The 111302-nt window shown below is 39.1% G+C and overlaps 1 protein-coding gene and 1 long non-coding RNA gene across 7 annotated transcripts; one reads left to right on the plus strand and one right to left on the minus strand.

Annotated features, from left to right (window-relative positions):
* Window positions 1-45611: 45611 nt before the first annotated feature.
* LOC122868770 lies at window positions 45612-108276 on the minus strand. 3 transcript variants are annotated; one of them, XR_006376173.1, is made up of 4 exons: window positions 108065-108276; window positions 60360-60458; window positions 57215-57264; window positions 45612-46836 (listed from the first exon to the last, which is right to left on the minus strand). It is a non-coding gene; the product is annotated as an uncharacterized LOC122868770 (long non-coding RNA). The 3 variants fall into 3 exon arrangements; XR_006376174.1 differs by lacking the exon at window positions 45612-46836 and adding an exon at window positions 52528-53564 and having other exon boundaries at window positions 57243-57264; XR_006376172.1 differs by lacking the exons at window positions 45612-46836; window positions 57215-57264 and adding an exon at window positions 59765-60122.
* On the plus strand, window positions 64860-75957 carry LOC122868769. 4 transcript variants are annotated; one of them, XM_044181048.1, is made up of 12 exons: window positions 64860-65192; window positions 66936-66968; window positions 68324-68528; window positions 69175-69246; window positions 69797-69871; window positions 70187-70231; window positions 70637-70711; window positions 71609-71683; window positions 71865-71939; window positions 72081-72179; window positions 74152-74206; window positions 75672-75957. In XM_044181048.1, the coding sequence occupies exons 1-12, from the start codon at window positions 64968-64970 to the stop codon at window positions 75940-75942; spliced, it is 1305 nt and encodes a 434-aa protein (XP_044036983.1). In that variant the 5' UTR covers window positions 64860-64967; the 3' UTR covers window positions 75943-75957. The 4 variants fall into 4 exon arrangements, with proteins under 4 accessions (XP_044036983.1, XP_044036982.1, XP_044036984.1 ...); XM_044181047.1 differs by having other exon boundaries at window positions 64865-65192; window positions 68324-68540; XM_044181049.1 differs by lacking the exon at window positions 75672-75957 and adding an exon at window positions 74375-74591 and having other exon boundaries at window positions 64869-65192; window positions 68324-68540.
* Window positions 108277-111302: the final 3026 nt, after the last annotated feature.

Consider the following 111302-nt stretch of genomic DNA (forward strand, 5'->3'; position numbering starts at 1 on the left):
CTCACCGGCCAGTGGGACCCAGTAGATGAAAAAATCCACCAGCCAAGCATATTTTTTACCGGCCACAATAATAAATTGCTTTTTTATGTCACATATACATTTGTTTCAGTACATTTCATTGAGATAATAAGGTATTGTTGAATACAAACTTAAAGAAGAGGTCAGAACAAAATTTAAAGCAAAATTATTTTAATATATTGATCAACGGTTAATCATTTCAAGCCTGAATACAACTTAAGAAGTCTTGATCTCTAAATTCTACTATTATAGTATTTGCTATTAAATGTACTTAAGTATCAAACATAAAGATAATGGGTCAAACAGAGGACTTTGACCCAGACGTCAACATTGACTGTTTTAAGGAAGTAGTTATTCTAACCCAAACCACAATCTTTTCCTAAACCTGACCAAGTAGTTTTGGTGCCTAAACCTAACCAAACTGCGACCATCACCTGAAATTTTTCTCAGCAAGCTTTATTTTGAAAGTCTAACCGGACCATATGATAGTGTTAGTGTGTGTGTGTCATTTTCTTTTGAACTGTTTTCTCCCGTTGTTGCTTTATCTTAGGGAGCCAGGTTTAGTAAATGTCTTTTTCTTCTGTTTTGCTTTTCCTAGGATTAGTCAGTACTTTTTCAGGAGATAGTTTTCTTTTGTTTATGTTTAAGTGATATTGCTTCTAATTATTGCCAGTTTTCCCCACCTGTTGTTAGTAATAAATGATCTCACTCTACTGATGAATCAGGTATTCGAGAATGTTGAAATGTTTTTTTTCATAATGTTGAACCAACCTAATGATCTTCAATAATATTACAATATAACAATATTGAAGCAACTTAACCAGATCTTCAACATTCAGTAAAGAGGCATTTAGATTTGATGGTTTCAATGCAAATGAGAACTTTGATCCCCTCAGGAAATCGTCACAGTTTCTCTGGAATCTCCCACCGCACTGCAAAAACATCTTGGTGCCACATACTGACGTGTCCTCAAAATGTCCTTGTATACCCGGTGCTTCCTGGTTAGGGCAGATCCTGCTGCTTTTACACATTCTTTCAGAATACAGTGAAGGTTCTGGAACATTCAGATAAGGATTCTAATTTTGCGAGCCAGTGCACTTTGTGTCGACCACTAATGGCTAATGGAGTAAATAATTATAAAAGCTACCCAGCGATAAATCTGATTAGTTTCTCTCTCTCCCTCTCTCATTGCACTGAAGAGGAGGCCAAAGGAGTATAGGTCTGTTTTGCTATAATTATACAAACTCCATCTTAATGCTAATCCATAGACTATTTTAGAGAATCATTCAGTCCATTGTTACTTGGAGCAAAACCAATACCTGTGTTTACAATCCAGAGTATACTGCATATCATTTTCAGAATGCACAGAACCATGAAAAATACTTCAGGGCTTACATTAGTATTTTAAAAACACCATAATTGCTGTATCTGAAACAACTATGCAGGTGTTGGTTTGTAGTCTCATTTTATTTAAAGTTGCAATATTTTTATATTAACCATAGGTCAACTTTGTGTAATGTGAAAGGTGACAAACCCACAGAGTCATAACCCAAGTCTGCAATTTGCCTCAGACCAACAAAGCATTTTAGCGTCTTTCAGCTCATTGTGTTGGTTGTTGCAGCTTTACTCTTTTGGTTCAATCTCACCAATTTCATCAACCTTATTTCCAGCAGCAGAAGGCAGCTGTCTTCAACAAAAAAGCTGAAAACCCCACTGTACCCACTGTATGCCCAGCACCAAATGGCAGACATACTTAGCGACTAGCTGAACATACTGTAGTGAAGTTGAAGCATACTTGGTACTAATTACATTAATTAAGACATCAATTTCCATGACTTGAAGTGTCAATTTCATAGATTGAATGAAAATATATAACCATCTGCCATTTATTCATCCATTCATACTAAAAGGTGAAGGTAATACATACTGAACATGAATAAACTGTAAAGGAGAGAAATATAAAGTGGCATTAAGCTTCTGAGTTTGCTCTTCCCAGTGAGCACTGTTTGAAATCGATGTGCAAGAGGTCAGATATTTGTACCATCTCTCCTGGAAAACGTCTTTCTACAGCACTGTTAAGTCTGAAAGAGGAAAAGTCATTTTATGATGTTATCACTTGCTACTTTACACACAGACATACAGTGCTTACAGTTTGTGTTCCTCCATCTTTCTTCCCTCACTATGAAAGATTGTGGGTAATTATGTTTACCAGTGTGGCTTGTATTGCTTTCACCTTGTGAATCTGTGTGTAGGGTTGGGTGATTTTCTGAATAGATTCAATTCCAATTCACAAGGTCCCAATTCGATTTGATTTCCAATTCGATTCAATATTGATTCGGTTAGGGATATTTTTGTAACAATACCAATTTTGCTTGGCTATGAAAGTGATTCTAAGAGACCTAATGTTGTAAATTCTACAAGGAATCCTCTAACCTGGTGCATTATTAAAAATATTAATGTTTACATCAAGAATTGACCCTTTAAATAACCTGTAACAAAGCTGATATTTCCACTCAGACACCCCAGTTTTTCCCCAACTGCATATATAAATAAATATATAGATATTAAGAAAAACAACTTGACTTTTAACGTTAACATAATGTCCCTTAATCATCAAATATTGCATTTGTAAATGTTAATGTAAATAAAATAATAATACGTATATAAAGCAATAAAGTAATAATAAGTATATAATAACTTAAATAAAAGAAAATAAGATAGACAGTTAGGTGAGCCCAGGAACCTGTATACCTGAATGGCAGATTTTCACTCGAATCTACATGTAAGTTAGCATAATATGTTGTGGAATTTTAGTGTTATTCATGCTTTAATACCACATGGTTATGTATCAACATTTTTAGGCACTGTTTGTGAACGTCTTTCTCCTTATGTTTGGCACATCTATGTGCTGTCTTTAGCTCAGAAAGAGTTCATAAAGCTAGTGGCACAACACGTGAAAGCAGCCAAATCTGTAAAGTTTCCCCAAGTATTCCAGTATTGCACCCATGGTACGCCTTCCGATCCACAGAGCCCAACTCGCTGCACTTTGCAGTCGGAGAAAGCTTCTCCTGGAGAGAGAAAACTGGTGGCTGGGGTCCCGCTGCAGCTCGGGGGAAACTGGCTAAATGCCAACCGCATACATCAAAAAAATACAGGTAAACCCCACTTTCTGACTTGGGTGTTTATTTTTCTCTTTTTAGCTACCTAGCTAATGTCAATCTGCTTGTCATAGAAACAAAACCCACACACAAGCGCTTCACTCCAGCGCTTCTCTGCCAGAAAAAAAACACTAGGCTATATGGACACAAGCCCTAATGGGATTAAAGCTTCACGCATCCACGGGAAAAGGTATATATTAAAAGATCTTTCTTGGATTTTCAAATGAAGATCGGTTTGAATTGGAAAATCGATTTATCAAACCCAGCCCTATCTCTGTAGGTGTCATCATGGCAAAACGTTATCCTGGAGACAGCTACTGTAGCAGGAACTACCACAGAGGCTGTTTTGAGTACTTATATGAGTTATATGTCTGTTTGTCTGTCTGTGGACAGATTTTGTCAACACGATAACGTCGCAACCGTGCAAGATGCAGTCACGAAACTTTACAGGTGTGTAGTTCCGATCAAAATGAAATCTGAGTTTGAAGATGGGTGTGGGCTACTGAGTACTCATGGGTCGCAACGTCAACATGTTGACAGGTGTCGCAGCTGGTTTCTAGTTTCTCAATGTATTTATTCATATAGTATATTATCAAATTGTTAAGAGATGCATTGCTTATGTGACAAATCACAATCAACACACAGAATAGAGAAAATACTAGATTTTAGCAGGGCATCATGTTGTCATCCTGTCAAACTTCCTTCTTCCTTCTCATAGATCTCTTGCTGTCAGACTTTTGAGCATCAAATCCATTTGTCATCATCATTTACAGCCATATCAAACATCTTAAGAACCCTTTCCTCTACACTTCCAAACAAAGCTGGAGGGGGTTGACTTCAGCTTCTGAAATGTTGAGGAAATACAGGTATTGAACCACTTCTGGGAGGCTCAGAAAGAGATGTGAGTCATCAGCCTCGGCTCAGTGGCCAAGCTGCCCGCAGTCAGACCTGGATCACTTTCCCTCCATCAGCAGGATGTTAAGAGTCAGAACCCTGAGTGGTCTGTAAAGTGCGGTCTGAAAGAGGGGGTAGCAGTGCAGTTTAACAGTGCGTGGTATGGGGTAAAATTTGTCATTTTCTCTGGAGGCATTACTATCCGGATATGTCTGGTTGGGTGTGCATGAAAACCAGGCTGGCATGGACTTGCTGTACCTGAAACTTTGCTGTTGTCAGTAATGGATCAGCAATTTGACTTGTCATTATGTAGAGGAAATAGAATTATGATAATGCACTATGTTTGCTCTAATGCAGTTCTTAAATGTAATAGAGTGAGTTTAAAGTCTATATGTTTCGTTATAGAGTCCTTTCATCTTCTTGGGTGTGCAACATATTTTAAAGCAAGGAACACAAGTATTAATAGTAATTAATATAGAAAACAAAGCAACATTATATTTGGAATTGTGTCATTTTAAAATTAATGTAGGTGAAGTATAGTAATAAAATGAAAACTGTGGACAATCCATTACATGCAAATACAAATAGGCACACTCAGTTGCCACTATAGGTACACCAAACATAAACTAATGCAGTCTCATACAAAGTCCTGCAATAAATTCTTCCTTCATCAAAGTTGTTGTGTGTTCAGTTTATGTAGAAACTGTTTTAGAGAGGTGGAGACTGTGGTTTGTGGTGCTGTTGAATTGTATTGTGTTGCACTAAGAAGTGTTTCTAATATTTTGTCCATCCCATTGATATCAATCACGGCAGACTAGTAAACTGGTAACTTGGTGTACTGCAATAATAAGTGTTATTCCTCAGTGAGAGACTGTCCTCTCAAGAAGAACGACAGCATCAGTCCTTTCAGAAAGTTCCCCAAAACAACATAAATGTTTACGTTCAAGAGACAAATGCATGGATGGGTCAAGACAAAAATCGGACTTTAAAATGGGATGCCGCTGTTCGTTTCCCATTTCTAGCTGACGGTCAACTTTGTTTTTTTAAGTTGTTTTTTGTAGCATGACCACGATTGTTCCCTGACCTTATCCACATTTTTATTAGTGTAACCATGACGACGAAGGTCCCCTAACCATGACGTAGTAGTATTCTTAATCCAAGTGATAAAGTTTCCCTTGCCTTAACTTAGTACTTATTTTAACCCAAACCACATCTTTCCCTAAACCTAACAAGTTGTTATAAACAAATGACGTCCTGTCAGATCAGAAAACGCTTCTATGTGTTGTTATAAAGGGCATGGACAAACAGTGTATTTTGTCGTTTAATTTGGTGGACTAATTAGTTGGATTAACAAGCTACTGATTACATAACTGACTTATTTGAAATGACAGAACTGAGAGTTTTGTTTTCTCATGAGTGCTTAAACAAGGGCTAGTCCGGGAACTGTTTTGTAAAGTCTTACCTATTTCTATTCTAACCAAAACCAGAGAGACATGTACAGGTATGAATGTACAGTAGTAGGTTTATCTTAGCTATCTTCACTGATCCTGAATTTTGTATCTTCCTCCCTCCATATTTTTGCTCAACTATTCTCTTTAGGGCTCTACAGAAGGAGTGTACACACCCCACTTACCCACCACTTTCTCATCAAAGTACCATGCTGCACGGATTGACTCTACTTACAGGAGTCAAGTGGAGTCTATATTTCAAAGGGGGAACTGTGTTGCAGCTGAGACAATTACAAACAAGCTTTCTCCCCCTGCAGATCTGCCAACGAGTTACGCCTCTGTTTTCTTCAGGGCTACTGTTGAAGCAATGCAACACTTCACAGTCTGATTTACCTTATTATGGTAATGACCAAAGTTTGTCTACCTGCCTCGGGGATGAGAAAAAAACCAACTTGCCAAGTATTTATCCTGTGTAATCAAGGAGGCATCACTTGAAATGATCAGAGACGTCTTGAAGTGGAAGAACAATGGAGTCTTCAAAGAGCAGGCGGGAAAAGACTGGGTAGAGGAGAAACACTGCAGCCTAACTTCTCCTGCCCTGAAGCAGTGGAATAAAGCAAAAATTCACTGTGGTGGATTTTTCTCTTTTTAGTGTGGAACATGTAACTCCCACCTGCAGCTTAAAGTTTGCTTGTCTGACACTCATGGCACACTGAGCAGAACAGATCATTTGCAATGAACCTCACCTGTTCATATACATTCAATGTGAGACTTAATGTAAAAATGCCCAAATTTGCTTGTTTGCACTCCTCCAAAGTGAGGTTTTTTTTTTCTCTCGGTTTTATATCTTTTCAAACAGAATATTTTGGGGTTTTGGACTGTTGACTGGACAAAACAAGACATTTGAAGACATCGCCATAGGCTCTGGGAAACTGTGATGGGCATTTTTTGCCATTTTCTGACATTTTATAGACCAAACAACTAATCGATTAATCGAATAGACTTTAAGTCAGAAAAGCAGTGGAAGACAACCCTGCACAGTTAATTAGGCATGAAATGTGATGGTTTGTCAGTCAAGATTTTTTTTTTATCTTGAGCACAATGAACCTTCGTTTGCATTATAACACTGACTGGCCTTGGTACAGCCGTTGAACTGTACATCCTTTACTCGATATTTTTCATACCCAGAAAATAAACAGAGCCCAAAAGGTCGCTTCAGGTTTATTCACACACACACACACACACACACACACACACACACACACACAGCCCACTCACTTATAGATTATATCTTGTTTGTAGTCAGCTCTTATAGTCCCAGTATTTTGATAAATACAGACTTAAACTGATGCTTACAAAACATAAAAATTGATTGGTAGCAGGTGTCTCTAACTGCATATTTGCAGTAACAAGAAATGATAATACTGAAATGCTGAAAGAAAGTAAAAAAGTGTGATGGCTACATCTGCATGTGAACCATCCTTCCCTTTTCCTCCCTCTTGGAGAGACTCCCTGTGGGGAAATGTGTGGCTTTTCAGAGATGGTTTTGTAATGCAATCCACAGAGAGAGGAGAGACATTTACTCAGACACCACTGGTCTTTTCTGATTATTAATTCATGTGATAAACAAAGGCAATCGCAGCATTGCCTTTGTTTATATGTGAGGGTGAGCGTTTTTGAGTGTACATACCGTAACATACCTGCATGCATGCAAACGTGTGTGTTTGAGTTACATTTAACAGTAGGGACAGTTTGCAGTCTTTGCATCAATTCATAACTCAGATAAAGAGCAATTGCAGAGATGGGACAAGCATTTCCTCTTTTCCCAAAACATCCTCTGCTTCTCTTTTTAACTTTCACACAGGACTTTCACTATAACAAACTGAAACTGACTGACATTTCTGCAGGTTTCACAAATGGTCATGTAAATGAGAAAACAGTCTGGGGATGCAACAGTGCCTTTGTCAAATTTACATATTGTTAAGAGTTCACAACAACTTATAGGCAGGGTAACATCAAGGACATGAAGCCGCACTACAGTCAAGTTGAAATTGACAGACTGACAGCTGACAGCAGCCCATCTCTGGGTCCTGGGACAACTGGGCTGTATTTTGGTGGATAGTCCCCAGAGGTAGCAAATAAGTCATCATTTTTGCAGGACCAGATGACTGTAATTTATACTCAACTAAGACAATGAAGGAAGAGCTAAACTGACAGTGCTAAACTTAATTATTTTTTAACTTCTTGTATTGCCAACATACTAAAACTATAGAGACTATTGGTGAATAATATTTAGCCCTGTGTTTTGTTGTTTGAGTTGGTATTTAGGCTCATGCAAATCAAATGTGTACTTCAGCCATGTGAATAGAGAGAAGCAGAAAGATAAAGTAGACCGACCTTCTAACTAAACCCACAGAGGCTTATTGGAATCATTGATCATTGTGAGGTACCCTAATTGTTGAGGATATTAAAGAATTGATTGAAGGCAATGAAGAGGGAAAACACATTAACTGCATGCCAGCGGTCTCTATGCATGTGCCAAAGCACATGCATGAATGAAACTGATGAAATCTGAAAGAAATAGATTTGAACACATTATGAATAAGAAATATCACATTAAACAATAGAGATATGATAGATTGTTCCTACAATATCTGTGCATTGCAACTATTATATAGTTATAATTTTCTTCAGGCAACCAAAACTACTTGGAACAGGTTAGGGAAAGACTGTGGTCGTGGTAAATTCCAGTCCTACATACAGGTATGTTCCCAGTGCCCTATATCACCTTAAACAGCTGATTATTGGTTTGCAGGATTATTTCTTGGGAATTCCAGTTGTTCTTCAACGAAGAACTTCCTGTTTCGGCTTTGCTGATTCTTACTCCAATGTCAGCATCTTCCACCCTTTTTTACCAGTAGATACCCTCCCCTCTGCAGCTACAGTTGCAGTCCTAATCTTTAAAGTTCTAAAGGATGAATTTTAAAAAAGCAAAAAAACTGCAAGCAAAAAACCAAAACAAAACAACGTTGTTCCAGATGATGAACCACAATGTGCTGAGGTGATAATAGGAGCTGCGTGCTTCCATGGTATCAAGAGTGCTTGTTTGTGTCTGGGCCGAGCAGATGACAGTACCCTGAGGTCCACCCATTAGAGCCTGACCAATACCGATTTTAGAGGGGAAAAATTCACAGATTACCAATATGGCAGCCAATATAGTGAATTTTTGAGCTGGAATGAAAATAGACCTTTTCTATGTGGATTGTGCACTGATATGCCTATGGAAACCTACTCAGAAGGCTGCTTTCTTAAACAAAAAACTTTATTAAAGAATATTTAAGTTGAATATTCTTTAACATGTTAAATAATTTAACATATACATTGTCAACCAATTCTGGAAATGAACATTGAGAAAATAAAGAATAAATAAAAATAAAATAAATAGCTAAATGAACATCAGTATTGTTCAGTATCAGTCAGTTGCTGAAGTAGCAGAAAATGCCATGGACATACTCAAGTACACGTACCTCTAAATTGTACTGAAGTACAGTACTTGAGTAAATGTACTTAGTTACATTCCACCACTGCTTGCTACTAAAACCACGTATTCTCTAACTTACTCTATCAAGCTATGAGATTCAGCTTTGTTCTGATTCTGAACCATTATTTCAAAGGATTGAACTCCAATCAGAAACGCTTTTTTCTTGCTTATCAAAACACGTCATCTGTAGCAATATTTTGCTGTTAATGTATAACGGTCACAAACATTAACTCATGGTTCGCTGCTGCCAAGTCAGTAGATGAACAGCGCCTCTAATATAAACGTTCAGGGGAGACTTTCAACGTATCTGGTGATGGTTCTCACAGGAGAGTAAAATATGGGGACGTTATTATTTACTTTCACCAACTAGGTAACAACGTAGTGTGAAGACAACACTCAACGGGCTCAAACCACCGCACCGTCATCTGCTGAGCTGCAGAAAACACAGCAAACTGTTGTGACAAGCATGAGTGATGTGACGGTTGTCAGGGACAGGGTTATTTTAGAGTTATATTGTAAACGGAAAATGATGAATTCCTTGTTTATTAACTTTCCAGCAATGTATTTCACAAACTAGTTAGCAACTTACCGTGAAGACACTGCTTTGACTCCACCGCTGTCACAACATGGTGGTTTATTTTTGTGCTGGTTTATAGTTTTAACCATTAGTGAGGTGGCTGTTACATTTCTTGACACCAGCTGTATTTTACTGCTGTGACTGTTCTTGTCCCCTATGTTAAATGACACAGGGCTGACATTGCCGAGAGCTGCTTCTTCTCTCTCATTCTGCATTGCTTGCCACAGTGTTGTAAGTTGCAGTGCACTCAGCTTGATAAACTTTTAGTGACACCAATATCTTACCACAAGCATTTTTTTCTGCATTATGTAACAGAAAAAAAATGCTTTCATAACGGCACATATCGGATAACATATACACTGATACTGATATATCAGCGATAGGCCAATATCGGCCGATAAAGTCGATTGGGCTGTACCACCCATAGAACAATTAGCAGCCCAAATGCATTGTACACTGTGCCCTGTGGAGGCCCTATGAATATTTCATAGCATGCAAGAGAGAGGCTGCATGTTGTAGCACCAAGGGTCACCAAGAGTCAGATTGGAGGGGGGAGCCCTCCATGTGGAGAGTTGTTCGTGAGAGATGCAGAGGTAGAGAGAAATAAGGGAAATGTGTAAATGCAATTCCCTGGCTGCATGATGCTTTGTAAATATAACTGGAAACATGAGCATTTTTAGACACAGTGAACTTGGGGTCAATCCACACCTGTGGCCAGAAATGTACATTTTAGATGCGTACAGTGTGTACAGTGCTACATATGCATATTGCAGAAAACTTCCAGAAATTCATCAAGCAATATTTAAAGACACACTCTTGTTGTTGAAACACACAATGTCCTAGAAAAATGAAATGTTTTAAAAGCAAATATATTTAATGACTCCTCACTTTACAGTCTTCATATAATGTGCTTTAAGGATCATACTGGTATGTTTTACCTCAATTACATCCCCCTCATTTATGCATTGCTCATGGTCTACAGTAAGTGAGCCTGTGTTTTCATCACCAAGAGCACCAAGAACAGGTCAGAACAGATATCTGATATATGTTAAGAGCTGAAATAAGCTGAAATTTCGTAACATTACTCCCCCATTCTATAAAGATGCTTCCTGCAGATCACTCATACATCACCAAATGTAGATGTTAATACTACCTGTATTTCATTCAAGAGTCTGTAATTTGGGGTACAACATGATGAGGAGATAGAGAGAGTGAAGCAATCATTACTATCAGCCGCCACTGGTAGGATCCTTTCATGTCAGAAGCCTGCTGTGTCTTTTGTTTAAAATTATGGAACAACCCACATACTTATATGCATATACAGAGAACATAGAACAGAGAGCAAGTGTGAAAACAAAACATTAATTCACATATTGTTAAGACAATGATTTCAAAAACAGTTCCACAAACTGACACTCCCACGCTCGCCGATGCAACATTCTCACACATACAGAACATACGCACACACATACACAAAGAGCCTCTGGTACTACATGACTCATTTCTCAACTTCTGCCCACTTTCAACCTCCTGCTCTGTGACTCTGGGCCAGTGTCTCAGTGTGTGTCTGTATGTATGTGAAGCAAAAAGACAGAGAAATACGGTTTGCCCTTAGCATTTTTCACACAACCTCAATGCCATGTTTGTTTGACAGGAGCCTCCACATCCCTCTCCCTTAGCTGCCTATTAACTTTAATTAATGTGCTACAGTACTTTACCTGCTAAAAGTGATACACTCACCTAATACATTGTAAACAGAATTAAGTAACACAATTCAATCAAGCTGTAGGGGCTGTTCACCACGAGCCAACAGTCTCTTCACGCTCTGCATGACTGCAGTGAAATGAGATCAAAATACATGGAGTGTACAAAACAACAGGGTACAAACCTTCTTTTAAATAGCTTGATAAGGCTACCTGTACACAACAGCACCAGGAAAACATCATATCCCCTTTAACTGAACAATTCCACATACATACGAGTTAGTTCCCAGTTGTTGAGGTCTGGATAGTCATTACATGTGATGGCAGCTAAGCATTAGGGGTGGGCAGTATACATGTTTTGTCACCGTCACCGGTGTCACGTTCTGCCACGACATTGGATTTTGCAATACCATCATTACCATGCTAAATGTTGTAGCATATTAAAACTAATGTGCTTTACTATGGCTGCGATAACATGCAGGTAGAGCGCGACGCACATACTCAGAACTAGAATTACATCCAGTGACTACTATTTTCCTTGCTAACGCCGACTCCAGTAACACAAAGATGTGGGAGATGTGGAAGGTAACGCTATGAGCAAAGCACACCAATTTCTCTGTTGTTGACTGCAAAAACCCACACAGAAGTCTTCATCTACTCCCACCATCCAAGGAAATGAAGACCCAGTGGATTAACTTTATTTTTATTTTTATTAACGCTAACGTTAGCTCTGCTGGCTTTGTTGTTACACGAAAGCCCCCTCTGCTCTTGCGGGTGTTATGTCCCAACTGGTTTTCAAAAGATCATGGTTTGTTTAAAAATTACTACTTTGTTAATGTCAGGGGACATTCTTCGTCATGGTTACAATAATAACCATGTGCTTAACAATCGTGGTCATGGTTGAAAGAAACCTATGTTAACTTTCAATAGGAAACAGGAAGCAAACCATGGACTCCCGTGTCAAAGTCCAAGGTTTTGTTGACCAATCCAAACATGACCTGTTCCATGCAGCCTTTGTGACTCTATAACACCATACACTACTTCCTTCTTTGCTCCCGACAGACAGTAGTTCAAATTCCTACAGCCACTAGAGAGCTCTGTTACTTGAACATAAGCATATGACGATTTCGGCTCTTTGCTGAGACTACGGATGCTCTCGATTTTCTTGGGAGGACAGTCTCTGAGGGAAAAAGGGGATCCATCCAACTTTATACCACTGTGGGAAACACTGGAGTTATCAACCACAATAGTGAAAAGCTGTTTGAAATTCAAGTTGAGACTTCAATAAGCCAAAAGCATACCCTGAAATGTATCCTTCAGTGCCTCAGAGATTAAGAGACATCCCTGAAAGATTCCTACAATGATCCAGTCCACGTACCTAGAGTTGTTCTGTTGTCGTCACTGATTTGTCCTCCAAAGTATAAGTGACTACAAGATAAATCAATTTGCCATCATAGGGAACCTTCAACTCTCTGTGCCCCTTCACATCCCTCCATCAGACTCCTACCACTACCACTCTTTCATGTGATTTATTGTGGTCCTTCCTCTATGGGGCATGGGAGGTTAAAAACAAAAGAGGGGTAGTATGTCCCCTTGATAGACTTAGCTTAGAAGTAGCTTTACCGTGGTTTAAACCTTTTTCCCCCCCACCTCAGGCCATATGCTTCTGAGAGGATCTGACTATCCGACAATCCAGCGCAACCTTCCCCACCAATCTGGAGACAGCATAGGGTTAGTAGAGGGAGAGGAAAATTATGAAAATATTTTCAGAGGCAGCGATGCAAGGCCACTCGAATTAGGGTGCTAATGTAGCATCACCCATAAGTGCGAAATGGCATTGAGGCAGTGAGCGCTGCCAGAATCGTCGTCATTAGGGCTCATTTTCCACTTTTAATGGCACAGGCACCTTGTTTAATAAGCATGGAGTACAGGTCATAAAGGGCAATGGAGCACAGAGAGATACACAGGCTGGGAGGAGGATAAAGGGAGGGAGGGGAGAGGTATGGATTGCCTGAGGAGAGGAGAGAGCTCAGAGGAAGGAAGAGCGACCTATGAGAAAGAAGAAGAGATAAATGACAGAAGGGGAGACTTGACAAGGGAAAAGGAAAATAAGAGAGGGGCTAACAGATGAGGAGGGAAAGTTAAGGAAAAGATGGGTGTATTGCATTGTGTATGCAACTTACTATACATGCTAAATGTCAAACATCTACTGTAGGTCAGTGCATGTCAACAACCCATGCACTGCAAGAAAATCTGGATTTTTAACAGTAATCAGCACCATGTATTGTAATGAAACTTGGGCATGTGAAAATTTCAGTGGACCTAGCTTTTTATGACACCTGTTTGTTCCTGACAATTTGGACATCACCAGACTTTCTCCTGGCCTATTGTTGACAGAGTTATATGTGTATTTCAGGCAGCAAGCTTAAACTTCCACATGCTTACCTTTATCCAAATAGAATACGAATTACATTAAAATTAAAAGTACACAGTGGCATCTGTAAATATCTCTATTTTCTGGTAACTGATTTCCCAGCACCCCTTTTAAGTGTGCTTCAAACGTTTGATTGCATGTTACAGCTTTAAATTAGTCTGTAGTGCCTGTTTTGAAAGTAGGAAAACATCCATTTGGCCTGATGTTACTTGTCTATTCTGAGCATGCCGTTCATTCAAGGAAAAAAAAAGTTGATAGAACTCAATATAATCCTCTTGGTATTATTTTAGAAAATAAGGAAAATGTGACTGTGGTAACCTTAAATTGTGTCCCATTGCTGTTCTTGGGGAAAATAGACATTAGAGTGTAAATTACTTTGTGAAGTTTCTCACATTTCCCCACTGGCGGAGGATTATGCTGTGTTGAGGAATTTAGAGAGGATCACTGATGTTGTGGATGAAAATCTGAGACACATCAGCTCCCTCTTTCTTCTTTACTTTTCACATTCTCACTCTCCAAGGCACTGATGGATTTAAAAAAAAAAAAAAATCTTTTTTAAGGATAAGCAATTTCGCAGTCGCAAATTTGAAAGAAAAATGAAAACCAGGTTTAAGTTTATATGAGACAAATGTTGTTTTGCTGTGTCTGGGGTATGTGCAAGCAGAGATGTAACACAAGTCACAGATACAACACTTACATTGGATGGAAACATTTAAATCTGTGATCACACTCAAGCGTGTGCACACAAAGACCTAACACACACATCCAGCTCATCTTTCAACCCGCAGGCTCTGTGCCAATTAGTTCACACCAGAGGATATTAATTTCATCCATGGCACAGTGGGGAATCATAGAGACCACTATTATTCACTCATCATGCTTTAATGTTAACCCCACGCGGGGATCATTAAGGATTCATCATGTTATTCAGAGCTTTTCACAACCTGTTGATGAACTTGGAATCCAATAACCGCTGTTACCTATGGTACTCAGCTGGGTCTAGTCATACAGTGATGGATTAGATGTGTTGGTAAAGAAGTGGGTGGTGGAGTAGATGCTAAGGTGATGGACTTTGGTAGTCTGGTGTAATGCACCTTTCTGCCCTCTAGAACTCATTGAGGTTACTACAAGAGTTTGTTCAAGGTGGAGCTCAGTTTTGCATGAAATAATTAATTTTATAGCTTTAGTTCAATAACGCATTTGGGTCCTGATTATTGTGTCAACAACATTTACAATGTCAAAATAATCCATTTCAATCACACATCTGACAGCCTTTCAGTCAAACACAGATACATCTGCACGCACATGCATACGCACAGCTGCACTCCATCTATTACATCTCATCGGCTTTTAGAGGATTATGAACAAAATGTACAACTCAGATTCATCAGACTAATAGATAAATGAACAGATAGTCAGAATAGTATCAGAGAAGATCCTTCACCAGCTGATTTACCGATTAAAATGTGACATCCAGCAACACAACAGCTGCAGTTACGATACAGTTATTGAATGTTTTATATTGTATTGTGCTGTATAGCAAAGTCTGCCCATCTGCATCTGTTCATGAATTCTGTTTAATTTGCCATGGAAGAAAATGGAAGCATATTCCAGCGCCCTCAGGGTAATTTACACTTAAAGTTGCTTAAATCTGCACTGTGTACAAATGAGGAGAAGATAGAAAAAATTGTGGTCCCAAAGAGAGCTGCACAACAAAGGAAAAAAAAAGGCAAAATGAAAGCTCCTCAAGACAAGTACGGTAATTAGTTATCAACTTTGGATTCTAGATGAAAATTAGAGTAATATGAATCTGCATGCAAGTAGATGAAAAGGTGGGTGTTCGCTTGTGACAGAATCTTGTTTTATCTCAAATTCTCAGCTTTGTTATGACTCCACTTTAGAGATTATTTCTTGGAGGCAGTAGGCGGTCACACCTCTCTGTTCCCTCCATATGAAAACTCCATGGCAACCCTCTTTCTTGAGTGAAATGAAATAATGTGTTTGCTATAATATTAAAGTTTGTTTGCTTTAACTCTTCTTCAGTTGTGTTCAATGAGTCTAGGACATAATTTTAAAAGTTTGTATGAAAGAAGTAATACCATTCTGCTTTTGAAATGAACTCATCATTAAACTGAGAAAGGAATACAAACATCAAGAAATCAAGTTATTGAAGTTATTTCTCAGTTATACAAATAGGTTTGTGCTCAACTGTTTTCCAAATCAGAGAAATAACACATCCTCCTACACAAGTACAGACAGAAGAGTCTGTAGTAATGCTAGCGTTCTGTGAGGCTGTACTGGCACAGTGGTGATGTGAGCTATGACGGTAATTGACCATTAACCAACTTATTGGACAAATTAAAAATTTAACCTGATGGTGACGCTATATAGGAGGTGAAGGGATCATAAAAGTAATGATAATTGATCCTATGGAAAACATGAATATCTGTACCAAATTTCATCGCAATGCATCCAATAGCTGTTGAGACATTTCACTCCAAACCACAAATGTCCAGCTCATGGTGGCGCTAGAGGAAAAGTGAGGGGTTCACCAAAGTCATTAGGAGTCATTGTCGGGGGAACATGAATGTCTGCACTAAATTTTGCGCCAGTCCATCCTGGAGATGTTGAGATATTTCAGTCTGGACCAAAGTGGCTGACCAACATTGCCATCTACAGTATAGAGCCATGCTGCTAGCATGGCTAGCAATGTAAATATCAACATATTATTGTACTCCCTCATCATCACTTGACTATAGACCCAATCATAACCACATTAGCCACATAAGTATATGGCTGCAGCACCATATGGTGTCAGTAGCCCCATAAATAAACAATGTTCACAGTTGCCTAATCGCTTTTTCTTGGCTCTCAGTTGAGCTCGTCTGTCACTCCATATTATCAGTATCACGGCATATAATTTACATAATACTATGTCAGTGTTTCAAAACACAGACACATTTCATTGTTTCAGAGAATCATGCCAAAGCACACACATGATTATTTACTGCAGCTGGGGCTAATTCACAACATCCTGCAGCTGGCTACGGAGAGTTTGCTGTAACAGCATGGTATTTGAAATCTAATAGGTTTGTGTGTGAGAGAGGAAATGTGGTGGTGTGTGTGTATGCACATGGATATAAGAGACACACACTCACAGATGTACAGACAAACAGACCGACAGACACACTCAAGCACATATAATGACACACAAGCTGCAGAGTGTTGAAGTGGGCAACTAATATAATTTGTTTAGCATATTGCTACTGTGTTTGAAGTACCTGACAGCAGCCCAGGTTTGCTATCTTTCAAAAGGATCCTGCCGCTGCAACATTTATGAGATGCGGGAAATGAACCCAGCGTCTGTCGTTGCATTATGCTGACGCCTTCAACAAAAGACGGTAAAAACACTCACTAACTGGACCCCCGTCGTGTCATACATATTTGTGATGGATAACAGCAGACTCTCACAATCTGTTCTCTCACCTCCCCTTGCAAGAATGAGGAGAGATCAAATTAGTTAATCCCCACAAAAAACTTTTCCCCCTACTTTTAGCGTACTAAGCACAAAGTGTTGATCAATGCTGTTAGATAGCCCGTCTTATACCCTAAGCCCTGGCACCACTTCACATCAGATGAAAGCAACGATGATTTGCTGTGAATCAGCATTTAGCCACCACGCAACCTTGGGACGGCAGTGGACCTGTAACCTTTACAGCTCACCATCCAAAATCTTCCACCTCCTGGTTAAATCAGCAGCAAACTTTCTTACAGTTCTTCACAGCAATTAATGAAATTGAAACTTTCTTACAAAATCATCACATCAAACATTGCATATCACTAGTTGTCCCTTTCAGGAGTATATTCATCATCAAAACTTCCTTCCATACAGGCAGGTTGCCAAATATATTTTATTCTGCATATTAGGAAAACGTATTTGAGTGATTATGAACTGGTGCCCACCAGTGCTCTCAATAACTCATTTACATTTGGATTATATTTTTCAAATCAGTATCTTTGGGTTTTTGACAAGGCAACAGATGAAGATATAACACAGGTCAGTGTTGGATTTGCTCCAGGCCAGAGCTGTCATCTTCAGAATAAAAGGAACACACTAACTGCTATTGCAATTAAATTTCCCAGCATTATGGATGACGCTTATGGCAACAAAATGCAAGAGGCCATGCGTAATATTAAGAGAAGGGAGGGAACACGGTTTGAATGAAACATGAAAGGAAAAGTGTGTGTGTGTGTGTGTGTGTGTGTGTGTGTGTACGTGCGATATGTATCAAGTTCTTCCTCTCCCAAGCAGGGCATATTATAATCAGCTCGGAGCCTGGGGATTCAGGGAGTGAACAACATGTGAGAAGCAGAACTGGTGAGTCCGGATTTGCCTGGATCAGACAATGATGGAAGAAAAAAAAAAACTATTCCTCTGTGTGTTGAATATATAGAACAATACATGAGCTATAAACCTGCACAACCTGTGTTATGATCTTGTCTAATAAAGTATAAAGTTTTTCCCAGAGTTTGGTGTATGTGTAGCTCTGTTTGTGTGTCTCAGTATATTTATTGACATTGTGCAACTCTTTGTGTGTGAGAAAGAGACAGAAGCAGGCTATAATGGCTGAGACAGGAAGTCTAGTTAAATACCTTGGCCTTGGGAAGAAGCCTGCAGGAATCAGTGGGCTGTCAACCTGCCAGGACCCCAGGGACCAGCCGGTGCCCAGGAGGCTTCACTCAAAAGCTGCAGGGAGAAAGTCTTTGATGATACTCCTCTATTATGAGCAACAGTCAACTTACTGCCTATAGAAACAGGGTATTAGTGCAGACTATTCATTAGTGAATGTGACAAATGTGCACTGGTTTCTATTCCACAGTTAATTCATGACAATGTTTCTGTCGGGGTTTAGTAACTTTCAGGAAGACGTCCCTGTTCATTAGTGTTGATACACAAGTGCAGAGTGCTACTTTCCCGGTATATAATAATAATAATAATAATAATAATAATAATAATAAAAAAACTTTATTTATAGAGCACTTATCAAAACAAAGTACAAAGTGCTTCACAACAAGAGAAATAAAATACCACAGTGAATGATCAAATATAAAGAAATAAAATACACAAAAGCAATAAAATAAACAGCCAGTTCAGGTAAAATCAGGATCTGCTTTCAGCTTCGGGCAGGTTGCCTCGGGGACCTGATGGCAAAAGCTCTGCCCCCCTTAGTTTTCATCCTGGACTGAGGAACAGACAGAAGACCCTTGCCCAAAGATCTCAAACTATGTGAAGGTTCATAAGGGATTACAAGGTCTAAAATATAGTCTGGAGCCAGGCCACGAAGAGCCTTAAAAGTAATCAACAAGATCTTAAAATCAATCCAATGTAAAGAGGCTAAAACAGATGTGATGTGGTCGTACTTCTTGGTCCTGGTTAACAGCCTAGCAGCTGAGTTCTGTACAGTCTGCAGTTGTGTCAAAGTTACTGTGGGTTGGTGCTTGGTACGCTTCCCTTAGCACTTCATACAGCTTGTACTGAACAACACCATGAGATAAACGTTTTAATCAGAATATTTTAATTTAATGGCAGAATATGGGAAAGGACAGAATGAAAAAGACATTTTAAATCCCTAAAAAACTACTGATCCACCATAAATGGCTGGAACAGGGACCTCATGTGTCTTAGGCAGTTGCATCACATTTTATCATTGAATCAGGAAACTGAACTCCTGGCACATAAAAAAAATCTACAGACTAGTGATGATATAATAATTTGTGTCGAATATGGTTTTTCCACAAAAAAAGTTCAATTACCTTGTTAAAAATGTTTAAAATCTGCTCCTTCTCCCTCATTGAAAAATCCTGAATTTATGAAAATGCAAATATTTTTTATTTCAAAATTTAACTGCTGAACACAAGATGTCTCCTACTTCAATGAGAAATTCATTTGTTAGTGTATGTGCGCTGGAGATTTCAAGTTTCCACATCACACCTGTGAAAGTAACATATTGGACCATGACTGGCATCCAAACTAGTTGTGATGCACGAAATCAGCTCCTACTTACACGTGTTACACTGAGATAAGGTGAGCGCAAAGAAACTTTCCTCCTTCAGCAGATGAATGTAAAAATAGCTTTCTAGTGTCAAACTTTGCACATACATCATTCGGCACAGTGAAGCTCAAACCAAGTGAAGTAACAATAACCAAAACACATTTTTGAGTGAAGGAGGATTTTAAATTAAGCCAGAATAAATACAGTAGTTACATTGATTTTCTATTTCTGCTTCATGGATATGTAATAACTCACACCACAATATTGTATTGTAACACACGAGGAGCATAAAATGGCATGCAGCTGCTGTCTGGCCCTCATTCTGCTTCCAGTGGACACAGCAGCATTAGATAACATGTTGCCTTGGTTTCACTTTCCCACCTTTGTCACTGCAACCTGTATAGCTGTAGTTTGGTCAAGATTGACTTCATTGATTTTTGAATTACCTCCATTCTCACAGCTGGTTAGAGCTTATGTATTGAGGCATTATTAATGAGGATGGTATCAATCAATATTTCCTTATGTTCATCAGACTTCTTTCTCATTATTATTTTCCATCATGCTAACTGTGATCACATATGACTGACAGGAGCAAATCCAACATATGCTGCTGTTAAAAATGCATTAGTCTGTCGCTCAGCAGAGACCAAACATTAGGCTGACACTCATCACAACCAATCTGTGATATACAGAATCGGATACCAGCCTCCAATAACCCATTTCACTGATACAAATACACAAAAACGCAGCATGTACTGTATACACACATAAGTGGTGGCATGTTCCATCTCTGCATCTCAGCCAAACTACCTGGGGACCTTCATTCGCTGCCTCATATATCACCTAGATAACAAAATACTTTGGGGGGCTGCCCATTCCATTGCCTGACAATGTCAATAACAAATGGAGTGTCTTCCTGTGTCCAATTATAACTAATGTGGCATCTTTACAAGAAGATAAAGCATCTAATTTTTATCATGCGATAGAGATCAATCAGAAACCATATTAAATAACCATCTCATCTTTTTCTGTTTCCTTCCAGCTGGGACTGTCCCTTTTGTAGCTCGGAGGTAGAGAATGAGAACGGTGGAGGATAAGAGGGGAAGGAAGCTGGGAAAGATAACTACTCTGACCTTGGAGAGGTAATCCTATAGATACAGGCATGGCTGGTGTTACTACCAGGCTCTCCTGCCTGCATGACAGATTATAGACTTCTACAAACTCAGGGAATCCAGTTAAATAATGTGTAATGAGTTCATCATGGCTAACATTAAGATAAACTAGAAAAAACACAAATGGGAATTTAGATTTGGTTTACCACTGAGGGTAAATAGTGGTCATTTCCATACAGATGCTGGGAGACGAAGCACAAGAGACTAAATAATCTGCATGCCGTCTTATTGCAAACATATGTTTCTGTTGCAGAACTTCCTCACAACAATAAGAATGCTTGCATATCCAGTTCACCAGAAATAACTCTGTATCATCAGTCAATAAACTGGTAGTGTGCTTTCTCCACTACTTTGAAGAGATTCAAAGCACACTTGACACTTTGTTAAACAAGAAACACAGATGAGGATATATCAATTTAGGATTTCTTTGCAAATGCAACTGTATATATTTACTTTTGGATGGGGTTGCTGAAAAGAGAAGCTTCTGAAGAAACAAAGAAAATCCAGATGCCCCCTAGATGACAATAAACTAATTTTGTGAAGATTTCATTCATCCATTAATTTATATTTTGTTGTTTTAATACTTTTCAAAACCATATTAAGATCAACTGACATGTTAATGCTGGGAGGGTGTACCAGCAGAACAACGATCACAGCATCAACTAGGAAGGTGTCAAAGTCATCAGCGAGGAGTCTTGCTATCATAACACTGACGTTTCACACTTGACCCAGCTCACTGATAAAAATCATGTGACACTTGTTAGTGGACCAGTGAGTTGAGATTATTTTGTCATGCATACTGTTCCCAAGTTCAAGAATGAACTTCTATGCTCAAAAATATGTTAATTTTATTTCAGTTGGTAAGTAATAGTCAACTAATATTTTTAGTTGAATTAATAGTTTAGTTTCATTAATGTATGTGATCCCTAAAACAAGGTGTGTGTTAGTGTGTGTGACTGTGTGTTTAAGTATACGTGTGACATGTATACATTATGAATATGTCATAGTTTGAGGTTTTGTCCTGTTTCCTGTCTTATTTTGTAGTGTTCTCCTCTCCTCGTGTGTCTTGTGGTTTTACTTCCTGTCTTTTTTTGCTTTCCCTCCAGTTTAGATTTATTGGCCCCGCCTTGATTAATTGCACCTGTGTCTTGTTGTCTCCCCTACCTAAATGTATTTAGTCTGTTTTTTGTTTTTTTTCCCTTTGTTCAGTGTCGGTTTGTTGTCATTTGCATTTTCAGTTGTACACTGTACCCATGTCAAGCATCCCAGTCTTGTTCTGGTGTGTTTGTTCTTTGTTTTTCCTGGACCTTCCCCATGGATTGGACTTTTGGACTTTTCTGCCTGCCTTTAGATTTGTTTGCCTTGCTTTCCCGGTTTAAACCTTGCCTGCTTCATCATACCCGCTGTTTCTCTTGCTATTAAATCATTGAACTTCACCAGCTCTGCCTCTTGCTCTGCGTTTGGGTCCTAGTCCCTTGTGTTCCCTGTTTCCCTGCGTGACACTCATATGACAGAATAGGCATTGACATGACACGTACAGGTGTAAGATGTATCAGTGCTACAGTACAGAGACAGAAAGGGAAATGCCCAGCTATGTACAATACATAGTGATGCTATCAAGTTCAGTGTAATAAAACATAGTATGCAGACAGCCTTATCAAGGCCTCAAGGTAATTAGACACATGAGAGAAAGGATAGCACAGAGGCTGTGGAGTGAGTGGAACAATGGGGGTTAACAGAGTGGAAGGAGGAGACACATTATAGTGTAGTATTAACTGAAAATCCTTTCCCAGAAAACCATCTGGCAAAGGCTCTTTTACTGAAACCTCATCCAGTGTGACTTGAATAGGTCTGTAATGGTTTTATGGTTGATATTTTTTTGGGGGGGGGTGTTAACTGTGCTAACCAGTACGGTGGCTGCTAGCACTTTAAAGAAACTATTCGATTTATTAATTACTGTAGTGATTAAGACTGTTTGGTAAAGTGTAAAAAAAAAAAAACATGGAATAAAGGAAAAGCTAGGCAAATTATTGAAAGACACACAAACACGCTGTTGGGAAGATGTTTCCATTAGTCATTTCTAAAACAAAATAAAAACAAATAATTAAGGAGGTTATTACTGTAAGCATATCAACTCATGGCATGCCAAGATTTTCTTTTAAGTTGATCAAAAAATAATGTGGCTGACATGTGAGACATCAGTACACACATCAATAAAGAAATCTTTCATGTTGGATATATTAGCTCCAACAGCCTGTTGGTTCTTTATTATTTAAAGTAAATGAGAAGATGTCAAGCTAAACCACCAAAGAAACACAAGAGAAGAAAAGTTAGCGTGTCTTTATGAAATTTTACCTTAAAACTCTTTTATGTACGACAAACACTTGATCCTTTAAGAACAGTTGATCTACTACAGAATGTCTGGTGAGTCAATACTATTTGCCTTCTTCATATTACACTTTACCGACTTTCTGGCTCAGAACAAAGAACAGGGTGCCACAATTCCCTGCTCATATTTGTGAAGCAAAGCAATCAATCGATTCATATGAGAATGTGTGTAAGTTGTTCAGTTGTAAGACACATACAAGCCTTGTTCCGTCTCTAAGGGACTTCTCTTGAGAAGTTTGAAATGGAAAGGAAAATTTGGAGAATTTATCTCACTTTGCCAGGTAATTTCCTGAACATTCACCTTGGACATGGAGCCACTGACCACAGCTTTGAAATTATGTTGTCAGATCCTGAGGGGCAGAAAACAACCTCCCCAAGGTCAAACTGTGCAGTATATATTCTCTGTTTCCACAAAGATGAAAAACCTCCGGAGGGCAGTTAATCCAAGACCCGAGCGATATCCCCCTGACCTTGAGTCGCTACAAAACACCCATGAGACCTGCATGCATCACAGAGACGCTCTTTAGTCACAGACTATAAAAACCCCACGACAACGTGTGAAGTAAACAGCATTTCTACTTGACAAGCCATTGATATCAGGTTGAGCAAAACATCAGTATTACCCTCATAGTGGAGATGGAGCACAAGTGACATGGGTCTTGATTTTTTTTTAAGCCAATCAGTGGGGGAATTTATAATTTTGGCCTTTTGATATGGAGAGGCAGTTCTGGGGCCAACTTGAAACACTGCCGCTGCGAAACGATGAGCTGTAGTGGCGATGTGACAGATTCGATTCATGCAGATTGGGAGGGCTCATCAGAAAGCTGAGTGTGTGTGTGTGTGTGTGTGTGTGTGTGTGTGTGTGTCTGTCTGTCTTTACAAAGAAATAACAGGGTGTTCAAAGTCCTAAAACTGTTGGAATAACCTGTCTGCAAATATCCATTTATAATCCTTAAAAAATTATAAAATTATTAACATTATTAACACAGTTGTAGAGAATGAGGGGACTGTCGATTCCATTGTAGAAGGATTAACGATCCGACAATTTTGATCAGTAGGCAACTGATGCACTGACACGAGTCAAAATGTTGTCAAACAATTCAGTCTTCCTATCCTCCTGCACGCTCTTTCCAAACATTTAAATTCATGGATGAGGAAAACTGTGTCATTTTTTTTTTATTTATTCTGCTGGAGTTTGAAAAAATTCACATAAAATCTCTACTGAATTACAAGCAGAAACACAGGGAAAGAGAATGAGAGAGGAAGCACAATAAAAAGAGATAATACTGTAAATGCGCAGACCATATTTAACATACTGTATCGTGTTTCACTTGGTGCTGCGGTTTGTTTTCTCTCTATTTTATTCACCAGTCTCTCTCTCCATTTTTATCTTATTCTGGAGCAGTCCTCAAAAGTTTTTTTCAGAAAGGAGAGCAAAACTGTTGCCTTTTTATTCCCCCTTCAAGAAGCAGGAGTGCAGAGCTTCTGTAGAAGAGTCCTTCTTTCATTTAGTTTTGTAAAACTGCTGACATCTTCGATAAGAACTTACAAAGTTGAGTCAACATCACGGGGCCTCAATGACGAGAGGCCACTCTTAGTAGCTGTCAAATTACTTGTTAGCTGAATCAAAGGAATACATATCATGTTTTATGTAAAATGGGTTTCTTGTAAACCTATGGAGCATTGATGTTTGGGCATGTTTGTGAAATTTAACAAGTATCAGTCTGGTATAGCTCCCTTTAGCTTAAATGGGGTTCAGCAATGTGTTTACAATCGCAAGGTGAGTTTGTTAGTGACCTTTGGGTCAGAACAATGTGTCAGATGGAGTAATTGTCCCTCTCCGTCTTATAGCATCCTGGGAGAAATGCTTGGCCTTTAGAAAAGGACTTCTCCTCTGGCTTAATGCCTGTGTGTGTCTAATTGCAATAAAGTGCAGAAAAGTTGGCAGCTGTAACTTCATCAGCACTTGTTTTTCCTAAATGCTAATTGGTGCAGCAGCTCAGTGAGCATTTAGTAAAAGGGCTCTACTGTGGTTACATCAGTCCATACACACATACATCTGCACAAGACAGTTAACATTAATGTTATATTAGCAAGGACAGTAATATTTATATGGTTAACTTGCTGCGGGCATACTATGTGAAAGTGCTAATCCCCAGAGGTTACTTTTTATCTCGCATTTCTTCCTCTCTCTATTCCCTTCCCTTAATCTCCTCTCCTCCCTATCTTTCTATTACCTAAATGAAGTAGACGACTGGATTTCCTCTACACTCCTCTTTGATGGTGAATGCTCTTTGACTTTGAATACAAATGCCACCTTTCATGAATGCCTCTGCAAGGGATTATAATGAGGCATTTTTTACATTCAACCCACCAAAGGTCTTACGAATTCATTGCACAGAATGGGATAGCAGATTATATGAAACGAGAAGAATATATCTATGTCTTCACAAATGCAGAGTATCTTGACAGCTCTGCCCGTATTTTCTACCACTTATTGCTGGCTTAACATGGGAAATGCGTATCACCTCTTCCAAAAAAGCAACAACGGGTTGAGGATTTTTCTTTCTCACGCAGTTGGTTTTGTCTTCTTTGAGGTTTAGGTTTATGCGTTGGAGCCTCATCACATTGTCTTCTTCACATACATCAGACACATGCATGCACGTATTCAGTGGCCACACAGTAGGATAATGTTCTCCTGCAGTCCTGACATCGATTACACATCTAAAACATGTTGCTCTATTGTGGCTATACGTCAATACCTGACAATCCCAGAGAGCAGGCGCGCTGTATCTGACACTGAGCATGGCTCGGAAATCAGGGCCGATGGTGAGAGACAGCCACTGCTGTGGATGTGTCCCATCAAAATCGAGCTCACACCATCACTACATTTCTTGTAAGGCTGAGAAACCATACGTATTTCTAACCAAATAAAATATAATAGAAGTATTTTTAAGTATTTTTTGGAGTTCCTTGGATCTCCCTTTTTTCACATGATTACTGTGGATTTAAAGCCTGGGCATTGAGATCCCTGTATTTACCAGGATTTCTAGCCAAACTCCACTCTGTTTTATCAAGAAAAAGGACTGCAAGAACCCGGCATATTTTAGTGTACTGCTGTGTCCTCAAACAAAGCCCCACACAGCATCAACATTGCTGCAACTGTCATACATACTGTGGAGCGACCTTGTAGTGAAGTTACTTCAATGTGAAAATTGGCTCAACTTTTCAGCCTGGAGCTTTTTCTTCCAATTACCTTTCATGCTAAAATGTTAACTTACAGTTCTCCTGTGTGGCAAATGTTTGTTAGAATAAATGTGAATGAAGCAGAGTGCAAAACCTGTAATCAAAAGCTAAAATATGCATGTAGCTTAAGGAGTGGATCGATCCCACATGCAAGCCCCAAGTGCAGAACAACTAGAGTGAATTTTTGTCTATGTTGAAGTCTTCATTAGTGGCTCGTCATGATTCCAGACCACTTGTTCAGGGGCAGCCCTGCGGATTAATCAAATCAAGACTGGGCCCATCCTGAACATGCTTTATTATCTCAATAATTAATCTGTTGTCTTTCAGCGCCCAGCCCTAATAGCCCGTCTGGTGAAAATGTACGTCTTTAATTAAAAGCCATTCATTGCTCAACAAGCCACCTATGACATTCAAATCACTACCACAGTAAAAGAGAGCTATGAATGCTGCCTGATTTACACAGGAGGGCAAAAACTTCATCTAAATTATCCCAAAATACGTTCTAAGGTGATGGAGGGGGAATGAGAGACAGTTATAGAAAGGAAGAGGGAGAATGAATGATACAGAAAATGACACAGACTGAGATTACATTTAAAAAAAGATGTGGATTGCAGCAGTAAAGGCATATCTGCACCTTAAAGGAATAGTTTGACATTTTGTGAAATACACTTATTCTTGTTATTTCTTGCTGAGAGTTAGATGAGAAGATCAATATATCAATCTCATCTTTGTCTGTCAAATACGAAGCTATAGCCAGCAGCCAGTTATCTTAGCTTAGCTTAGCATAAAGATTGGAAACAGGGGAAACAGCTAGCCTGGCTGTATCTGAAGGTAGCAGAATTCACTGACCAGCACTTCTAAATCTCACTGATTAACATGCTATAACTCCTTTGTTTAATCCATTCAAAAACCTAATGCTAGGCTTTATGTTAGGTACAGAATAAACAAAGGAGATATAACATGTTAATTAGTGAGCTTTAGAGGTGCTGGTAGGTAGGTTATGTCACCTTCAGACAGAGCCAGGCCCCTGTTTTCAGTCTTTATGCTAAACTAAGCTAACCAGCTGACTATAGGCTACAGCTGACTGTAGCCTTATTTTTAACAGACAGACATGAGCGTGGAAACAATCTTCATGTCTAACTGTCTGCTAGAAAGCAAATAAGCGGATTTCCCAAAATGTCAAACTGCTTTAAGAGAAAAGAAAAAAAATCAACATTTTCAGAGAAAACATCAACATGACAGGAGCAAACCAGACTAAACCATCTTTCAATCCATCATGTCAGGTAGCAACTGAACCAGACAACTACTATGTAGTCCTCAGACATAAGGGCCAGAAAAAACAACAAAAGTAGAATATACTGCAGGCAGCATCTGGATCACCGACATGGACCTTATCAACAAAGTTTTGTTGTGAACTGCATACTTGTGCACTAATAACTCAGGAATTTTAATTTCTGTGAGACTACCAGCTCAAATAAAGGTTGAACAAATATTATCTACTGCCTGAATTTGTCTTGTGTAGTTCACCAATGCACAAGCAAACACACACACACACACACAGATTAGTGAGTCAGCGTTTCCAGTAGCTGATTATTCCCAACATTCCTGTGAGAAAATGCCTACTTGGCACACGGCCCTGGTTGGCGATGGTACCTGCGACATTGATAAAATCTCTTCCAATTTACTATTTGGTTATACCAAAACACTGTAAATGGCTGTATGTGGGAAATGCAACCATTTTGAGTAGCCAAGAGAAAGATAGAGGATGGAAAAAAAACCTGAGACAGAGAGACAAAGACAAAAACTACATCCTGTGCGGTTTAAAGGCTAACTTAATTCCGCTGCTGACTAATTATCCTGACACATCTTCACTCTGCTCCATCCTCCTCAGTCCTTATTAGTTAGCTATTTACTCAGGCTATTAAAGCAGGGGGAATTCACTTTCATTTCAAAGAGTTTTACTCTGAAATGACAGCTGGCTAGGAGTCCTACCCAGGAGTCCTGACAACTCATCAGAGCATTAAACACAAAAGTCTTACCACTTGATCCAGGGATTCAAAGAAAATAAAGAAGACTGTGCTGGTTATCCCTTTTGTGACTGTGCTGATGATGTACATCAGGGCGGAACAGATAATGGAAGGAGTTACCATTAGCTGCTGAGAGAAGTTATTGTACTGCTTTAATGAGGGAACTGGAGAAAATATGTGTAAGCGTGCTCTAGTATTTCAATTATCACCTCTGGATGTGTTCTGAAATATCACCTGTGTAGACATTAATAAAACGAGCGAAAAAGGAAAAATTAAACATCATAGTTTGGTTATAAAAATCCCCCTTGTGACTGCTGATGAAGCTAAGTAAGGAAACTAAAGTAAGAAGTGGAAGGAATGTGAAATAAGAGCAGGTTGAGGTAGATATTTTATGTGGCAAGGAGGCTGTCATCACCAGGCAACATGATACAAATACAAGACAGAGAGACCTCAGTCTTCCTCCCAATAGAACAAAACTGTCTCGACATTGTAGATAATAAAAAAAAACTGTATGCTTTACTTCGAAACAGCTTCCTTCAGTTTGGGCCTCATTGTGAAGCATAACGCCTCTGTCTGTTATGAAAGTATGAAAGCTGAGAAAACGTGGAGTGGGGAGGCTAGTCAAGTAAAATCTTGAGTGTCAACAGTGAGACAGTTTGGGTTTGTTAAAATCAGCATGGCCCTTAACTCCTAACAGCTGGTGTAAATAACACATGGATTGGTGTTAGCACTTTATGTGTGTGATTGTAAATGTTTTTGTTTCAGCTCAAGCGTTTCATACATTAAGAGTGTAAAAGACACTTTTGCAGTTTGCTGCATCACAATAAAGGTGTAGAGGAGACTTAAAGTTACAATCCTTAAGATTTTCATGAAATCAAACTATGTTTATTATACTGTTTATGGTTGGATTTTTTTCCGCAATAGCCACTCAGTGTATTTACATTCAGTAATTACCTCTCTATATAGTTGCTTTTATTGGTAGTGGTAGAGTCCAGTACGAAGGATTCACAGGAAACAATGCATGCAGCTAAATTTTAACTCATTGATAACAGACTCCCTGTTTACTGTTCACTCTCCTTACAGCATGTCAGAGCTGTATTAAGTTACTGCTAATGCAAATGGAACATTTCCTATTGTAGCTGCTTAACATTAAAAGTGTTCAACTGGCGAATCATGAGTGGCTTTCATTGTGAAGCAGTCACAGGAAATGCAAATGAGTTCTTTTTGGCTGCTTTCTTTATTAAAAACAACGTGAGTTTGCTTGGCGGCATTGTAAACACTTACATGAGATGCTCGTCTGTTTTATTTCTGATACAGTAGTTGCTCAAGGAATATTTGCTGTAGTATTAAACCCAGGGGTGGAAGTAACAAATTACATTTACTCCAGTTACTGTGACACAGTTTTTTTTGTGTATTCTGTACAAGTACATTTTAACTGACCTACGGTTTACTTTTATCTAAGTACGTTTACACAAGTACTTCTACTTTTACTTGAGTAAAGTAACAGTACTTGTACTTGAGTACAATATTCTAGTACTCTTTCTATCCCTGATTAAACCACACTTGCAGTTACCACCAGCAACCACGAGTGTTGCCAAATTAACTGGGATTGAAATCTTAAAGAATGCAGAGTATAATAAAGAGTGCATGTGTGCACTCGTGTGTGTAATAATATAGTATTCCACACTTAAATGATGATTATTGGTTTTTTACAAGTCAGAAACTGACATTGGAAACTGGGAGGGTAGTGCTACTGTAGTGAATATAAACTTACAATATGCACACGTCTTGTTCAGACATATAATCTCTACAAATCAACACCCACACACACGTCATTGTGCAGATTCAAAACGAGATGTAAAACTGTGACAGCTTATTTTCTGCATAAACTGAACACCTCTCTGTAACAGTCTTTTTTGTCAGCTGTGACCAACGTTTTATTAGAAGATAAGTAGAGTGATTAATGTGTGGGTATTTGTGGTTGTACATGTTGGTGAATTGTGATACTAAAGTTGGGGCTTATAATGGGTGTGCTGACTGAAGTGATTAAAAATGAAACACTCAAATCTAAACACTGGTCCACATGCATCTGAAAAGGGGTTTAAAAGAGCTTCATGAGAGCAAGCATTAAATGTTTTGGAAGAAAAACCTCTTTTTCTTCCACAGATTTTGCATTGCAAATTACATATTATATAACAAAGGCTTTTTCAATGAAGCATGATTAAGTTTAAATGCATTCCTGTAATGTAAAATGCTCTCCTGCACAGTTAATCACCCTGGACCCAAGGTGCTTGGTGACATTTTGCAAAGTGTTCTTAAGTATGACTGATTTAAAGGGGTCAGCTGCAAGAGCACAAAATAAACTTTTTTCTGAAACTTATCTGTGAAGTGGAAGTGTCTTTACTGTGATATTACAAAATCCATTAGGCTGCCGTCAGCATGGTATATTTTAATAATTTGTTTAATTATAGCTCAGCTGCTTACAATTGCTCTGTCTTATTTATATAATTAATTATTTTATCCATATTTTGACAAAGCTGATGATATATTTTCAATTGTTTTTTTAAACAGATTGAAATAATATGTTGTTGTTGGGGATTATAATGATAAACATCAGTATCATTGCTACTCTGCTTTGTCAGTGAATAAGCTATGTAAACACTCTAAACAGCAATAAAAGCACAAAGACGGGGGGATAGCATATCTGATGGACAGCTCTTGATGACTGATACATTTAAAGTGCTGAGGCCTTGGTTGTCTAAAATGCCTGCGTCAGTGCCTCTCCGAGTGCTGCCGTATGAGGGCGAAACATCCTGAGACAGTGGGTGGGAACTGTGATACAAGGAGGAGGGTAAAGGATTCATAACAAAACAGCAGCCAGCCTTTGTCTGTTTTGATGACTGATCTAGGGCAAACAGCAGGCATATGCAGGTATCATATAAATACATACTTACACGCACTCATAAAAACATGAGTGCAAACAAACACATACACTGCCTGCACTTTATAAAAACATATAACCCATATGAGCAAACTAAAAAATAAGTAAATATGGCCCACACCTCACACTGTTCCATCTAGATGCCCCCAGATGGACCTGGGTGGCTGGTGTAACACACAGACAGCGCTGCAGAGCTGGGTCAGGTTGTCCCCAGTGGAGAACTTGGGTGGGTGAGGGCCATTAGCCAGTAACTAGATCCACTCCCGAGGTGCTGGATGGAAGAGAGAACAAGCCACTACAGTGCAATGAGACACCTCCACCCAGAATTGACACACGGAGAGACAGGCCGAAACACATCTGTGGCATTACAGAACACACACAGCGAGGAATAAACACATCGAGAATTTCACCTGAACACAAAATGCAGAAAAATACATATTGACACACTAAGACATTTACACACAAATACATACATAGAATATTTGTTTTCACCACTGAAATTTAATAAATTCAAAACAGAGCATCCAAATGTCATGCTGGAGGAAGAATCCATTCAAATTCTGAAATCCCCTGTGCTGCTATTCAGACTTTGCTTAGCTCACCTGAACAAGTAGGTCTCTGACATTTTCGGTTTTAGTACTGCACTGTGTACGAGGGGCGATCTATGTTCTAGCTTTTGATTTGAAGAGAATAAATGAGTTTTCTGCATTTGTTTTGATATGGAATGATGCCACTGTGCAAGCTGTTTGCTCACAACCATTTTGATGTGGAAGCTTTTTACTCATTGTACATACACCAACCAACAATCAAATTATAAAGACAGAAAAAGACTAAAGCCTGAATCCCACCGGAGCTGATCGCGGCGATTCTAAACAATACTTGTGATCCCACCAGACACGCCACAGCATGTCACAGAAGCAGCTCTCCGCTCTGAGAGTCTATTTTTGACGGAAGCCGTGTCAAGCTACACAAAGCAGATGAACCGGGCAGGAAGTCAGACACAGAAACAGCATTGAGAATCTGGTCAATTTTCAAAATAAAACATTCTGTGCAGACTCCCGGTTGTATATCAACAAAAAACAAAGACAGACAAAAATAGAAACCATTTAACTATGTAGCCTAATTACTCATGGTAGAAACACAAAAGTCAAGGAAAAGGGACCCAACATCAGGCAGACAAAACTCTCCAGGTGAGGTATGAAGCCTCTTTGAGGATGGAACAAAACCGGCTCGCAGACGCGACGTTATAGAGTCGTGCCCGGCGGAATCCCCGCGTAAAAGGTCTACAGCCATGCAAGCAGCCCTGTGAGGCTGTACTGCACAGCGGTGCTTTGAGCTAAATGCTAATGTCAGCATGCTCACAATGACAATGCTAACATGGTGATTTTAGGCAGGTATAATGTTCATCATGTTCACTGTCTTATTTTGGCATGTTAGCATGCTAACATTTGCTAATTAGCACTCAACACAAAGTACAGTTGAGGTTGATGGGAATGTCATTAGTATTTAATCATAAACCAAAGTATTTGAAAAAATTAACCTGATGATGGTGCGATGAAAGGTCCAGAGCTTTTACAGTTCATCCTGTGGGGAACATGAATGTGTGTACCAAATTTCATGATGAGTCCATCAAATAGTTGTGAAGTCATTTCACTCAGACTGAAAAATATCGAGCCAAATGTCATCCTCAGCGCTGGAGTTGATCTATAGAACCCATCCTGTCACAGTAGGTGATGGAAATGATAATACGGCCGGATCACACAAGGCAGGAAATAGAAAGAGACAGGCAGTCAGTACAACTCTTTGAGTAACTAAGCTTTGGGGCAATATTTCCATACCATTTGGTGTTTCTGTGAGCTTGAGTGGCTCTCCACCTCCCACTCTCTCTCTCATTTTTTGGCTGTGCAGGCAGGAAGTGTGAGTGTCAGGAGGTGTATAGAAGCAATTGGGAAATGGGACTGTCATACGAGCTTGGTGTTGAGTTAGCGGGTAAAGTGTATCAATCTTAGGCTGTGAGTGTGTGAGTGAGAAGGAGAAAAGAAAGAGAGTGAAAGTACATGAAAGTTTCAGCGTGAGGCAGATTGGAACATTTCTGACTTATTAATAGTTAAGATGTGCATGTGTGAGTTGATTCCAAAGTGGCAAGAGTTTAATGGGTTTAATTAGGTGTCAGTGGTCAGGCACTGTGATTCCGTAGGAGACAATCTAATGGTGTGTTTAGACAGAAAGGGAAGCAAATTTTCCCTCATGGTCATTTGCACAAATTTGACCGCTGGACCTGAATGTTTATTTGTCCCAAACAGCCAATGTAATGACTATACAGAAGTTAGCTGTAAGCTGGCTAGTACGGTCTTCGTAAAGCTCGGGGACAAGCGCAAATTTTTCACTCAAGTTGAAACATTTTCCTACTCGCCAGAACGTCACGTCAATTTGCCCCACCCCGTGCAAATTTGCTTCTAATTACATCTTTCCATTGACTTTGCATGCAGATGCATTGAGTCTACAATTCACCTAGTGTTCTGTCTGAACAGACAGTAAGAGGAGACAGTGAGGAAGAAGGAGAGCTGCATGGAGATATGAGAACAGAAAAGTAAAATGTTATGTAGGGAAAAAATGAGAGGAACATAGCTGATTTTGAGTTTGAGGTTACCAGTAGCGATGTGTCATTGTGGTGACAGCTGCATCACGATTTCACAGAGAAGCCAAGTCCATTTTATCTACAGTATGTACTCAAATCACAAGTTTGTCTCTGAGGGCTTTACAATCTGTACAACATGCAGTCGGGCACCCTCTATCATTAGACCCTTCCTTCGAAAAAAAGGAGAAAGAAGAAGAATAGCAACAGAGGAACAAATGCGACATACAAAAGTAGTGAAGAGTTCAATACTCGATCAACATAAAGTATATGAGAATAAGAAGTTTGCAAGAAAGCCTTAATCCATGCACCTTGTTAACTGTTGAGTTCAAGCAGTGTGGCGATGATACAGAATGAACTAATCAGTCGACTAAATTAAATAGACTGAATGAACTGCAGACGTTTTCGTCCGCGAACAGGATAAAGATATATGGATGAGACAAATGAACTCGACCTGACCCAGAGAGTGCACTTGGCTTTAATCAAAGTAAACTAAAACTTTTGCTAATGGCTGTTCATTATCATGTAGCACAGCTCCCCAGCATGCTCTCTGCGGCACTGTTTAGCCTCGTCAGGAGTCTCAGATTGAAAGCTATCTAAATGGACTAAATTGAGTGTTCATGAGCCAGCCCCAACGCAGGATGCTGTCTGTACACCATCCTGTCTCACTTATTTCATGTTCAGGCTCAACCCCACAGCAAGAGGTTAACTAAACTGGGCTGTTATGGGAGCCTTCCATAAGAACAGGATGCTGCTCACTTCATGTAAAACGGATCTGATTGATCATGTGACGAGGTGATGTGGAGATCTGTTGATCTGAACATTGTTTGTGCTCCTGATGTTCATGACACCACTGTTGTAGCTGCAACTGCTGCTGTAATGCAGCCTCGTATTCCTGGCCTGTTTATATATGCATGCAAAGACATAATCAGAAATATAAGAATCCAGCTGGAACACAGACATGTCTTGTCATCACATCCTGGATAATCAACTTAAAATATATAATGTTTATTTGGGATGTCATGACTTGTGGAGGGAGCAGTGTTCACAGGAGCAAAAAGATGAATAGGCTACTACTTACCCTATCCTGTAATGGAAAAGTTTGTTGTTTTCAAAATTGTACGTTTTAAGAATGTTAATTTAATAAACAAATCAGACCACATAAAGATTGCAATCAAGTGATCCAATGTGATGTCTTTTTTTGTAGAGAATCATAATATTGAAGCTAGCAAGCTTGCTAACTGTTAATTAGCAAACTAGTTTGCTAAATCACTAACAGGCCAATAAGTTAACACAGTTTATTCAAAAGATGGGTATGGTTGTACTTTGCCCCCACATGTGAAACTGATTGCGGCAACATTGGGATGAACTGATTTACACTGCAAATTTAAATATATAGCGGGCGTTAAAAGTATGAATATATATTTAAATGCAAAATTAAAGTTATTAAATGCACATCTTCTATGTGCTTCAATGACAAAATTAAATTAACTACACACTTTAACGACAAAATCAACAGCATATGAACAAGACAGAAATTAAGGACCAAAACTTTGACATCGTGTCCACTTCGTAACTGTATCAGCTTCAGTTCTGTCAGAAGTATACTCATAGACTATTATTATACTAAATAATGATTAGACAATTACAAAAAACAGCAAAGTAAGTTTTGAAATTCATCATTCAGGCAGTCTGTTTAGGAGGTAGGAAAACTCTTCTTCTATAGTGTCATTATTTTATCACCCCAGTTCCTTAATTCAGAACGGTAGTGTCATAAAAAGAGTCAACATGGAATTGAGACATGAGCATGAATCCCAAAAACCACATGCCTTACACAAATATCTCAAACCAACAAGCAATGTTCGATTTTCCATGTGTGAAAAGAGCTTACGTTATGTCATCCACCCCCTGTATGTCTCAGACTGGTGAAACGCATTGTTTTTGGTCTTGGAGCAGTGAAACAATCACCATTTGTCATCCCACACTCAAGAGCAGCCATCCCAAATGACATCCCTCCAAGTGGATGCCTAATGAAGACAAAAGCTCTTTTTTGAGAACAGCCGCCTGTCTGGAAGGAATTACGCCCATGCGTTAGTGAGTGTGTGAAAGAAGCAGGGAGGTGACGCAGGGATGATACTGGGCTCAGAGCGGAGGAGCAGAGAGTGGTAGTGAGGAGAATGAATAGTGACTGGCGCTCAGCCCAGTGGCAGCTTAATGACTCGCGGTCAGTTGACTCTGTCTCAATTAATCAGACTGCTCTTTCCTGCTTGCCCCCCCCCCCCGGCTCTAATTTCTCCCTTTGTCTCCAACCCCTGAGCAGGGAGAGGGCGCTTTGTTCTCACTGTCTTGTCTATCTCTTTTGTTTTCTACTTCTCTATCTCTACACCACCTCCTTCTCCCTCTCTTTCTTTCACATGCTCCCTGACACCTCCCTCGGCTCGACAGTTTACATTTCTTCTTCATCTCTGCATTAGTAAGAGACTGAAAGAATGAGGCCATTTTAGTATCACCCTCTATCATCCATGTTGGAGCCTGTCTAAGTCTGGGGAGGAACACAAGTCCCAGAGAGTTAGTTTTTGAAGGAAACTCATGCCCACATTGGCTGCAGTGGAGTCTGAAAACAGGCTGTGACCCATGTAGATGAGGGAACAAATTCAGGCATGGCAACACAACTAGCCCAGACATATTCCTGGAACAAAGAGTACGAGAGGAGGCAGTACTGTGCCTGTGTGTGTGCGCAAGTGGCAGCTCAGCTCTCCCATGTCAGTTGTTATCTGCTTTCCTGGAGGTCCCAGGGGGTCTTGCTGGCTTCCCAGGGTGGTCCTGACTGGGCTGACATTTGGAGGACTGGTCCGTGATGGCCTGTAGGGCTGTTCTGTGCAGCAGCAGTCACAGCTACTGTCCATCTCTGCTTTGCTCCTCTCTCCCTCCCTCTCTCTCTTTTTTTTTTTTTTTTTTTTTGGTCCTTTGTCTCTCAAGATTTAGTCTCTGGTTGTCACACCTTTCTCTCTCTGTCACTTTTCTTTGTTTTTTCCTTCCTGTACTCCTGCACTCATCTTGTTCCATCTCTCTCATTTTCACTTTCTGTCCCCTCTTGCTCTACTCTCCCTTTTTCTCTCCATCCATTATCTTTCTTTTTCTCACATTCAAGCACTCTGTCTCTCTTCCTCACACATATTTCTTCTCTTACTTTCTCTCTATCTCCCTCTCTATCAGTGGGGTCACAGTGTTGGGCAGACCGCCCCGAGGAGCCCGTCTGCCATGGCTCTTACGTGTTGGGAGGCGGGGAAGGGGGGCACAAGACCTCTGCACCAATCAGGCTGACACCCCCCCCCCGGCTCCACTGTGCAGTCAGAGGGACAGGGGGAGCAACCAGAGGTCAAATGCTCTAGGAGGACTTATAATGCAGCCATGATGCAGGGTGACATCTATGTAGTAGGACCACTGATTTAGTTTTCATCTTTGTGCTTTGTGCTGATCGGAGTTCAGTTTTTTTACTTGGGTAACATTTTTGCCAGTCCACTAAATCAAATGACTGAAAACACTGGATGACTCTTGGTGTGTAGAAAACAAAGAGGTGACAATGACAGACAAATTGACCTACATATATTCTATTCAATGCTTTAAGAATTCCTTGTGAAACTGAGATAAGTGGCCACATTATGAACTGAGGTTTATTTAGTTGTTTGTATGAAGATTGTTATGTTCCATGGCAAAGTCTGATGTTTTGGTGACCTATCCATCCGCCCCGACCTCCTCCCTATGCAGACTTTGTTGCTCTTATGTCTAACTTAAACTGACTTCCTCCTTTGTTTTCTCATTGAGACATACAGTCAAACCTCTCCTGCAACAGTTCCAAAGATGTTGTAGCTTGTTGGCTTTGCCTTCTCGTCAAACAAATTAATTATCTGACCAACTGTCTCACTCAGCCTACAATGTTAGTGTTGATGTTGAAGAGCTGCTCAAACTCATGAAAGATGTTGCAGCTAGCCTGAAGGAGTAGGCTTATGTGGCACTTGGTATACATGTGATTAGGGTTAATCAATATCACAACATATCATCAAATTTGAATGCTTGTTTTGCAAAACTTTTGCCAGTGTGTGGCTGTTGATGGCTGCATATGGAATTGAAATGATACCACACATGTTTAAGTTACTGGTTGTGCGTTAAAAAGGCTCCAACATTGTGCACTTTGGTACAAATTGTCTCATCACAGGTGCCTAGGAAACTCAAAGTAAAAGCTTTTCATAATACAGTAAATAAATACAGGTTTAATTCCTGTTTTTGTAAAATATTTTTGCAATATGATGGGTATAATTTCCTTTATCAGTTACAAAGACATCACAGTGTATTGTAGATTATCATAATGTGATATACTGTATACTGCAGAAATGAAGCATTGCATTAGATCAGGCAGAGCACCATCAGTGGCTCATTCATCAGCTGCTTGGCTATCAGCTGACTATATTCATACAGGTGTACAGGGCGGCCTTTATAACCTGACACTTCTCAATAATACTCTACTAATACACTCATACCAACATTGTTTCCATCCACTATCCCAACCTCCTCTTTTGGTATTTATATTGGCTGCATCATATAGAGTGCACTTTATGTTTAGAGTAAGAGCCCTCCAATCCAATTCAAAACCACTTCTTATGCCACATCATCTGTTTTAGGGCAGCGGATATTGCCCAGTACCCTGAAAATGTAGCCCTGACTTTTAGATGGGGAACCTGCTTAACGTGAAAAGAATCTAGTACCTTTTATGAACAGAAAGTAATTGGTCAAAGAGTTCAACGATGTTCCTGACAGGTTTTTAGCATTTATACACTATAAAATTACATTGCATAAAATTGCATGTTGGCTTGCCTTTAACAATGAGTGATATTAGGTGAGGATTTTACTACAGTTGAACATGAATACTGGGCTTCCTGGGAATGCTCACCCAACTTTTGGCACATTGTACTGTGTATTGTATTACAGCAGATCAAAGTCAGTTTAATGTTCAAAACAGTTTACAGTAACAAAAGGTCAATACATAAGCAAGTTCTTCCAAAGTTAATCACCAAACAAAAATATGGTCCAAAACCAAACGCACGACCACTGACTTAACAACTCTACCACCTGGAACAAACTTGAGAAGTCAAATTGATGGAACTCATCTGGCACCTGAAAGAAAACGTCCCACTTCTCATCGCCTCTAATACCAGTGCCAGGTTAAGTAAGAAACAAACAGGAACAAAAAATATACATAGGGCACACAGGGCCAACGAAAACAACTTTAGAAAAGTGACTCCACAAGTCTTGTGTGTCTTAACAAGCAAAGTGGAGAAAGTCTTCACAAATAACTCTTCACCCTGTTTCTTTCTGGGTCTTTAGCCTTCCCAGCGGTGGTCCAATCTGTAATTACTGACTATTTGATTCTAATCACTAGTCTGAAAAGACAGATACCACATCCCCTTTTAAGCCCTCCCACAAAGACCTAGGAAGGTGCAAAGCTATATTTCTCTCAATTATCTAGTCAGAATCGACTGGCTTGGTGCTGAAGTTCTCAGAGTGTGTTTGCCAATTTGCTGTGTCAATTAGATTTTCACCTAGGTAAGTAATCAGACTCTGGGAGACGGTGAGAGAGGGAAAGATGAAGGGAAAAGTAATTACAGCTTTTTGGGAGGTTTGCAGCTGCTCCACGGTGCCTGGGTACCACCTCTGTCTTTTTTAAATCACTTTTATTGGACTTTACGGGGAGCCCCTGCCTTTGTGTTTCTCAATAAGAAAAGAGATTAGACACAAACTCAGATAGTTGATACACACATGTGGAAATACATGCTCTTCCTCTCAGCTGTACACATACATAGACAAAAGGCGAGAAAGCTAAAGGCGAGAAGAGAAAAGCTAAACAATATGATTGATGACAGCAGTGTTTCTCCTCATTTATCTCAGCACATTGCTGCAGCCTAAATGACAGAGTTATTGTGTTGGGAATGTTATTTAGCATTGGATTTCTCCTCCGAGCATGCTGATAATGACTTCCAAGAGTAAAAAAAGTTTAAATGTGATAATCACTTTTAATCTAAGTGAAAATGTGACTCACAGCAGCTAAAGTTGAAAATTAATTCAAAAGAAATGGGCATTTAATGCTTGGATAGATTTTCACAGAATATCTGAAAAAAAGAAAAATAAAACCCCATCAGAACAAACCATAAATTCACTCATTATCATCCTGAAAGCTTGATTGACCTGTCTTTGTGTTCTTGTTTGATAATAAATTGTGGAGAAACATGGAGGCAGGAGGAGACAAAGCGAGAGAGAGAGAGAATTAGGCAGAGAAGCAGAGATAGGCTCACTCTCTGACACTTGGCTGTCCTGACTGCCCTTGTGAAAGCTGACACCTCCCTAATCTCCACTCCCGACCCCCCACCACAACCCCCATCTCAGCTGGCCAAGGTTGGCTAGCAGACAAGCCTGTCACCCAGTCAGAGACCTGGGACATGTCCAAGCCCTGTCCAGATGTAGGCACCAGAATTCACACAGACTCCTCCCGTCCCACGGGCATGCTCGCCTACCTCCTGAGACAAATCCTCAGACAACTTCCTTGACCCTTGTGCATTTCATGTGTCTTAATGTGCTTATTTAAAAAGGAACTGCTGCTGCTATGCTAACAATGAAACCTGAGCAATTTAGGTTTATAGGACTACCATCAACAAAAACTACTTGTTATTCCATTACAGCCTGGGCACAAGCTAACAGTACAATCTTTTTTCAGCTTTAAAAGCCCATGCAGCTTAAAGTGCCGATTAAATGTATCCAAACATCAAGTGCAGAGTACAAGGAATGTTTTGTAGGAAAACAACTGCACTGTGGGACCACAAGAGCAATATTTACCTCATTATCTCCTACAGTATTTTTTTTCTGACAACGCTCTCTACATACAGTACTTGTCTGCTTTGAAAATGTGGTTTTATGCCTCACAGTAACCAGCATTCACATTTCAAATGTAAAACAGTTCTAAAGTGAACTCTTCAAGTTCTTCCACAGCCATATGGGCAGATGGAAGTGGGTGGTGTGCCCCTTGAATTTAACTTATTCTAGACATTCAGATAGTGTCTGGATATACCAGTGTTCTTTCACATGGATACATTTCTTAATATATTCATAGGGCTATGCTGTGAGGAACATGTATACAAACTTGCAATCTTGTGCTGGAAATGTATGACATTCACATCTACCACTGTACATATAAAGTGGAAACAACACATAAAACACACCATGAATTTCACATCCAGTGAAACCCTAAGAAACTTTGTTACAAAGTCTGCACCTGCAGAGACCCCACAGTTATTTCTCCAACAGGCGGAAACTGTGTAAGTGGCGTGAGGTTAAGCAGTTACTGTTTCATAGCTACTCAGTTCATTTAACATTGCTACTCAACATATTAACCAGAGGAGGCAGCAGGGTCCACATGCCTACAGCTATTCTTAAGTTTCAAAGTCAAACACACAAAATGCATTTAAAGGCCAAATCAGGAAGTTTTTGACCATATAAATCAAGGTACAGTGTATTCACATAATGAAGAAATTTGACTTAGAAATGAAAAATAAGCACTTTGTCTGTTTGTCAATTCATTATGAATAAAAATATAGGTTTCTTTACTGGTCTTTTATAAGAAAACATTTATAAATTGGATTTTACTGTTGTTTAGGATAAGTCTCTGTGTATTGAAAGAGCACTCTACCAATTTAGCATTGCACTTCTATAACATTATCAGACTCACGATGGACAGTTTTTAAAAAAGGATCAAACTCGGTGCAGCACAACCAGAGATAGTCTTTTTCATTCTACACATTCTTCTTCCAAAACTGGCGCCTACATTACCCACAATGCAATTCAGGTCTGGTGAGCTCACTTCTTTCTAACTCCATAGCCCCAGATTTTTTTCGAACTTGCAGTCTTGAGCTCCAACCAACTCTGAATCAAGTGACATAACTCGAGGTAATTTATCAGACTTCACGCAGCTCCCTCTGTAGCCTTTTCACATTTGCAGTAGTACTCCCCAACACCTGTTAACAGACTTGGATGTGTAAAATCAGCAAGGTTCCCCTTTAAAAGAAATGTCCACCGGTGTGGGGGTGATAGCCGATGCCAAGCCTTTTTAAACTTTTGTGGGCAACCTTTAAGTTTCTTTTCAGTGCGTTCAGGAAATGTAAAATTTTTTATTTTATTGAGTCTTGTCCAACATCAGAAGCCGTGTAGGTTTTTGTTTTATTGTCTGCTAGTGCCATCAGCATTCAATAATACTCACTATAAATAGTTTCCAAAATTCAATTCCCTGTAATCGAATCATAAGCCACAGAACCTTTATTACAAACAACAACAAAGCGGATCATAATCCTTGTTTAAAATGAGAAGTAGGATAGAAATAATCTGTTCTACTAAGAAGGATGGTTTGAGTAAAAAGAATTTGGGCTTCACTTGTAATTATTGTAAGGCTTAAAACTTAATGATCCTTTTTTGCTTTTGCGTACTTGTATAAAGACAAGTACACATTTTCTCAGAGGAATATGAGGGATAATCAGATACTGGAACCGCTGACTCGCTGATCTCCTCTGTATATGTTGCAGTGTTTCTGCATTAACCAGTACATAGCGAGTGTGGATCTTTCCTCTTCAGTTGAGCTTGAAAAAGAGGACCGATCTGAAAATTACATCAAACACACACACACACACATATACATTCTTAATGTCTATTTTTATTATATCTTGAGAAGCGGCATTATGAAACACACACACACACACACACACACACACACACACACACACAGACAGGGAGTGCATGACTCACTCGGTGTTCATTAGTAACGAAGAGAAAGATGGATCACCAGTACTGGGGGAATAGTGGATGTGTAGCATCAGATACTGTACATGTTTACTTAATGATTACATTTGTAAAGTGTAACACTGCACTCTTTGGCAATATGTATGAAATGCAACTACACACACACAGAGAAAGACGCTATACATCAGTACAGGTATTGTGTGTTTAGTCTTGATATTTCCTGCCACAGAAAAAATTATGGCAACAGACATTATGGGACATTAAATGTTTTTGTTAAAGAAGATTTCCTCTGTGTTTTAATCTCTTTCACTTCACTGTGAGGTGAAAACAGACTCAGCAGCTGAAATTTACCAAGTCACCAGAATCAGAAATCAGAATCAGAAATACTTCATTGATCCCCGAAGGGGAAACTCTTTTGCTACAGCAGCTCACTATCACGTCAGTGCACACAGGAATAGAAGTACTAGCAAAAAAATATATAATACACTATAATACAGGTCAGAAAATAAATTAAGTACCAAGTGGGTATAAGTATAAAATAAAATAAGTGTGAAGTACAAAGAGGGTTTACCGGTTGATGATAATAATATGGTATAAGGTAATAGTGCATGAACTGTCAAGTTAAGTGTAGCTTATTTATAATGAGACAGAGGATATTGCACAGCAGTAATAGAGGTATGAATAAATATCAATATCAATAAATAGAGAATTTTAAACTGAAAAGGGTATATTGCACAGGAGTATAAACCATCTGGCCATTTAAGTGTTTGTTACAAAAAGATATTCTATATAAACCCACTTAAAATTAAAAACACACATTTACATAGGCCGGGTTTAATAATGTAAACTTCTATTTCCCACATGAAAATTACATTTTCGCCACAGAACTTAGAGCAAATAATGTAAAAAGAAATCTTTTCACATATGAATTTACAGTATACAATAGGTAATGATAACATACACTGTATCATTATATTATCATATCGTAGAATCCGTAGAAAAAACTGCCACATGAGAGGTCTTAATGTGAAAAAATGTGTCACCATTTGATAATTTGATGTCACATGTAAGTTTTCATTCGTTTCTGTAAGTTACCTCTCAAAGCCTCAATCTGAACTTAATAAATTTGTGGTCTTGTGTCATGGCAGTACCTTTATTTTCCATGCAGATAAGTGGGCAGCATAGCTTCTTACTAACAGTGCTGTAGAGCAATGGCTTAATATTTAAAATATTATTATAAATGAGACTAAAATATATGCAAATGTATAACTTACTGATTGGTATAAATACATCAGAAGAAAGCTATACTGGTGTTTAAACCTTAAAGACAGGAAACACCAGAGTTGAGATCCATTAAGGTAAATACTTGGTTGCCATAAGTGGCATTTAAGTGTCTGGTTGAATAGCAAGCCTTTTAGTGTGGAGCACACACAAGACATCATAAACCTGCACAACACACACACACACACCTTCAGCCAACCTAGAACACCTCATCAGCTATTTGTTAATTAAAAGCCAAGCAATATATTTTGTACTTCCTCCCCTCCACAAGAGTCAAACACTTCGTGGAGAAATCACTCGATAGCAATCACTTAATATCTTATTTAAAAGGTGTGTGAATGTGTGTATGTTCATGATTGCCTGTGTGTGTGGGTGTGTAAAAGTGTGTGTTTGTGTATGCGTTATTGATTCACATTCAGTCTTTGTACCTTCTCCTTCCTATTCGTGGTCAGACTGAGCCTCTCCCAGCATGCATGGGGCAGAAGGCAGAAAAACCCCCAGCCTGGACAGGTCACCAGTCTATCAAAGAAATGTCCAAACAAGACTGTACTTGTTAGCTAACATGCTCCCACTGACAATGCTAACATGCTGATGTTAAGCAGGCATAATGTTTACCATGTTCACCATCTTAGTTTAGCATGCTAACACTTGCAAAATATTACTAAACACATGGCTGATGGGAATGTCATTAGTTTTGTAAGTATGTGATCATAAAACAAAGTATTGGACAAATTGAAATTTGTGACCTGATGATGAAAAGTCAGGGGATAACCCAAATCATTAGGATTCATCCTTTAGGCACCATGGATATCTACTAAATTTCAAGAAAATCCATCCAACAGTTATTTCAGTCTGGACCAAAGTGGTGGACTGACTGACTGACCGACCAACACTGCCATCCCTAGAGCCATGCTGCTAGAATGGATAACAAAATTCTACGGTGGATGGTGTAAATGGAAATAACTGTCAGCCAAGATGACATAATTAGGCCTGCAACCAACAGAGAAGTTGAGAATTGGAGTTCGACATCAGAGACAGTGATTCTTGTCCCATCTCCTACCAACAGTCACCACTGGTTTCTTTAAACCCTGACCCCGATCTTTGTCTAACCTTCAAGTGTAACTGAACACCCAATTTCTGCTAGCTCCCACCCTCCCAGCATATTTAAAAATGCAGCAGAGGACTGCACAGGACAACCACGGTAGGGGGTGTGGCCAGTGTGTGACGTGGGAGGTGAGGAGATACTGACCAGAGTGACAGACAGACTGACCACCGCAGCTAGCCATAGAGCTGGTACTCAGCGCGGCGGCACTAACCAGCCATAAGCAGTTGCTGTCAGCCTCTGCATGTCCACGCTGGAAACACAGAGACTCCATTGAAGCTTTGACAGTCACTAGAAGCACGTTGACGGACCTTTATAAATGTTTCTGTGTGGGACCAGTGTTGTAGCTGAGCTAACGGTGTGTGTGTCTGTGGGAGAGTGTCAGTACGTAGCCATAGCCCTGCTGTTTATCAAATTCATCAAGGGAAAGAATGCAGTCTGGTGGTGCTTCTACAGTCATTAAAAGCACAAGTCCAAACCATTGCGCCAAAATAGAAAAATACTAAGTAGAGGGTTAGCAAAAATAGAGTAAACTTTGCAGCCAGGAAATATAATTTATATGACAAAAGCTGCCTCCATATACATCACCTGCCTCCAGATCAACCGATAGCAAAATTCAATTGCAATAGCCAGGTTTCAAACTATAGACAGCAGTCGCTATTCATATTTATAACACAATATGTACAATTGAAATACTTGCACTAAAATGTCAAGATTTGGATCTGAATCCATTAACAACAATACTAAGTACCCATATACATTGGTTTTCAACTGAAAAAGTGGTTTGGGAGTTTAGTTACTCTTTAATGAAGTAGTTTTAGCTACCGCAACTTAAAATTTAACCATAGGGGCAGCATATCAGAAAACAATTGTTTTAGGTACAGTTTATAGTCCTTTGAACATAACATAGTTAGTTTATTGTTTATGTACCTGTTATTTAGGTACGTATGAGAACTTGTTGGTTGTACTCCATACAGAGTGACAGTGCCTGGCAACAAAGGCCAGCCAACAGGAGAGGACCCAATCAGCACCTGGTTTTCACCACTTGGTGTATGGTTTCACAAAGATTTGAGTTTTAAGATTGTATTAGTCTGTACAAAAATCTGTCCATGGCTGACAATCCAGACACCAGTCCAAGCACCATAATGAGGGCATAGCAGTGAGACAGAGAGTGAGAAATCTAGCCATAAAGGTTAGGCCAATATATCAACACACTGTGGGGGGGGGAGTCTGACGGGTCTCTGAGCACTTTCTTCAGTTTATTTTCCCTCCATTTTCCTCCTCTTTCATCACCTTCCTCGGCACCTCTGTTGGCTGATGTCTGACCTGGCCTGCAGGAGTTTGGAAGTGACAGACTACAAGCTTGTCCTGTGTCAAAGTGCACTGTGATGAGGGGAAATAATGGTCACACAGACACACATGAATGCACACAAGAACAAATGTATACACACATATCCTGTGAAAGGGGGAAAGGTACACTGTTAAATTCGATGGAGTGTAAATTTGCCTTTGGCTTGTTACACTCTTCTTCTCTCAATTAAATCAGTCCAAGTGGTTCAATCTCACCTCTCATGTCCAACATTTGCGCACTACAAAATGATTCAAAAATATTAATTGACATGTTTTTGTCTGAGATCCACATACTGCTTTCTATAATTCTACACTTAATAGAAAGAAAATTATATTTTGTTTTTATGAAGTTATTACAATTTAGATAAATAAAATAAGGGATACAAGAATGGAGGCACTTTGTGATATCAGGTCTTAATTGTGTCAACTTAAGTTTGTCCATCACATTTGGCTAAATATACAGTGTACAGCACAGGTTGTACATACATGTTTTTTGGCATAAGTCTGTATTAAAATTGCCCAAATTAACCCCTAATTTTTCTACAATTACACATTTCTTCTTCAAATCCCCCTTCACCTTAACGTCCAAACAGTGGCACCTGTATCCTAGCAACAAAACCAGGTAAGTGATGGGAACCTCAGAGTGTGAGTACCTGGGTCTCTCTGGAGTCATGCAGATAACATACAAATAACATCAGCAGCATTTAGTGTATATTTTCATTGTTTTTAACAGTAAAAAGGACAAAGAACATGTTTACTGAGAGATGTACTAATTACTTAAGAGTTTAAACCTTAAAATGGGCACAGCTGGCTCTAGTGTAGAGTCTGATTTATTAAGATCACTTATGTAAAGCTGTTCAGTTGCAACTTTCAAGGTATAACTGCTCTCAAAACTTCTAGACAGAAGAAAATGTTAAATATGATGCACAATTGTATATTATATATATATATATATATATATATATATATATATATATATATACACACACACACACACACACACACACACACACACACACACACACACACACACACGAGGTGAGTTGGAATCATATCACTCATCACCACACAAACGTCTGAGCAAAGAGTGTTTTTAAAATCCTCACAATGCGGAGGGAGGAAGGAAATGACTTTTTCATCATCACTATTCCTTTCAAAGGAAATAATTTTAAATTCATCAAATTCAAGAGGTGACTGACCAAGCTATGAATCATTACTTACTATCATAAAACATGGGACTGTTTCGGGAATGATTGCATATTGACAGTGAAGCATTTAATGCCCAAAGAGAAAAAGGAATACTTTGATTTATTTAGAAATCATTTATATGTAAATCGTATCTGGTAAATGCTAAATCATTTTAATGAATAGGTAATACATATATCAGCAAGATGTTCTTTTCTGATGCCCTTTCATATGTTAATTGCTGGAGTTACACTTTTAAATGGAGCACAGAAATGTAGCGTCAATGTTACATACATTTTTTAAGGTATAGAGTGGATCAGGTTTAAAGGGAAGACATTTTTTTCTGTGTACCATTATAATCCATATGCAATGCCTGAAGACAAAACAAGAATTTGATGCCACGACCTCCTTCAACCTGAAGGTTATCTCAGCAACTGTAACCTATGAAAGCTAATGAAGTCAGAGCTCCAGAAACATCTGCCCTTCCGTATCAAAGTAGGCTGGAAGAGATAGGAGGGAAAATATTGAAAATGCTTAACTTCATTAACATAACTTGAATGTGAAAATGACATAGTTCAACCAAACAATGGGCTTTATGCAAGAACCACTCATATAAACAGATTTGTTCTTCTTCTTCGACCCGTCGAATGAGTCATGTACAGATAGTCAGTCTTTCTCCACAGCGGAAAAAATTAATTAAATTAGTTTAAATACACCAAAATTAACTAAAACAAACTTAATGCAAAATTAAGCATCTAACTTCATGTCAGACCATTTCTTCTTTATGTCTGTCACAGTACAGCACTGCTCTGTTGAAGCGTAATTGACAGCTGTAGATTTTACATTTTCTAATTATTTCTAATTATCATTGTCTAATTATTTACTCTAACACGACTACTGGCATTGCTAAACTTGTTATCTTTTTGTCTGCAGATTTCTGGACCGCAGGACTTGAAGCTCAGCAGTGTGAAAGTCTTCTTTTAACTCTTTGATAACATTTTTGTGAATGAAACCTGTCCACAAATGGAGCGGAACAGGTAGCCTTTCAGTCATTTTACGGGGTGTTGATTATGCTAATGATCAAATCTCACTAACGCACACCTCCTGATGAACAGGTGGCATTCATCAGGCTGAAACGAGCAATTTAGTTTGTCCAGTTAAGAGAGTTTGGGGAATCCGACTTGGAACACTAGTACGAGCGAACCTCTCGATAAAAAGCAAAAGAGGTTTAGGATAAGAATAAGTAAACTTTACTGTATGATGCCCATTGCTTTTCAAAATCTTTAAACCAACAGAAGTTGTTAAACCACCAGGTTTGTCAAAGGGATTCTTACATTGAGGAGTGACATTTTAAAGCATATGGCACCTCTTTAAGTCTGTGGAAAAGAACAGACGGTGGAACATTGCCTCTCTAGACTCCATCAGAAAGGAAGAAAGCGAGTTTTGAATATTCATGACCATATTCATGACAGCATAAGGTATCCACTGGGATGTCAGAGGGGCAGGTCACGGCTTTGAATGTACTTACCTCACTGAGGATTCTGTTAAAATAGCAGCCCATGAGAGATTTCTGTAAGAGACCCCAAACTCTCTGAGCCTCCATGTTGTGCCAGAGGTCAATGGAGCACTGACCTCTGGCAGGTGGGAGGCTGCTGGGAGTCAAAGGCCAATCAAATCAATTCCTCCTGGCCAAGACTGGGGTCAAAGGTTCTGTTTGTGTATGTGTGGTCACAGGTCAGTGTCGATATCTAGTCCCACACGTCGAGGGCAGTGACTCATTACAAACCACTCACAAATGGCCCATTAGTTGTTCTGTATTTGCTTGTTAGCTTTCAGTCCGGTCATAAAAGGTTATGATCATTTTGTTTTGTCCCAAAGAATCTACTTTCCCCCCTTTGCTCTTTTCACTTTGTATGAGCCAAGACAACAGACTAATTGATGCATTAAAACAGCCTGAAGTCTGAAATGAAGCAAGGCGGGGAGTACAGTCTCAAAGGTACATGAGGATTAGGAGGGAGAAAAGAGTTGAAGAGAAAAAGAAAGGAGGGAAGCAGAGATAATGAAGAGAGACCAAAAAAAAAGACAGAAAAGGGAACCGAAAGAGGACAAACAATGATAAGGAAACAAACTAGCAAACAAGCCGAATGAAAGACATAGCAAGCCTTCTCACTTGTACAGAGATTTGTGAGAGCATGTGTTGAATTTTTATACTTGTTGGAGACAAATAGCAGCACAGAGAGAGCGTCTGAGCTGGGATCAGACACCCAGAGAGACGAGGGGGAGGCCGGAGCAGCAGTCGCACCAGACCTGGCAGGAACCTTGCGTCTCTGAAATATCAGACTCTCACAGTGAGCCTTGTTTGTTTGTCTGCTTTTCTATTTTCATCCTCTGTTCATAATCACAACAACACCCCTTTCTCTTTTCTCCTTAGCCAAAAGTTGCGATATCCCATCCTTCTTGTTCTCTCACTCTCTCTCAGTGGCCAACAGTTGATTTTTTTCCCCTCAAGTCTCTCCATGGTGCTTTCAGTTACTTTGTGTTTCTGACACAAGGACAGATTGTGTTTCATAATGAAGCAGATCAGATGCGTCAGCTTTAGTTTTAATATTCTGTCCTATAGCGCCGTGCCTGTACTTTATACTGTAGAACACACATTATAAATAGTGTATATTAGTGCAATGCATGACCCTGTTACATCATCCAACCTCAGATGGTGAGACCCTGCTGCCTGAAACTGTCATGCCTTTTTAATGTGTCTGTCAGCAAGTTAGTGAAGCTACATTAGGAAAAAAAGCAAAGGCCTGTCATACATCACAGTGTTCTGTCAGAGACAGATTTCTGCTCACCTGTGTGTGCAATCTGCTTATTTTCGCTAAAATTAGCCTCTGTCGACTTGATTCAATTCTAATTCAAAAGACAGACGATTGATGGAAAAAATGATTGAGCTGTGAAATTTCACTGGCAGATTCTTCCCTACGCAGCATGATTACAGTCTTGCACTTCCTTTGTGACACAACAATACTGATATACAAGCTCACTACCAAATCACTATAATGTAGCGTTGAAATTTTCTAAACCAATAAACATATTTTTCTCATCTCCATCCACACTACTGTACTGTAGGTTGCCAAACTTGGGTGAAACTAAGATGCAATTGAGTTGCATGGTGTAAAGCCCTCTGCAACACACTTGAAACTTGTCTGAAACTCAGCCGCAACAGTTGCAAAACTCTCAACTTTGTGAAACTGGCAACAGCCAGTCAAAAGGCTGATAACGTGTCAGATGATGGCGTCAAACTACCATTGATGTGGTATCATTTCAACCGATTTTAACAGATTGATTTCAACTCGACAACGGCTTATTGCTGAAATGAACAAAATAATAAAACAGAACATGGTCTCTTGGACGCTTCAGAAGGAGTTTATCCTGATAGACCTCATGCAAGGTTGGTGAGCTAGGCAAAGTTTGTTTATATCGCAGTGAGCCGGTAGCTAACACTACGACTAGCTTAGTTATCATTAACATGACAGTTGTTTGAACATTTTGCTAACGTTGTCTGTTTTATTAGCTAATCTTCTAAAATCTGCTGCTGTTATTGTGATCTATATAACGTTAGGTTATTAAATTCCTCCTCTCTTGACACTCGCTTAATTTTACAGAGAGCGGCGATTCCTTTGGGAAACCTATTACAGAAGGGGAGACAGAGGTCCTGGATGAACTTGCTGCTCTACTTGGACGAAATGAACGAGGCATCAGCTACAACAATGAGTGGCTACTTAAAACATGAATTTACAAATGTTATGATGTGTGATAAAGTAATCGAAAAGGTAACCCAGTAGCCTGGGTGCAATGATTAACATTGAGCTGAAACATAATTTGAAATATACATATACAACTATGTTGATTATTTTTAAAATTGCTTTGTGTAACTGTCAAGTTGCATGAAAATTATGTTTCATGCAATTTGCAACCTGCAACTAGTTGCGTGAAAGTGTCACCATGTAAAGCCAGCCTTAGTCTGATCTCCTTTATCCAGAGTGGTATAGCACAGACGCCCACTTCAGCCCCTCGGGAGTTTCCGAAATGCCAGTTTGAGGGCATCCTGGCAGCTGGCATCTCTGCAACTGTCTTGCATCGTCTGGCATTCACCCTGCCTGCAACAGCTGGAGGGGGGGCAGGCTGACAGTCACACATAGCAAAGATCAAAGAGACGTAAAGATGGAGGGACAGAGCCCATCTGTCAACCTAAGCAGTCAGATCCTGTTCAGTGCTGTACAGTGGCCAGTGGTGGAAGTGTTCAGATATTTTACTTAAGTGAAGCAATACCACAATTTAAAAATACTATGTTACAAGTAAAAGTCCTGTATTTATATTTTTACTTAAGTAAAATTATAGTAGAATAAAATGTACTTTAAGTATCAAAAGTAAAAGTACTCGTTATGCAGAAAAATCGCCCCTGTGAGTGTTAAATTAGTACACATTATATTAATGAATTATTATTACTGATACATTAATGTGTAAGTAGCATTTTACTGTTTAGTTGGTCGAGGTGGCGCACATTTTAACTACTGCTAGGTAGTTTATAACAAATATTTTACAAGATAACGACATGCTCTGTATGTAAATATGGACTAACTAGGATATGGACTAAAACTAACTAGTAACTACAGCTGTCACAAAATGTAGTGGAGTAAAAAGTACAATATTGTCTTCTGAAATGTAGTGGACTAGAAGTACAAAGTAGCAGAAGACTGGAATACTCAAGTTCAGGTCAAGTACCTAATTAATTAATTAAGTAATTGTACTTAAGTACAGTACTTGAATAAATGTACTTAGTTACATCTCACCACTGACAGGGGCAGCTGGCTGGAGCCAACTGTTTTTATGCTGACTATTAGCATCCACCCATGTCCTGACAGTAGTTCAGCCAGGAGACACCAACAAAAGATTACTTTACTTATTTAGTGATCGATTTACAATTGGGGTTAAACCCTAACATTAGTTCAAACATCTTAAATGTATTTATTGAGTCATGGTACGGGTGAGTTTGTGTGTGTGTGAGGTGATGGACTTCTAGACCACTGATACTAAGCCAGTCAGTATGAGCATAGGGAGGTTACGATTGATTGACACGATATAACCAAAAACCTTTAACACATGCACAGTCCTGCACTGGCAGTAACCTGTTGATGTCTGTTGATGAACTTTGTTTAATTGGAAAAGCAATTTATGGCTATAATTGTACAAGCATAGCACCATTTGTTTGATTCTGATTTACAGGCTCTTATCTAACCTTTAGCTAGTCTTTTTCCTAACTGTGTTTTGGTGATGGCTTAATTATGTTCAATAGATGTTATTGTTGTGTGTTTGGTATACTGTTGCAGCTTTGCTTTAATGTGAATTCATGCCTGAAAATTACCTTGCCCTCATTTTCAATTTTTATTTTTCTATTTCTTTTGATGTCAAGACATTAATTTGTGCTGTGCTGAATGCAATTTGCATTAGTGATCAGTCTTGTTAGTTGCTGTGTGTGGGTGGACCCAGTGTGTTCTCCATCATGCTCCTTCAGCCTTGTTCTGTGTTTGTGGGAAAGCAGAACAGCTTGGTGATCAGTGACACAGTCATGTGCAATGGGGTGAGCTGAAATGAGACTTTCTTCATATTAGGAAAATCAATGTCAAACAAAGACAATACATGACTTTTGTAAAATCTTAAAAGGAATAAAAGGAGGAATGTTTGGTTGGTTTTTGTTGTTTCAATGCCTTTAAACATCTGTTTGCATATCGATACATGTGCCCGCTCTACCACTCATTAGACAGGTCACAAGGTCCACAACAGCAAAGAAGAAGTGCAATTTAACCGATTGTGTCACATCTACGCTGACGCGCAATATCTCAAATCATCATTTTATCATCATATTAAAGGCCTGAGGGATGATCAGTGATTCATTTTTAGAGCTCATATTGAAATTGACTTAAAAACATACTTCACAATTCAGGATAAAATAAAAACATCATTAATACGGGGAAATAATGGCTTGAATGTAAACATTTTTTTAAAAGGAGATAAAATCAGTGAAACTGGCAAACAACCTATACAAATAATGTTTTACTATAAAGTCTCCCCTTTTACAGAGTTTCAGATGACTTTCCAGACCATTCAATGATTATATTTTCTGTTGAAATTTCTGTATTTTACACATTTCCACATAAAAAAAAACAGCAACAAATTCTTCAGAGGCTCTCGTGTCATTTGTTTTTAAGAAATGTCAGAATTGAAAGAATCACTCAAATCCAAGTTTTTTAATTTCAGTATGAAATTAAAGCAGGTCATTTGAGATAAAACGAGGTTTAAGCACTGATAACTTGTCCTTGTTTGAGAGGATGCATTATACAGTCTGCTCAGTATGACTTATGCTGAACACGTACAGTTTGACTGTTTTCATGTCAGGCGACACATGCTTTTATTTATGTGTTCAGAGAGCATGTGCATGTCTTTGAAATTTCTCACATACAGCACATTGATAGCCATTGGTAGCCGTCCACCATGCCCGCTGAGATACTCCTATCCTGTTACCTAATAGCTGTCTGTTCAGGCTACCTGGCCTGTCCGTTGTATCTATGTCACATGGATGTATGACAGCCCTGAGGCTGTGCACTGCCGCCATCATGGAGCACTTGACATCTTCATGTATTTATGACTCTATTAAAAAGCTGCACAAGGACAAGGGAGTGGGGTGCTATGGCATGCCATTCTTTCATCTCCCCCTCTATTCTCCATTTCTCTCAGTCATTAGCTCAGATTTATGTAACCACCCACTGATAGGAAGTAGATAAATGTGTGGTTAATATAAAAACGAGTTGGGATATTTGCAGGCAACTTAGAAATTGTATGTCTTTTGTCACTTTTAGATGACCTGTATGTCATTAATCACCAACATTTAATGTATAATGCCTGAAATATTCTAGCTCTAAACTCTACATTTTAATGAATTCTTATGATATCAGTGAAATTATTTGAGGGAATTCATTAGAATAATACACAATGCATACATTAGGCCACTGTAGAATGTACCAGATGGTCCATGGTGCCTTTGTGCCTGCTGCCTACATTGGTGTTAAAAAGCCTAACATGCAGCCATATCAAAAGATAGAAGAGGCTCAAACCTGGCTAACTGAATGCCGGCCTCTGAGAAGTAACTGAAGAAGATGACACTTTCACACCAGTGCTAATGTGTGAATCAAATCATCTTTATGAGGAAAGAATTGGCAGTTATGAAATCACAAGCCTCACAACATACAGGGAGACAAATGTGTGAGTGCTTCTTTTGTGTGTCTGTACGAGTCATCTGCTTTTGGCATTCTGAGTTCAATAGGCCCATTTCACCTGCCCTTGCAATCATCTCATTCATTCAAGAAGACAGTCAGCTGTGTGCAGAGCCTGTCATCCTACTCCACTACATCAGTCCAAATGTTTAGACCAAAACCACAAAAAACACTTAAATGGGGCGGCTGTGTCTGTGTCGGTGTGTGTGTGTGTGTGTGTGTGTGAGTGAGAGAGTGTGTGTGTGTGTGTGTGAGTGAGTGCGTGAGAGAATAGGTGAATCAGAGGCAAATTTTGAAGCGCTTTGGATAAAAGCTGCTATATAAATTCTAGCCATTAACCATTTACTTAAATATGCCAGTCTTTCTTCAAACATTATAGTGGCCAGAGGAGGACCTCAGATGTTTGGGCATCTGCATGAAAACAGGTGCTTTACATTAACCAGACCACTGCAATGCATCCAAACCCATTCTCAAATTTCCTGCCTTAACCTGATTTCTCCCAATAACCTAGTTTCATGTAAATATAATGACTTTTTGAGGAAGCAGAAGACTTCTACATTTGCCTCTCACAGAAAAGCTCACAGCTGCTTAATTTGACAGCAAGAGGGAATGTTAAATTTCAAATAACACATGAAATATCAAGAGAAACATAAAGACTGATATATCCATGTGCACATTAAGTACAAGATATATAAAAGATTTATTATGCACCCATTCACCATTTACACATCAGAGCATAACACTGCTTATATGTCTACTCTGACATATGTAACAGAGGCACGTGTAAGCTAAGCGCCCACTGATTTAAAAAAAAAGAAGTACTACTCAAGGCTCAGTAACAAACATATTGAAGTTGCAAATAAAACTGTATATTGAATAATGTTTCACCAAACTTCTCAAGACACTTCAGAACACCTCGGCAAGTGCAACCATTATGAAAGCAACTGTCAGAAAAATCCATGGAGGTTAAAGCAGCCTTTCCACCAGTGTGCTCATTATGTTTGTTTAAACAAAATGTAGAGCCACATCTTGGAGAAAATTAGTGCCTGAATTGATGCAACTTTGTAGTTATATCAGAAGCTTCAAATCCTAAAGATTTAGTAATCTGAGCTGCCACGAAGCACTGTAATAAGCTGCAAACAAAGGGCTATTATTATAAAAGAGCACAGTATATTGTGGTAACTGTTGTGAAATAGCTGTGTCGACATGAGTTTCAACTCGTGTGCTTGAGATGGGAGAGACTCCAGTTTTTGTGCACAAGCACAATTTTCTTGTGCCTGGGCCAAAGAAGCTCCTAAGAGAGAAAACTACAAGTATTTGTTAGCAATAATGGCTTAAGTTGCACTAGAATGTGTCATCTTTATCCCCATATGAAAAAGATCTGAATATAGTCAACATTAGGGTATCACACATAATTGACAATGACATTAAGGATCATTTGAGCAACTTAAGTCCCTTGGGCAATTTGTGATATATAATTAAGTCTTTTTTAATAGGTAGTATTGTACCATCCTATCAAGAATATTCATGTTGTTTCTAAAGACTTAAGAGAAAAGAGTGACCCCACTCAAGGCATGAATACAATAATGTTACCATTAGAAGAGACCAGGTGGATTGCACATCTGACTGCATTCACCCCAAGATTAAGAAAAAGATAGATGATATTAAGTAGCCATCCAGACAGAGGTGAGTGGACGGCTGTTTAGCAGACAGCAACCAGAAGTAGAAGTTCACACACAGACTGTGCAGTCACATCAACCAAAAACAAAAATCACAATAAGAATACATTGACAAATACATGGTAGGAACACGTAGTACAACACACAAAAATACACACATTGCTCTCTGGAGAACATAGACAGAAGCTATTTAAAAGCAGTGATAATGACTACATTACCCACCACTGCCTGAAGGGCCCACAGGACTCACCGGAGAGAGCGGCTTCAAAGCCCTGCCAAAATAAGAAACTGGGTATCATGAATGAGAGACTACAACGGCAAAGAATAAAATACCAGGCTGAAATAGCTGCGAATAAAGTTGGGATATACGAGGAATGGTTTAACTTCATCATTTTAGTTGTATATTTTTGCAGGTGCGCGTATTCACGTCATGAATGCTTACATATGTTCAAGAACAACAATGCCCCCCCGTTCCATGTTCACACGTTTTATACAGAATGGCAAGGTGGAATAACATTCCCGCCTTGAACAGGCCATATAAAAAGGGGCTATTGATTGCTCTCCTTGTACTTAAATTTGTATTGATTTGGCTCAGCTGTCTGAAATGACCTCCAAGCTGCATACCTAATGGACACACTTTGACGTGGACACACGCACAAACATTTATGACCAAAATAATTGCAAAATGCTTAAAGTTTACCATAGAGAGCGTGTACAGCACTCCGGCAAAACAGTTGTCACAGCTTTGGATCAACACAAACCTGCACATGAGCACATGCAGACGCGCACACACACAAAAACACACACAGAGCTTGATCACAGCTTTGAGGCACACAATCCCATCTGTTGATTCATGGCAGTACATCAATCTTTTGTGCCTCTCAGATGTTCTACGCACAAACACACACATAACTATATAAGATGCATATACACAAACACTCTGAGGTAGACACACACATCAGTGCCCCAGTGTAATTGGCTGGCTGTGCTGGGACAGAGCCTTGGGTGGGGCTCAGGTGATGAAGGGAAAAATAGGATGATGAGTCTAAACCACCTCAAGAAATTACCTCTTTTCTCTCTGAATTATATTCCTTGTGTGTCACTCCTTTTCCGTGCTTTTTCCCTGTACAGCACCAGATGTGATAAATGAGTCACTTCGACCATGCGCGCTACAGTCTTAAATCATATGTGCCTTCTTTCCAAGAGCAGCATCTAAACAACCTTCTCTTACATTAGGAGAGATTATGGCCTCCAAGGACAAAAAGAAACTCCTTTCTCTTCGTGTCAAATATTCTGTGTGGTTGAACTTGACTTGTTCACATTAACTAGCAGTGTCCCCAGGCTACAGGCACAGTGTCCTTGTAAAAGTGTGGGTTGGACCCTTGTATGGGAAAATGTGAAGTGGAGAGTGTGGTGTGAAGTGATTAGGTCTTTGTCCAAATGCCTCTGGCTGCACTACGACCGACTTCTGCCAAGGAGACGGTATATGAGGAGGAAATGGAGGGCAGCAGGTGGGTGATGATAGTTAAAGCTCTATCAAGCACTATCTCTGAAATTAACACTGAATCTAATAAGTTCCCGTAAGAGGGATGGATGCTAGTGTCGATCCCACTGAGAATCAAAACCAAAGTCTGAAGGAAGTTTCCCAGTTTCTGCTGGATGTGTAAGTAATGTAGGAAAAAGGCTTGCCTTGTTGTATAACAAGCTAAAGGTATTTGTTTAAAAGCTATCAAAATTGAAAGAGGGAAAAGAATGGAAGAGGGAAGACAACTTTTTGTTATTCAAGCTGTCATAGTTATAACACAAAGTATAAGTATAAATACATTAACAGTTAAGCCATATTAAGACATTAACATAATAGTATGGTCTTTAAACAGGATCCACATCACTCACATTATTGCCAACACGCTGAATGACAGATAGACTATGATTAGAGTTATGTCATTAGGCAGCACACCAGATCCTGCAAAAACACAAATTATTGCTTATGACTGTAACAAAAACAGAAATTTATATCCATCAAAACCAAAACGTCCTCCCATTCTCAACTGTGAGTAAATTTTGGCACGATCACAGCAACCTACTGTATTTAATTAGTTGCTTAAAGGTGATGTCAGTCAACAGTTCAGTTGTAACCTTCACTAAGAAACAAAACATTGCCAGGTATGTCTGCAATTAAAACTGAAACTGAATGGACTGCTAGCAACTTTTTCTTTTCTTTTCATTTGCAATGTGAAGAGTATAAAGATGACAAGGAAAAAAGAATTAAAAGAGAAGGAGAAGACGAAGATTGGGATAATTGGAGGCAGAGACGACCAGAGGGAACTGAAACAGATCACAAGTCACAGTAACACTGGTCAGACATGTTTACCAGAATGTTTGCCAATCGCCGCAATGTGGTCTGAGCACAAGTGAGGGCAATGTGCTCATTAGCAGCAATCAGATATGCCTGAATTATGACTTTGCCTTAGATGCAGTAAAAATGTGTACCCTAGTTTACCATACTACCCAACAAGCTGGTTTACACCCAGTTAACTGATGTGATGTTAAGTGATGTTATTGACCAGGAATTACTCTATGGAGTCAAACTCCTTTTTAGTAACACGAATACAACTCACATTCTTTACTGTTACACATAAATATGATAGATATGTTATGAACTACGAAATCATTATGTAAACTACACAAATAATCATACTATGCAGCTTAAACACACTAAACATTTAGTATGTGTAGAATGAGGAATATAGACAATACAGTATACATCTTGGCACACTGAAACACATTACAACCTTGTTTGCATCATTTAGTATTTGTAGTATAAGTGCCTGTCTTAGACACAGTTAGAATGAGGAGAAAGGATTATTTTGGGGAAAGTTTGGTCTCTATCCTGATAAAGAAGTGCAGAAAACCAGTAGAGGGAGGAAGAGGTGAGAGGCAGAACACCCACAGTCAGCCCCTCTCCCACTCTTCCTGGGGCTGTGTGCCATTGATTTGCCTGCAAGCAACACTTCTAGTGGTTTGGGATAGAGCACAAGGGGAGCAGGCACAGAAGACTAATCGAAGGGCCAAATGAAAATTGAGAGGCAATTTAGGGAATAGCACAGAGGATTCTTTGTGAAACAGGGGCCTGGAGTGTGTGTGCGCGTGTGTTAGTGTGGTGAAGAAAGAGTATGGGGTGACATGAAAGAAAGAAAGAAAAAAAGAAACAGGGAGGGAAGAGACAGAAATCAATTCAACACATTAGTCTTAGACTAGATCAGCTCTTTCCTGGCAGAAAAAGCACCCACTTCCTGATCTCCCATTCGCTCCTCCTCCATTTCCCCCATCCACTTCATCTTCCCCTCTCTTCTTCTATTTTCCTCACCGTTTCCTGTTGTCTTCCTTTCTGATGACAAGACCTGCACCTGCAGTGGGCTGCCTGAGGGCACGAAGTCTACATCAATGGTGTAAGGTTGGATGAGGCCTGCGGTAAAGTAAGGATGGTGTTACGAACAGTGGCATAATGGTGTCTTAATCACTCAGAAGAGGCAGGGTGACACTCTGCAATTGCATTAGCATGTCATAGTTGTCATTGGCTGTCATGTGCACATAGCGCGCGCGCGCGTGTGTGTGTGTGTGTGTGTGTGTGTGTGTGTGTGTGTGTGTGTGTGTGTGTGTGTGTGTTTGTACAGCTATCTTTGTGAGGACCACCTAGAGTTATTAACCTTTGGAGTGAGGACCATTTTGCAAAGTGAGGACATTTAGGCCGGTCCTCACTTTATTTTCACTGTAATGGCCTCCAGAGGCTGTTTAAGTGTTTCTCTCAAAGTTTCAGAGAGGTCCTCAGAAAAGTGCCAAACTGAGAATAAATGTCTATCTACACGTGTGTGTACATAATCTGAATACACACACTTTTTGCTCTCTATCGCCCCCTATTGACATTGCTGATTTATTGCACCGGAGCAACTTAAACTACAGAAAGACTAGAAAAAGGCAGTCACAAGGTTTTATTAGTTAAAATGAAATACAGTATATGAAATTTCATTTTGGTTAATTTAATCTACTTTTGTGTTATACTTTTAAGATATTAAAAAAGTTATAATTTGTTTTAATCACTCATAACATTACATCTAAAGTGGAAAGAGTTCTTAGACCCTACCTGAAAACTAATTTAAATGTAAACTGCTCAAGTTTTTAAATTCCAAATTGACTTTTTCTTCATGTTTAGCTACTTGTGAGTAATGTGTGTTGTGTAATGGCCTGTCAGACCACAGTTTTAACACTCTGCATAGTATTTGGATGGTTTAAATTCCAATAGCAAGTAACTACTGATTTTGTCAGATGAAACTGGGTGTTAGTAGATTAGAGTGTTAGTAAATTTTACAAGCACCAAAGCATGCAAAGCATCTGTCTGCTAAGATATAGATAACTAAAGCTCTCCAACATATTTACTTTTGAGTGTATGTACACATGCATACTCACAGCATAAATGATGCAAACACTGGAAGCAAATTTCCAGAAGAATACCAATTGATGATATATTGAATTATTACAGAGACTTAGTTCCAGCTGAATACCTCAACATTTATGTAGGCAAACTACTTATTTCCTGGTGCACAGAAGTTTCATCACTTAATGTGGTGGTGGTTTAGAGATTACAAAGGAAGCTAAGGTAGCTAAGTTAACTTAAGTGCTAGCTGCACACACACAAGCTAAAATGACTTTCTGCCTTTTCCTCCTCAGTTTACGCCTGCTATTGTTAGCTACACTAGCAGTGTAGCTCTAGGGATGGCAGTGTCAGTCAGTGGGTCGACCACTTTGGTCCAGACTGAAATATCTCAACAACTATTGGATGAATTGTGATGAAATGTGGTTCATTTCATGTTTCCTCGGGGTGAATTGTAATTACGTTATGATCCTCTGACTTTTCATCTAGTGCCTAATGCCATAATAATAAATGTCATAACTAAATAAATGACAATAATTTGTGTTTAGGGCTAATTAGCAAATGCTAATGATAAATGTAAATGCTAATTAGCACACTAACATGCAAAACTAAGATGTTGAACATGGTAAACATTACACTTGCTAAACATCAGCAAGTTAGCATTGTCATTACGAACATGATAGCATGCTGATGTTAGCATAGCCTAAGTCCTAATCTTGTTATCTGATACTAAATGTGTTACATAAAAATGGAAGGCCTTACTATATTAACTGCAGTATGACGACTGAAACTACATTGTAAAATTTTGTTCTTATGACATTGTTCTTCAACCTGTGCACAACTTAAGTACATGAAGTTTTACATATGAATGTAAAAGTGACAATCACAAGATGACAATGATACAACCCAGAGCAAAAACTTGCTGCCCACATTTGGCTTTTCTTAATCTTTTGTTACAACGGCAGCCACACATTCTGATGTCTGCTTTGTTTTCCCTACCATATAGTGACTCTCCTGTCAGCTTGACCCCTTTTATGTATAAATTTGCTTGTTTTCATCTGCCTGCCTGGTTTTTGACTAGGGCTGCACAAGTAATCGAAATAATATCGAAATCGCAATATGACCAAAAGCAATATCCAAATCGCAGAAGCTGCAATTTTTGATAAAGGTAAAATGTGTGACAAAACAGCATTATAATGAAGTACTGTAGAGCTAAAGAGATGCCCTGGACTACAAATCTTGTTCTTCAGATGTAAGAAAACATGTTTGTTTGGTACAGACTGCAACAAATGTCACATCATCATGATTTTAATAGTTTTTTCTGTGAAAATTAGAATTTTGATGCAAAAATTATCATTCCCATTAATCGTGAATTATATCGCAATCGCAATATCTGTAAAAATAATCACAATATGATTTTTTTACCATTTCATGCAGCCCTATTTTTGACCACAAGTAAATGTTTACTTATCCTCTGTCTCGTGCATCTGGGTTCAAACTTGTTTTTATGCTAAGCCATTACATCTTTTGAGAATTATCTTATTTTGTGGTTACTGAATTCTTATGTTTCATATATATGCCTCTAAAGGAAAGATGAAATTAAGCCAAAATCTATCTAAGACAAGTAAACCCATGGTCAAGAGAAGAAGAGCAGAATCAGATGACAAAAAAAGATATCTGAAACTGAGAAGAACTGTCTGTAGGTACAAATACACAGAATACTTGTGTTAATTCACCTCAGTTGCCTTCCACTTTGCTAGCCCTGCTCACATTATCTACATGTGGCCTGACAGAACAAAGGGAAGAAAGACTTTTACCTACATAATTACTTACACAGACATGTTTTTGAATAGTGCTTTCACAGATATTGTTGCTGTGTTTAAAAATAAATGTTGCTATCTTCTGGTAACCTATTATTAATTAAAACACACATACAATGCATGATGAAAGCACATGCAGCTTTACTTCTCACAGTAGCTACAGTGCAGTGATACAGAACAATGTTTGATGGGTCTGATGTTCAGGAGGCCGCTGGAGTGAGTGGAAACTCAACCTGTAGTTGGACAGTTAACTGTGGCATCACTTTGGACAGCCAGTCACAGACCTTGCCTCCAGGGTGCCTGACTGTCCTGGCTAGGCTACTGAATGGGGCTAGCTAGCAGGCCTCAGACTCTGACAAACTGTGGCAGCCACTGAGCCCCCTCCACAGCTATATCATGTGGCTGGATAGCTTCGTCACATGAACATGGCAACTTTCTGTCTGCCATATGGATGTTAGACACTTTGAGGAAGAGCCACTCCCTGGTTAAGTGTTAACTGAAGGTAGTTTAGAGGCTCTGGGCCACCTTCCACCTCCTAGTTCCTCAATGGTACCTGAAACTGGTCTTGGGATGCCAACACAGTCACCAAAGTAAAATTAAATTCATATCACTTTGCTATTTAGCTAACTCAGTGAGCTCATGTAATAGGATCCTTACTACTAATTTCTAAACACTTCAAAGCTGCATTAGCAAACAAAGAACACAAGAAAAATGAATATCATGTGTTTTGTGTTATCACTTTATCCTTATTGTCAACAGTAATGTTAAATGAGTAAGTAAACTCAAATCTGTAGAACTGAGGGTCAGCATGTGATTAAGAATACTGTGGAAGATTTAGAAAAAAAGCTAGTGAACAGAGAATCATAACACTTTAATTAAAGGTTGGGATGAAAAATGTGTCAGATATACAAACCATGCTTTGAGTCAAATTAAGTATTCATTCAAATATAAAGCATCAAAGTTAGTCATCCATTTTTACTCACCTTTTATTATTATTATTTCATTTTAACTGTAATTTTTTGAAGCTGTCGCAGTGAACTGGACTGCATACACTGAAAGGTGTTAATGTTTGGTCCTCATGTGTGATATACATCTGTGGTGGCAAATAACTAGTTACATTTAATCAAATACTGTACCTAGGTACAATTTTGAGGTACTTTAATTGAGTATTTCAATTTGTACTTTAATGTACTACATTACATTTCAGAGGGGAATATTGTTTTTACTCCACTAAATTTTCTTTGATAACCCTGTTACTTTGCAAATTCAGATTAATGATACCAAATATAATCAACAAATAAATTATGATGCATTATTACCGGTTAATATAAGTATTTATTGATCCTTCAGAGCAGCAAATAATGTAATCTAAAAGAGCTCCACCTTTACCAGCAACATTAAAGTGATGAACACATTAATGCATAATTACAATCCAATAATTTAATATAGATTATTCTGAAATGGGCCATTTTACTCCTTTTATTTTTAAGGTGTACTTTTACTTTTGGTACTTTAAATAAATTCTGATACTTTTGTATTTTTACTTAAGTAAAAACTTTTAATTTTAAGCACTGTAGTAGTACTGTAGTAGTACTTGTACTTGTACTGATAAATGTGGTAATTGCTTTATTTTCAACATTCTAGCCTGTAATACAGGCCTGTGTGTCAGAGCTGAGAAGTGGAGAATATTGTGGTGCACTGGCAGCCTTCAGCTCAGGCTTAATTGATGGCCCATCAAGGGGAGGGGCTCCCCCCCCTCACCTGCACTTGCTCTGCTGCCTACAGAGCGTGTTACGTGCCCTTCCCCCACCTTTCAATTCAGAGCGACCTGCAGTCTGGAGTTTTGGACAAACACGGCAGGACCCTGGAGAGATTTAGAAGAAGAATTGAGAGACTCAAACTTCACCATAGCAGATGCGAAAGGAGGCTTTTCCAGACAGCTTCAGTGCAGGTAAGATTTTATGATGTCTTGCTCTTGAGTTTTGCTTCCACATGTCAGCTAACTGTACAATATTATTTTGCCAGGATGAAACTTATTACACTACAATAATTGTCAAATAAAGCCAAGTTATAGTACATTTTAGGTAGAAATTGTGTATTTTTGTATATGTGAACTTAATTCTGACCGTAGGAGTTCCTAACAAGCGAATTAACTCGTGCGCCACTAATGATAGACGCATTAAGATTCCACTAGCTTCTCTGAAAATATAGCAAGTGGCCAAATGTAAGTTATAACCTTCATTTAAAGATAACCATTTTAAGCATTTTTAAACATAGACTGTACCATTTTTCTCAGTTTGTGGAAATAACTTTAAATGCCTGTGGTTCATAAGTGTTTTTGTGGTGTTTCATGTTGTATCCTTAAGTATCACATGCTATCATTTTTAATGATGTGTGTGTGAAATTTTGGGACATTTCACTGTGTATTGATAACTGTGAAAAAGAGTTAGAATGCAACGATTGTGGCAGTAAAGTTCAGCTTAAACTGTGAACTAAACACTTGAGTTGAAATGCAGTTTAAAGATGCCATCAGCCTGAGAAAAGTCACTGAAATAGATGCAAAACAGTACTTTTAATTTTGATCCCAAAACAGCTCTGCACTCATGGCTTGCTGCGTGAATAATTCATAATTTATCAGCTACTGTTTTGTACCGTTCCTATTGCCTCTCTCACTCCCACCTCTGTGACTGTCCACCCAGTTAACACAGTTGACAGGATATTTTAAAGGGAAACTGGCATCCTGGCACAGAGAGATGACCAACAGTTGCCACCATTTAAAAAAATAAAATAAAAATAAAAAGTCCTGACCTAGAAGGACATGTGATCTTTCAGTTATACTTCATGCTGATTACAGTTTGTTCTGAAATTAGTTAAAGTTTGGCTGTAGCCTGCAATCGATTTCACAAAGTAACTGAATAAAGCTACAACACAACACTTTTTTGGGTACACATAATACAATACAACTGTGCTGCCATAAAGTTGCTTCTGTATACATATGTTTCTTTTTAAGAAAAAATGTGTTAACTAAATTATATGTTGTAGCACTGAGCATAGTTAGTGATGGTGTTGTACTGGACATGTTTCTGGTTTTAATATTCTTACCCCCTTGTAGTAGGGAGGACAAAAACAGAAACACTTTGCAATATAATGCAGTCCAATACAACACCACCTTTAACTATGACTTCAGTGATAAACAAGAATTGAATTGACAGACTATGACAAGAACAACTTAACATGAGCTTTGTAAAGGTAGAGTTTATGGCATGGTTGTGCTAAACTGCATTAGACTGTACAGGTGTAATACAGTGGCTGCTGAGTGTATATATCAGTATCTGGAAATGAAGCACAAATAGCACATTGCCTGGTGGGAGACTTGAGATGTCTGGGAATGCATGTTATTAATACAGACCAAACTCACTAAATGCAAATATACAGACTACAGTGTGTGGACTGTAACTTCATGTACTTATGACAGGGTGCCCAATTCAGTTTTTAACATTGTGATTTATACATTAAATATATGAATGCCCTTTTAAATGTACTATATAAGTAATATATGAAATGTCTTATCACTTGAAATGAAATGAAAGCAGCACTAAAGCATCACTGTCCAGCTGTACGTGACTGGAATTTTTTGTTGAAACTGTTTCAGACGATAACAGGAAATAATCTTCTATCTTCTCTTCGGTGTTAGGTCCAAAAGGCGATGGCTGTGATGCCAACACAGGTATGTTACAGAATCTTTCCTCTATCCTGATACAGACTTTTCACTTCCCTGGAATAGTTGGCAGTAGTTGTAATTCAATGTTAAAGGAGGAATTCTAATATAAAACTAATAACGTAAACTGAGGACATATAATACACACAAGGTTCCACATCTGGAGTCCTTAGAAGTTTAGAGATGACAAAAAGAATCAATTCTTATCCATCATGATTCTCTTTAGAAATGTGACTCTCTGTAGAAAGTACTTAATCTGATTTATGTTGTTCCTGAAGTTCAGGCTGCCAGTTAAATAGACTGATGTCATGTCAGGTCAGCTACAGTTATGTAGTCTACAGTGGATGTTGTTGTTATACTGAGCATGAAACTTTTGTAGTGGACTCTAATCAGTGTCTGCTCGTTGTGTACTCACAGATAGTAGCTGATTAAATCAAATTCTTCATTAAAGTAGAGTCCCGAGCAGTATCTGCAACTTTTTGACTGTGCCGAGGCCAAGGTGTCAGCAGGACTGTAGCCAGTCTGTTGCTGGGTCTTGTCTAATTGCATACATGTAGAGCTGACGCATTACTTCATCTCTCTGAGAGATTCTCTAAGGTGTGACAGTCACAATGTGGGTTAAATGGAGAGAAAGTCAGTGACGAAGAAACGGCTTGCTGGAAAATAAGTAGATTCAAGATGTCAGCTGCACAGATTTATTAGTCAACAGGGTGCAAATTAACTTTTTGTCTACTGGCCAAATGGCTAGGAAAATCTACAAGCCATTTGCATATTTTACCAGCATTTGGCTGGTGCTAATTTTTGTGCCCTGTTAGTCAAGATTCAATTAAACTCACTTTCTTTAACAGGATAATCCACTCAGTATCAGTACTGCTTTCTACTGTATATATTATAAACAAACATTATCAAGACAAAAGGCTAATTTGTCTTATTGAATTGTAGAAGTAAACATGCCATGCTTTGTCAGTTTGCGTATTTTGGTGTATTAATAAGTCAAATGGAAATTATGAATGTAAAAGTATGGAAATTATGAATTAATATGCACAAATTGTTTTATCTAATCATAGCACCCTGAATTATGATTTCTCCTCCTTTATCACCACTCATATGCAACAACATGGTTGACCGGAATGTCCACGTAACCAAACTGGGTCAAAAAAGTATCACACTGTTTTGTTACAATACACTATTACAATTGACTTCACTCAGAACGAGTGAGAGGGAGAGTCCATCTATAAAGGTAAAGTGACTCTTTAAAGTTGTACATGATTGTGGATGTGATGACTGGAAATTGTCTGAAAGCGCTCATGCTATTTTACTTTCACACAACTTTTTCTGATGATGATTATGCTTTTTGCTTACAGTTGGACTATATCCGTGAGGATCCAGAGAGTGATTCCTCTGGATCCGAATTATCTAGCCATACGGGATCGGACACTGACTACAAGCCAACTCAGATTACACCATCATCCCGTGATGAGGAAGATTTGAAAAGCCGAGACATAGCTTCATCATGTGAGAAACTGTCCAGTGATGAAGAGCTCAAAGGTCCAGACAGTGAAGATGAAGGTCAGCAAAGAGGCAAGTGCACCATTCAAGAACACAAGAACCTCACAACTTATGTGAAAACAAAAAACAAAAGACGAACAAAACAAAATCAACTGTGACCATAAAAACTTGTACAAAAAGGGAAGATAGCAAACGAGCATGGGACAAAAGACATTATTGTCTCTACTGTGGCCAGTCAAACTTAAAGATGGCGAGACATTTGCAGAGAAAGCATATGGAGATCCAGGATGTAGCATATGCCTTCAGCTTTCCATCAGGATCAAAAGACAGAAAGGTTCTTTTGGAACAACTGAGAAATAAAGGAGATTTCAAGCACAATACCAAAGTTCCATGCAGAAAGCCATTTACTTTTTTATCTGTACAATCTACTACAGCTGGACAATATCAATCTCATAGAAATACACTTCTAGGCAAACCAGAGATGTACAGTCATACCTTTTTGCAAAATTAGCGTTAGTGTTACTGTTACACCTCATACTGCCAACTGAAGTAGGATATTTTTAGAAAATGTTTCTGAATCTAGTAAACAAGGTGAAATATGCTGAACAAAAAGAAAATAAGGAAATTAAAGGAAAGTGAATGCTTGCATGAGCAAAGAATATTTTGACCACTGAGCACTAATATTTGGTCATTGTTATCTTTACAGCTGAAAGTCAAACATCGACTTCTGTGACTGTCCCACAGAGGGAAAGGAAACGCGACAGAGAGGTGGTTGAAGGTGCGTATTTAAGAATTAGGATGCTGTCTGTGTTAAACCTGTCAATATTATAGCTGCAATTATTAGTCGATTCAACATTTAATCTGCAGCCATTTTGATAGAATTTAATCTTTTAGTGATTCTTAAAGCACAAATGCTTTACACATTTGCTGATTCCAGCTACTTAAATGTGATGATTGGATGCTCTTTTTTTTATATACAATTGTAAACTGAATATCTTTGGGTTATAACTCATTAGCATATTAGAAACACCTCTGAATCTAATGCAGTACATCACCATCATAATCATCATCATGACCTCAATGATAAAACACAGAACTGAATGAACTCCTCTGTGACAGTGTCAACAAAAACTGAACACTGCAGGATTTATAAAAGTCTTCATGGTGTCTTTATGGCAGAACAGTTGTATTAGATTGCATTAGTGTATATAAACTCATGTAAACCCTCTGCTATCAATTTGCAGATACAGTTGCATGCTTTCAGTATGTCTTCCTTTCCTGCACTGCATAGTATGAGGTGTCACTTTCTGTTTGCTCTTGTTTTTCAGATGGAGGTTCTGACCTCTTCTCCCCGAAAAACAGACATGACCAGGGCAGTGAGGATCGGGACTCAGATATAGAGGGTAAGTTAGGGACTGTATAATAATTATTGGGTTAGGAAGGATATTTAATGGTATTAAAAGGTTATCCTTGGAACCTTTTTTATGTCTTAAAAAAAGAATCAATACCTTTCCCCAGTATCTCAAAATAATAGGCTCCATTAATGCCAAACTTATCAAAATGGTAAATATTCCATCCAAAAAAAGAGAGAACTGAACTGCTAAATAAATAGTTATTACACTACTAAGCACAGGCGGCTTTGTGCTTTCATTTACCTATGCTACACTGCATAGTATGAGGTGTCACTTTTGTCAGTCTTTTGACTTCTTGTTTTTCAGATGGAGGTTCTGAACCCCGTGTGGATTGGAGTTCAGATATAGATGGTGAGTTAAATCGCTTTTATTATTATACTATTTCCTTTTGCCAAAAAAAAAAAAAAAATCCCCTACTGGTTGTTTTTCATATTTTAATAATTCATCAGTAGTAGTTTCAGTGCAATTTGTAGCTCTTTTGAGATGGGTAATCCATCACAGTACATATTTAGTGTTCTTTTTTTGTGGCAGTTTAATTATTGGCCCTCGGTGATACATTTGTGAACAAGAACTATTTTTGTAATGTTTGTAAACTTGCAGTTTTGATCTCAGAAAATGTAAGAGTTAGCAGCTAGCTGTCAGGTCTTCGTGGTCAGATTTGAATGTCAGCGCTTGAATACACATGAACCTTCATAACCATTATACCTGAGGTTTCACTGACTAACAGGAACTAATGTTTGTCTGTTACTGTTGTAGATGAAAGCCCAGGACCAAACCTGGCTAAAAGACAGAAGAAAAGAAGAAAAAAGAAGGCGGTGGTGAAAGAAAGAGGTAAGTTCTTTAAAATTGGGCAAAAAATGCATAAACTTCAAAGCAAAAAGTAGGTGCTTTCTGTGACTGTGTGCCAGCTGTGCACAGGGTTGACAGCATTCATTATCACTTCCCTTGATATTTTGATGGCAGGAATTGTGATTAATAGTATATTAGACAGTCTGCCTTCCAGAGTTAAATGTGTACATACACAGACATAAAACAGTTGAGATATGCGTGTTGAAAATTTCGAAGAAATAATCACGAGTGGTAGTGATATTTCCTCAAGACCTTTACTCTAATGAGGGGAAAAAACTGCAACTTCCCCAGGTATGTGGGTGGAGACAGAAATAAACAATCTCAGGATTTTATATTAAGACCAACTTGTAGATCACAGATCAACACTTTTACATCTTAAACAACAAAGAATGAAGTAAGCCTAAACAATGTAATATAATCCAGTTTTTTTTTTAGCATTTTATTTAGATTTTAACTGTTACCCAATTTTATGGCTTTAGTAAATTATGAACTATTACTCATGAATGTATGATCTTAACCTCATTACATATTTTAACATTACAGAGCATGAACTTACTATACTTTTTTACTTATCAACAGGCTATGAATGAATTCTCTTGTCAAATGTGTTACTGAATTATTTTATTGCTCTTTAAACATAAATCAACAAAATATTTAAATAGCGCTTCACATTCATTTTAGCTGCAGGTTTGTTTGGTTACTGAGTGGTGGTAAGGGGCTGGTATAACCTGAAAAAGTGACATTAATGCAAACCCTCCCATGTAAACTCATGTATCAGTAATTGTAGCCCTCTGTGCAGATACAGTTGCATGCTTTCAATATGTATTCCTTACACTGCATTTTATGAGGTGTCACTTAGTGTTTGCTCTTGTTTATCAGATGGAGAGGCTGACCACCTCTCCCCCCAAAAGACTCTTGAGCACTGCAGTGGGGATGGGACTTCAGATATGGATGGTGAGTTAAATGGCTTTCATTAGGACAGTTTATTGTATTGTGTCAAACTGTACACAAACTTCTGCCTTTTGTTAAAAGATCTTACTGGTTGTTTTTCCTACTTCAGCACGTATAAAAGACACATATAGGTTTGAGGTTTCACTGACTAACAGGAACTAATGTTTGTCTGTTACTGTTGTAGATCAAAGCCCAGGACTAAACCTGGCTAAAAGACAGAAGAAAAGAAGAAAAAAGAAGGCGGCGGTGAAAGAAAGAGGTAAGTTCTTTAAAATTGGGCAAAAAGTAGGTGCTTTCTGTGACTGTGTGCCAGCTATGCATGAGCCAAGTCAAGAAATCTACACTGTGGTCTATGTACTGGATGTTAAAGAATCTACATTTTCTTCTTTGTCATCTGTAGAAGGACCCAAAGTACAGCTGAAGAGGCCATGGAGTGAAGCAGAGAGGATTGCTGTCTACAAACAGTTGGGAAAGTTTATGGCAGAGCGGCGATTTCCAGGTAAAGAGGACTGCGTCAAATGCATAACACAAGACAAAACCTTGGAACAAAGATCCTGGAAGGATGTTAAAAACTTTGTGTATAACACAATTGTGACTCTTAATCGAAGATCAGCGCCACGGAAACTTCAGGTCTGAAAGACGTCATTTTGCATTGTAATTCAATGTTCTACTTTTAATGTCGTTGGCATGTTTGAACATTGTTAGTTTTGGTGCCGTTTGGTTAACAGTGGTGGAATGTAACTGCACATATGCTCAAGTACTGTACTTGCACTTTAATTGAGTATTTCCATTTTTTTATCTTTACTTAAGGTTTTGAATACAGGACTTGTAGTGGAGTATTTTCAAAGTGTGCTGTTAGTACTTTTTCTTAAGTAAAACGTCTTCCACCATTGTTGGTTTGTGCACATCCTGAGTTGTGTCTCAGTTAACAAATCAAATAAATCTAGTTTTGTACACTGGAGATGGCATTCATTGCAGCTTTATTGGAAGTTGTATGATACTGATGTTTATTGCTAAAGTTTGGTTCACTTTGGTAAAGCAGTAATTGTATTTTAAAAGTACATGTGTATTTTTGTACAGCAGTCTAATCAATGGTCACAACATTAATTTTAGAACACTTCAAGACTGATTTAGTATTACATTATTTGTCTGTACTAAAACATAAAATGGTAGCAAGCTAAAGACAGAAGGGCCATTCTATATACGAAAAACTAATCTATTCTGAAACGAACCCAATAGCGCCCCCATGAAAAGGTCCTCGCTCCAGTGGTAAAATGCTTTAAAAAATTATTTGTCTGTTTAAAGAAGCTGAGGTGGAAACTGGAGTCAGGGAGCCACCTAGTGCTGAAATGCAGCATTCATTTGTCTCTAAGTATAGCAGAAAGGGTGGTCCTCACCTCCTATGTGAATTTATTTGGACCTCACTTCGGTGCATATACAGGAATGTGTGTGTGTGTGTGTGTGCGCGCATGCGCACCACATTCAATTCTTCCCTGTAGCTTCAGGATTGTAGGCAATGATGAGTGACAATAATAGGACAGAGACAGTATGTGATCATCTACATATGATGGCTCCCACTCGGGGCAAAAGAGTGGCACGGTGAGTAGATAGGCCATCTTTCAGTAATGAAACCTGGGTTCAAACCTCTGGTCTATCATACATTTATATTCTGAAAACGTGCAATCTTGATTCATGGTAGAACTACAAACTGATTCATCCTGAAAAGGCGCACGGCTACTATCACAAATTTTATTGTTAAAGGAAAAGTTTGACATTTTGGGAAATACGATTACTTGCTGAGAGTTAGATAAGATTAACACCACTCACATGTCCAATGTCTGTACATTAAATATGAAGCTACGGCCAGCAGCCAGCTAACGTGGCTAAACATAAAACAGCTAGTCTGGCTCTGTCCAAAAGGTAACGCAATCCAGTTACCAGCACTTGGTAGCTACCTGTTTTCAGTCTTTGTGCTAATCTAAGTTAGCTTGCTGCAGGTTGTAGCTTTATGTTTACCATATAGACATGACTTGGGCAAGAAAGTGAATAAGCTAGCTTCCCAAAATGCATATATTTTCTTTAAGGTAGTGTGAAAGTGTTTTCCTTTTTCCATTTTATATCATTGTAAACTGAATACCTTAACTAGCAATTTGAAGATGTCACTTTGGGCTTTAGGGAAAGGCTACTGGCATTTTTCTAAATTTTCTGACATTGGATAGACTTGATATATACAGTGATCACATTTATACTTATATTAATTGGTAAGGAAAATAATCATTAGTTGCTAAAAGAATTTGCAGAGGTTTTGTGAGACTTTGCAAGAGTTAAAACAGCGATGATAAACACATATCCCCTACTATCACATGTAACTATAATGCACGACATTTTGTAGCTGTTAGTATAAGAATACCATGCAAAGACTACCAGCTCTGAACTTGCTGCTCTGTCACTTTCTCTGCCCTCTGATGCAGCTCAGAGTGGAAGGCGAGCAAATAGAGAACGTTACCATGGAAGTGAAAAAACAAGGTATGTCACTAATATCATTACTGTGTACAATGACCAGAATGTCCTGAGTGATAAAGAAAAAAGTTGCCCTCTTCAGCCATGCCTCACTGTCTGCTGGCAATTACAGCTCCACTAGCTGAATCATTAAGAGTAATTTACTTACAAAGTGCTCTCTACTCTGCTTTGAAGAGTCAAGATGACCCGCCATTTCCCCCCGGCATCGGACCAGCACACTTACATTTCGACCCAGTCGATATAAATGATCAACTTCTTTTTGCTGTCTGATAGCACCAAGCTCTGAAGTTCTCTGCACTCAGGTGTAGTATTTGTAATACTCACAGGACCTGCACTGTGCCCAGCACACTAGAACCTCTTTTATCCATATACCAATAGGGGCAGAGAGGTTGCACAGTCACAGTAAAACAGTATTTTTGGATCAAATCCTAAAGTTACAACTGCTGGTCCACCAGCTGTGCAGATAGCTCCGCTCTGCAGCCTGTGTGAACATGTTCATCCATTAACATGGACAGTGAAAGGTCATGGCTTGTTCATAGCCACACATCTGCTATGTCACAGAGACCCTTTAGTCCATCTAGTCCTTTCTGCCTTTTTGTGTTAATCTAATAAATCATGTTATTTTAATCCCTATTCGTACACTTAACCACATTTTTTCAAGTGTAGGTATATGTGTGGTCATCTAGGCTCTATTAGTCATCGATACACATATTACATGTAATTCCATGTTCATTACACAAGTGCAGATTGGATTGCCATTTGCAACACCCCCACATCCATCCAAGAAAATTGGAAGAAAAGAAAAGAAAAGAAAAGAAAGCTACAGTTTATATATGAATTCACATCATGATTAGAATCAACAAACCAGACATGGGGGAACAGGATAACTGATGAGCTGGGTGTCGATTAGATGAAAAACAAACATATTGTACACACACAATTAAATCCCAATATCCTTCACCCTGTTTACCCCAGTCTGTGTGGTATATGACATTTGCCAGTAAATCATTTTGTCAATTAATCAAATGTCAGCCTTGGAAAAGCAAATGGCAGGTGTTGGCTGATAAAAGGGATCGCTTATGGGAATAAATGAACTGCTAGATACCAAGTAGGAGAACATACAGAGAGAGGGGTTGGGACTTGGCATGAACACAGTGCTGTGGTTTTATCACAAAGCATTGTGATATTTGCCTATCAACATAACAGGACTTGGCCTTAGATACAGACAACAAAGACATAGTAGTGGGTTGAGCTGTGCTGAGTGAATCATTTTCATCTGACAATGTTCTGTCATTGACTCTATTTCTCAATTTCTCTGCACACCATCCTTTCTACCTTAATTCTTTCACAGCTCCTCAAAAGAGGACTCGTTTATCGATCAGAGTCTGAAATACAGTTTAAGGTGTGTACTTTGTCCTGCAGCTGATTTTACAGTTGCTGTTTTACAGTATTGACTTTTTTCCCTATCCAGTCTCCCTCTGCCTCTCCCTCCTCTCTCAGGTGGTGTTGGACCACAGTGGTGTGCCCGTTGGCAGCACCGGGTCTCCAGTAAAGCTCTTCTCTTGGGTGGGAAGCGGTGTGCCAGGAGAGTGAGGAGAGCAATGCCATCAGCTGTGTGTGGCTTGATATTCAGACAAAGCTGTCTCTCTTTGGCTCTATCAGAAACAGTTTTCCAGACACATGCTACACGTGGACAGACACTCTCGTGGTTGCATATTCCCAACACATATTTACTATGTTAAGCAGGGCTGGAGGGATGTCCCGTCAGCAAAAAGCATCTCTGGAGGAGAGAGCTGATGAAAACAAAAAGGGAAGGAGGTTAGGCTTCCTGACAACGGAGATGAAATGAAAAATATGACCTGCAATGTTAATGCCGCCACACAGTTCCTGAAAATTATTTTCATGATACAACCCTGCACACAGTATAAATGATACATTCTTTCTAAGCAACTGTTTTATTAAAAAAATGACTAAATTGGCAGACTTACACTCGCTTTGCAAGTCACCATGTGTATATTTGTATTTCTGTGTGTGGGTGGTGAAGGGGTGTGTATTTGGGGTTTCTTACAGACAGTTTCAGAAGCAACAAAGAAATCTGGCTCCGTGAGCTGTTTTGATGAGAGCTGTGAGCACCCTCTAGTGTCTGTAATTATGAAAAAGATGAAGGACAACTGAATCACAGATGCCACCCTCAGCATCACACACTGTGGGTAATAGTACTGATTGCTCTGATCTAATGGATTACGCGTTTATTTTCTGTATACCTGCCGTCTTGCCAGATATCTGTTTTTTTATAGAGTATTTCAATCTCAGAAGGTAAATTCAAACATGTGGTATGCAACAGCTACAGTGGAGGCAGTATCATAATGAGACATCCATCATGAGGAAAGGTAATGAAAATGGCAATAAAAACAAAACAACTACAGGACTCCATCATCTATAACTTGCGTGTTCAAATACAAAGCTAAACCATTACTCACTGCAACTAAACTGATTATTATATATATATATATATATATATATATATATATATATATATATATATATATATATATATATATATATATATATATATATATATATATATATATATATATGCTTTTAGTAATTAGTTAGTGAGAGCCCGTTTCCAGTTATTGGGTTAGGCCTCATATGCTTTTACAGTAATTTGACCTACACACAGCCAGATATTGTCCCTCTCACCCACTAACTCATTCACACTGAACTCAAACACTCATGTACTATACATGTACATACCACACACACAGTTTTATAATTAGCTTGCACATTTTTTCTTTTCCTGTGTTGATAGACTCACCTTGACAGCCCCATTAGCACAAAGCTAAAAAAATAAATAAAAATACGGAATCTAAATTGTGAGGGGAATTTTTTTCCCTCCAGCTATAATACAGCCTGCCCTTTTACACCTACATTCAATAATGACACATTCTGGCCATATCAACCATATTTTCCAGCATTCTCACTTTTCTGTTTCTAATTTATTTTACCCTGCCATGCAGGCGAGAGGAGGAAGAGGAGGGGAAAAAAGAGCTGATATCAAACCTGTTGGTTTTGTTTTTAAAAGATGTAAAACATTTCTATAAAAACAAGATCTCTAAAATAAGAGGAAGTGAAACATTATGGTTATATTACAGAGCATATACAGCAGTGGTAGAAATTAATGCATGTTGTATTTTTTATGCTACTTCCAGCTGAAAGACAAGCACACAATTACAAATGAGGACATCAGTGGCTTATAAAAAGGTTAGGGCACAAGCCAGTGTCTTCTTGTGCCAGTCCCAAGTCTGGATAAATGCAGAGGGTTGTGTCAGGAAGGGCATCCGACGTAAAACACATGCCAAATTTAAAAAAAAAAATGCGAATCGTGAAAATGACCCGGTTTAACAACGACCGCCACCGGTGCTGTTGACCTACAGGGTACCGGTGGAAATTGGACTACTGTTGGTCAAAGACGAAGAAGGAGAGGAGGAAGGTGTGTTCGTAGGCAGAGAGAGAAGAGGAAAGCTAAGAATGTAGGACTGACAGTAGGGACTTTGAATGTTGGGACTATGACAGGGAAGGCTAGAGAGTTGATTGACATGATGCAGAGAAGGAAGGTGGACATACTGTGTGTCCAGGAGACCAGGTGGAAAGGTAGCAAGGCTAGAAGCTTTAGGAGCAGGGTTCAAGTTGTTCTACCATGGGTCAGATAGGAAGAGAAACGGAGTAGGAGTTATCCTGAAAGAGGAGTTTGTGAGGAATGTTCTAGAGGTGAAAAGAGTATCAGACAGGTTGATGAGTCTGAAGCTGGAAATTGAAGGGGTGATGTTCAATGTTGTGAGTGGTTATGCCCCACAGGTAGGATGTGAGTTAGAAGAGAAAGAGAAATTCTGGAGTGAGTTAGATGAAGTGATGCAGAGCATCCCCAGAGGTGAGAGAGTGGTGATTGGTGCATATTTCAATGGGCATGTAGGTGAAGGGAACAAAGGTGATGAGAATGTGATGGGCAGGTTTGGTCTTCAGGACAGGAACGCAGAAGAACAGATGGTGGTAGACTTTGCAAAGAGGATGGAAATGGCTGTAGTGAACACTTTTTTCCAGAAGAGGCAGGAACATAGGGTGACATATAAGAGCGGAGGTAGAAGCACTCAGGTGGACTACATCTTGTGTAGACGTTGTAATCTGAAAGAGACCAATGACTGTAAAGTAGTGGTAGGGGAGAGTGTAGCCAGACAACACAGGATGGTAGTGTGTAAAATGACTCTGGTGGTGAGGAAGATGAAGAGGACAAAGGCAGAGCATAGGACGAAGTGGTGGAAGTTGAAAAAGGAAGAATATTGTGTAGTTTTCAGGGAGGAGCTGAGACAGACTCTGGGTGGTCAGGAAGTGCTCCCAGATGACTGGACCACTACAGCTAATGTGATCAGGGAGACAGGTAGGAGGGTACTCGGTGTGTCATCTGGAAAGAGGAAAGTGGACAAGGAGACTTGGTGGTGGAACGAGGAAGTGCAGGAGTGTATACAGAGAAAGAGGTTAGCTAAGAAGAAGTGGGACACAGAGGACTGAAGAGAGTAGACAGGAGTACAGGGAGATGCAGTGTAAGGTGAAGGTAGAGGTGGCAAAGGCCAAACAAAGAGCATATGAGGACTTGTATGCTATGTTGGACACTAAAGAGGGAGAGGTGGATTTGTACAGGTTGGCCAGACAAAGAGATAGAGATGGGAAGGATGTGCAACAGGTTAGGGTGATTAAAGATAAGGATGGAAATGTATCGACAGGTGCCAGGAGTGTGATGGGAAGATGGAAGGAGTACTTTGAAGAGTTGATGTATGAGGAAAATGAAAGGGAACAAAGAATAGAAGAGGTGACTGGTGTGGAGCAGGAAGTAGCAAAGATTAGCAAGAGTGAAGTGAGGAGGACGTTGAAGAGGATGAAGAGTGGAAAGGCAGTTGGTCCTGATGACGTACCTGTGTAAGTATGGAAGTGTCTAGGAGAGGTGGCAGAGTTTCTGACTAGTTTGTTTAACAAGATCTTGGAGAGTGAGAGGATGCCCAAGGAATGGAGGAGAAGTGTACTGGTGCCAATTTTTAAGAACAAGGGAGATGTGCAGAGCTGTGGCAACTACAGAGGAATAAAGCTGATGAGCCATACAATGAAGTTGTGGGAAAGAGTAGTGGAAGCTAGGCTAAGGGCAGAGGTGAGCATTTGTGAGCAGCAATATGGTTTCATGCCTAGAAAGAGTACAACAGATGCAGTATTTGCCTTGAGAATGCTGATGGAGAAGTACAGAGAAGGTCATAGGGAGTTGCATTGTGTCTTCGTAGATTTTGAGAAAGCGTATGACAGGGTGCCGAGAGAAGAGCTGTGGTATTGTATGAGGAAGTCTGGAGTGGCAGAAAAGTATGTTAGAGTGGTGCAGGACATGTATGAGAGCTGTAAGACCATGGTGAGATGTGTTGTAGGTGTGACAGAGGAGTTCAAGGTGGAGGTGGGTCTGCATCAAGGATCGGCTCTGAGCCCCTTCTTGTTTGCTCTGGTGATGGACAGGCTGACAGATGAGGTTAGACAGGAATCTCCATGGACTATGATGTTTGCAGATGACATTGTGATTTATAGTGAGAGCAGGGAGCAGGTGGAGGAACATCTAGAGAGATGGAGGTCTGCTCTGGAAAACAGAGGAATGAAGCTTAGTCGCAGTAAGACAGAATACATGTGCGTCAATAAGAGGGACCCAGGTGGAACGGTGAGGTTACAGGGAGCAGAGATGAAGAAGGTGCAGGACTTTAAGTACTTAGGGTCAACGGTTCAGAGCAATGGAGACTGTGGAAAAGAGGTGAAGAGGCAAGTGTAAGCAGGTTGGAACGGGTGGAGAAAAGTGTCAGGTGTGTTGTGTGATAAAAGAGTATCAGCAAGAATGAAAGGAAAGGTGTTCAAGACGGTGGTGAGACCAGCGATGTTGTACAGCTTAGAGACAGTGGCACTGAAGAAAAGACAAGAGGCAGAGCTGGAGGTAGCAGAGCTTAAGATGTTGAGGTTCTCTTTGGGAGTGACAAGGATGGACAGGATCGGGAATGAGTACATCAGAGGGACAGCTCAGGTTAGATGTTTCGGAGATAAAGTCAGAGAGGCCAGATTGAGGTGGTTTGGACATGTTCAGAGGAGAGATTGTGAATATATTGGTAGAAGGATGCTGAGGTTGGAGCTGCCAGGCAGGAGGTCTAGAGGAAGATCAAAAAGGAGATTTATGGATGGATGATTGGTGTGAGTGAAGAGGATGCAGAGGACAGGGTTAGATGGAGGCACATGATTCGCTGTGGCGACCCCTGAAAGGGAACAGCCGAAAGGAAAAGAAGAAGAAGGTGGCTTATAAAAGGTTAGGGAGTTGGTTATAAAGTAAAAATGCAACAGTCAAATGACCCTGAAAAAAACAAGCAAATCTACATCTTCCAAGACTGTCTTATAATTATTATTTAGTTTCTGTGTGGGCTTTTATTGTGCAAACATTAGCCAATTAAAGATGCTGATTGATTGTAGTGTTGAAGTAATGCCTCAAGGGAAACACATGTTGAAGTGTCAGTGCCGAACAATGGACCTAAGGAAAATCGGTGTGCAATGTGCCATGCATCCTTTCTATAGACCATCTTCTAAAGTACAATCACATGACTTATGGATTGATTATTATTTGGCGCTGTCGGTTTTCGCAGTTGCTGTTAATATGAGCGGATATTCTCACAGAGGAAAAAAACAGGTGCAACTCCATCTTAATTTAAACTCATTGAAAGCTGTTCACATGCATTCACACCTGCCATTAAGATGTGTCTTTTCTTATCCAGACAGGTAAAGATTGCACGGTAATGCCAAGTGTAAATTAGGTATAAAAGTTAAACTTCGTCGTCACCTTGGAAGTTAAATTTAAGCCTTCAATAGTCAGGAAACCTGTTACAAGACTAGATTAAATCTAGGACAATTCAAAAGCATGTTTGAGAAAGGTCATCTGAGTTCATCTGGTTCAAAAAGGCCACTTCAGTCTAGAATGAGGCCTAACCCAAGAACTGGAAACGGGCTCTTGGAGTTCAAATAACGCGGGTCAAGTCAACGATCATCGGAATGGGAGGTATTATGAAAGTTGCAAATGTGGCTCATCTGCTGCGTGTGTTGTAAGATATTGAAGATCTGACATCGCCTGCTATGTTCTAAAATCTCCTTTATTAATAAAACCCCATTTAGGACATAATCACTGGCTTACATGGCTGTGGAGATATTTCACACACACACACACACACTCATACATACTCCCATACATACATTCATTCACATACTGCACACACACACACACACATCTTGGTGAGTGATAATTAATTTAGATGAAAAATGAAATTTTATCATTTGACTTGCCGCCTGCCTGAAATCCCATCCCTTCCCATATTACCAGTAATAGGAAATTATGCAGATCGGCTGACCTTTCCCACAAACACCTATTTCAGGAGTCTCAGCAACCACCTGTGGAGATTGGACAGAAATATACCAATAAACAAATAAATGAGTAATATGTGGGGAATCAACACGGCCTCGATGTGCCTATCTGGAGCCATTTTGTGACCACCATTTTCCATCCGTTCAAGGTACAGTAAATGCTCAGTGTTTCGTAACCATATATTTTATTCATCTTATTAATTATCATTGAAAACAAGTAACTAGTGTTGTCAAGTGTTGTCTATGTAGCAAAAGCCTGACATAGTGTATGCCACCCTGCATTGTTGTCCAAAAACTATTAAACCCATACAATTCCTTTTGGGGGACATATTCTTTCATTGAAGTAAACACAGCCACATTTTATATTATATGATTTTTGAAGATTGCACCCACAACCACAAGTACAAAAAATTATAATTTATGGATTTCAAACTTTCTTTTTCATTGTAGTGCATATTGTACTGTAAATTAGCAGAGCTTGAACCTGACATTTAGTTTGAACACCTTTTCACACTGGTTCACTAAAGCACATCCACACTATCACACACACACACAAACACACACACACACAGCTCCCACCCATGTTCTCCTTTGTCTCGCTGTTTGTCCTCTTGCAAAGCAGCAGAGACAGGCCCCGTCAGTTTAGGTAATAAGAGGTGATCTGTAGTGCTTGATCCAATTACAGTAAACTGGATGGCATAAAGCAGCAGACACAGGGCTGGCACAGAAGAGAAAAAGAGAAGGAAGCTGAAGCCCACAACAACAAAAAGTTTGCCTTTTATGTGCTTGGATCACCTATTGTGCTCGTACATGCACATACTGTAGCTGCTATTTTGTGTAATCATGTAGTTTCTGTCCAGTCTGAATACTGCATTTAACTAGCACCTGCTTAAGCCCTCCAGTTGTGGAGTGCTCTGGGTCTATGGCCTCTGCATCCACAGCCTATTAGCTCAGGCAGGCCCCATCACCCAGCTCAGCCATGCATGAGATAGACCCTCTGTAATACAAATTGTCTGCACCACTTACAGCAACTCCGCCAGCGAGCAAACATGACAGCCTTTAATTGGTGAGGCCCTCAGCGTGGGACAGGCTTCAGGGAAGAGTGTGTCCACTGCACAGCCATGGAGGAGTGAGAAGGCAGGAGTTAAAAGAGGGGAGATGGGGAGGGAGTAAAGGAAGGGATGGGGAAAAAAAGGGAGATGGGAGTGGTGGATGGAGGTGAGTAAAGATGGATCAAAGAGAAGAGGTGACAGAGGAGACAGGAGGTGAGGAAGAGGGGCAGCGTGAAGCTGTTAGAAGCTCATTTCCCACCAAATTCTATTAACATTTTTCACAGACAAAATGGAGGAGTTAAAGTCTTCTCTCATCAGGTGCTGAAAGGAGGTGAACGAGTAAGTGTAAATGTGTGTGTGGGAATGTGTGTGTGTGGGAAGGTGTGTGGTACTGCTAAATTAATAACCAGGCTAATGGTGGATTACATACAGAATTACAATACTTAGACAAAAAGAATCTGAAGACTTTAGTTTATGACAAATAAAAAAGAACACACTACTCTCTGATCCAACATCTGGGAAGAGGACCCCCTAAAAATTTGGTATTTCACTTGGGGACGGTGCCTTACGTCCTGCTTCACAAAGAGTGTTGTATGCCTGATGTGCTTTCTCTGCAGCTAGCATTGGGTCGTCTCGTCACTTTCTGGATAAGCTAGCAAAATCATAACCTAAAAAGTTGTTTATTAACCTAATCTTTGCCCCCAAGATTAAACCTACAGGAGACCTCACGCCTAATTGTTAGGAGTGTAACGGTGGACAAAATTCACAGTTCGGTATACACCTCAATTTTGGGGTCACAGTTTCGGTACAGCAGGGAAAACTTTCATTTATTTGTACAGACAAAATGTAAAACTTTTCAACATTGAAACATTCAACAGTGGCTCATTGGTCATAATTCTTACTATAACAGTCAAGGCATATTGTCAATAAGAACAAATAAATAAAAAAATAACACAAATGTCAATATGATCTGATCTCATATTGTATATGTGTATTATTGATTATTATTATTATTATTATTATTATTAGTTTGACTAATTTTCCAAGCTTAAACAAAATAAAACTAGCCCATACTTTGCCACTCAGTCCAACTTCTCATTTTCATTAAACCAAAATAATTAATTTTCTTCTGCATTCTTACGAAGGTGCACATAGGTTATTATATAAAGTAGCAAGTGCAATTTATTTTCATCATCTCCCAGGTCACAGACCAATTACACTCTACCTCCCTCACTTAGGCTACCTACTTAAAAGGTGGGGTACGCAGTTCTGGAGAAATCCAATACCATGACAAAAACCATCATATAGAACGAACAACGACACAGCAAGTAATGTAACTAACGTTAGCTTGGTTGTGGGTTAGCAAACTGTCCCTATAGTTGCTGCAAAGCTAACACGCAGAGAGGACGAGACAGTTTTTCAGAATCAGCAAACCAGATCCAGACAGCGATACTCACAACTCTCCTGCTAATATAGCAAACATCACAACAACAGCATATCTTGGCAAACTAGAAAGTAAGCTGAATGTCCACAGGCAAGTCATTTAACGTTACCTGACACACAAATCATGGCTGGAATAGCGTTGTGTGGCTCCTTATTATCCTTTATTTTCCATTTCTAGAGCCAAGGCTGTGTACATTCACACTGAACGGACAACTAGCAGAGAGTGAGAAGATATTCGCTGAATCTGACAAAAAGACGTGTATTGGATTAGAATTACCGAAGTGTGCACCGCTACATCCTGCAAAACTACACCCAACTGGGTGAAATATCAATTTTTTTAGGGAATCTTATCTGGGAACATGAAAATAAATAAATAAATAAAAATCAAGAAAGTGTTCCAATTGCAACTGATATCAGGAAGAGTCATTAGTTTATTTACTGAGTTGTTTATCTTTGAATGGCAATCATTAAAACATATGAATGCATCAATTATCATGGATATAATGGTTGGAAAGCTCACCAGCGACATCTGTTGATTAAAACTGTAAGAAAACAGCAGGTCTGAAATCAGAATTCTTTACCCTCATTGTGCGTAGATGGACGTTCAACAAATGACGCTTACAGCTATCACAAGCTAACGTTACCTAGCAACCTTAGCTAGCTAGCCAAACAGTAAGTAACACAGACACCTTCTTTGTGACATTTAGGGATAATGTCAAGGAGGAAAGGTAAAAGCCAAAAAACCTTAGACAGTTTTTTCAGACGGCCAAATACTGGAGGTGATGGCGATGAAGAAGAGACTGCTAAGATTCCCAGCTCTACCGAGTCAACATTAGCTCAGCCTCAAGTCGATGAAGCACAGCCGGTGAGCACGTCATCCTCGGTATAGCTGAGCACCCCGTCCTCAGTAACACCGTTAGAACAAGAACAGCCGCGTATCGATGACGATAACGTTACTTCAAGCAGGCGTCTAGTGATCCAACACGTCTGTGCCGCAAAAAGTAAGGACCCCATTTCATTAGCTTATGTCCTCTCCTTCAGAACCACTGATCTGAAAAGAGAATGGATAGTTTAATGCAACATGGTAGCAGTGGTACTTTGCTTGCTTTCACATAGCCAGTCTTTTTTAACCCAGTGCTCATGATGGAGAGGACAGAATTATAAGCAAATGAAATGCACCAAGTGCTGATTTTTCCCTAGGCCTTAAAGTTATCAGTTGGGATCTCTTGGTCTAGCACAGTAGTCAATCAGGACTTGAATACAAGTTCTTTGTAGAATACAAAAACTTGATATTATTTATTTTAATTTCTTCTGTTGTTGTTGAAAACACAGCATTCCAAGACTGTACATTGTCAAATTCTTTGTAAGACTCTATAGTTGTTGATTTTTTAAAAATGATTGTGATTTATTTAAAAAACACATTACGTAGCCATATTTTCAGATCTTCAGTCAGCCATCAAACTGAAGTAATTATAGCAATACTTATGTAATTAACTTGCATATAAAGATGCAGTGGTTACAGTTTTGAGTGGCATTTATAACAACAAGCATCAAAGCCAGCAAAGCAGGTGGCACTCTGAACATGGAGCACGTATGACCAGTCTGTGATATTTAAAGTCTCGTCATGTTGACACAGTTACTGGTCCTGTAGTCCTGTAGACTTTAACACAAGCAGTTAAGAAGTTATTAAAAGCGACAGCACTCTAAGCATGTGCAACTTGAAAAATCAAAATGGTAATATATTATGACCTAAGAGCCAGGACAAAAAGAAACAAAACTGCAATACTTGGCAAACAACAGCAGGGGTCACTGCAGCCTAAACTTTTCTCTGGTACAGTGGTCCTGTGTATCCAGTTTTCACTTTCACTCCTGTGTAAAAGAACTCCTCTTCACATCTCATACAAAAGAGCTTTGAGGGGAGTTTTAGCGTTTCTTGTGTCCTTGAGCTTTTGTGATATTTTCTCTTCAAGCTGAAGTTGTTTGACATGTCCTTCTGTTTTGATGTCATCACTCATCTCCAGTCGTCACTAATGCAATGCTTTCAGTCCTTATTACATGGGTCTTTATCAGTATGGGATGGTCACTTAAAGCCCTAAAGGAGCATTGCAAGACTTACAGCTGGTAACTTTAGAGTATTGGGATCCTTTTTTAAATATGCATTACGAAAATCAACATCAAAGAAGCATAACAGGGTTTCTTTCCTTAAAGAGGTCCAGAAAACAGTCCCAACAAGTGAGCAAATCTGTGGCTTAAACACAATCATACAAACATACTTCAAGTTTTGTGGATATACAGAAATCTGAACAGGCAAAAGTGAACACATACTTTTGCATATTATATCCACAGTGCAGCATCAAATGATATCGCTGATTGTGTGAAAATGGGCCTTGGGTTGAAAAGAGTCTTTACTCCACAAACCCTACACTGCAGAAACAGACAAACACATGTGTGACTACACGCAAAAACTGAATTAAAAGATCCTACTTACAGGTCCACCACGTGTTGCCCCACCCACGCACCATCATTTTACACACACACACACACACACACACACACACACACACAAACAGAGCGAGAGAGTTCTGTAATCTCTTAATCTCTCCAGTGAGAATCAGGTTGGTTGTATCGTGCAGACGAGAAAGTAGAGCTGTCTGAACCCAGGTGTGTGTGTGTTTCTACGTGTGTGTTTGTGTCGTGAGCTTTGCTTAAAGGCCCTGTGGGCTGAAAGGCCTTCAGACAAAACTCAACTCACTGGGGGAGGTTTGAACACAAAGACTCCAGCAAAAAGGAAGGACAAATTAAGTCACATGGGAGCCTGTTTAGAAGGTTACTACGGTATACACTTTGCTTCATAGCTTTCAGTATCACAAATCCTGTACAATGCCTATGAGATTGTTTCTTCAGGGCAGTCCTATTAACACTGTCAACATTTCTACTGTATAGCTGCAAAAGTAGCCATAAAATCAATTATCTTCCCAATAACACTTTCATTGATACTTTATTACACTGCTTGGTAATTGATACCCATTTCATTCACAATTGTTGTAACGGCCAAACCTTGAACACCACCAAATGACAAGCATCCCACATGTATTAATGATTAACTTATTCTGCATCGAAGAACGTCCTAATAAGTGAGCACCTGATGTCCACTTTAGAAGTTCACTTATTTCCATCCGGACACCACATGCTTGAATAATGTAGAGCATCTTATTACTTCATTAAGTATTTCATTGCCTGGTCTCACAGGGTATGGACATATTTAACATTTTATTATTCAGCATGCACGCTCTGTAAGCAGATATTGCTCTGAGTGTTCGGCAGAGATGCGTCGAGACCTCACCCAAATCTTAGCTGGGGGCTATGAGAGGCTGCAATAATAATGCCTTCTTCCTTGTCTTGCTTGTGCACTAAATCGTTTCACTTAGCAGGATGCTTTATTTATGAAATGAGGGAACCTTACACCGTGGGCGGACGGTTCAGTGCCTCAGTCTATGGATGGCAAGGGGCAATTTGAGGAGAGATGAAAAGGGATCTTTATAAAGGAAAAATGAATGAAACGTGTCCCTCAGTTCAAATATGTCCAAAAAGAGAACAGCTAGCCTCCACACAATCCCACTGGTTACATTTTGACAAATCACCCACATGATGGAGGGAAATGTATTTGAATTTTTTTGTATGTGTGTGAGGGAGGATGATCTTTTAAAATTTAATTTGCCCGTGTTCGCCCAAATATCCCATCTCCACGTAATTACATCTAATCAGCAGTGTAACGGCGTGTGAATTAGTTTGAACTCATTGGCTGAATTAAAAAGAGGAAAATAATGTTTGCCTTTGAGTCGTTAGAAATCTAGTCAAGTGTTTATTGCAAAGCAAGAATGAGATTAAACTGATTTCCAATAGGCGGAACAAAATAAGCACAGACATTTCATGACACAATATTTAAAAAACACACACAAAAAAGCTCTGTGTGTTTGTGCGTGCGTGTGTCTGTTTCTCTGTGTACACAGAAATCAAATGGTCTTAGAGGCGGTGGAACTGCGTCTGCATTGAGGCCTTCGGTTCTTTTAGCCAGAGACGGTTGTGTTGCCATGGAAACGCCTGTTGAACGAGGGTTCTATGAATCTTTCAGAAACCCCCTTTTTCTTCCGACCACTTGGGATCTTTTCACAACACACACAACATACAAAACTTTCCATGGCGGGGAGGGCGTGCAGTCACCAGTAAATTGGTCAAAGTGTCTTCACAGTTTATCGGCATCAGGGGTTCAGCATTATTTCAACAAAACAGGGTATCTGATGGAACTCCTCTGATGACAGAAACAAAACACCTTAGCAATGCATGCAGACACATACAGTGGCTACATAAATGCAAAGAGGACAAGCAAACATCATGCATGCTAAAAAGATGTTTGTTCACAGCTGGAGAGGCAGAGGCAAGCACAGCAACAACCTTCTTTCTTTCTCTCCTCTTTCAACCGACCATGAGCACTGGGTTAATAACAAGATTATCAGCAAATGTGCTTTCCTTTATCCCATGTCCTTGTACTGAGACAAAAAAAAAGAAAAGAAACGAGGAGCTATAGCAGGGCCAAATAATCTACAAAAACATTTACTTATTTCTATGCACTCTCCTATATTTGCCATTATATTAAGGATGTGGGTGTGAGAAACTCTAGCCCACGGAAAGATTAAATTTATCCCATATGGACAATAATTTCTTGAAAAAGAAATTGAATTTTATAAAGGGCTTTGAGAAGCAAGTTAGTGGTTAGTGATATGATTGTGATGGGAATACAGACACGAATGCTAATCAATATTTCAGCTCAGTGTAAAGGCGAGGGATAGTGATGGGAGACTTTCAGACAAACAGTAGAGGTCCTGAGGTTTTCAGGCGTGCACATAAGACCTTGCCATTGCTGCCTGGTACTTCAGGCTGTTGCACCTTTAGCATGAATGATTAATCTACTTCAGCTTTTATGTGTCTTGGAGGGGAGACAACGTGTTCTAGCTCATCAGTACTACATCCAAGCATACTTTAGTAATGATGGTGACACAGTGCTAGATTTAAAAAGGAGCCTTTATCCTAATCAAGCTCTCTGAATTTGCCTCTGTCTTTCTCTTTCTCCTACCAGCAACGTATGTATCGATGTTTCATTTAGCAACAAGTCTGCAGAGGACTTCTTTTCACTACAGTCAACAGAAGCAGAATCTGACAGGATGTATTTTGCATAATGAGGGGGTCTCTTCTGTTGATAATGTTGTATTGGTTATACACTATGTGATATTTACTGGATTTTCCAGCAACAAATAGAACCATAGAACAGAGGTCGTGCAGAATTGCCACTGAACAGCTGTGCATGAATATGTTAAGCTTTATTTAACACAGAATGACTGGCATATTACTGTTTGCTCAGTGTGGAGAGGTATATGGGTTGAGATAGGAGATTGCACCCCTCATCCACAAGCTGTGACTCAAAGACAACTGGATTTGTTATTTAGGTCTTGAGGACATTTCCCCTTTCCTCTTGGATGAATTTTCCACAGCAAAAAGCAGGTCCAGTTGCCTTTGACTTAACTACTTGCAGATCTCCTGACCTGGAGGACTGGGAATATTCATAGACACCTCTTAACCACATTTTCAGCAGTTTTCATGATGAACAGTGAAATGTTTACCAAACCCCACCAGGCACAGCATTCTTGGAAATTCAATTTCCCTTTCATCAAAAAAAGCAATTCAAGCATTTCATTTTGTAGGATGACTGCGCTCAGTAGAGGAGACACTTGAAGATCAAACCCTGTTGAGGAGACACAGTTTTTCCCCATCGCTTTTGTGTGTTTTCATATGGCATTGCCTCAAGTGTTGTGGCATTTCAAAGTGGTAGACGCGTCTTTGGGTTTAACAATACCACTGCTTACCAGTATTTTTGTACTATTTTGCTGGCAAAATTAGCTTGTATTGTTGTACTAGATAATTAGTTACAGTATATTACTAAAAAGTACAAAAAGTCATTTTAAGGTATACTTGTAATGTTAACAAGTCAACCAGAACCACCAAAAATGTGAGACAATATATAAAATGTAGCAAAGTCAGAATTACTTCACCACCAGGTGTAAATATAAACTGTAAGTCTTATAAATACACAGTGCAAGGGCAACAGGAGCTGCCAGGCACTACAAAAATACAGTATGTACTGTGACTCTAAAAAGAGTGTCTGGTCTCTTGAGCAAAATCTATGAAAAAGTTATTCAAAGTGTTCAGGAGGCGTCTTGGTTTGTAACATGCTGGTATATAAACTATCAGTTATGTGTCACATCATCACGTAGGACATTTTGCCATCTTTGTAAGTGCAAATAATATTGAAATATCACAAAAAAATGTGACCCATTTTGCATGACGGCAGCTTAATTGACTAAATAAACTGAATATTTTCTGTTAAGTATTATTTATTATATTACCAGGCGCTTAAGGCTTTTATCCTTTACACTGTACATGGTGCTCATTTACTTTGCAAATACCATTTGTCAACAGCATGTGCATATAAGTTTAATTAACCTCTTTCACTACAGTAAGAAGAACTATGTACTGTAAGAATACAGCATGATGTTTTCAGTACAGCCCTTTTTGTAAAAAGCATGGTTTTAACCTCATGCTAGTACAGCACTGGTGTAAATGTCAACGTAGGAGTGTTCTTTGAATAGGCCCATTAGTAATTACAACACTACACTTTTTAAGCCTAGTGCTGACATAAAATGAATGAGTAAGGGATATTTTCCTTTGAATAAGAGTAGGCTGAGTCTTGAATTCTGTCCAAATTCAGTGCTCATGCAGTGTATCAGGCTTTCCAGCTATGGAGGGGTGATTGGATAGAAATGACAAAAATCAACAAAAAGCTAGAAAATAAAGGGATTCCAAAAGAATACGAGAGGTTCTTTTATCCATCAAGTCAAAATGTGTTTGTTTGTTTGTGGATTGTATTTTTGTGTTGCCAGATGTGTCACTTTGTCATAAGTTGGGTATTATTGCTCTGTGGGTTCATTAGCATGAGCAATACCTTGTACACTTCCATTGGCATTATAAAATTATTGATTACTGCACATATACCTTAACTGATCATGCCATACTGGTTTGGCATGATCAGGAGAAACATTCCTTTTGACTTTAAACTGACAGGATAAGCGATACAATGAATTAATCGACAGATGCTAAGCAGTGAGGCTAAAGAAAGTAATGAATGACAGTAGATGATTCGAGAGAAGAATGAAGTAGGTGTACTGATTGAGCTACTGCTAAGCTCCATTTAACAGGTCACTGGGTCAGTGACACCAATGGTTGGGTTAATGACTTTTAAAAGCCATTTAAGCTTGACATTATTCTACAAACAACAAGGTTTTGGGATACTTTAAAGCGTGCAAAGGGATTAATCAATCTCTTGAGTGAACTGATCAACAGAGAGGTCAGACGTCAAGGTCAGCAACACATCTGCAACCTGAACATGGCAGGTTTCTCGCTCAAGAACACTTCAACAGGGCAATGTTGATCGTCTTCTTAATTATTATGCCATCCTCATTCCACCAATACTTTGCTCTTGTAATACTACGAAGTATATTACTGAGAAGTGTATTACAATGTGCACCTCTTCTCTTACATCGTCTTACGACAGATAGAAGAGGCAAGCGAGAGGAATTCAGAGAGTGGGAGAATCCCTAAGGAGGCTCCAGTGGGAGCAGAGAGCAGAAGATGAATGCATTTTCTCTAATTAAAGCGAATGATAGCTTATAGTGATCATGATAAGCCATCATTCACAGACTGTAGGCCTAATGAGCTATTATCCCTGCACGTGCCAAACATCGAGAGTGCAGCAGCTATATTTGTTTGTTCATTGCTCCACATCGCGCTCTTGAGTGGTGAGAAAGCCAATTTTCAATCCCCACCCCCAAGAGAAAGGGCCGCTCTGAGTGTAATTGAAAACAAATACGTAAACGACGAACAACGCAAACTAAAAACGCTTGACGAATGAAAGCATATACCAAGTGATTAAGCTCTGTCAGCTACTTTGATTGGCTTCAAATGCAGAAAAGGAATGGCTAATCAGCTCATTGAGTAGCCATGTAAGGAGAGCTCTCCAGACATTGCTACTTGTGTTCATTAGTAACATCCTGGCATTTCTCTATCCAGACCTTCACATGAAAAAGAGACACTGAGGCCTTGAAGACGGTTTTTAGCTATTCTTTTTCCACAGAGATGGCCTGGTAAGAACATCACAGAGGAACTAGAGTGTGATGTGATGGAATGTAGACTGACTTCGGTTTCAAAAAGATTTCGAGTTTTATGGCACTTATACTTTGACCAAACTGACCTCGATGCCAAAGCCTTTGCAAATCAATGACTTCCCACATTTCTGTAGAACAAACTCAGCATGAGGTAACACAAACAGTTTAGCAATTGTGTTTTACATTGATCTACACATGCCACAGATAGGGTTGCAGCGGTATACCGGTTTCACAGTATACCATGGTATGAAAATTCACGGTTATTATACCATGTACATTCGCTTATCTACAGTATTGAAAAAATAAATGTAACCGGACGGAGAATCTCACCTGCTTGAGATTTATTTTCAAAAGGGAGACTTTAGACACATACTTCCATCAAATAAAAGGTTTCTAGTTTTGTCGATATAATATTTTGTGAAATGATATTAAAGCGTTTGGCCCAACCTGTTTAAAGCCTCATGGTATGGAAATGTGGGCAATGGATGTGCAATATGTGCTTTGGGCATATTTGAATGTTTTGCATCATTATTTGAATGACAATAACTCAAACAACTTGAATATCAAGCTTAAACACACAACTTTTTTTCTTCTTCTTTTACTCTTAAAAATTAGAACCAGTTTGCTTCCTGCTTTTCGCTCTGAAAAAATGTGACATTGACATATTTTATAAATACTGGTTATAAACTTGCGGCAGTGATTTGACACTTCCGTGTAAAACACAAACAGCATGCAGCAGGGAATCATTAAATCTCACATGCTGAATGAAATGAGTCTCAGATTTATGTAGAAATAAATATGAGTTTACATAATGTACAGAATATTCCTGGTGGAGCTGCAGTAGATACTGTAATAGGCAACAACAAGGCCCAGCAATTCCTCTGTCACCCTCCTGTTTCATGAAATCATGAAAGCCATTTAGTAAACTCAACGTAGGTTTGACGATTTCTTTATAAATTCACTTACACTTTCACTGATTCCAAGTCTGCCATTTCATGTGTGTTATTTCTAACACTCGTACTTGAGTGTTAGTGAACTCAGCATAGGCAGCATCCTGTTTGTTTATTTGCAGCATCACCCTCTTGAAGTGCTTATAACACACTGCACTCTGTTCAAGGATGCAGTCGCAGCAGGGGAGCTCAAATATTGACAACACTACTCGATGGTTCGATACTATGCATGTAAACTTGCAAGTGATCATTCTTCCTCTCCACATTGGCGCAAAAATAACCTTTCTACCATCTTCTGTCAGAGAGATTGTGCGCAACAGTCATTTACTGACACTGTATTTCTCCTTCTCGCAGCCATTCTATGAAATTATCTATTTTTTTAATGTCAGATTTCCTTTACACACCTGAGGGGATGTTTCATGTCCATTTGAATTTAAAAACACCACATTCTGGACTATCTCATGATAAATAGTAGCACATTAACATGCCACACCACTCCGAAGCAGCATTCATTGCAGTTATGTTTTATCAAACTGTTAAGCAGTGATGATTATGCACTTAGTAATTTTCTTCACTCGATGTAACAGCCCTCTATAGACATCTCCCACACACACACACTCTTCCTCATGCTAACCTGACGCTCATGCTGAATTCACAAAACACCTCTTCATTACTGAAACTAAAGCTAACGTCCAATTACAGTAAGACAAAACAACAGCAAGTATTCAAATTAATTTAGACACACAGATGGATTGACAGACAGATCATTTCTTCATACGTTTCACACAAGCAGTCTCCACTCATTTATAAAAATTAGGTCGTAGTCTACTGAATCCAGGCTGTACAGAATTAGAGCTTATTGATATTGCTGCATACTTAATTTATATAAAAAAGGGCCAATATATCATCCAACTTTACAGATCATTGTTTTTCTCTCCACATGGTGGCTGAGCTTGTAGTTTTAGATCCTTCAACATAATGGCTCTAATGCAAAAATCATTGGGCATGGCAACAAATCAGTGACTGCTGGTTGACATGTAATTAATCACAATCCATCAGTGTGACATACAAATTCCATCAGTTTATTTTCATCCATTTCTGTTTTCATTTCTTTTACCAATATTATATGGACCTATTTTGTGCTGAATTTGTGTACATGTTGACTATAACTTACTTAGGGTTGGGGAACTCACAGGGGCTGTGCTACTGTAAAAATGACAAAGAAAAACATGGTAAAAGAAAAACAATAAAAGTGATGTATATATGCTGAAACCTCATGTGTGCGTCAGCAACATAATATATGCTTTTCAGTTGATGACAAAAACTGTCCACTGCCATCTTTTTTTGGGGTGGGCTTAGCTATCTTTTTACTGTGCACACTATGGGAGAGGAGAGGAAGAAGCCAAGACAGACTACCAGATCACTGCTGCAGAGGCTCTACAGAAAATGCTACGTCTACTGTGGACTTCTGCTGTGCATGAATCTTTGTGCTTTTTGCTAATCCACTTGCATGACTGGTTGCCTGGAGAGCTGCTCCACCCTGTGATTGGTGGCTCAGTTCCACACTCGAATCAACGGGGGCCAGATGCATAAGGCCACGTTCAGACTGACAAAAGCCCTGCAGGAAAAAAAAAATGCAGACTCCTCATTCATTTGAATGAGGCCACTCTAACAACCTGCTGGGCCGTCAACAACAGGTTTTGCCAGACAACACGGGGTTGTCTGGCAAAAAAGTTGAACCAGGCTCTAGCTTTGTTGCAATGCAGTGCAACGTAATCCAGCAAAAAACTGCGATGGCCAATCAAATATGTGCAAGGGCGCATTCCTGGTAGATAATTTTGTAATGTGAACGCTGCTACTGTTTACCTTGTGTTGTTTTAACGCGGGGCTGTTTTCGGTCGTACTGACCGCTAACACTGATTTTCCACTCCAGTGTTTCCCATACATTGATTTATTTGTGGCAGCCCGCCACAATATCAACACTGACCACCACATAGATTTTCAATTTTCTTTACTATTTAGAAATAAGTCTTATTTCACTGTAGAGCTGTGTCAAGTCATTCGTTCAGGGGAGGAATGGGTTATGTTCAGGACAGCAAATACACAACTGATCTGGTCGGTGAACATATTATTTTAACAGTTCTTTTTAATGAACTGATTCTAATGATTCAGGACAGCAGCCAACATGCTGCTGTGGGAGAGCCAGCTAGGGCAGAAGCAACAGGTGAGATTGACAGCAAACAGAGAGATGTAGAAGCAGGGCAGGTCAGAAAAGCAGATTTCTCAGGATAAGAGGCCTCATTTCTATTCTTCGCTGTATATATTTTGTTATTTGTTTGACAATAGAGCTGTATGTATTGTTCAGTTATTTATATTTGCAGTGGAGCACCTTATATACGGTATTATTTAATAAGAAAGCGTGGTTGTTTACCGATAGATCTTATACCCCAACACTTAAAATTTAACAAATGAGAGACAATGCTTAATTAACGCAGCATTTGCCACTAAACTTCATTGCCATTAATAAAACTAAAGGAGAGATTCTCTCTTCATAGGTTCCCTCTTCTGTGACACTTCTGGAAGTGGAAGCTGTTTGGGTACCTTTGGAAAGTAGTTTGAGAGTCTCCCCTAGAGCACAATACAAAAACACATTCATTTTCTATGGTTTTGCCAAAGCTGAGGTCCCTCACACTGCTGCCTTCCTCTAGACAGCACTTGAATCAGACACAGAGAGAGGGAAGGTTGGTTGGCAGGGGGGGGGTGGATGAGCTGATGGATGTGTGTGATGTGTGGAGTGAGATGTGTGAAGCGAAAGTGTTTCCCCTGAACCCCTCTGACAGCTGGAGCTCGCTGTCAGCCTGCAGCACTACGGCGAGGTGCAGATGAAACTCTGCCCCGATAAGCCTTGATAAAAATCACGTCACAGAACTTGTCTTTTGTTTTTAAAAGTGGATGAAAATGATGCACTTACTTGTGACTCATACAGCAAGCGATAGAGATGTCCATCGAGTAAAACACAACTTTGGAAAACTGCACCATTGCTGTACTTAAGTATCTCCTTTGTGTTCTGTTCAATTCAGACTTTTGAAAGACACCCACATAAGATTCAGTGGGCTGATACTGTGAAATACACCAGCACTAAAACTTCCCGATTCATTGCAGACCAACCAGCTTTACAACTCAGCATTAACAATATGAGGAGGTGTAAGAATGAAAGAACACAGCTTAAAGGTTCAAGACATCTTTTTTTTTTTTTGATTGAGGAAACTAAATCTTTTTCATTGAAAATCAGACGCAATACAGCACTCGAGGGAAATAAAGAGGAATTAGCTTGAAGAGTTATTGTTTGCATCCTGTGTGGATAAAGGATTATGGGCCAGAGGGATGGTGCCCCTGAGGTGAGTCTGGAGGTGGGACGCTGAGCGGATGGAGAGGGAAGGAAACTGGGTCAGAGAACAAAAGGAATGGGAGGTATTATGAAAGTTGCAAATGTGGCTCATCTGCTGCGTGTGTTGTAAGATATTGAAGATCTGACATCGCCTGCAATGTTCTAAAATCTCCTTTATTAATAAAAGCCCATTTAGGACATAATCACTGGCTTACATGGCTGTGGAGATATTTCACACACACACACACACACACACACACACACACACACACACACACACACACACACACACACACACACACACACACACACGGAGAGAGAAAACAATCCAGTTCCATATCATTTTCCATCCTGTGAATCATTGTTCACTGTAATAGATCAATAGAGCTTGCACTGTGTATCTCAATCTGTGCCCTATTTTGCAGTCTTGCGCCTCAAGCCTGAAATCTAATGCTTACAGTATCTAGATTGGAGATAACTAGAGACAACTCTCATTTGTACAGCTCCAGCCTATTCATGATGCATTCATCTCACTTGGTGGTGCTTTGTTTCCAATCTGTTCATAATGGAATAAGTAAGTGCACAAAGAGTAGGGAAAGACAGAGGGAGAGAAAGAGAGATTTATAACTACAAAAAAAACAAACATAGGACCAGATATAAAAAGTTCAGGTACAATCAGTTTTAGAGTTTGTTCAGCACACTGCTGAGGTTTCTGAATAATTTACTGGGTGCTTAAATAGCTCCTTGCTTCAGGTACTGCGATGGGTGGCACAGACTGCGAGGCTTGCTGATCGGGCACAGACAGAAACACGCAGAGAGCGAGCGAGCGAGAGAGATGGGAGTTGGTTTAATTGGTTGAATGAGCTCAAATGAGATTAATCCACTTTTTTCTTTCTCACTGCTTTTCTCTTATGTGCTTTCATTCTGCGATGTGTCTTTCTTGCTTATTTTTATTCTTTATATTTCTTGCATTTTTATTTATATTCTTGCTTTTCCTCCACTGTTCCTAACTTTCTAAATTAGCATTTTTCTTGTTTCCTGCTTTGTTTTCGCCTCTTGCCACCATTTTTTTTTTTACTGTGTTCCTTGCTCTTTTTTCTTGCATTTTCTCCACCTTTCTTCCTTTACACTATCCCTATCTGATCTCTGTACGACCATTAATAATGCAACAAAGCTTGGGTTCTTTGGAGCTCATTTTAAAGTGTTTGTTTTTGCATTGAAGTCCGAAATACGAGCCTGCCTTAGAAGCAATCTAGTAATAATGTGCTCCTGTTGGTAGTATTCAACTACAAAGACAACTTAGCCTACCTTAAACTTACTATAACTGCACTTTTTAGTCTAACAGTGAAATTTAAAAGGAAGATGTTTTATTTTTTTTTTTTTTTGCTTTAATGGCATATGTATTTGAAAAATAGTATAGACGGACAACCGTGGGGTCTATAGCTGCAGGCTTTTACGGAACAACCATTATTCACACAAAAAGGAGGTGTGGATTTCGATTTGCATGTGAGCATATTACACTGGATGGCGTCAGTAGCTGAGGTTTTTTAACATAGAAGGTGACGTCTAGACTCTAGTTATTCAAGCTGATAACATCTTCAATATTCACTTGAAATACAATTCCTTTTGCAAAGTTTTCTCAGTACTAGTTGATAATTGTGGTTTTGCATAATTTTAAGGTTTTGCTTTGTGGTGTCAATTTTTTTACAAAGTACAATCTGATCATTACATTTCATGTCACACTGACCTGCCACAGTAACAATGATACCACCTACTTAAGTAGCAGTCTTTGTATCTTTGTATCAGAGCTGCTAGTATCGCAGTGCTGACTGAGTTGAACAGATGCCAAATATTCTTGCTTGGCTCTGTTAATATTGGCAACCTTGTTAATTTTGCAAGTCAACTAAACATTACCCAGTTTAATCATCCATGATTTGATTATGAGAATAATTATTAAAAAGACGAGAGATCATTAATTGCCGCAAAGATCAAAGAACATCTAGTGTCCCTTTTGTGAAGTAGCTTAACTTTGTTGTTGATATGTAGTTAAAATATCAAATAACCATAGGTAGTCAGCCTGCTGAATAGCTGATACTTCCAAGTGTCACTTTTTGGTAGTATAATAGAATGTATACAATGTTATATGTGAGTGCATTGGGTATATGGTTACGTGGCTCGTAAGTTATTACTATTATGTGGGCTGTGAGGGTTATTGTATGGATGGTCTGTATTTATTTATGTAGACAAAAGGATAAGAGAGCTGGGGCACAAGCATTTCACTGTACTTGTACATGTGACAATAAACTTGAAATCAAAATGTCTGCTGTGGAAAATGCCTAATGCACTGTTTTAGTGTCACTATTCTCTATCATGCATTCAATGGATACAATAACAATTTATTATTAAAAAACATTATGAATTTCAGCTTTAAGTTTTACATCTTTCATGTAGGGTTGTTGTTGTTGGGCGATATGACGGTATAAACCGTGCAATGGTAGAAATGTGGTAGAGATTTGGCAATACCACTTCCACCACAGGAGCTATCCCTTAGCAGTGTTGCCAACTATTTTCAGTGGGAAGTAACTAAAGCCTGCAGGAAAAGATTTTAGATACAAGATATAAAAAAATCTAAAGAAAATCTAAAACTACCTCTAATAATAAAAAACAGTTTTATGCAGGCTGTTGTATCGACTCTGTACCTTGTTGTATCATGCACTAGAATGAATTCACTATTGTTAAATCTGTCTGTTTTGACAAAACAAAATCAAACTTACATAGCATTTAGAATAAAAACAATGGGGATCAGTGATTGGTCATTTGGTACGCACAGTCATGTCTCTGTGTAGCTGATGACTGGTAGACTGGACGTGCTGCTGCTCTGTCCCACCCACTGAACACAGTCGGTCCAGAGAGCCACAATAGTACACATTCACTGAGAAATATTCCCTTCAAGGAGATATGTCGCTAAACACTTTTTTGAAAAAAGTCACTAAAAGCATCTTAAAAGTCGACAAATCTAGCAAGAAAGTCACTAAGTTGGCAAACACTGTCCCTTAATGACAGGCTATGTAGCAAATCAGGGCTGGATTCTCACATGATCCCTCGCGAATCCAGTTGCCTTACAAGGTAACGGGATTTAAGGAAGCAGGACTGCGTACCACGTTTCCACGTGATGTAAGAGCGACAGTTGGTGGCGGTAATGCACCTCTAAGCTGGTTTGGCTTCTTAATTGAATTTACAGAACAATTACTGTCTCGTGATATATACCGTTACCATGATATAAAATTACATATACCATGATAGAAGATTTTGGTCATAACGCCCACCCCTACTTTCATGGCCAAAAAATGCTTAGGCAATAGTCAATTAAAGCTGCATAGTCCCTTATAAGGTCACGGTGAGAAATTTTTTGAAGACTACTTTTGCGTTACCTCGCAATACTTTTCTTCTTCCATTCCTTCTGAGCCATATGTCTATTTCCGCTCAGCTGCAACCAGCGCAACGCAACAGTATGGATCAGCTCATTGAATTTTACTTTGAACTGGGCATTAAGTATGCTGACAGTACTACTGCTCAATAGGCATGCATGGTTATGTAATTAGTGAAAGTAAAATTAAACGAGTTCTTAGATCAAGGAGTCTCTCCAGGAGAAAGCAGTACGGTTAATCTACAGGATGCTGCCGGTTTCATTCATGAACAGTTACTGTACTCTGTACTGTACTTTACCCCAGAGGGGTTTCACTGAGGAAAAGGAGACGTCTCCAGAGGCGGAATTACAGATGTGCAGTTGAATCTACCTCATAAAGCTAATGTGCTGTATTTGTATGAGTCAAAAAAAAAAAAGCAACAAACAAGATGTTGACTGAAATGCTGCAAACAGAGTCTGTGGTTCTGTCACAGAAAGAGCAGACAGCATTGAACCACTTGCAGAGATACATCAGGAATGTAGACCAACGCAAAGTTGGAAAGCTTTTAGCGTTTCTGCACAGGGTCCTCTGTTCTTTGCACAAAACATTTTATAAGTAACCTTTAATGTTGAAACAGGTTTTGGTAGAAGGCCTGTGGAGCAATAATTGACGTTCCTTATAGACACAGCTCCTACCCAGAAGTTTGATAATGTTCTATCTGATAACTTCTTTGCAATGGATCATATAAAGATGAGGTGTCCATAAACAATGCTGAGTGCATTAACTTGAGAATCTCCACACTACCTTTCATTACAAATAGAAATACGGCTCAGAAGGAATGGAAGAAGAAAAGTATTGCGAGGTAACGCAAAACTTATTGTGAGGGAATGCAAAAGCAGTCCTCAAACAAAATTTCTCGCCATGACCTTTAGGGGGCTCCATAGCATAGCACTCTCCAGTCATGCTGGTTCCATACTATAAAACTTCAGCTCATTCTTGGCCACACCATCACCATGTGTATTATTCCCCACACTGTATATCTAAACACTACTGGGTCCAATGTTATGCTAATGTGGTCTATCTAAAATATAATGTTTCCGTGCAATTTTCACTAGTTTAACTTTTAGTTGAGAGAAAAACTTTGTAGAGAAAAGGTTAAACTACCAAGTTATCTCTAGTTTGAGCTCCTGCCAATTGGAGTTTTTTTATTTTTTAGGTCTTTGCACACCTGTTCATTTGTGTTGGTATGTACTGTATCTGTTTACATGAGTGGGAGTAAGTAACTGAATTTATCCGCTGCATGCAAGTGTGTCCCTTTATCTCTCCTTATTTCAGTTAGGCAGTATCATTGTGGTCATCTACTCCTCCCCCCCCCTGTCCTCTCTCTTATATTGAGTTGTAGTGTTGGGATTTCAATGAGACTTTCATGTGGGGACACAGATGAAGTTTAAGACAAATTTCAGATACAATAGAAGCCATGACATAGATCTCAAAAAGACAATCAGCTATAACTCTTCTTTCAAACTCACTTATTATTTCTTGCACGCACACACACACACACACGAGTGAGAGAGGGAGAGAGCAGATAGTGTCCCCTTAGATCATCCAAACATCAATGGCTTGTCATACAGCAGTCCCTCCTGTCAGCCCACAGAGGATGGGGAGTCACAGAAGTCTTTCCAGCAGCAGTCGAAGACAATGATACCCAGCCATCCTCATAGAGAGCAAGAACATCAAATACACATGTATGCACGTACACACACACTGAATACACACAAGCACAGTGACTCAGTGTTAAGTCACAGATTTTACTTCACACACAAACACAAACACACAGAGCTCGGTTGCAGAAGAAGGTCTCCCTTTAAGTTCACGCGTCAAACTGCAAGATACACACCACTGCACCCAGTCAGGAATACAGGAATAACAAACACTGAGGAATAAGTAAGAGCTCAGAGAGGAAACAGATATTGTGTTCTGACAGCCACAGTGGCAGGGAGTTTCTAAAAAAAGTTCTCCAACCTCACAGGTATTTGATAATCGGATTTTTAGAATTGAAAAGAAGCCTTAATGCTATTGGTGGTTAATTTTATTTAAAAGACCAAAGCAAAATCATGTACACGAATGCTAAACAAAAGAAATAGTATCTTTCAGAATGAAGATTACACCATGACATACACAGCAAAAAAATAAACTAGCTTTCCAAGCCATGTTTTCTATCATTTTACTGAAGTATGAAGAAGGATGCCATCCTATAAGTGTTTTGCATCAGGTGACTGACAAAAGCATTTACAATGAGTGGATAGGCATTCAATTCTCCTGCTGGACATTACCACACACACACAATGAGCAACTGCTTTGAAAAAGCAATGCTTTATTGAAAATAAAAAAAAAAAAAAAAAGGTACAAGAATGTGCGTGTACAAATCAATTTGTTTCAAGGATTTTCAAGGGACAATTTCCTGTTAGCAGCGCAGGGACGCACCATTTCGATTAGCCGGATCAGTATGGACAGATACTGACCTTGTTAACAGATTGAGTGTCGACCATGATGTGACCAATTCCCATTAAATACAGTTTCTTTGACAAGTGTCATATAAAATTAAGTGTTTTTGCTATTACTTACATTCATTCAGTCACAGCCAGCTACAGACTCACAGTTTCTGGCCTCATGTTACCTTACACAAAAAAGTTCTACGCAGTGAGGTGCACAGATTTTAAATTTGCTAAAATAGAGCAGTGGTAGCAGATTTATACTTAACGACAGATACCCTGAGGTATCAAAATCTGTATCCAGAGGAAAAAGTTGGATTGGCGCTACCCTAGTAATCTCCCTTATTCAATTTATTTTTAGATAATACTTTTTAATGGTACATGATGAAAACAATAATAATAATAATAATAATAATAATAATAATCATCTCAGGTTATTGCCAGTAAATCCTGTTTAAACAATAAGTTTTCAAAACAAAATGTCTTGGCAGTTAGGTGATCCCGTTAATCCCGTAATTAATTAACATTACCCGTTGGTAATGTTGCTGTGATAGCAACATGCGCTGCCATACTGTGTTTGTACACAATAACAAACTCACCTTAATAATCACTGTGTCTCTTGCTGTAAGGCAGTGAAAACATAAACCATAAATGGCCTGATGTGGCAAACTGCCCTGTTTTCTCTGAACTCGTTATTTTAATCCATTCACAGGCTACTTCTGTCATTTTTCAGGAGCATCGCAAGAGCCGCCAGTGAGTCATTAAATAAAGATGAAGTGGACACTCCATCAGTTAGCAATAACACTGGAGAAAATAAGAAAAGACACTCAATACTAATAACTAAACCAACAGACCTCTCAGCAGTGCATGTGTGTTTTTATTGCTCAATATCAAAGCCTTCAATCAGGGGAGACCTTTTAGCAGGCAGGTTGAGATACGGCCGAACACAGCCACCAGAGGGAAAGAAGGAAAGTCAAGAGGGCAAACAATGATGTTTCTTGCACAAATTTGGAGGATTATCTACTTAGACATATGGCCTGAATTTATAAAGAAAGTAAGTCACAGATGGCACTTCATTTGCAGATGATAATCAGGCAGGTAGTCAAAGACTGATTGGGGTCTAGGTGTGCAATATCATACATTCCTTCCAAGTACGGATACAAATGTAAGTATTCACAGGTTCCTAAGGTTCAAACAGGTGAGAGTTAAACAGACAAATGAAAATGAGCACTGTGGTGCAGCGACAGGCGGAGTATGTGAATGCTTTCAGCTGCATCTGTGCATGTGTGTGTGTGTGTGTGTGTGTGTGTGTGTGTGTGTGTGTGTGTGTGTGTACAACTGTGGGTAAAATTAGGAATTAGAGCAGAGTAGAGAGGAGAATGTCTGCATTCAGTGTGGGTCAGTGCTCAGTGCGCAGCCTCCCTCCACGTTCCCCTCTGAGACTGCTATAAAAGAATATCTGATGTGGATGCAGAGAGTGAGGGAGAGGCTGAGAGGACAAAAAGAATGCTATATCACTGTGGCGTTCAGAGCCAGTGGGTGTTATAACAGTCTCCACAAATTCTATTCAAAACATACAGATGTGCTCGCACACTTGCTGGGTTGCAAGTGTGCGAGCACATCTGTATGTTTTGAATAGGGAGGGGTGAAAGAGCTGGGGAGAGAGAGAAAGAGCAAGAAACGTATAATAACCAAGATAGAAGCCGGGATGTGATTAAGGCAAATTATGTTGCAGAGTTTGTTCTACAGTTTGTTCTATTCTAAATAATTCACACTCTTCTTAAATGGCTCCTGGCTTCAAGTTTCATAGTTTTAGCGACTGACATGGACACAAGGAGGAAATACAAGAAAATGGCAAGATTGTCCTGCTAAACAAAAGGCGTTCACTAAACACATGCAAGGAGCAGAGACAGAAAACATCACGTCTTTACTAGAAAATTGAATGCTTTTTCTTCCTCATAAAGCATTTGCGGATTTTTCTTAAAAGTTTGAAACCTGTATTGTTTACATCCGAATTAACTAGCTTGCAGTCTTCCCGGCCTTTGCTGACGCATTAGTGTGTTTGACATGTTACTGCCACCCAATAGAGTTCAAACACTCCACAGGGAACCTTTAATTTGCTCTTTAAGAAGTGAGAGTTCAGTTTGCCATCATTACTTTTTTAAGACAGACTGATCCTTACATTCTGACTGAGGTATAGCCAGAAGAGCTCTGCCCAAGGATCTCAAGCTGTCTTTTGGCTGATGTGATTAAAATATCATTAATGTCTGTAAGCACAAGACAAGTCCTACATGAGCTTTAAAATTCATCAGCTAAATGTTGAAATCAATTTCCAAAGAGACAGGTGACCAGTGAAGTGAAATGAGCATGTGTGTGTAATTAGGGTCTCCCTGTCTGGCAACTGCATTCTGAAGATAAGGAATGATGTGAGCATGAATTACCTTCTCCATGTTGGCAAAGGTTAAATTTAATTTTGGATGCATTCGTCATTTCTCATAAACAGAAATGCATTCTTCACTAGCTTATCAAACAGGAGGTATTTATGTTGTTCTATATAGTTCAGATTAAAACTTCTGATTAAAAATGACATTCTGGTTCAAAAATAAGTTTCCCTAAGGCCCCTGAAGGGGAATGGAAATAGGACTGTACTTAATGTTGTGAATTAAACTCCTTGAAAAATGGCACAAAGTCAGACAGCCTGAGGCATTGTGATCTGCTGCTCTTTGTCATTGGTATTCTTGCATTGTGTTCACGAATGTGGCAAAACACTTTGTGTCCGAGTTTAAATGGATGGATACTTGGTCCAAAATACATCAGAGAATTTTTGCACAAAGACTTATATTCAGTTATTCTCCATTGTGACAGCTGTGATGGACGAATTTAAAAAAACGAAATTAAATTTTGCTCATGAATGGATTTCAGGTTTGAAATGGTCCTTGAAAATCAAGGTTTGTGTACTTAGATAATATTAGGCCTTAAAAGTTTTGAAAAGGGAATAGATGGCATTAAAGTGCTTAAAATTCCTTGATACTGATTTGCTAGTAAATGTGGAGATTCTGGAAATTGGTTGTCCTTAAAGTGAAACAATGACAGAACATGGCACTTACAGTAGATATCTAATTTTAGCTATGAAGGACATCTTCGTATTGTCATTATCTTTAAAAAATAAAAAACATCAACCCCACGACGATTCCCCCACCGCTACAATGTTCCTTAATACCAGATATTTTCATGTAGCCTTTAACTAATTGGTCACTATCTCTGCACAGCTTCTGGCACATATTTCTTCAGCCAAATTAACAAGTGGAAGCACATCTGTGCCACAGTACTAACATCTGATTTCTGGGATAAATTCCGCTCCATTTGTCTCACATGGCACAGCTGTCTTAAATCTGGGTGTTGCCAAATCCTCTCCCAGGCAGAGAAAGCCTGTGGCTCACGGATGAAAAGGGAGAGGAGAAAGTAAAGGGGAGAACAACAGGAGGGGAACAGGTTGAGTCAGGGTGGAGGACACACAGAAGTGGCGAGAGGCCTTCAGGGGACAGAAGTAGCTGTGACAACTTCCAGAGGGGCATCCCACTAATGATAGCCACTTAGTGTGATGCGATGGGGCAATATGGGAATTTCTATGGAGGAGAGATGTGGAAGTAGTACTCTGAATTATTTAGTTCCAATAAAGAACATTTAATGATTGTCTGCTAAGTAACAGAGTAAACTGAATTGTATTCAATTAGCTGCCCCTGCTAATAGGTTTTAGTATTTCTTATCTCTGTTTGACAATAACTGGCATGCTTCACAGCTGAGTTTGTTAACACAAAACCTGAGCTGTCAATCATCTAGTGACAGCTGCAGGATTTTTTGAACTGCAGTGGCTACTGGGTGACTCTGGTGTATGGAAGGGTAGCTAGAGAGAGCGGCAAAATGTAACTAGAGCATTCTGCAGCAATAACAACTTATTAAGTCACTTGGAGATCAGTTGGAGAACAGAAATGTGAAATTTAAAAAATGTTGATGTTTTTACTATATTTCAAATGCTCCTTGAAGACTGGATGACTTGCCTGCACTCACTGTTTTTAAATCATTTATTAAATGATTTAATGCGACTAGTCTGAAGTCCTTCAGAGAACACAGTAATGTCACGCAGTTATCAGTGAATTTGAATGCCAGTCAAATTCAAATGAGGCCTCTAGATTTATAACACTAATATTAAATATTCTGATTACATACTGTATACAAAACTATGACACACTTCTAAACAAGATGTACTGTAGTTCTACTTCTCATTCAGCCATCTGTGCCTTAGAAAGTAATACAACAAAATAAAATAAATAAAATACTGTATACACTTGTTTATATGTTTCAAGGATAGACTAAATATAGTGTATAACCACATTATGGCAAAAAATAGGACTTATTGAATTTTGCAGCAAGGTTAACTTTGGATATCTTCTTTTGCACACAACTATACAGTAGTGAAGAACACAGAAACACACAAACTCCAGCTTCTCTGTTGGCCAGCTTACAGTGTCTCTTAGGACAGGATATTTGGTGAGATGAGGATGTCCTTAACCATAACATCAACCACAGAGGTTGCCAAGAACACCTAGGCCACAGGGAGAACATCCTCACCATCAATAATGTTAATCCAATGAAATTCATGCTTTCATGCTAGTTGCCAACAAAAACACGGGTTTCACCCATAAGCACCTTTAGGCGTCAACACGGGATTTGATCAGTGAAATGAAATCATCTGCAGGGGAGCATCAAAGCAGACACAGCAACTTGCTCTATGCACACCAGTGAATCACTATACATCTGTTGGTGAGTGTCGCTTATAAAATCATAACCACACGCTGCTTTTTCAATCCAAATCTATCAGTTTGCCACCTCTACCAAGCCTGCATTACCAGCTACACAAACTGGCACCTGCAAGTCACACAGTTAAACTATACACAGACCGCTGATTAGCGAAGCATTGATCAGAGAGCCAGAGACCAACTGTTGCACTCACTGCTCATTAATTAAACCACACAAACACACGGTAACAGAGCACGCTCGGACCTTAAACCAAGTGAGTCTTCTTTTTCTTTTATGGCATGGCGATATTAAATTCCATGCCACTGAACATATTTGATTGCAGTTCCCGGATGATAAAGACTCATCCGGCTAATATTCCTCTTTAAGGCCACAAGTCTCAACTTGGAAAAGGAGCACTCTCGTGGGTGCGCCAATCATGCTAGGATGCACTCGGTGGTAGATTAGCATCAGTATCAGCTCCAGAGTGTCAGTTTTGTAACTTACTCCAACTGCCTTACGGTTTTCGTGCCTCGACGTGTCCTCAAAATATGTTTGCTTTATTTTACAATATGTCAATTTTGTAACTTACCTGTTTCCAGCAGCTTTGGTAAGTTACATCCACGGCTTGGTTAGCCCGACTTCTAACGTCAACATCTGTCAGCCAGTGTTGTGTTGAAGTCTGTTTCCCCATCGAATTCCCCCTAACCTTGGCCCTAAACCGAGCTGCTCCAGTACCATGCTAAACCTTGACCCATATACTCCTTGTGTGCGCAGCAGGGCCACCTTGTGGCGGCGAGACTAAAAGGCGGCCCCCCTTAGTTACTGTTGCTACGCATGTCAAACTTCCCATTCTGGCAAGGCACATATGCAGTTGACAGTAATGATGGTGTTACATTTACCATCGAAATTCATAGCAATTGTTGAATTTTTGAAAACAATGGATCCTTGATTTCAGACACAAGCAGTCAAAAGCAGCTTCACATTTCTAGCTGGCCACCATACATTTTGCTGGATGAAATGGCAGATGTTATCAGCTGTTAAAACAGCCAATTTGCTAAGCTAAAGGTCTCTGAATTTTTAATGTTTCCAGCTCCTTTAGACATCAGGTCATAGAGTAACAATAGGAGGAATGCACATAGAGTAACAAAGACCATATTGGTCACAATTATGTTAATAAATAGACTGAAATAAATAATTAAGTGATTCAATAAATTAATATGAAATGATAAGCAAAAATATAATGTAAAATCAGTCATTTCATCCTTACATAACCCTTCGAGAAAGGCTTTTTTAGGATGAGGAATGTAATGTAACGCTACTTAACCTTGGCTGGGGTTGATGGAGTTTAGACTTCCTGAAATCCAATAAAGTGTAAGACAGAACTGCTGACTTTATCCCTGAACTGTAATAGCGTCCAGGACCAGCCTCCATACAGCTTTACATACTACACAGTGGATGTGCCATCGTGAACAGGGCTTTTTTATTTATTGTAACCTGTAACCCCACAGACTGTTTAGTTAGTTTAGTTAACTCTCATCCTTTAACGCTATGTTACTACTGTAATAAGGTAGTAAGCTAGTTAGCCAGACATGCTAACGTGTGTAGCGTATGTTAGAGTAGATAAACACATATTTTAATACATTTTTACACTCTTGGTCTTGTATTTTTGATTTTGGAAAGGTTAATAAAAAGACCTCTAAACTGAGTACACTGTACTGAGAGTATCACTCTTTCTAGAGCCCCATGCGCACTTTTCCGACATATGAAGAAATCCAAAGCTTGACAGGCCTGCTGTGCTTAGTAACAGTTGCTAAGGATTGCACAGTCCCTGTCAATTAAGCAGACTAGAGTATATGCCCCAACGAAAATAACATAACACACACTTTGTGCTTGTTGTTTTCTCCCAATGTTATTATTTGTATTTTATTATACTTTTATGAAAATCAAGCATTGCTGTTGAAATATATTCAGTGTCAGCATTTACCTTTTACTAAATGGTACCTTCTTTAGGATGGATGGAGCTTCCAGTGGTGACTATAGCTACGAATAGCCATACTCTCGCACTGCCTATGCTACTATTTGAACAAAATGAGAATACAGTATTTAGCATAAGACAGCTTGAATGATACACTGAGCCAAATCTGCACTGATCCAAAATGTGTTTGCTCAGAAACTTTACAGGGTTATGCAACAATCCATCTTCCTGAATTTCATTTTCCTACCAGTTAAACCTCTACAGGTGCTGTTTACAGTACACGAAACTCAGAAAATCAATTGGCTGCTGGAACACTGGACTCATCCCAAATCAATGAAAACACTGGAGATGGAAAAGCAGGCAGAAATGTATGTACTTTGACATGCAAAGTTGCGCTAACATACATATGGATGAGCACGCACAACATAAACAGACATGCTTTCATAAATGGTCTGTAGAAAAGTTTTAAGCACAATGGGCCAGTTGATGGTAACTAAACTGTACACAATTTAAAATTGTACTTGTTCTTTATTCTCTTTCATGTGGTTTGATCCTGAGCAGCCTGGTTGAGGCATGAAGAGAAAACAAATGAATACAAATGGTGTGTTTGAAAATATTTCCATTGAACAATAACTGCTGTTGTTTGGGCACATTAAAATCTACTTACCGGAAATCTATACTTTAGTTCAGTTTGCATCTTTGCTACATCCTGTGCACTTATAACTTCTTGTAAAAATAGGTCTCACTTAAAGTTTAAGTGTGACTGAACAAGACATCCGGCTAATTTTGTGCACATACATTGTGCAGTTAGCTTCACAAGTCCTATGCACTGTAAACACAACAATATAAAATATCGTTGCATTTCTGTCACAGAAGTAGTTCTGCAGTATTCAAAATCTACTTGACATTATTTGATTAATATGCTATGTAGACCTGTTTATGTGCCCGACAGCACTTAGTTTTTATTCTAGGGCATCATCACACAGGTCATGCATGTTAAGTGGCACTGTGCCTGTTTTCTTGGTCAGTGTAATCCAGCTCATCAAAATAACCAACTCTATCTCATTTAACTAGAGCAACACGAAATGTAAATCAAGTCGTTGCCTTTAATGTTTCTCAGGAGAAACTGATGAACTTTATTTCCCTTTATTGGCCAATACTGTGATTATGACTATGACATTCAGACATTTGGTTGGATATGAGTCACATTATGGCACCCAAATGGTGCACACTAGGTACAGCTACGCACGCACACACACAAATGAAAAATAGAGCCAAATCAGATAGTAGGCTTTCAGATATGCCAGAGAGGAGAAGGTGGTAGAGAAGAAGACAGAGTAAAAAAAAAACAAATTATGACAAACACAAAGACACTGAATCCTACTCACATCAGACAAAGCTACACGTAATTCTTCCACGGATTTAGCTCTCAATACAGTATGGTCAAAACATCTGCTGAGTGATGCTTTGTAGACCAAAAAAAACCTTTTTTGCGGTAACTCTACAACTGTATATCTGTACTTTTCTAACAATATTACTATGGTAACATGATGATATTTTGTGGTAAGATCTTGACCTTTTACTTGGAATGTGAGAACTGTGATCTAAGATCACAGACCGGCAGCTTGTTTGACATGACGTGGCACTTACAGCCTCCTGTGACTCCAGAGCTGTGTGGCAAGACTTACATAATTTATCGTCAAACAAAGTTAGAGAAGTCTGGCATAGTTGTCATAGTCTTAAATACTTTTGTTGTGTTTTTTTGTGGGTTTGGACTGAACAAAATAGGCAGCAGGAGACTGATTCCATACTATGCATGTCTGGTAACTACTCTGTATGTTTCAGCAGTAAA

This window comes from Siniperca chuatsi, linkage group LG21, assembly GCF_020085105.1.
Source record: "Siniperca chuatsi isolate FFG_IHB_CAS linkage group LG21, ASM2008510v1, whole genome shotgun sequence".
NCBI lineage: Eukaryota > Metazoa > Chordata > Actinopteri > Centrarchiformes > Sinipercidae > Siniperca > Siniperca chuatsi.

Coding starts and splice junctions, on each gene's coding strand:
- LOC122868769 (XM_044181047.1), top strand. CDS start 64,968: ATGGCCCATCAAGGGGAGGGGCTCCCCCCCCTCACCTGCACTTGCTCT. Junction 69,872..70,186: donor TCGGGACTCAGATATAGAGG/GTAAGTTAGGGA, acceptor CTTGTTTTTCAG/ATGGAGGTTCTGAACCCCGT. Junction 71,940..72,080: donor GGCGGCGGTGAAAGAAAGAG/GTAAGTTCTTTA, acceptor TGTCATCTGTAG/AAGGACCCAAAGTACAGCTG.